Source organism: Monomorium pharaonis, chromosome 2 (assembly GCF_013373865.1).
Source record: "Monomorium pharaonis isolate MP-MQ-018 chromosome 2, ASM1337386v2, whole genome shotgun sequence".
Taxonomy (NCBI): Eukaryota; Metazoa; Arthropoda; class Insecta; order Hymenoptera; family Formicidae; genus Monomorium; species Monomorium pharaonis.
This window is the reverse complement of record NC_050468.1, coordinates 9,279,913-9,398,166: the sequence shown is the minus strand read 5'-3', so window position 1 is coordinate 9,398,166 and position 118,254 is coordinate 9,279,913. Positions and strand designations below refer to the sequence as shown.

At 35.1% G+C, this 118,254-nt stretch overlaps 11 protein-coding genes across 17 annotated transcripts; 9 read left to right on the top strand and 2 right to left on the bottom strand.

Moving 5' to 3' along the window:
- The first annotated feature begins 18,651 nt into the window (after window positions 1-18,651).
- On the top strand, window positions 18,652-22,136 carry LOC105828402 (T-complex protein 1 subunit epsilon). Its single transcript, XM_012666710.3, has 7 exons — window positions 18,652-18,913; window positions 19,487-19,911; window positions 20,007-20,199; window positions 20,286-20,555; window positions 20,910-21,095; window positions 21,334-21,652; window positions 21,729-22,136. Exons 1-7 carry the CDS (start codon window positions 18,806-18,808, stop codon window positions 21,857-21,859), a joined length of 1,632 nt encoding a protein of 543 aa, XP_012522164.1. The 5' UTR covers window positions 18,652-18,805; the 3' UTR covers window positions 21,860-22,136.
- Window positions 22,137-24,694: 2,558 nt separating this feature from the next.
- LOC105829734 (unconventional myosin-Va) lies at window positions 24,695-47,622 on the bottom strand. Of its 4 annotated transcripts, XM_012668790.3 has the most exons (15): window positions 47,045-47,622; window positions 35,164-35,588; window positions 32,277-34,644; window positions 31,237-31,794; window positions 30,412-30,711; window positions 30,082-30,187; window positions 29,281-29,467; window positions 29,158-29,181; window positions 28,610-28,808; window positions 28,353-28,446; window positions 28,205-28,240; window positions 27,649-27,810; window positions 26,767-27,439; window positions 26,224-26,506; window positions 24,695-26,081 (listed from the first exon to the last, which is right to left on the bottom strand). In XM_012668790.3, exons 1-15 carry the CDS (start codon window positions 47,069-47,071, stop codon window positions 25,962-25,964), a joined length of 5,562 nt encoding a protein of 1,853 aa, XP_012524244.1. In that variant the 5' UTR covers window positions 47,072-47,622; the 3' UTR covers window positions 24,695-25,961. The 4 variants fall into 4 exon arrangements, with proteins under 4 accessions (XP_012524244.1, XP_012524246.1, XP_012524245.1 ...); XM_012668792.3 differs by lacking the exon at window positions 28,205-28,240; XM_012668791.3 differs by lacking the exon at window positions 29,158-29,181 and having other exon boundaries at window positions 47,045-47,621.
- Window positions 47,623-50,180: 2,558 nt separating this feature from the next.
- LOC105838921 lies at window positions 50,181-59,653 on the top strand. Its single transcript, XM_036283031.1, has 15 exons — window positions 50,181-50,329; window positions 50,551-50,826; window positions 51,057-51,207; window positions 51,462-51,957; window positions 52,921-53,134; window positions 53,212-53,527; window positions 54,302-54,609; window positions 54,959-55,285; window positions 55,656-56,037; window positions 56,072-56,173; window positions 56,496-56,837; window positions 56,955-57,364; window positions 57,504-57,687; window positions 58,622-58,787; window positions 58,867-59,653. Exons 1-15 carry the CDS (start codon window positions 50,181-50,183, stop codon window positions 59,493-59,495), a joined length of 4,452 nt encoding a protein of 1,483 aa, XP_036138924.1. The 3' UTR covers window positions 59,496-59,653.
- A 295-nt stretch (window positions 59,654-59,948) lies between these two features.
- On the top strand, window positions 59,949-62,051 carry LOC114255471 (the record flags this gene model as incomplete). The annotated part of the gene is made up of 4 exons (XM_028194217.2): window positions 59,949-60,253; window positions 60,503-60,803; window positions 61,052-61,282; window positions 61,501-62,051. Coding segments are annotated over 4 exons (996 nt in total), but the record flags the coding sequence as incomplete, so codon positions are not given.
- A 977-nt stretch (window positions 62,052-63,028) lies between these two features.
- LOC118644607 lies at window positions 63,029-67,196 on the top strand. Its single transcript, XM_036283476.1, has 2 exons — window positions 63,029-64,568; window positions 64,957-67,196. Exons 1-2 carry the CDS (start codon window positions 64,278-64,280, stop codon window positions 67,162-67,164), a joined length of 2,499 nt encoding a protein of 832 aa, XP_036139369.1. The 5' UTR covers window positions 63,029-64,277; the 3' UTR covers window positions 67,165-67,196.
- A 1,219-nt stretch (window positions 67,197-68,415) lies between these two features.
- LOC105838923 lies at window positions 68,416-71,886 on the top strand. The gene is made up of 4 exons (XM_028194400.2): window positions 68,416-69,665; window positions 69,905-70,488; window positions 71,215-71,428; window positions 71,647-71,886. The coding sequence occupies exons 1-4, from the start codon at window positions 68,449-68,451 to the stop codon at window positions 71,663-71,665; spliced, it is 2,034 nt and encodes a 677-aa protein (XP_028050201.2). The 5' UTR covers window positions 68,416-68,448; the 3' UTR covers window positions 71,666-71,886.
- A 2,086-nt stretch (window positions 71,887-73,972) lies between these two features.
- LOC105838922 (cysteine dioxygenase type 1) lies at window positions 73,973-86,356 on the top strand. Its single transcript, XM_012684855.3, has 5 exons — window positions 73,973-74,619; window positions 84,596-84,737; window positions 84,843-84,948; window positions 85,142-85,311; window positions 86,043-86,356. The coding sequence occupies exons 1-5, from the start codon at window positions 74,378-74,380 to the stop codon at window positions 86,076-86,078; spliced, it is 696 nt and encodes a 231-aa protein (XP_012540309.2). The 5' UTR covers window positions 73,973-74,377; the 3' UTR covers window positions 86,079-86,356.
- Window positions 86,357-86,994: 638 nt separating this feature from the next.
- LOC105828428 (succinate dehydrogenase assembly factor 3, mitochondrial) lies at window positions 86,995-88,194 on the top strand. Its single transcript, XM_012666749.3, has 2 exons — window positions 86,995-87,590; window positions 87,692-88,194. Exons 1-2 carry the CDS (start codon window positions 87,414-87,416, stop codon window positions 87,869-87,871), a joined length of 357 nt encoding a protein of 118 aa, XP_012522203.1. The 5' UTR covers window positions 86,995-87,413; the 3' UTR covers window positions 87,872-88,194.
- A 235-nt stretch (window positions 88,195-88,429) lies between these two features.
- On the top strand, window positions 88,430-92,218 carry LOC105828427 (nucleoside diphosphate-linked moiety X motif 19-like). The gene is made up of 5 exons (XM_012666746.3): window positions 88,430-89,119; window positions 90,376-90,712; window positions 90,794-91,029; window positions 91,119-91,271; window positions 91,772-92,218. Exons 1-5 carry the CDS (start codon window positions 89,036-89,038, stop codon window positions 92,048-92,050), a joined length of 1,089 nt encoding a protein of 362 aa, XP_012522200.1. The 5' UTR covers window positions 88,430-89,035; the 3' UTR covers window positions 92,051-92,218.
- Window positions 92,219-92,814: 596 nt separating this feature from the next.
- Window positions 92,815-111,867, top strand: LOC105840659 (calsyntenin-1). Its single transcript, XM_036283475.1, has 4 exons — window positions 92,815-93,254; window positions 97,738-98,017; window positions 102,087-102,898; window positions 103,929-111,867. The coding sequence occupies exons 1-4, from the start codon at window positions 93,119-93,121 to the stop codon at window positions 105,584-105,586; spliced, it is 2,886 nt and encodes a 961-aa protein (XP_036139368.1). The 5' UTR covers window positions 92,815-93,118; the 3' UTR covers window positions 105,587-111,867.
- Window positions 111,868-112,826: 959 nt separating this feature from the next.
- Window positions 112,827-117,910, bottom strand: LOC105840657 (dymeclin). Of its 4 annotated transcripts, none has more exons than XM_012687661.3 (12): window positions 117,775-117,910; window positions 116,781-117,080; window positions 116,497-116,694; window positions 115,849-116,090; window positions 115,562-115,777; window positions 115,282-115,463; window positions 115,076-115,201; window positions 114,893-115,006; window positions 114,524-114,814; window positions 114,266-114,448; window positions 114,055-114,171; window positions 113,798-113,965 (listed from the first exon to the last, which is right to left on the bottom strand). In XM_012687661.3, the coding sequence occupies exons 2-12, from the start codon at window positions 117,065-117,067 to the stop codon at window positions 113,798-113,800; spliced, it is 2,124 nt and encodes a 707-aa protein (XP_012543115.1). In that variant the 5' UTR covers window positions 117,068-117,080; window positions 117,775-117,910. The 4 variants fall into 4 exon arrangements, with proteins under 4 accessions (XP_028044696.1, XP_012543115.1, XP_012543116.1 ...); XM_012687662.3 differs by lacking the exon at window positions 117,775-117,910 and adding an exon at window positions 117,162-117,766; XM_012687663.3 differs by lacking the exon at window positions 117,775-117,910 and adding an exon at window positions 117,390-117,766.
- Window positions 117,911-118,254: the final 344 nt, after the last annotated feature.

Below are 118,254 nucleotides of genomic sequence, written 5' to 3'. Positions count from 1 at the left end.
CTTTGCTCATCGAACCACGTTCATCTGCCTTTCCGACAATGGTTTACCTAACCGGCAATTATACTTTTCCAGCGGCGAAATTGCTTCCAAGAAGCCAGGCCGCTCTTTCCACGCGCTCGCCATCGCCTCGAGAGGAACGCACGTGCATGGAAGAACGTTTGATTTCCGAAGTCACGTCACTTCTTCGAACCATCCTCGTGGTACGCGTTACTTATCACGGTTACCAGGAATTTGACCAGTTTCTCGCCAATAGATTCCTGTAGTTTTGCGTTTGATAAAAAAAGTTAACGTATCGCACATTGTTGAGAATAGAAATGCGCGAAATCTCTCTTCCGAAATCTATTCATGCGTGCTATTTTAAAGGAAGAAAAGCAACGTTCCTTCGTGTAATTAATCCTTCATCACTTGCATGAGATGTCCAGAAGCTCCAGTTTCTAGCTTAATAAATTTGCAACATTTTCCAAAATTGTTCTCTTATTATATTTAACGCAAATTGTTCAAAAACAAATTTCAAAATTTATTTAAAGGATATAGAATATTGTCAATTATTATTTAATTGTAAATCATCCAAAAGAACAATTAAAATAAAAATATAATGTTGCGAGGTATCAGAAACATATATCACGCAAGTAACTACGTTAAAAAACCCGCGCGAGTAAAGTAAAGTTAAAGGATTCTTCGAAAATGAAGGCACAAGAATGATGGGTTTCCGTTTGAACGTTAACAGAATGAAGTTTATTCTATAAACTCGTTTCATAAAAGTCAGGAAAGAGAGGACGGTCTACAAACTAACATTCCTTTATCGGTGTACGGTTTCCCGGCAAGCCGATCTCGTGCCCTTTATTCGCCACGTCCTTTCAGGTTTTCGCGCATACGCGCGTCAACGCGATTATTTCTCTATTCACCGGCGCATTTCCCGAGCTCAGAGGGGATGCCCCGGCGGCGATGCCTTCCCAGACTGCGCCCTTTTGTATCGCGAAAGCGCGAATACGCCCAGGACGCCCGTGGTTACGCGACGGCGGTTGAGAGGGTGGGTTAAGGGCGCTTTAGGTGGGCGCGAGGCATGCGGTGTGAGGGCTATCCTAGTTTTACTGCATATTGAAGCCGTAACCCGCGCATTACCGGAGCCTTTTAGTAGAAGTTCTCCGTGCGGGAAAGCAGAGGCGGCACGAGATGTATATTTCAACGCGCGAATGTATTCTCATAGTTTCCGCAGTTTCCTCCTGCTTGTGTTTTGCTTCTTCCCTTCCTCCCTCTTCTCCTACATCATACCTCTCCGACGAGTATTTTGTTTAATTATCGCGGTAATGCCCCGCGGTGTCAAAGTTTATATTATCTGATCGTTAATGGTCGACTCGCCGATTACTCACTCGATTCTTCTCCGAAAGTCGAAAATGGTGAACACCGATTAGATATATCTGGTATAAAGAGATTGACGATTTTGAATTGAAAGTTAACTAGAGAAATTGAACGTTTTGAAACAGTTAGATTTTTAAATATTATATTCCAGAAAGGAATAAAAGAAAATTGTACGAACTAAATACAACAGCGATTTGTCTACAATGTATATGCATAGCTTGTAGCTTAAAGGGATGAGACATCTGTTTTATCGACAAAAAAACAAAAATTTTTGTACCATAAATTTTTTTTATTTCAAGCAGATCCTGAAATTGATCACCAACATTTTTTATTAGACTAGAACACAACAATGCGCGCGCTTCGCGCGCGCCACTTAGCATTTTTATATTGAACATTGCACTTTTTTTTCTTCTGTAATATTACTCTCACACACTTTATCATATTTAATGCCCTTCTCTATCTCACGCTCCTTCTCCCCCTCTCTAAATTACTAATTATATTATTAATGATATTAATTATATTATTTTCATATTGTTCAATATTACTCTTACACTTTACTTTCTTATTTAATCCTCGTCTTTATCTCTCCCGCTCTCCCACTCTCCACCCTCCGCCCCTCTCTCTCTCTAAACACAAATTAGTAATTATATTATATTTTCATGTTTCTTAATATCACTCTTACATACTTTCACTTCATACTTAATTCCCTTTAAATAAATCAAAAACTATAATATATTATATGTAATGTTACCTGTTAATTTTTAATCAATTTTCAAAACTTTCACTTTCTGGCGAACTCTTTAGAAAATTATTGTACGCGTCCGGAACTATATGAAAACTGCGTTAAAATAAATAAATCGGTCGATATTCAATAAGCACTTCACGTCCAGCTTTCAAAATTCAAGTTTTTCGGGTAAAATAATTGTTTAAAAAATGTTTTAATTAATTATATTACCGGAACTTCTTAGAAACTTATTGTACGCGTCCGAAACTATATGAGAATTACGTTAAAATAAATAGATCTGTCGATATTCGATTAGCATTTGACGTGTAGCCTTAGAAATTCAAGTTTTTCGGGAAAAATAATTGTTTAAAAAATGTTCTAATTAATTATAACACCTAAACTTTATAGAAACATATTGTACGCGTCCCGAACTATATGAGAATTACGTTAAAATACATAGATCTGTCGATATTCGATTAGCACTTGACGTGTAGCCTTAAAAATTCAAGTTTTTCGGGCAAAATAATTGTTTAAAAAATGTTTTAGTTAATTATATCACCTGAACTTTATAGAAACATATTGTACGCGTCCCGAACTATATGAGAATTACGTTAAAATAAATAGATCTGTCGATATTCGATTAGCACTTGACGTGTAGCCTTAGAAATTCAAGTTTTTCGGGCAAAATAATTGTTTAAAAAATGTTCTAATTAATTATATCACCTGAACTTTATAGAAACATATTGTACGCGTCCCGAACTATATGAGAATTATGTTAAAATAAATAGATCTGTCGATATTCGATTAGCACTTGACGTGTAGCCTTAGAAATTCAAGTTTTTCGGGCAAAATAATTGTTTAAAAAATGTTTTAGTTAATTATATCACCTGAACTTTATAGAAACATATTGTACGCGTCCCGAACTATATGAGAATTACGTTAAAATAAATAGATCTGTCGATATTCGATTAGCACTTGACGTGTAGCCTTAGAAATTCAAGTTTTTCAGGAAAAATAATTGTTTAAAAAATGTTCTAACTAATTATATCAACTGAACTTTATAGAAACATATTGTACGCGTCCCGAACTATATGAGAATTACGTTAAAATAAATAGATCTGTCGATATTCGATTAGCACTTGACGTGTAGCCTTAGAAATTCAAGTTTTTTGGGCAAAATAATTGTTTAAAAAATGTTTTAGTTAATTATATTACCTGAACTTTATAGAAACATATTGTACGCGTCCCGAACTATATGAGAATTACGTTAAAATAAATAGATCTGTCGATATTCGATTAGCACTTGACGTGTAGCCTTAGAAATTCAAGTTTTTCAGGAAAAATAATTGTTTAAAAAATGTTCTAACTAATTATATCAACTGAACTTTATAGAAACATATTGTACGCGTCCCGAACTATATGAGAATTACGTTAAAATAAATAGATCTGTCGATATTCGATTAGCACTTGACGTGTAGCCTTAGAAATTCAAGTTTTTCGGGAAAAATAATTGTTTAAAAAATGTTCTAACTAATTATATCAACTGAACTTTATAGAAACATATTGTACGCGTCCCGAACTATATGAGAATTACGTTAAAATAAATAGATCTGTCGATATTCGATTAGCACTTGACGTGTAGCCTTAGAAATTCAAGTTTTTTGGGCAAAATAATTGTTTAAAAAATGTTTTAGTTAATTATATTACCTGAACTTTATAGAAACATATTGTACGCGTCCCGAACTATATGAGAATTACGTTAAAATAAATAGATCTGTCGATATTCGATTAGCACTTGACGTGTAGCCTTAGAAATTCAAGTTTTTCAGGAAAAATAATTGTTTAAAAAATGTTCTAACTAATTATATCAACTGAACTTTATAGAAACATATTGTACGCGTCCCGAACTATATGAGAATTACGTTAAAATAAATAGATCTGTCGATATTCGATTAGCACTTGACGTGTAGCCTTAGAAATTCAAGTTTTTCAGGAAAAATAATTGTTTAAAAAATGTTCTAATTAATTATATCAACTGAACTTTATAGAAACATATTGTACGCGTCCCGAACTATATGAGAATTACATTAAAATAAATAAATCTGTCGATATTCGATTAGCACTTGACGTGCAGCCTTAGAAATTCAAGTTTTTCGGGCAAAATAATTGTTTAAAAAATGTTTTAGTTAATTATATTACCTGAACTTTATAGAAACATATTGTACGCGTCCCGAACTATATGAGAATTACGTTAAAATAAATAGATCTGTCGATATTCGATTAGCACTTGACGTGTAGCCTTAGAAATTCAAGTTTTTCAGGAAAAATAATTGTTTAAAAAATGTTCTAACTAATTATATCAACTGAACTTTATAGAAACATATTGTACGCGTCCCGAACTATATGAGAATTACGTTAAAATAAATAGATCTGTCGATATTCGATTAGCACTTGACGTGTAGCCTTAAAAATTCAAGTATTTCGGGCAAAATAATTGTTTAAAAAATGTTTTAGTTAATTATATCACCTGAACTTTATAGAAACATATTGTACGCGTCCCGAACTATATGAGAATTACGTTAAAATAAATAGATCTGTCGATATTCGATTAGCACTTGACGTGTAGCCTTAGAAATTCAAGTTTTTCAGGAAAAATAATTGTTTAAAAAATGTTCTAATTAATTATATCAACTGAACTTTATAGAAACATATTGTACGCGTCCCGAACTATATGAGAATTACATTAAAATAAATAAATCTGTCGATATTCGATTAGCACTTGACGTGCAGCCTTAGAAATTCAAGTTTTTCGGGCAAAATAATTGTTTAAAAAATGTTTTAGTTAATTATATCACCTGAACTTTATAGAAACATATTGTACGCGTCCCGAACTATATGAGAATTACGTTAAAATAAATAGATCTGTCGATATTCGATTAGCACTTGACGTGTAGCCTTAGAAATTCAAGTTTTTCAGGAAAAATAATTGTTTAAAAAATGTTCTAACTAATTATATCAACTGAACTTTATAGAAACATATTGTACGCGTCCCGAACTATATGAGAATTACGTTAAAATAAATAGATCTGTCGATATTCGATTAGCACTTGACGTGTAGCCTTAGAAATTCAAGTTTTTCAGGAAAAATAATTGTTTAAAAAATGTTCTAATTAATTATATCAACTGAACTTTATAGAAACATATTGTACGCGTCCCGAACTATATGAGAATTACATTAAAATAAATAAATCTGTCGATATTCGATTAGCACTTGACGTGCAGCCTTAGAAATTCAAGTTTTTCGGGCAAAATAATTGTTTAAAAAATGTTTTAGTTAATTATATTACCTGAACTTTATAGAAACATATTGTACGCGTCCCGAACTATATGAGAATTACGTTAAAATAAATAGATCTGTCGATATTCGATTAGCACTTGACGTGTAGCCTTAGAAATTCAAGTTTTTCAGGAAAAATAATTGTTTAAAAAATGTTCTAATTAATTATATCAACTGAACTTTATAGAAACATATTGTACGCGTCCCGAACTATATGAGAATTACATTAAAATAAATAAATCTGTCGATATTCGATTAGCACTTGACGTGCAGCCTTAGAAATTCAAGTTTTCCGGGCAAAATAATTGTTTAAAAAATGTTTTAGTTAATTATATCACCTGAACTTTATAGAAACATATTGTACGCGTCCCGAACTATATGAGAATTACGTTAAAATAAATAGATCTGTCGATATTCGATTAGCACTTGACGTGTAGCCTTAGAAATTCAAGTTTTTCAGGAAAAATAATTGTTTAAAAAATGTTCTAACTAATTATATCAACTGAACTTTATAGAAACATATTGTACGCGTCCCAAACTATATGAGAATTACGTTAAAATAAATAGATCTGTCGATATTCGATTAGCACTTGACGTGTAGCCTTAAAAATTCAAGTATTTCGGGCAAAATAATTGTTTAAAAAATGTTTTAGTTAATTATATCACCTGAACTTTATAGAAACATATTGTACGCGTCCCGAACTATATGAGAATTACGTTAAAATAAATAGATCTGTCGATATTCGATTAGCACTTGACGTGTAGCCTTAGAAATTCAAGTTTTTCAGGAAAAATAATTGTTTAAAAAATGTTCTAATTAATTATATCAACTGAACTTTATAGAAACATATTGTACGCGTCCCGAACTATATGAGAATTACATTAAAATAAATAAATCTGTCGATATTCGATTAGCACTTGACGTGCAGCCTTAGAAATTCAAGTTTTTCGGGCAAAATAATTGTTTAAAAAATGTTATAGTTAATTATATCACCTGAACTTTATAGAAACATATTGTACGCGTCCCGAACTATATGAGAATTACGTTAAAATAAATAGATCTGTCAATATTCGATTAGCACTTGACGTGTAGCCTTAGAAATTCAAGTTTTTCAGGAAAAATAATTGTTTAAAAAATGTTCTAACTAATTATATCAACTGAACTTTATAGAAACATATTGTACGCGTCCCGAACTATATGAGAATTACGTTAAAATAAATAGATCTGTCGATATTCGATTAGCACTTGACGTGTAGCCTTAGAAATTCAAGTTTTTCAGGAAAAATAATTGTTTAAAAAATGTTCTAATTAATTATATCAACTGAACTTTATAGAAACATATTGTACGCGTCCCGAACTATATGAGAATTACATTAAAATAAATAAATCTGTCGATATTCGATTAGCACTTGACGTGCAGCCTTAGAAATTCAAGTTTTTCGGGCAAAATAATTGTTTAAAAAATGTTTTAGTTAATTATATTACCTGAACTTTATAGAAACATATTGTACGCGTCCCGAACTATATGAGAATTACGTTAAAATAAATAGATCTGTCGATATTCGATTAGCACTTGACGTGTAGCCTTAGAAATTCAAGTTTTTCAGGAAAAATAATTGTTTAAAAAATGTTCTAACTAATTATATCAACTGAACTTTATAGAAACATATTGTACGCGTCCCGAACTATATGAGAATTACGTTAAAATAAATAGATCTGTCGATATTCGATTAGCACTTGACGTGTAGCCTTAGAAATTCAAGTTTTTCAGGAAAAATAATTGTTTAAAAAATGTTCTAATTAATTATATCAACTGAACTTTATAGAAACATATTGTACGCGTCCCGAACTATATGAGAATTACATTAAAATAAATAAATCTGTCGATATTCGATTAGCACTTGACGTGCAGCCTTAGAAATTCAAGTTTTTCGGGCAAAATAATTGTTTAAAAAATGTTTTAGTTAATTATATTACCTGAACTTTATAGAAACATATTGTACGCGTCCCGAACTATATGAGAATTACGTTAAAATAAATAGATCTGTCGATATTCGATTAGCACTTGACGTGTAGCCTTAGAAATTCAAGTTTTTCAGGAAAAATAATTGTTTAAAAAATGTTCTAACTAATTATATCAACTGAACTTTATAGAAACATATTGTACGCGTCCCGAACTATATGAGAATTACGTTAAAATAAATAGATCTGTCGATATTCGATTAGCACTTGACGTGTAGCCTTAGAAATTCAAGTTTTTCAGGAAAAATAATTGTTTAAAAAATGTTCTAACTAATTATATCAATTGAACTTTATAGAAACATATTGTACGCGTCCCGAACTATATGAGAATTACGTTAAAATAAATAGATCTGTCGATATTCGATTAGCACTTGACGTGTAGCCTTAGAAATTCAAGTTTTTTGGGCAAAATAATTGTTTAAAAAATGTTTTAATTAATTATATCACCTGAACTTTATAGAAACATATTGTACGTGTCCCGAACTATATGAGAATAACGTTAAAATAAATAGATCTGTCGATATTCGATTAGCACTTGACGTGTAGCCTTAAAAATTCAAGTATTTCGGGCAAAATAATTGTTTAAAAAATGTTTTAATTAATTATATCACCTGAACTTTATAGAAACATATTGTACGCGTCCCGAACTATATGAGAATTACGTTAAAATAAATAAATCTGTCGATATTCGATTAGCACTTGACGTGCAGCCTTAGAAATTCAAGTTTTTCAGGAAAAATAATTGTTTAAAAAATGTTCTAATTAATTATATCAACTGAACTTTATAGAAACATATTGTACGCGTCCCGAACTATATGAGAATTACATTAAAATAAATAAATCTGTCGATATTCGATTAGCACTTGACGTGCAGCCTTAGAAATTCAAGTTTTTCGGGCAAAATAATTGTTTAAAAAATGTTTTAGTTAATTATATCACCTGAACTTTATAGAAACATATTGTACGCGTCCCGAACTATATGAGAATTACGTTAAAATAAATAGATCTGTCGATATTCGATTAGCACTTGACGTGTAGCCTTAGAAATTCAAGTTTTTCAGGAAAAATAATTGTTTAAAAAATGTTCTAACTAATTATATCAACTGAACTTTATAGAAACATATTGTACGCGTCCCGAACTATATGAGAATTACGTTAAAATAAATAGATCTGTCGATATTCGATTAGCACTTGACGTGTAGCCTTAGAAATTCAAGTTTTTCAGGAAAAATAATTGTTTAAAAAATGTTCTAATTAATTATATCAACTGAACTTTATAGAAACATATTGTACGCGTCCCGAACTATATGAGAATTACATTAAAATAAATAAATCTGTCGATATTCGATTAGCACTTGACGTGCAGCCTTAGAAATTCAAGTTTTTCGGGCAAAATAATTGTTTAAAAAATGTTTTAGTTAATTATATTACCTGAACTTTATAGAAACATATTGTACGCGTCCCGAACTATATGAGAATTACGTTAAAATAAATAGATCTGTCGATATTCGATTAGCACTTGACGTGTAGCCTTAGAAATTCAAGTTTTTCAGGAAAAATAATTGTTTAAAAAATGTTCTAACTAATTATATCAACTGAACTTTATAGAAACATATTGTACGCGTCCCGAACTATATGAGAATTACGTTAAAATAAATAGATCTGTCGATATTCGATTAGCACTTGACGTGTAGCCTTAGAAATTCAAGTTTTTCAGGAAAAATAATTGTTTAAAAAATGTTCTAATTAATTATATCAACTGAACTTTATAGAAACATATTGTACGCGTCCCGAACTATATGAGAATTACATTAAAATAAATAAATCTGTCGATATTCGATTAGCACTTGACGTGCAGCCTTAGAAATTCAAGTTTTTCGGGCAAAATAATTGTTTAAAAAATGTTTTAGTTAATTATATTACCTGAACTTTATAGAAACATATTGTACGCGTCCCGAACTATATGAGAATTACGTTAAAATAAATAGATCTGTCGATATTCGATTAGCACTTGACGTGTAGCCTTAGAAATTCAAGTTTTTCAGGAAAAATAATTGTTTAAAAAATGTTCTAACTAATTATATCAACTGAACTTTATAGAAACATATTGTACGCGTCCCGAACTATATGAGAATTACGTTAAAATAAATAGATCTGTCGATATTCGATTAGCACTTGACGTGTAGCCTTAGAAATTCAAGTTTTTTGGGCAAAATAATTGTTTAAAAAATGTTTTAGTTAATTATATTACCTGAACTTTATAGAAACATATTGTACGCGTCCCGAACTATATGAGAATTACGTTAAAATAAATAGATCTGTCGATATTCGATTAGCACTTGACGTGTAGCCTTAGAAATTCAAGTTTTTCAGGAAAAATAATTGTTTAAAAAATGTTCTAACTAATTATATCAACTGAACTTTATAGAAACATATTGTACGCGTCCCGAACTATATGAGAATTACGTTAAAATAAATAGATCTGTCGATATTCGATTAGCACTTGACGTGTAGCCTTAGAAATTCAAGTTTTTCGGGAAAAATAATTGTTTAAAAAATGTTCTAACTAATTATATCAACTGAACTTTATAGAAACATATTGTACGCGTCCCGAACTATATGAGAATTACGTTAAAATAAATAGATCTGTCGATATTCGATTAGCACTTGACGTGTAGCCTTAGAAATTCAAGTTTTTTGGGCAAAATAATTGTTTAAAAAATGTTTTAGTTAATTATATTACCTGAACTTTATAGAAACATATTGTACGCGTCCCGAACTATATGAGAATTACGTTAAAATAAATAGATCTGTCGATATTCGATTAGCACTTGACGTGTAGCCTTAGAAATTCAAGTTTTTCAGGAAAAATAATTGTTTAAAAAATGTTCTAACTAATTATATCAACTGAACTTTATAGAAACATATTGTACGCGTCCCGAACTATATGAGAATTACGTTAAAATAAATAGATCTGTCGATATTCGATTAGCACTTGACGTGTAGCCTTAGAAATTCAAGTTTTTCAGGAAAAATAATTGTTTAAAAAATGTTCTAATTAATTATATCAACTGAACTTTATAGAAACATATTGTACGCGTCCCGAACTATATGAGAATTACATTAAAATAAATAAATCTGTCGATATTCGATTAGCACTTGACGTGCAGCCTTAGAAATTCAAGTTTTTCGGGCAAAATAATTGTTTAAAAAATGTTTTAGTTAATTATATTACCTGAACTTTATAGAAACATATTGTACGCGTCCCGAACTATATGAGAATTACGTTAAAATAAATAGATCTGTCGATATTCGATTAGCACTTGACGTGTAGCCTTAGAAATTCAAGTTTTTCAGGAAAAATAATTGTTTAAAAAATGTTCTAACTAATTATATCAACTGAACTTTATAGAAACATATTGTACGCGTCCCGAACTATATGAGAATTACGTTAAAATAAATAGATCTGTCGATATTCGATTAGCACTTGACGTGTAGCCTTAAAAATTCAAGTATTTCGGGCAAAATAATTGTTTAAAAAATGTTTTAGTTAATTATATCACCTGAACTTTATAGAAACATATTGTACGCGTCCCGAACTATATGAGAATTACGTTAAAATAAATAGATCTGTCGATATTCGATTAGCACTTGACGTGTAGCCTTAGAAATTCAAGTTTTTCAGGAAAAATAATTGTTTAAAAAATGTTCTAATTAATTATATCAACTGAACTTTATAGAAACATATTGTACGCGTCCCGAACTATATGAGAATTACATTAAAATAAATAAATCTGTCGATATTCGATTAGCACTTGACGTGCAGCCTTAGAAATTCAAGTTTTTCGGGCAAAATAATTGTTTAAAAAATGTTTTAGTTAATTATATCACCTGAACTTTATAGAAACATATTGTACGCGTCCCGAACTATATGAGAATTACGTTAAAATAAATAGATCTGTCGATATTCGATTAGCACTTGACGTGTAGCCTTAGAAATTCAAGTTTTTCAGGAAAAATAATTGTTTAAAAAATGTTCTAACTAATTATATCAACTGAACTTTATAGAAACATATTGTACGCGTCCCGAACTATATGAGAATTACGTTAAAATAAATAGATCTGTCGATATTCGATTAGCACTTGACGTGTAGCCTTAGAAATTCAAGTTTTTCAGGAAAAATAATTGTTTAAAAAATGTTCTAATTAATTATATCAACTGAACTTTATAGAAACATATTGTACGCGTCCCGAACTATATGAGAATTACATTAAAATAAATAAATCTGTCGATATTCGATTAGCACTTGACGTGCAGCCTTAGAAATTCAAGTTTTTCGGGCAAAATAATTGTTTAAAAAATGTTTTAGTTAATTATATTACCTGAACTTTATAGAAACATATTGTACGCGTCCCGAACTATATGAGAATTACGTTAAAATAAATAGATCTGTCGATATTCGATTAGCACTTGACGTGTAGCCTTAGAAATTCAAGTTTTTCAGGAAAAATAATTGTTTAAAAAATGTTCTAATTAATTATATCAACTGAACTTTATAGAAACATATTGTACGCGTCCCGAACTATATGAGAATTACATTAAAATAAATAAATCTGTCGATATTCGATTAGCACTTGACGTGCAGCCTTAGAAATTCAAGTTTTCCGGGCAAAATAATTGTTTAAAAAATGTTTTAGTTAATTATATCACCTGAACTTTATAGAAACATATTGTACGCGTCCCGAACTATATGAGAATTACGTTAAAATAAATAGATCTGTCGATATTCGATTAGCACTTGACGTGTAGCCTTAGAAATTCAAGTTTTTCAGGAAAAATAATTGTTTAAAAAATGTTCTAACTAATTATATCAACTGAACTTTATAGAAACATATTGTACGCGTCCCAAACTATATGAGAATTACGTTAAAATAAATAGATCTGTCGATATTCGATTAGCACTTGACGTGTAGCCTTAAAAATTCAAGTATTTCGGGCAAAATAATTGTTTAAAAAATGTTTTAGTTAATTATATCACCTGAACTTTATAGAAACATATTGTACGCGTCCCGAACTATATGAGAATTACGTTAAAATAAATAGATCTGTCGATATTCGATTAGCACTTGACGTGTAGCCTTAGAAATTCAAGTTTTTCAGGAAAAATAATTGTTTAAAAAATGTTCTAATTAATTATATCAACTGAACTTTATAGAAACATATTGTACGCGTCCCGAACTATATGAGAATTACATTAAAATAAATAAATCTGTCGATATTCGATTAGCACTTGACGTGCAGCCTTAGAAATTCAAGTTTTTCGGGCAAAATAATTGTTTAAAAAATGTTATAGTTAATTATATCACCTGAACTTTATAGAAACATATTGTACGCGTCCCGAACTATATGAGAATTACGTTAAAATAAATAGATCTGTCAATATTCGATTAGCACTTGACGTGTAGCCTTAGAAATTCAAGTTTTTCAGGAAAAATAATTGTTTAAAAAATGTTCTAACTAATTATATCAACTGAACTTTATAGAAACATATTGTACGCGTCCCGAACTATATGAGAATTACGTTAAAATAAATAGATCTGTCGATATTCGATTAGCACTTGACGTGTAGCCTTAGAAATTCAAGTTTTTCAGGAAAAATAATTGTTTAAAAAATGTTCTAATTAATTATATCAACTGAACTTTATAGAAACATATTGTACGCGTCCCGAACTATATGAGAATTACATTAAAATAAATAAATCTGTCGATATTCGATTAGCACTTGACGTGCAGCCTTAGAAATTCAAGTTTTTCGGGCAAAATAATTGTTTAAAAAATGTTTTAGTTAATTATATTACCTGAACTTTATAGAAACATATTGTACGCGTCCCGAACTATATGAGAATTACGTTAAAATAAATAGATCTGTCGATATTCGATTAGCACTTGACGTGTAGCCTTAGAAATTCAAGTTTTTCAGGAAAAATAATTGTTTAAAAAATGTTCTAACTAATTATATCAACTGAACTTTATAGAAACATATTGTACGCGTCCCGAACTATATGAGAATTACGTTAAAATAAATAGATCTGTCGATATTCGATTAGCACTTGACGTGTAGCCTTAGAAATTCAAGTTTTTCAGGAAAAATAATTGTTTAAAAAATGTTCTAATTAATTATATCAACTGAACTTTATAGAAACATATTGTACGCGTCCCGAACTATATGAGAATTACATTAAAATAAATAAATCTGTCGATATTCGATTAGCACTTGACGTGCAGCCTTAGAAATTCAAGTTTTTCGGGCAAAATAATTGTTTAAAAAATGTTTTAGTTAATTATATTACCTGAACTTTATAGAAACATATTGTACGCGTCCCGAACTATATGAGAATTACGTTAAAATAAATAGATCTGTCGATATTCGATTAGCACTTGACGTGTAGCCTTAGAAATTCAAGTTTTTCAGGAAAAATAATTGTTTAAAAAATGTTCTAACTAATTATATCAACTGAACTTTATAGAAACATATTGTACGCGTCCCGAACTATATGAGAATTACGTTAAAATAAATAGATCTGTCGATATTCGATTAGCACTTGACGTGTAGCCTTAGAAATTCAAGTTTTTCAGGAAAAATAATTGTTTAAAAAATGTTCTAACTAATTATATCAATTGAACTTTATAGAAACATATTGTACGCGTCCCGAACTATATGAGAATTACGTTAAAATAAATAGATCTGTCGATATTCGATTAGCACTTGACGTGTAGCCTTAGAAATTCAAGTTTTTTGGGCAAAATAATTGTTTAAAAAATGTTTTAATTAATTATATCACCTGAACTTTATAGAAACATATTGTACGTGTCCCGAACTATATGAGAATAACGTTAAAATAAATAGATCTGTCGATATTCGATTAGCACTTGACGTGTAGCCTTAAAAATTCAAGTATTTCGGGCAAAATAATTGTTTAAAAAATGTTTTAATTAATTATATCACCTGAACTTTATAGAAACATATTGTACGCGTCCCGAACTATATGAGAATTACGTTAAAATAAATAAATCTGTCGATATTCGATTAGCACTTGACGTGCAGCCTTAGAAATTCAAGTTTTTCAGGAAAAATAATTGTTTAAAAAATGTTCTAATTAATTATATCAACTGAACTTTATAGAAACATATTGTACGCGTCCCGAACTATATGAGAATTACATTAAAATAAATAAATCTGTCGATATTCGATTAGCACTTGACGTGCAGCCTTAGAAATTCAAGTTTTTCGGGCAAAATAATTGTTTAAAAAATGTTTTAGTTAATTATATCACCTGAACTTTATAGAAACATATTGTACGCGTCCCGAACTATATGAGAATTACGTTAAAATAAATAGATCTGTCGATATTCGATTAGCACTTGACGTGTAGCCTTAGAAATTCAAGTTTTTCAGGAAAAATAATTGTTTAAAAAATGTTCTAACTAATTATATCAACTGAACTTTATAGAAACATATTGTACGCGTCCCGAACTATATGAGAATTACGTTAAAATAAATAGATCTGTCGATATTCGATTAGCACTTGACGTGTAGCCTTAGAAATTCAAGTTTTTCAGGAAAAATAATTGTTTAAAAAATGTTCTAATTAATTATATCAACTGAACTTTATAGAAACATATTGTACGCGTCCCGAACTATATGAGAATTACATTAAAATAAATAAATCTGTCGATATTCGATTAGCACTTGACGTGCAGCCTTAGAAATTCAAGTTTTTCGGGCAAAATAATTGTTTAAAAAATGTTTTAGTTAATTATATTACCTGAACTTTATAGAAACATATTGTACGCGTCCCGAACTATATGAGAATTACGTTAAAATAAATAGATCTGTCGATATTCGATTAGCACTTGACGTGTAGCCTTAGAAATTCAAGTTTTTCAGGAAAAATAATTGTTTAAAAAATGTTCTAACTAATTATATCAACTGAACTTTATAGAAACATATTGTACGCGTCCCGAACTATATGAGAATTACGTTAAAATAAATAGATCTGTCGATATTCGATTAGCACTTGACGTGTAGCCTTAGAAATTCAAGTTTTTCAGGAAAAATAATTGTTTAAAAAATGTTCTAATTAATTATATCAACTGAACTTTATAGAAACATATTGTACGCGTCCCGAACTATATGAGAATTACATTAAAATAAATAAATCTGTCGATATTCGATTAGCACTTGACGTGCAGCCTTAGAAATTCAAGTTTTTCGGGCAAAATAATTGTTTAAAAAATGTTTTAGTTAATTATATTACCTGAACTTTATAGAAACATATTGTACGCGTCCCGAACTATATGAGAATTACGTTAAAATAAATAGATCTGTCGATATTCGATTAGCACTTGACGTGTAGCCTTAGAAATTCAAGTTTTTCAGGAAAAATAATTGTTTAAAAAATGTTCTAACTAATTATATCAACTGAACTTTATAGAAACATATTGTACGCGTCCCGAACTATATGAGAATTACGTTAAAATAAATAGATCTGTCGATATTCGATTAGCACTTGACGTGTAGCCTTAGAAATTCAAGTTTTTCAGGAAAAATAATTGTTTAAAAAATGTTCTAACTAATTATATCAATTGAACTTTATAGAAACATATTGTACGCGTCCCGAACTATATGAGAATTACGTTAAAATAAATAGATCTGTCGATATTCGATTAGCACTTGACGTGTAGCCTTAGAAATTCAAGTTTTTTGGGCAAAATAATTGTTTAAAAAATGTTTTAATTAATTATATCACCTGAACTTTATAGAAACATATTGTACGTGTCCCGAACTATATGAGAATAACGTTAAAATAAATAGATCTGTCGATATTCGATTAGCACTTGACGTGTAGCCTTAAAAATTCAAGTATTTCGGGCAAAATAATTGTTTAAAAAATGTTTTAATTAATTATATCACCTGAACTTTATAGAAACATATTGTACGCGTCCCGAACTATATGAGAATTACGTTAAAATAAATAAATCTGTCGATATTCGATTAGCACTTGACGTGCAGCCTTAGAAATTCAAGTTTTTCAGGAAAAATAATTGTTTAAAAAATGTTCTAATTAATTATATCAACTGAACTTTATAGAAACATATTGTACGCGTCCCGAACTATATGAGAATAACGTTAAAATAAATAGATCTGTCGATATTCGATTAGCACTTGACGTGTAGCCTTAAAAATTCAAGTTTTTCGGGCAAAATAATTGTTTAAAAAATGTTCTAATTAATTATATCACCTGAACTTTATAGAAACATATTGTACGCGTCCCGAACTATATGAGAATTACGTTAAAATAAATAGATCTGTCGATATTCGATTAGCACTTGACGTGCAGCCTTAGAAATTCAAGTTTTTCAGGAAAAATAATTGTTTAAAAAATGTTCTAATTAATTATATCAACTGAACTTTATAGAAACATATTGTACGCATCCCGAACGATATGAGAATTACGTTAAAATAAATAGATCTGTCGATATTCGATTAGCACTTGACGTGTAGCCTTAGAAATTCAAGTTTTTCGGGCAAAATAATTGTTTAAAAAATGTTCTAATTAATTATATCACCTGAACTTTATAGAAACATATTGTACGCGTCCCGAACTATATGAGAATTACGTTAAAATAAATAGATCTGTCGATATTCGATTAGCACCTTAGGTCCAGCCTTAAAAATTCATGTTTTTCGGGCAAAATAAATGTTTAAAAAATGTTTTAATTAATAATACGCCTGAACTTTATAAAAACATATTGTACGCGCTTCGAACTATATGAAAACTGCGTTATAATAAATAAATCTGTCGATATTCTATTAGCACTTCACGTGTAGCCTTCAAAATTCAAGTTTTCCGGGCAAAATAATTGTTTAAAAAATGTTTTAATAAATTATAACACCGTAACTTTTTAAAAAACTATTGTACGCGTCCGTATCTATATGGGAACTGCGTTAAAAAAAACAGAACTATCAATATTCAACCAGTATCTCATGTCTAGACCTATAAATATAAGTTTCCCATCTAGATAGTTGTTGAAAAATACTTTTAAAATTTTTAAATTAATTAATTTTGTCTATCTGCGATGCCAGTTACACCAAATCCACGTGCGCAGACGTACACGCATATATACGTATGTTTTGTAACAAAAATTATTTTTTCATTAATTTAATCATCAGAACTATTGATAGAACGTCTCTAAATGATATGACTCTATAGATTTAGTCTTCTATGTGGTCGTATATTCGAAATACGGTGAGATGCTATTATGTGATTTTGGAAGTTAGCATCTCATTTATAAAATTTTAATTAAAATGATAATTCAACGGAACTATTGTTGATACCTATCGAGAACTGTAGAACTGTAGAACTATGCTGGATGCAAGTAATTCTGCAGTATTTTTATGAGATACTAAACTTTGAGATGCTAACTTCACACACGTTTAATCGGCATCGCGGAAAAGCGACAACAATACTTCGAGAGATGCGAGTATCGATGCCATGCCCTTTTTTAAAAAGGAAAATATCTATGAATTTACAGAACTCCAAATTCTTTTACGCAGTCAAAATATTTACAAAAATGAAGACAGCAAAGGACAATTTTATGTTACTAACAAAAAAATTTAATTTTTATGTAAAGAAATTATTACACAAAACTTTATCGCGAAAGGCAACTTTGAAATTTAAAGTTTTAGATTCCCTTAGCAAATATTCATTTTTTATTGAGACTTAGTTATTTTTTATTGAGACGTAGTTATTAATTTGAAATGCTGATAGGGAAACGCAAGCAGCTCCCATAACCTTCCTCTGACTATGCCATTGATAATGTAAATTATTTATTTATAATTTATGCATAAGGCCGGCGCACACACTTTGCATGACGCATAAGAGAGAATCAATCAATCATCAGGTATTTATCTTCCCAGGATAGAAATAAAGACCTCTGATTAATTCTCTTTATGCGTTTATGCATAACGTGTTATGCAAAAGTTTGTGACCGAGCCCATAAAATAACCGTAGCATTTAGCGCAGACTCAAACCACATCTACATATTTTTCGATACGCCGATTTTATCGACACGAGAATACGAGATGACGAGCGTTAACAGCGCTCGCGCAGCGACGCATGCGCAAGATCAGCTCCTCCATTGACTCCATTCACGACGTTGTTCCGGTCGCATCGATCGTCGCGAGTGGCGGTTATCGTGGTGAGGACGATCATCGGAAGAATCATCATTGGCGTCATCAAGATTAACCGTCTCGTTTGGAAATAATCGAGCCGTTTTGAGTCTCGCCGATTCGGCAAGATGACCGCTATACCGGGAACGGTGGCGTTCGACGAGTACGGCCGGCCCTTCATCATCATCCGTGACCAGGAGAAGCAGCGACGCCTCACCGGTCACGACGCGATTAAGGTGAGATGACGACGAGTCTCGCTTTTATTCAACCCGGCTTGCTTCCGGCGCCATCCCGTAGGATCTCTTCTGCGGATGACGTGCGGGTATCGACGTCTCGTCGTCGCGCCTCCGAGAATCTTGCGATTACTCCGGACTACACTCGAAAGACCTTCGACCACGTGCGATAATGGCGGTGTGATGGCGGTATTTCAGGGCTTGGCGATGTGTCGGATAAAATATTTAGGCCAGACCGACATTCAGTATAGAGCCGACTTAACACTCTCGTTTCTCGAGATTTTGACTTGTAATTTGGGTACAGTAGTCCAGATATTAACGTATCTCAGTTAAAATGTATCTTTCTTTTCAGAGGACCTTGAATTCTTTCGTGACCATATAAGGCAATCCATAGCTTTAGCCTGTTGGATTTCATGAGATATTTGTTTTCACCATTTTAATTTTAAATTTGAAGGAAATTGCATTTTAAAATTTAAATTGTAAAATTAATTTATTAAATAACGAGGCAAAAGATATGTGCAGCAAGAATTTGGATCTTAAATATATATATATATATTTTTCTATATTTTTTTACAGTCGCATATTCTGGCAGCACGCAATGTGGCAAACATTCTAAAAACATCTTTGGGGCCTAAGGGATTGGACAAACTGATGGTGAGCTCAGATGGAGATGTCACTGTAACCAATGACGGCGCGACAATCTTAAAGAATATGGATGTAGACCACGAAATTGCCAAACTGATGGTGCAACTGTCAAATTCTCAAGACGACGAGATTGGTGATGGAACTACAGGAGTAGTCGTATTGGCTGGTGCACTTCTGGAACAAGCTGAACAGTTGTTGGACAAGGGAATTCATCCAATCAGAATTGCTGATGGTTTTGAATTGGCAGCCAAGTGTGCGACTGAGCATCTCAGAACTATAACGGAAGATTTTAAGGGAACCCCAAAAAATTTGGAGCCTTATATTGACATAGCTATGACCTCGTTAGGTTCAAAAATGTAATAAAATATTTTCATTGTTTTTAAATTTTATTTGCGATGTTTTTCTATATTTAGTTTTTCTAACATACGTTTTGTACGTTTATCTGTTATAGTGTTAATAAACATCACAGACAGATGGCGGAAATTGCTGTCCAAGCTGTATTGGCAGTTATGGATCCTGTAACTCGCGACGCTAATTTTGAACTAATCAAGATAGAAGGAAAGGTTGGTGGGAGGTTGGAAGATACTGTCTTGGTACGTGGTGTTGTTGTCGACAAGGACTTCAGTCATCCACAAATGCCGAAGGTAAGGTTTGGATAGTGTCTCACATTGGATTTTTTCTTTATGACAAACAAGTTGCATATTATTTTAACGTCCACATAATGTTACAGAGATTAGAAAACGTCAAGCTGGCCATCTTGACATGTCCGTTTGAACCACCAAAACCCAAAACAAAACACAAGTTGGACGTCACGTCGGTCGATGACTACAGAGCCTTACGCGATTACGAGCGCGAGAAGTTTACGGAAATGGTGAAGCAAGTCAAAGCTGCCGGCACGACATTGGCTATTTGTCAGTGGGGCTTTGATGATGAAGCTAATCATCTCCTGCTGCAGAATAACTTGCCTGCAGTTAGATGGGTCGGCGGTCCAGAGATTGAAGTGCGTAGTCTCTTTGTAATTGCATTTCTCTTTAATTTTTTTCATTAATTTTAATTACTTTTGTAACAATTATTAACTTGTTTTAATGATGAGAAAACGTGCCAGAGGAGAAGCGAGAGTTCAGGGAACTGGCTTATCTTAGTTTTAGAAGTATTGGTTTTCTCTCGTAAGTTGATGTTAAATTAACTTTCGAAAAGATAAAAACTTTGAAAACCAGTTAAGTCGGTGATCTGACTCTCGAGGTTGGCTCCAATGATTCAAAGATTATGAGATCTGAAATAATAGCGATATTTTTTGTTTTGTATCATGTGTTTGTGTAAAATATACATGAAGGAATCAATCCTTTTTTTTCAGCTTATTGCTATTGCGACCGGTGGACGCATTGTACCTCGCTTCGAGGAATTGACGCCAGGGAAACTTGGTCATGCTGGTGTTGTCAGGGAATTGACGTTCGGCACAACGAAGGATCGAATGCTAGTCATCGAGGAATGCCAAAACTCTCGTGCTGTGACAATCTTTATTCGCGGCGGCAACAAGATGGTACGTAACGACAGCTATGTATAAAAATAACTTCCATGCAAGGAGAATTTCAGTAGTACTCATTTAAATGTACATAACTGACCAGACACCTTGCAATAGTAGTGCATTGCAATTATACAAAATATTCAATGTTCTGTATTAATTGAACTTATTTTTTTGTGATGCAACATTCATTTGTGTTATTTAAATAATTCTCAGAATTCATAATGTAAAATACGTATTGTTTTTGTTTTTATAGATTATCGAAGAAGCGAAACGATCGTTACATGACGCATTATGCACTGTACGTAATGTAGTGAAAGACAATAGGATTCTTTATGGTGGAGGGGCGGCGGAAATTTCTTGCGCGCTGGCATGCATGGCGCAGGCTGATAAAATCAGAACTTTGGAACAGTATGCCTTCCGTGCCTTTGCTGAAGCTTTAGAGAGCGTTCCCATGGCGCTCGCGGAAAATTCAGGCCTTTCTCCGGTTGATACTATAGCGGAAATTAAAGCGCGTCAGTTAGCCGAAAAAAATCCTGCTCTTGGTATCGATTGCTTAAATCGAGGCACAGCGAGTAAGTTTCAATCGCTATACCGTATTGTATACCGTTTTATATACGTTAATCATGAAATTATCACGAATTGTTACAGATATGAAGAAACAGAATGTCATCGAGACATTGACGAGCAAGACGCAACAAATTTTATTGGCTACGCAACTTGTGAAGATGATCCTGAAAATTGATGATATACGCTCACCTCACGACCACGGCGATATTTAAAAATTTAAGTTTAATTATGTTTTATTATATTAAATGTTCCAATTGATATCTATGTGTTGCGTTTATTTTTAGATTTGTAATAATTCAGAGCTTCAATTAGTTGAATTGAAAATTGTTTCACGTCTCTTTTGCTACAATTTGTACAATATATATTGAGATACATTATCTCTTGTATATCAGTATAAAGTAATATGATCAAGTGATATCTGATTTACAGGCACGTTTGTATTTGCTATACCTCTTTCAAAAGAAAATATATTAAATTTTTTTATATAGCAGATTTAATTATTTTAATCGGAAATCAATAAAACAAGTTCTGATATGGTGCTTTTATAATGGTTTTTCGTACGAGGAAATATTAGAAAAAACTTATATTCTTGATTAAAAGCTTTCGTTCTTTTAGATTGTAATGTAATTTATATTGCTCATATGTTGCCTTCAATTTATTTAATTTTTTTTTTCCATTTCTATAACCAGAGAGGAACCTGAGAGCGGTCCTCGCGTTGTTTTAGGTGTTTTCATCCATCAGCGTCTCTATGTGCACAAAATGTGCACATTGAACTACGTAGTCAAATATCTATAAATCCCGTAGGTAATGTGCATGACTTTTTGGGTCTCTTCTATGTTATGTTCACGTTTATTTGGTTCTGTTTCATGCTGTACCCGTAAATTTTACAATTATATGCATTCATATTTTAAATCTGTTTTATGCAAATGTGCATAATCGTGTTCTATAAATGTGCAATACCACATATACATGATACAAATTCAATTAATTGATTTGATAAAAATTTACTCACCGATTGCTGTTGCTGCTCCTGCTGTTGATGCTGCTGCTGCTCCTGCTGTTGATGCTGCTGCTGCTCCTGCTGTTGATGCTGCTGCTGCTCGTGCTGTTGATGCTGCTGCTGCACCTGCTGTTGATGCTGCTGCTGCTCCTGCTGTTGATGCTGCTGCTGCTACTGCTACATTTCTTTTCCGGAATACTGAGTCGCTCCATGTCGCCGCTTTCTGCTGACATTGTCCTGCTATTCTCGAACCGCACATTAATAACGATCGCCCGATACTTTATTCGGCACTCCCGATATTACAGATAATATATCACACACGAGTAAAACGTAAACCGCGCGTGAGAATTTCACTTGGCGCGACCGTTACATTTGAAAAAATACGTGAAAAGTACGGCTCGTCTGATTTTCGCGCGAGAATTTCGTATGCTCGCACGACTAGTAGCACTTCACTTAATTGGCACTCGCGATATTCTACCGAACGTATCCCCTTCGAGCAAACACTTTGCTCGAACGCGCACGCGAACACTTCACTCGAAAACGAAGGCAAACGCACGATGCCGCACTTTACAAATGAATACTCTGCTACGTATGATCTCACATGGCTCGCGTATCGTTTGCTAGCACGACGGCACTCTCAACACAACATAGTATCTGCACAACACCGCACAATTCAATTCTGAATACGCGAGACATGCACGGAGTCGACAGAACGTCTGACCGGCGCTGAAGTGGCGTACGTGCCTAGCTACGCCGAGTGGCGCCGACTAGCGCCGAGTACCGCCGAGTCTGCCTGCCAGCGGTCACGTACGCCCCGTACGCTGCTGCCGCCATGTTGCTCCGCGCTCCAGCGCCGGTCGGGCGCATCGGACGTTCTGTCGACTCCGTGCGTGTCTCGCGTCTTCAGAATTCATTATGCGCAGGTACGGTGTTGTGTTGAAAGTGTCGTCGCGCTAACAGACAACCCGCGAGTCATGTGAGATCGTACATATCAGAAGTCGTATTCATTTGTAATGCGCGGCATCGTGCGTTTGCCTTCGGTCTCGAGTAAAGTGTTCGCGTGTGCGTTCGAGCAAAGTGTTTGCTTGAAGGGGATACGTTCGGTAGGAATATCCCGAGTGCCAATTAAGTGAAGTGCTACTAGTCGTCGTGCAAGTATACGAAATTCTCGAAACGAATTTGTCTCCGTTCGTTGTATCTCGGCGCGTAATTTTCATTCAACCGCTTTCCTCGGCCTGCGTTTCCACGAAGTTACGCGACGTCACGCCACTTTCGTGTTGATTTTCGCCGCCAATCAGACGAGCCGTCCTTTTCACGTATTTTTTCAAATGTAACGGTCGCGCCAAGTGAAATTCTCGCGCACGGTTTACGTTTTACTCGTGTGTGATATATTATCCGTAATATCGGGAGTGCCGAATAAAGTATCGGGCGATCGTTATTAATGTACGGTTCGAGAATAGCAGGATGATGTCAGCAGAAAGCGATATCCATGGAGCGACTTGGTATTCCAGAAAAGGAATGTAGCAGTAGCAGTAGCAGTAGCAGCAGCAGCATCAGCATCAGCATCAGCATCAGCATCAGCATCAGCAGCAGGAGCAGCGACAGCAATTGGTGAGTGAATTTTTATCAAATCAATTAATTGAGTTTATATCATGTATATGTGGTATTGCACATTTATAGAACACGATTATGCACATTTGCATTAAACAGATTTAAAATATGAATGCATATAATTGTAAAATTTACGGGTATAGCATGAAACAAACATAACCATTATATAAACGTGGACATAGCATAGAAGAGATCCAAAGTCATACACATTACCTACGGGATTCATAGATATTTGACTACATAGTTTAATGTGTACATTTTGTACACATAGAGGTGCTGATGGATGAAAACACCTTAAAACGATGACCGCTCTCAGGTCTCAGGTTTCTCTCTGCTATAACAATAAAATAATTTATTTTCTTATTCTACATGTGATTGTGAGATGACAGGACCAGGCTTTGAATCCAATTTTTCGGATCGAATAGATGATTGCTTTATCATTAAGCTCTTCAGCACCTCGACTTTATTTTCACTGTAGGAATAAATAAGTATGTCACATCGAGTCAAGGTGTGTAATTGTGTAAATATATTCTGTCTATAACATTTTGAGGGACAAGGGATATTTTCTCTCTTTTCAGACATCATTCTGTGAAATGTGTAATGCGTGAAACCAATGGCAGACTGAATGAAATAACAAATTAATATTATTACAATCTACTCTTAAAATGGCACAAAATATAATCGCATGTACATACAATATAAATTAGAATACAACAATAATTATATATACCCCTGTTTCTTTCAGTCGCCTTCATATTTTTTTCTCATTCATATATCGGTCCGTTATTGGACCCAATTTTATAGTAGTTTTTTCTCTCTCCTTTTCATTCGTATCACAAAATATACAATCTATTTCCAACATGACGTTATATCTTTTCTCTCGCGCGCGTTTCTTTTTTACATATTGATTAAATCTTCAACAAGATTGTTTTCAACTTGATAGTGCGTACGAAATTCTTATAAGGATCCATATGATATAAAGGAGAAAAGCACTTTTACCATATCATATGTAAACCGAATATTGTATTCACGCACACAATTATTATCATTATTGTTCCAATGTATCCATGCATTTGTTAAATAAGTTTTCCAGAATTAAGAAAATTATTATATTACATGCATAATTTAATTAACTTACGTTAGAAATTTTTAATTTTTATTTAATAACGAAATGAACACAAAATGTGTGCGAGACACAAATTTCCTTATATCACAGAAAGAACAAAAGAGTTATATTTCCGAGAATACAATTTATCTTTAATGCAAATATCAATCAATAAAAAAAATCTTAAATTAAAAAATCCTTATAGAAACTTCGTACGCATGCCTTTCTTACATTTCGACAACGCTGTACAATAACAACAATGAAAAATATCGCTCTTTCACTTATCGAGACCTGATAGTCTACCTACGGAACGGAATTGACTTTGAACGCGAATACGATTAGGAATGCGACGACATATCGTAAAATCTATAAATTACTCGAGTAAAAAAGAAACATATAAAATGTGATATATCGATGGGCCATTCTTGACACGTCTACGTCTAAACGTAGTTGGATTACCGGTATCACTAACTTTCAGTACGAACAAATGGACTAAGCAAGTTTATCGGTTATTCGCGTATAACGTTTTCAACTAAAGACACAGTATAGTACAGTACGGTAGAACAGGGATCTTGACCACGGTCGTGCTTAATTTGCATTACACCTTCTTGAGCATGGGCAAATGAAGCACCTCGGGTATCTCGATATCTTCAAGTCGAATGTCTGACGGATTGAATGAAAATCTTACGGGATAGGAATACTTTAAATCCATTAACAGCTGAAAAAAGAAAATTCACTGTCATGTATTATGAAAAAAAATGTTTTATAATAATTCAAGCTATAAACGTACGAGTGCGTTTTACACACTCATTTTATTGAAGAATTGATAACTTTCAATCGATTTGTGGAAGAAAACTTACTTGTTCGTTGTTCTCACCGCGCTCCTTCAGCTTCTCTTGTACTTTTTTGATGAATGAAACAGGAACGCGACTTTCGTAATCGTCGACAGGCGTGTATAAATTCAGAATTTTCACTATTTGGTTGGCCGTCAGTTTGTGGCACATCTCGCAGACGGAATTAACGTCCTCGTCCGTCTTGCGAGCTTGCAGAAGTTGCGACGCTTGTATGATAGGTTGTAGCGCTTCTGACGCGGCTTCTAATTGTCGGTCTCTACCCCATTGCTCCAAGTGGCTCATGTTATACCTTAAATGATAAATAGAACATGTAATTTCTACAAAGTATTCAATATTATTACGTGAATAATGGCAAGATTGAAAACGAATAATTATAAAGTTAGGCCTTGAAAGATTTGGAAGATTAGAAGTTGAAAAAGAAATTTAAGTTTTTTTTAAATATCATTTATGTATTTTCTGCAAAGCAGCGCAATTATTTTCATTGGATTTCTTGTTATATCATTATTATGTAATAACAAAATCAGGGATCAATGTTATAGTTTGTCTTACCTTATCTGCATACCCTTCGTCCATCGACAGAGCTCGCTCCTTAGGAGCAGGTTATTCAAAGCGCTGGCGCACATGAAATAAAACAGTTGTTTAAATAGCTGCACTATGACTTCAGGATCCACGCCATGATATTGTAGGGTTTTATGCACCGACGTTAGCTCGCCCAAAAGCTTTTCCAATTTCTGTTGTGTGGAATCCGGCTCGCCGCCCATGGACGACGACCTGGGCCGTCCGGTTTTGTCGGTTGGAACAGATATCGCCTCGTGCTCCAACAGGGCCGGTACCGTGAGCGCTTGAATCCTCTCCTTGAGATTCGTAATGAGATTGTTGAAAATCCAAAGTGCCACATTACTCAACACGACGCGGTACTCGCTTAAGTCGAAGTTTCTCAGGCACTGCTCATTTTGCCTGGGCGTATTTTCAATCTGGAAAGGCTTGTCGCCGGAATATTGTTTCATGTTGTGCAACAAACGCAAAGTATTGCTCAGCCAGAGCACTCTGGAGTCGAAATCGTCGCGTTTCTTCAGCACGCGTTTAACAGCATTCAGGTACTCGGTCAACAGCGCTCGCACTTTGTCGTCATCGTTGATGCAGTCGGTGTGTCTGATGCACATGAAGAGAATGTAGGCTGGTAGGCCCGGTAGCAGCGTCACTGCTATTCGGGGCCTCAACTCTGAGAAAAGCAGAATATCAAATATAAATTTGTGAATTCAAAAAGTTTGTTGAGAGTATAGAAATAGATATAAATAAAGGTTGAATTAAAAAATTATTAATTATATTTTAAGAAAGAAATGTAAAATTAAGTTATTACTATCACAGAATAAACTTTTAACTCCAAAATGTTTAAATATAACAATTTATAAACAAAACAGTAGCACTCACCAATAACCATGTGACGTATAATCAAGTTAATATCCTCCTTTCTAAATTCAAACATTCCTTCATAATCCCTCTCCTTCTTGCGAATTATAGGCATGTTAGTTTCATCTCCTGTAGTACTGGATACGGCGATACTACCATTCATGTATTCCACTGCATTGGGCACTGCAAAATTAAGAATTTTATATTCATTTCTTTCAAAGTTTTTAGAAAATTACACTTAATCCAATTTGCAAGTGATGCTGAATTATTGATTGAACTGTCCGAGCGATCTGTACATAATCCTCTAAATCCATTAATTTTTATAAAATTGAACACTTCTACCCAGACACAGCTGATCTTTATGAATTCAAAAAGATCTGAATCTGATCTTTATGAATTCATTCAGCTGTGCAATCTGGGTAATTTACATAACTATTTATTTCACGAAACAGTTTTGGATTTCTATTTCTTTCTTTGATTTGTTGTAAACCTAGTGTTTTTTACTGCACAAACTATTCGAATAATTTTTTCAATAAGATATTGATTTTAATGACGTCTGTTAAGACAACTCACTCACCGGCGCCTTTCATATAAGAACGCTCCTCTCCTTCATCTTTGATAGCATTAGAAAATAAAGTAATTTATAATACTCAAAATAATTCTAATTGCACAGCAATAGAGCCTCTAAATATTTCTCATAATAAACATCTAATTATTACACTTACAGCCAGCATCCTTGAGTCGTTTTGCTAGGATTTTGCATTGTTTCTTGAAGCGTCTGCATTCCTCCGCTACTTTATCATATTTCTCTTGAAGTTCCTTTAACATAATCAAATATAAACAGATGAATTTTCATATTTATAAACAAAAGAGAGATTAGTAGAATTTATTGTAAAAAATGTATCCAGATTTAAAAGCAACACAAATAATCGATTGAGACCAATAATGAATTTTATATCGCTGATAAATTTGTTCTACTTACCAGATTTTCAGACGTCAATCTGGCAACCTCATGTTGCATGTAAAGCTCTGCTTGAGTTTGCGGTGATTTACTTAAATTAATGGAAAGTAGTTTTTGCTGCCTCTCGATTTCTTCTTGTAGCCTGTCTATCTCGTTTCGCCATTCGTCCCTTTGCATTCGCCAATTCTTTTCCTTTGCCTGTAGCTCATCCTCCAATTGCCTTAAAAATAAAAGACCCGTAATTTTTTACTTTTTGAAAAATATTATGAAAAATCACTTGAATTGTTCAATCGCAAATTAATCATTCAATGGAATCATGCTAAACGTATGAAATCATGCCATTATCAAATTACTAAAATATAGTTTGAAAAAAAAATGACAGAGAAAACAAATTAAGAAAATTTAGCATGACTTATAAAATTATTAAATAATATTAATAATATTAATTTTGCTATAAAAACTGGTTCAAAATGTTTCAAGACATTTATAAAATTATAATTTATTTCTGATTGAACAGTTCAATAACGTTCAAATGGATGAATCTGCTCGTGAATCTGCTATCAACTCACTCTCCTCCCAGTGTCTTAAGTTTACTGAAAACCGAAGTGCATGCACAAACGACAAAAAGCTATTGTTAGACGTTTTTTTGGCACTTTGTCAATTCGGCAACTAAATACGTTGTTTTGCATTACCTGTTAATCTTCTTCTGCGCTTCAAAAGCAAGTACCAGCTCGCCATCTTCGTTTATAATGTCCACGTCGCGGCCATAATTGGCACCTAAGTTCTTCATTCTATGTGTATGATCGGCCAGCACACTGTGCAGCTGAATACACTCCTCTCTTCTTCTTTCCAATTCCTCCTGAAGCGCCTCGAATTGTACTACAATATTATTATAACTGTTATCTGATAGCTTTTACACAGTATTATTATTATTGTTTTTCAGACAAATATTCAACATTAGTAATCTTGCAATTTGATTGTGTATGTAAGAAAAAAATATCATTTGTAGTTATAAGCATACAAAAACGAATATATATGGAAAAATCATTTCAAAAAGGTCTTTCTATATAATATACATTTTCAACATATAATGTTGATTAAATTTTTACGAAATTTACTATTCGCAAATGTAGTTTGAAGCATATGAAATATTTTTAGCGTTTAAAAAAAAGGCAAGAAATTCGTGACGTGATGAAGCAACAATTTTATTGTAAGGAACATGAAAAGTGCAGAATGTAATATATAATTAAAAAAACGTTAGTTGCAGTTAAAATAAATATTTAATAAACTGAAAAAGATAAAAAAGGTAGAAATCTAGCACAAGGTAAAAGCAGAAAGCAAAAATTACAGATACATAGTGTGTTTATCTATATCATTTGATTTTTGTGTGTTTGAAGATACAAAATCAATTGATTTAATTACATATTAAAGTTCGTAAAAGTTTAGTGAAAGAGACAGAAGATGATTAATGAGTTGTAATATTAAATTATTACTCATGAGATTTTGCTGCGCGGACGATGGACTGGACGACGATACGGTCTTCCTCAGTGAGGTCAAGTCTTTTTTAAGTTGCGCGTTCTCCATTTCCAGTTCTTGAAGCTGCAAGCAAACCATATTGTGTCGGTTAATCAGTGATAATAGCGATAAGACAACGAAGCGCAATGAAGTGGATTTATATCATAATCTCTTAACACTGAGTAGTGACGTCGAGCTTGTGGCAAAAAGAAGACTGACAGGTATCAGACTAACATAACAAAAAAAACTTGTCAATAGGAAAAATTCAATATGAAAAACAATTTTTCTAGATAACTTCTTTTACTCACTCTGAACGAATCCTGCGTTCTATTAGACTCCTCATTATTGTCGCGTTCCAAATCCTCGACCATTCTAATCAGTCTGCCTTTCTCTTTCTCGACATCCTTCAGTTTTTGTTGCAGCTTCAGGACGAGACCAATGTCAACGGGCGCGTGTGCAAGCGCTGATGCCTCCGGAGGTGATTTGTTCGCTTGAGCTTCCCCATCGGGTGGACTATCCGACCGTTGTTGATTCCAATCGATTGTTTCTACTCGTGAGTAGGGGGTCGACGAGGAAGCTGTAGATCTCACAGAACCGTAACCAAAATCCTATAAAAAGAAATCAAATCACGCATATAGCTCCAATCAACTTATCTTAATATCAATGATAAGAAGTGAAAAAACATGATCTACAAAAAAAATTAAAGAGATGATTATCATACTTTACGATAAGCGTTCAAAGATGAAATAACAAAAAGTAATTAGTATAACATTTTATTATTTAGTCTGATACTTTTACTTGCATATTAAAATTTAAAAAAAATTCTTCAGTTTATCTAATATTGCTCTAAGACTTTAAGTTGAGGCGAGCGTGGTGTAACGGATAGCACATTAGTCTGTTATGCCGAAGGTCCCAGATTCGATCTCGGGCAAAATCGAATTTTGTTTATTGTTATACGCTCGTTCTCCTCTTCGATGAAATGACAGGCCATCAAGAGTATTCTATACCCATAAATCTTTCTATCTTAACCGTTCGAAACCGGCGTTAAACCGTAGGTTCCATATGTCTATGTATAATCTATATGCGCATCATAAATGCATACGTAAGAAAGAAAAAAATTAGCTTTGACTTACGGCGTTTTGATCATCTTGCGGAATTTCCGTCGCGATTTGACCACTGCCGCTAGAAGCATTGCTCAAAGAGCGCGAATGTCCGAGCACTCCTTGTACTTGTATTAGCTTCTGTTCCAACATTTCTGTGTGCTGTTCCAAATCGTGATACTCCTTGAGCAGTCTTTGATAGGCTCCGCGATCCTGGTCCTGTTCCATTCGAAGCAGATCTTTTTCCTGTTCGATTCGATACTTCAGGTTTGCCTCGGCGCCAAGCTGGTTGCTGTTCAACTTCTCGGTCGCTATCGAGAGTTCCTTCCGTAATCTTTCGTTCTCCTCTTTCAGCCTCTTGTTTTCCTCGTCCTTCTGTAGAGCAAGTCTCTCCTTATCGTGCAGTATATCCATTTTTTCATCTTTCTCCTGCTGTAGAATTTCTTCCATCCTTTTCAACTCCCTCTCTTTGTCCTGCACCACTCCGTTCAGTTTCTTATTTTCAACGTCGACGGATTTCAAACCGTCCAGCTTGCACTTCAAATCTATCATCTCGTTTTGAACGTTCTTCAAGAGTTGAGTATCTTTTGCCTAAAACAATAAGTTCGTAAATTGCTTAGATGAAATGTATGTAACATTTAAAAAATGTTAAAGAAAATAATAAATTGTATAATAAATAACAGTAAGAATTAAGAATACATGCAAATGTATACATTTAAACTTTAACAATATTAGAACATTAATTCTAACTAAGCTATATATGTTAAACATATTAATAAATTGTAAATCGCCCAATAGTGCATCAGATATTATTATTAGAGCTGAGAAATTTAATGTAATAGAAAAATTATATTCATCACTAAGATCCGATGCAGACCATTGGGCAATTTACAATTCATTGATATATTTAAACTTTAAGGGTCTTACCTATCAGATAAATATATGTTTGTCTTTATTTATTTAAGAAAAGAAATGAAGATAGACACATGCTTACTTGGTAGGTAAGTTTATCAAGAAGTTGGAACAACCTGTCCTAAGTTATGTAATATCAACATAAATAACACATCGCTTACCATCTCGTTTATCTTTTGCTGCAACGTGATAATTTTCATTTCCAACCCTTTGTTGAGCGACTTGACGTGCTCCACACTCCTGGCCTCGGCCTTCAGTTGTCTGAAGACCTTCTTTGCCTGACGCTTCCTGATGCACGACTGCACGGTTATTATGTCCCTGAGTTTCTTCTTGCATGCCATTCTTACGAGATATCCACGAGCGAATCTCTGAATCACCGTTGCTGCGGCGTGATCTTTCATCATCCTGAACCTGGCACGAGCCATATTGCCCCTGCCTCGCGTTTGTAAACCGAGAATAGTCCGTTTCACCTGCAGATACCATCGCCTTTGTAGCCAACCCTTCACCCGCGCCTGAATCCTCACTGCCGCCCTCTCCCTCCTCATAGCCTCTGCCTTTTTCCTAGCGATATAACCTCTACCGTACCTCTGAAGACCCAGGATCGATCTACGGATCTTCCTGTACCTATTACGATGAATCAGACCGCGCACGGTTTTCTGAATCATTATACAAGCGTCACGCTGCTTGTCCGCTCGTAGCTTCTCTAGATACGCCACCTGACCAGCCCTGAACAGCACTTTGGTCTTACCAAACTTGAACTTGTCCTCATCCTGGATGTACCTGGCCAGGATGCGTCGGCAGGTCTCCTTCAGATCATCCCGCCGTATCTCCTTAAACCTGCAGAGACAGCGGTACCTCTGGAAGAAGTCACCGTACGTTCGCTGGCTCGGGAAACCTGCAGCGGAGATCCTGATGGTCTCCAGAACGCCGCAAGCGCGCAGCTGCTGTACCGCCCGCACCGGACTGTACTCGAAGGCCTCCTTCTCGTCGTTCGGCTTGATGCAGCGCACGTAGTGCGGCGTCGTGGCGTTCAGCGTGGCCATTAGCATGTTAAGAGAATCACGGAATTGCGAACCGACTGTCTTCTTATTCTGCTTGTTAGCTGTGCTTATCGGCGCGCTCTTCTGGGCAGACACTTTCACTTTTGTGTGCGGCACTGCTAACTTGGGATCCTCTTCATTGAATAACTTCCTGAGCAGCTTGTTCTCGCTGTTTCTCAGCACGTCCACTTGCTCCTCAATCACGGTGTCGCGATTCTTCTCCAGGAAGCCCACGGTTTCATATTGCACGAGATCGGCGAAATGATGGATCAGAAAGGCTGAAGTCCCAAATCGCGGTTTCTCGAAGTGCTTAGACTTAATACACTTGGTGTATAACTTCTCCGCCCAGGAAGCGTCCGAACCCTTCGGCATGCGGCACTCCTCGTCGAGGAGGTCCAGAATACCGAGTTTGGTCTCGATCAGGTCGATGCACGGCTGATTGTCATAGAAATCGATGAAGGTCCATTCAATGTCTTCTTTCAGATATTCCTCCTGTTCCAGCTTGAAAACGTGCTGATTGAATTGCTGCTGAAGCTTCTCGTTCGCGTAGTTGATACAGAATTGCTCGAACGAGTTTATCTCAAACGTTTCGAAGCCGTAGATGTCTAATACCCCGATAAAACAGTGCGCCTGACTGGGTGATTGCAGCGAGCTGTTGATATTGGTCACTATCCAATTGAAGAGCTCTGCGTAGATGTGCTTGGCCAAAGCGTCGCGCGCGCCAATTGCCTGATCCACAGTCATAGGCTTCAGGAAGACCTCCCGTGTCGAAACGATCTTCCGATGGCATAACCACTTGCGCATCGCGTTCACCTCGACACCTAGCAGCTCGGAAAGAATGAGTAAGTGTCGGTCTGAAGACGAGATGTAGCAAGACTCGGTGTCCATTTCGCTGTTTTTATCCTTCGCATTTTTGACCATACTACCGCTTATGTTTACATTACCCAGGTGTAGTATGGCCGCCAGTATACGCAGCATGTCATCTTGCTGCTTGGACGTAAAGCCGAGCATCGTTAATGCACTTATCGTTTCGTCGAAATACTCGAGATCGTCCACGCCATCGATCCTGGGATTGTTACCCTGATTGAGATAATGGAACTGATTTTGGTCGCACAGGTGCAACTTGGGAAGACGTTTTGCCGCTGAGCACATCTGATAGAAGATATGATAATTTCGCTCCTCGTTCGCTTGGAATACCACCCGCGACTTCTCCAGTAGATAGGTCCTCATGCTCGCGCCGGTGATATGATAGTTTTTGTTGAACTGGATCTCAATAAACTTTCCAAATCTGGAGGAATTGTCGTTCCTGGTAGTCTTCGCATTACCGATCGCCTCCATGATAGGCGAAGAGGCGAGAACCTTCTTCTCGATCTGCGTCTCCGTCGCCGATCCGCCGACGGTCGCGAAATATCGCATGGTATACTTCGCGGAGACCGTTTTGCCGGCGCCCGATTCGCCAGAGACAATAATCGATTGATCATGGTTTTCCCTAAATGAAAGAGGTTGCATAAAATTATGGTTTTATTTAAATTAAATAAGGTTAAATTAAATTTAAAGCTAACTACACGAGACAAAATAATTGTATATAATAATATAAAATATAATCTAAAATTATAAAATAATAATGTAATATAAAAATGTAGTACTCAGTAGTATTAAATTAAGCAGTAATTGATATTTATTTTAAGTATTAAAAGCACTGTTATTAGTATTTTTAGTACTTAAAATAAATAATTATTAGCTAATTTAATACTACTCAGTATCACATTTTTATAAGAACACTATAAAATATGTTTTACATAAATACATTTAAAAAATTTTATTAAAATAAATCTTACTTAATTGAAGTATATCTTTATTTACTTGTACATACTCGTTAATTACTAGTATATATTGTAGTTTCTTATCTAACGGAAAGACCGACTTGTTTTTTTTTTTAATTAACCACTGATATATAAACGCATCGATGACACAATCTCTAGATAAATATTGATGGGTGATTACTCACCTCTCCAACTTTGTATAGGCTTCTTCGGCCACGGCGAATATGTGGGGTTCCAGGTCGCCCATCGCCTGGCCCCTGTAGGCCCATATCGTGTCATTGCCATAAATGGGTAATTCGTTGTACGGGTTGAAGGCTACCAGGACGATGCCACAGTAGGTGTAAATAGAGTGCCGTTGGAAGCGGATCTGGAGATTGTAAAGGACAGCGGGCTCGTGGAGAAACGATAGCGACGTGAGATTGTTTTCTCCTATCAGAATATCAGGATTCCGAAGTGGCGGAAGATCGTTATCCGATTTGATCTCCAATGTCCTCGTCTGTTTCGACTCCTCCGTGCGTACCTTCAACGCCGGCTGATTCTGCCTGTAGTTCTCCAAAAGCACAGCGCCCTCCCACACCTTCTCCGGATGCGGCACCCATACTCGGCTGTCCTATGATCGATTCATGCGTTGTTCTTGTATCAGTAAAGTTTTGTTAATTTTGTTATATAGTTTAATATAAAACCGGCGCTATCCTCGTTTGTTAATATGCCGAAGGTTTGTGAAACTATTAAAAAGTCGAAGCTCGAAGCTACTGAAGCTGATATATTTTTATTAAAAATACACATGGGTCATTATTTTTATTTTAGATTTTAGTAAAAATTAAGGTCAATTCTTTGCATTGCAAGTATTTATTTAAAGTGAGATCAGATGTAATTTATTGACTGCACGTGTTTATACCGTACAATCGTTACGACGTTTAATTGGTCATCAAGAGACCTTTTTAAGCATAGCAAAGACGACCCGCTTTTTCTTTTTGGAATGCCGCATAAAGAGCGCGAGGTCGCCAATAAGAATATATCGATCTGCTCGAATGCTCCAATTCGCCGTTATTTCGTGCATGCACTCAATGTTATCATATATTATTCGCGTACAATAAAAGACACTGTTCGAACAAGAGAAATTACCGTTGTATTCGATCTTAGTGTTTTAACGTAACGTCCACCATTAATCACGTGATGAATAAGAGGATATATCACGATGTGATATTGTATATAACATCAATGATTTCTTTTGTGTTTCGTGAATACGAAATTGATCTACATAACAAATTGTACAGAACATGCTATTTCTACATTGGACAGAAAGCTGAAACTTAATTTTTATTTTCATTGCTTATTTAGCAATTTACAAAATGTAATAGTAAAGAATGGAGTATATTCATTGACGGATCCTAGGTAGGAGGGATTAGAGTTAATCTCTCCCTCCTCCTTCCAAATTAAAAGAAATTATTTTTATTAAATCCGTTAATAAAATTTAAGTAATATAATGATTTAAACGTTAATACAGGCCGATCAACGCAGACATCTGTAGATTTAATTCTTGCGCGGGATTCACATTGCGTCCGACATGTGATGTAAAATGATATACGACTCCTCCCTTCCCCCATATTGTCGACATTAGAATCCGCTACCCTTGTACAAATTTAATACTAGGCAGTATTACATTGGCCAGTAATTAATATTTATTTTAAGTATTAAACTGCTGTTAGTACTTTTAATACTCAAAATAAGTAATCATGTTATTGGCCAATTTAATACTTAGTATAACATTTTTATAAGAGTAGTGAATACATTCAAGTTATTTTTGATTATATTTCCTATTTATTGATACTGTTTGATTTGTATGCAAATAAATTTTGGAAATTGTAGCTTGACGTTTGAGGCACTTATTAATTACTATAATGTTTAATCACTAATAATAAATTAATTTATTATAACAATTTTTGCAAAAAGTACTATTTTCTTTTTCGATTCTTCCTAGCTTTATGCCTGAAGCTTGTGAATCTTTATTTGATGAAAGATAAATAACGTTATTTACATAAATTAACATTTTAATCATGCATACATAAAATGATGCAAAATAATAAGATGTAAAAATTATTTTAAGTCCTTTCACGCATCCAAAAAATTAGACTATCGCAGTATCTTTGCGAGAAAAATTTAAATCGCCCGTCATCAAAGACAGTCTTACACTTTGACATTTTCTACGAATATGCGTGAGCGACTTTTATGAATGAATAACGGTATATCGACCAAACCCAACGGGCTTTCGTAAAGATCTCAACGTATTGTCGAAGCCTGGATCACCCAATTGTATTACGAATGTACTATCCAGAAGCATGTCAAGCAACGGTAAATTGGTTTTTCTGTCGATGTCGCGGCTTCCCTTTCGCCGTCCCACATTTCCGGATCATCCCATAAGTAACGTACGACGACCCGTAACCGTAATTGATAGGCTTAGAGGAAATAATTCGTCAAGTACACTAATGCAAAATAATACACCGAATATTACCGCTTTTTGTAAATATCTCGAGATAAAAATCGGCTGTCTAGGATTGTATAAGCATGCTAATAAATTTTTTTATAAAATACTGCCATTTGCAGATATCTTTGAGGATAAAAATATGCTTTACACTTACAACATATTTTAAGTCATATCAAAGGACTGCGGTCTTAATTTTACAATTTAAGAAACTTGTGAATAAATGTGAAACGCATAATCACAGTAATATCCAATTTATGCTAGAATAGCAATTACATAAACTGCCGTGTGAAATGGCAGGGAAGACTTGTGAATTCGCAACGTCACGTTTACTTTAACGATAACGAGCTTCACCTCATTAATTATTGCACGGCAATGATTCGCGGCGATCGCATCTTCACAGTGCGTGCGAAAATGTTTCGGAAGCGATAGAAAAAAAGATGCTGGGTTTTTTCCTTATTAAAGCTCATAAATGATTTTATTAACTTTGATTACACGGTCCAATTAACTGCGTTTAGAAAGATGTTAAAATACGACCCTGAACTTCGCTCCCACAGTGTGTGGGTTGTGCACATGTGTCATTAATTACGCAAGATACCGTTTCGCCGGCTGAAGAAGAAATAAAAAAGCGGACAGGTGACTTGCGATGGTCGCAAAGTCACTGACGCGGTATAATTAAACCTCTTATCTCTTCGTTTGTGCCCCTATCCTCTCCTGCTCGTGTGACTCACGAAATGCGCGGCAGTCCGCATACAGGTACTCATATTTGTGCAAAGTATGCGCAAAATTACACGGCACCATGTTGATATATCGTAATGTATTAAATGTTTACGCTACCAGAATTGGAGTATCAATAACATCCGTAACGATTAATAAATAAACTTTAGACATTCTCGAGTAAACATACGTCGTAAACTGATATGATCTGAATCGTACTCTCGTTTTAATAGATTAAGAATAAATCAGTGAGTAATTTTCAGAATTTAAAGATAACGCGATCTATATCTCTTTTAGCACAACTCAATTTCTAATAACAAATAACAAATAAATTTCTTTCAAGACGTTCTATTAAAGTAAAGAAATTTGTAGATTATATAGATTGTAAAATGTACACTGTAAAAAAGGAGTTCGGTAACTAAATGTTAAATAAAATAAGACCATCTGAATATTTAATTAATTTTTAACTAAAAATATTTTTACTTTTTTAAATATTTAGTAAATAAAACTAAATTTGTGTGGTAATATTTTCTAAATATTTAGAAAAGTAAAATTGTTTTTAGTTATAAATAAAAACTAAATATCTAATTTGCAACATTTGGTAGTTACTATTAAACTTTTTTTCGGTGTACTAATTATAAAAAATTGACAAAAAACATTTATATACACAATAATTTATATATTTTTAAAGATTGTGTCACACGAGATCAAGTTTTATGATACAAAACTTTTTGCCTGTCTAAAGGACATTATTGGCTAATTATATAAGACTTTCGCTGAGAAGTTCGTAAAGTTCATGAAGGAAAGAAACGATGAAAAGACAGACATAAATAAAGGATAAATTAAAATTCTTAAAGTATCCAATCTATAGGTTATAAGGGTTACGCACAAGTTACAATCAATGCAGCAACATTAATAACAGAAACTCTTAGAGCTGTATAATTGGTTGCATGGAAAATAGTCTTAATTTTATTCTTTTTATTTTGTCTTTATCTTTTTAATTAAGCTTTGCAACTTTATCCAAGAGGGTTTTTTTCCATGCGCATGAATTTCTCTGCCTCGTTTGAGATTTATACGAATTAATGTACACGTCTTGGCTAGTTCTCTCTGCCATAGCATACCGAAGAAATGGTTCCCATGCTTTCTATGTTATATATCCGCGACATGCAACAACACAGCAGCAACAGCAATAGCAGCAAGGCCAATTATCACCACGGGCTCACGGGAAGAGGAACAAAAAACTCGAGCTCTCTACCGGGTTCTCATATCAAGACTTTAATTGAATAGATGTCCAGAAGACAAAAGTGATCCACGAATCTGTAGAAAGTTATGGCATATTTTGCATATTTACGTAATTTCTTAATTCAATGCAAATGAGTTTCTGATTCTACCGTGTCGTATTCCATCGGATTTGTAATGGATGTCGTCATATGTTCAACACGCACATAAAGTACATGATAATACGGAAAATTAAATATGTTAAATAAAATAATAATATATTTGTCGATTTACATATAATTTTCATTTTTTAATGCTATTTTTTCTCTTTTCTTCTTTGTTTATATTTTTGTAAATTAGTTTTCTTTTTGAGAACAAAGTTTTTGCAACACATTTTGTGATCGATGTTGACCCAATTTCGCAAAAATTGTTAGTAATGTATTTTCTTTTTAAACTTATAATGAAAGTCACTATGCGGAAATGTACGAAACAACTTTGTTGCCTCTGCACGCGCGACGCAACCCTTTTGTGTTAAGTATTCGAGCTTCACCACCGACGCGACGTAAGGCTTCCGTTGCACTTCGCACGTGAAACTCTTCTTTTGCTAGTCATGTGAATATTTTTCACGTGTTTCTTTCGTGCAGATCAATATCAAGGCTCAACAAAATTAAATTAAATATTAATTAAATTTTCTAAGAATAGTACACATAAAAAAAAATTTTTTTATAAATAATCTTGACTTGCCATATTTTAGTTAACCTAAACTAAATATTTTGTTTGCATTAACTGAAAATATCATAACAAAATAAAAGATATGGGAAACATAATAAAAGAAATAAGAAAAAGATACAAGTAATCAATAAAAGCTGTTCGCACGTTATGTAATATAAAATTATTCATTGAAGCTACAGTGTACCATCAAAAGTTACAAATTAATTATACTTCCGTGAATTAATTATTAAAATAAATAATTTTTGTATATATTTTGAAAGAAACTTAATTGTATATTTCTAACATAATATACAATAATTCTAAAATATAGAATTTTGAATCATACATTTTAATTTATTATTATTGACTATGTGACAAAAATAATTGTTTTACTAGCAAATTATTCTGCTTTCAATACATTTTTATTATTGTTAACAATTACGTCAATTATGTTCGAACAAGTGATTTGATCATCAACACGTGGCAGTAACACTTCATCAATGTTCGGTCGACTCATGTCTTCACACATTTTCGCGCAATTTAAGCCTAGGTGGAAGCAAATTGGAGGGGCGTCGCAATCTTATCACTACGAGGCCATCCCGGAATGTATGATTCATGCTATGACATGGATTTCTTCAGCGACAAACTAGACGATTTTCGTTATGTATTCGGTACGTAAACATCAACACTTATAATAAAATATGAAGAATGAAACTTACATGTGTTTTTGGAACTAAGAAGCAAAACATGAAGAAAAACAGAAAATTGCAAATATAAACATACGGAAACGATTAAACATATGAAAACATATTCAACATTTATTAACGTGTTCCACTTTTTACTTTTAATAATTTATATCTCATGTGAAGAGAGAGAACAATTTTGCTGATGTACAGATCTGAAAATAATTATGCTGGATTAAAATATAATTATAATAGATGTTTAAGCCGGTTAGTGAAATGTCAAAATTACTACTTTTTGTATCAATATTAACATTTAAATGTCATGCATAATCTTTGTGATTGTTCAATGTAAAATTATTGTCAGATCTGTATCCAGTTAAATTTTTAAATGCTGTAATATAAATGTTCCTGTCCATGCATATTTGTGAAAAGCCCAAAATAAAATTACACACTTTAAAATGCATACATACATTAATAATGTTCTTTGTTTGGCGACCATGAAACGCATATGGATGATTTAAGAGCAAACTATAAAAACCTCGAGGTCTATTAACAAACGACGCAAATAACTTCATCGAATGTATTCTTCTCTGTCGTTGGTATCGATGATGCGGTAGTAAGATCGATTGCTTTTGCCTATCTAATGGGCTATAAAACGTAGAAACACGTTAATCTAATTCGCAATTACACTACAAATATAATTAAAAGCTATGACGTACGCCAAGCTACTAAAATATGTGTACGTACATACTTCTTTCTTTTCCATACACGCGAAATCATGTGATTGTTAAAATTAGTATTTTAAAAAGTATATACCGCGCGGTTTGCGTCATAAAAACAAATTGCACGCTTAATTTCACCTAATCACGGCGTCAAGCGCTGCTAAAAGAAATAGCATCATTATATTTTACTGCTTACTCGGTTCTCTATTTAACTCGAAATAATGACGATGTCCTTCACCGTGAGATAAAATGTTATGTAGCGTGTAAAAATATCTTCGTGGGTCAATGCTCCCGATTCATGCCTTAGCGAGGCGCGACTAATCGGTCCCGATAAACAAAGGCAGATTTAACCCATTGAGTTTCCGCGCGGTGGAAAGACCGCGACCGTGAGAACGCGACTTTCCTCTTCGGGCGCGGGTGTTAGTTATGCGCGCGTCCCAGCGCGTCCGTAAAAGCGGACGCGCTTTCGCGCTGGGATATCGCCGCGGGGAATTTACGTCTCGCGAATGGAGAGAAGGGAGTCGGCCTATAAAGGACCGACGTAACGCCTTATTTAACACAGGAAACATTTCTGCGCGAGAGAAAGAAGTGTTTCTCCGACGAAGCGCCGCCGCTCGGCCGCCGCTAGCGGGAATTTCTCTTATCGAAAGGACGACGCGATGAGTGAAATGCGCTAATCTCGATGATTGATGGCGGAAACGGCGCGTATGCAATAATCGATACGACAGATTAGAGAGTCCGTGCGCAGTGATCACGAAAGTCCTTTCTGTCCGCGCGGGGTGATCGAAGAGAATGGTCTCTCTTTGTTGAGAGAAGGGGTTCCCCCGGCAACGTTCGTGCAATGAGAATGTAAGACGCGTTGATCTCAAACAAGCACAATGACACAAATATTTAATAACAAGACACACGAGACTCGGTCTTAATGAGAGTTTGATGAAGCATTATATTCCGCAAATCCTAATCCTTAAACTTCAGTTTCGACTCATCCGCGCGGAGTCACAAACGCGCTTTCATGCTAAAAGGTGAGCCTAGAATCGTTGGGAACAGCCAACCGGGTGATCAATTCGAGGAACGCGATCGGCGAGCTACGCTCGCGGCCAAGCAGATCCCTTTCTCTCGCGCTGTAGAAAAACAAAACGTCTCGGCCGTGAGGCGATCTAGCTGCACTCTTTGCCCTCCATCGTCGCTAAGACTGGTGGATTCCTGAAGCAGCCGTGAAGAACATTTCATCTTCGGACAATGGCGATGGTCAGTTAAGGGGGTGTTCTAATCTACACTGTTAGAAAAAATGCTTGATTCAAATAAACAGTCATTTGAATAGTACTAATAAGATATTTTATAAAAAATCAATACCTAATATTTAATATTTCTATAATTTAGAAAATATTACTTGTTAAATATTATCGTTTTTTTAAAATATGTTATTACTAGTACTATTTATTTGAATAAAGTATTCTTTTATGTCAGTGTAAAGCGCAAACGGTTTTGTTATCTTTGAGGAGTTTAAAAAAAAAACTGCTGTACATATTCTTGCACAGTTTCACATCTAGGCTGCGTTCGGAAACGTCACCCGAGTGCTCTTGGGTATCATTCTATCCTTGTCTCACATTCAATGAACAACAATAAGATAGAATAATACCCGAGAGCACTCAGGTGATGCTTCCGAACGCAGTCCTACTTGTGTACCGCAGTATCGGCCAAAAGTATATCACCTTTAAATTTTTGAGCATAGCTTTCATTTAAATAAGTCGAATGGATTCAATGTTTTACAATAAATACCTAGTATTAGATGCATTTTGTATATGACGTGTTATATAAGGTTTAACAAAATATTTATTGTAAAATTTTGAATTTATTTTATTTACTTAAGTGGAAGTTATACTCAAAAAACCTAAAAACGATGTACTTTTGATTAGTACTGTATACGTAATAAATATTTACAATTTTTGGTTTGACTAAATTAATAATTAAACATAATTAGTTTTGAGTTAAATTTAAAGATAGATACAAATTGACTGATATTTCAAAAAAACTACTGAAGCTATCGACTTCAACTTTTGTACATATGTAAGATACATACATGTCTGTTTATTGCCCGAAGTAGCATTAATGAAAAATATTATAAATTATTCAAATATGGAAACACGATTTTAAAGAATAAGTATTACATCTTTTACAAAATTAATTGAATTTAATATGTATGAAAAAAAAGTTGATTTATTGCAATAATTTGTCATATAAAAATGTAAAAGTATATGTGCAAATAGCTGGGTAAAAGCATAGAGAAATATATGTGTAACAGTTTTCTTTAAAAAATACTCCAAAGATTATTTTACAATAATATTCGATAATAATAAAACCAAAGTGTTTAATCCATTTTTACGTTTCATTATTTTACACTGTTAAACTCATAGTGTCAAATTTTACTTAATTGAGTTATTTTTAACTTAATAAATCCATTTCATATGTCACTACTACTCCTAACCAACAGGAAGATCAAATTGCGTAAGTACTTACTCAATATTAGTTACAAATTAACTACTTGATTTTGTTAAATTAACCAAATATTAAGTAGGAACAATGACGACTCAATGAAATTAACAGTGTATGACGAAGAAATTTTAAACTCTTCTTCGTCACAAAATATACTTTTCAAATTAATAAAAATGCCCCCTTTACCTTCTTTTCTTACGATGTACATTTTCGAATATTTTTCGATTAATGAAAAAAAATGCGTTTAAGAGAAGGTGTCCAGTGTTACTTCTAAACCTTTTTTTCATCGTACCTGCAGCCGTCTAAAGAAGCGAAAACCTGTTATAACAAAAAGCATGATGCCCGACCTCAGGCAACCCTCGCCGCTCACCTGGTCACACCGATAAATCAACCACCAACGTCGGGAAGAAGCGTCATAAGCTTAAAGGGAATAGCATAAACCGAAGGCAATAGCGCTTTCTAATCTCGGTCTTCATTACTCAGCGATATTACGCTGAGCGCTAAATCTCAGGACGCATTTATTACTGTGTACTGTGTTACTTTTCGCATTTCAGTTTACAGGTGGATTACCACTTATTATAAGAATATGGCACGATTTACGTTAAACGATGTTACTTTCTTAAAATTATTTAAAATTATTTTTATTAATTAAAAATCATTACTTTATTATATTTTAGTTGCAATTAAATTTCGTCCTAGACCTGGAAAAAGTTTTTATTTTATATGCTTATACACTGACATAATGATTTCCTTCCGGACTGATTCGGATAACGACAATTAACGTTGTTTGAAAGGTACTATTACTTAACTATCACCGGTCGTGACACACATGTTAGAGACATTCCCCGATTTCAGTTTCAAATTAATTCATGACTGTAGGAAATGCAGCTATCAGCAACAGTTAATAACAATTTACTATCCAAAAATGGTACTGCAATAATTCTATCGAAAATAATGAATTGTATTGAATATTATTTTTACTTATACATAGTAATAATTTACTGTTTGCCAAACAAACAATTATGTTAATTTTATATAGCATTTTATCGAAGCCTTTTTGCATTTTATCGAATATACTACATCGAAAGTGTTTCATCGTAATCGTATTTAATGAAATATTATCGCGGTAAATCAAACACGCGCTGTTAGTTATACGATCGTGCCACCTGATTTAGATCAGAATTTAGGTCTCACGGTAATGGAGGCTCTCGCAGTGGCAGTTATTGATTTTTGTTTCGGAAAGAAATCTGGAAGGCCCGAAGAAACATTCCGTGTTTATTAAAGCACAGAGAGCAAAATATTCAACAATCTTTTGTTGTTCAAGTCATACGTTTTACAACTCGATCGATTGGTGAGTGTACGATAATGAAAATATAGCTTGTGAACAATCTAAATTGAGATTTTCCGATACTTTATTTTGAAAAAGAAGAAAATGGAAGAGTTGAGCGTTCTTGATTCGTGTTATATTTAAAAAAAATTATAATGTATTAATTATAAGGTAAATTTTTAAGGTTCAAAAATTCCAACATAAATTATTGTTTGCATCAATTTCGGGAGGAAGACATGAATCGCATGATATAAAATATGATACAACCGAACGTATAGAATTGTTAATATTAATTATTGTTAATATTAATAAAGAGAATGCTTAGATAGGATGTTAAGTTAATGTTATTGGTTCTTACACGATGCCGTACGAAGCTTGAATTTAAAGGTATGCTCAGCGAGATTTAATTCTGTTTACTCGTGTTTCACTCGAAATCCCTGACAACAAAACTAATTCATCGATACGATACGTCTTCAAATCAAATAAACATTTTTCGAAGAAAGACGAAAAGCGATTTGTGCCTTGTGTCAAGATGTTCATTGAGAATGAAAAAAAAAGTCCTTTGGAAGTGAAAATAATAGTCTGCATAATTAAACACAAAGGAAACGTCCGTTATACTCAAATGGGAGTAAAAAGAATAACAGTGAGAAATAGAATTTTCTCTTCAGCCCAAGTCTCTTGTATCTGTAGAAACTGACATGTATATTATGTAAATGGATGACCTATATCCGTGATATACGTGCGCATTTACGAGTATGTAGCAACATGGGTACAATAATAATTATACAATGTGCCGCTTGTGATCTCGTCGTTGCGTAACAAAGAACGCGCGTCTCGAAAGGCTGAGACTTAGTCTGGGGATTTTCCGGATAGTTATTTAAAAAAAAATAATAATAATAATGAAATTGGAACTGGTTGAAAGCTTTCCTGGATCGCGAGTTGCATTCGGTGACACCGCGAGAAAGGTAACCGTTCGCTCCAAATATCAAAGGTTTACGCGCTTAATGTTCAAACGATGTAAAAAGATCAACGGAGTTGGATCAGAGTTTCGCACGTGCAACCATAAACTCGCAATGGCCGACGTCGTTCCCGCAATTTCCTCTGATTGTGTAACAGAGAAACATTTCCATGAGCTTCCTGGTTGATATATAAGCTAAATCACGGAGCAAACGAGACTTGGAGATATTGTACACGACCGGAATAATCCAGACAGTTTTACGTAGGTAAATTACGATGACGTGTGCGGTAATTTGCAATCTTAAACTACGTGGTTGAATATTTTAACAGATTTATGATACAAAGGATTCACAAATCAGAATTACAAGTATTGTTTATTGAATTTCAGCTCTTTTGTTTCTCTGCACTCGAAGGCACAGACACGGCTCACATTTTTACCTTCGGCAAATGTTTCGCGACTTTTAGGCTCGAAAAAAATGGAGCAGCATCCCTAATCCTCAATTACGGGGCCGTCATTTGAATGAGGGAATCCGGAGACTTCGCGATTCGAGGCGAAATTTCCGATCGCGCGTCGTGCATCGGACTGAACCATCCCCTTGAAGCGCAGCGTCAAATCCCCTCCCCGAAACAGCGGGTGGCGCGCGCGAGAATCCTCGGCGCGCAATTTTATTTACGTCAGAGGATCTGCCTGCCATCTTCTACAAAGGGGGATGCGCGCCTGACATCTAATATTGCCCGAACTAGCGTCCGCGGTACCTTAACGTAAAGCTCCCTCGTAGTCATCGTGGTGGATTGGTCCAGATGTCGGAGCGCCTGAATCAGGTCGTAGCTGGGTCAGGAGGTATACCACGGGTCAGGTAACAACACGATCGCACCGCGCGTGTACCACTACGCACCACTACACATGTACATGCGCGGCAACGACGAGGATGACGACGACGACGACGGACTGTCTACACGACGTTGGTCGCGTGCGATTGAAAGCCGCACGCGCTATGAGCACCGTCGACTTCGTCGGGTCGTACGCATTGTCACCTGGCGAGGTTCACGGCATGTTTGTTTTCTTTCCTTCCCCTCCTCGCCGCCCTCCTCGTCTCCCTCGTTTTCCCACGTTTCGCTTCTCCTCGGCGTGTTTTCCTCGTGGTGTCCGGGTGGTGTACCTCCTCGTTCCCCGCGCCGCGGGTACGATTCGCGCCGCGCGGTTTGTTCCCCAGGGCAGGACTGCGACCTTCCAGGAGCGATCCGGCACACGGGCCCCACCAGCGAGAGCGGACTCTCGCGAAGGTCGTACCTCCACGTAAACGACGGCACTGCCGCCGCCAGCTGGCTCGTTATCGGGTTTAGATTGCGCGCCCCTCTCCAGCGACCTCGACGCCCACCTTCGTCGCGGGTGACAGCGCGCGGCGTCTCGCTCTGACGCCCGGTCGGCGGTATCGCGCGCTCCCACTTGAAGAATCGAAGACCAACGCTGGCGACGTTCGGACGTAGAGCGGGCTCTGGGAGAACGTTCGAGGCGGGCAAGGTGAACGCGACTCGACGGATGGTCGAGTCTTGCTCCGCGTCAGGATGTTTAAAATATAATGCAAAAATATAGAACTTTTGTTACAAATACATTGCAAAAATAGCAGGAAAGTTGTTGGATTCTTTCGACTGTATTATCTAATATTTTCGATACGACTTTAAAAAGCAGCGGACCCCGCGGTAAGCGAGACAAGACATTTAAATTTACTTCAATTTCAATTCTACAATTGCGATTCACATAATCTGAACTTGAATAAGAATATGTAGTTCTCATATACGAAATTTTTGCAGTGCGCGTCGGTTTTCGCTGCTTACACGCACATGTATCGTAATGCAAAATAAAAATATTTATTATCCAATGGGGAGACTGCTTTGCTCGTATTCAAATTCCTGATAAACTAGAACTGGTAATACGTGACTTTTATCATTGCTCGTTCATCTGCCGACGCCTGCCTCTATGATCATTTGCTGGTAACAGAACTTGAAGCTCCAATATATCAGACTCCAATGTTACAGAATGTTTACACTCTCTTTCTGAAAGAAGTCTCTCCTGCAAGTAAAATATCTGTTCCCTTGCGAAATTGAAAAATTGAGAGAGTTGATTAGATTTTTCATTTTGAAACAAAACAACAAAGTAATAAGAAATTATCTATGTAGTTATATATATTGTAAAATGGAAGTTAATGAAGAAATGCTAAATCATAGACGAGGTAGTTAATTAATTAATTAATTTTTTAATATAAAAAAACTTTAAAAATTTTCTAAATAAATAAATAAATATATATATATATATACGCATATATATGTAATTTTATGCACTAGACATTACAGGCGCGCGCTGTGCGCGCGCTATTTGACTTTTCACTTTAAAAATATTAATAATTGTAATTTGATTTTCTCTATCCTTCGTTTACATTAATCAAACGTCTTCGGCAATTTTGAATAAAAAATGTAAAGTTTAATTATACATACATACATACATACCTACATACCTACCTACATACATACATACCAACATACATGATTACTTGCATACTTACTGCTATCTAGCTACCTAGCTACCTAGCTACATATTTATCTAGTTACGCTCGTTTGCTCCCTCCCTCCTTTCCTTCTTTACTCACTCACTCACTCACTCACTCACTCACTCACTCATTCATTCACTCTCACTCACTTCTTACTCGCTCCTCACTCGCTCCTCACTCGCTCCTTACTCGCTTCTCACTCGCTCCTCACTTGCTCCTCACTCGCTCCTCACTCGCTCCTCACTCATTCTCACTGACTCTTACTCACTCTCACTCACTCCTCACTCACTCACTCACTCACTCACTCACTCACTTACTCACTCACTCACTCTTACTCGCTCCTTACTCGCTCCTCACTCGCTCCTCACTCGCTCTTCGCTCGCTCCTCACTCGCTCCTCACTCGTTCCTCACTCGCTCCTCACTCGCTCCTCACTTATTCTCACTGCCTCTTACTCTCACTCACTCCTCACTCACTCACTCACTCACTCACTCACTCACTCTTACTCGCTCCTCACTCGCTCCTCACTCGCTCCTCACTCGCTCCTCACTCGCTCCTCACTCATTCTCACTAACTCTTACTCACTCTCACTCACTCACTCACGCACGCACCCCATCCAAGTCGCTAACTCATGTGCACATTGCAAACAAAGTAAAGTTCACATGTGTTTGCAGGTTTCCAATACAATGTTTGGTAATGGTATTAACACTTACTCATTTTACAAGTACACCCATAAAAAATGTAAACAAAGACATTGCTTCGCTGTGGTCACACACAAACACACACACACACACACACATTTAAATTTTTGTCTACAAATTATGGATTTCCTACTTACCGACATTTAAAAAAATTTTTTCGAATCGCCAAAAATCCTTTTTGCATGTTTTTTTTCACTAAAAGAAATTTCCAAAATTTGAACTAAATTGGAGATTGGTTGTTTTCGGAAGCCAAATATTTTGTACATATTTTTATGTCCGAGTTTGTCAGGTACAAAAAAAATTATGATAAACATTTATGAAAATATTTAAAATATTTATACCATTATTATCAAAGAATATAAAAAATATTTCAAGTTTATATACCATTAGACACCACAGACTAGTTTTTTTTCTACAGTTCATTTATAGATACATAAACAACGAAGAAAATATAAACAAGCGTAAGTTGCTTCAGTTTAAACTTCAATTCAAACTACATTCATGACGTTTAGTGACATTTTTACTGTATAATTGATTATTTAGCTTATTAACTTATTAAGCTAGAATAGTTAATATAATTTAGGGACACATAAACATTTTGAAATAAAATAGAATAAAAGATTAGATAAAGTAGATAAATAAGATTATGGCATTTTTTCAATTAGTTTTGAAAGCTAGAAAACTTGAAAAAGCTCGGTTGAGGTACGAAGATGAGAAATTGAGATCGATTGAGATCTCCGAGGGTGTCAAGCCACGTCTGACTCTGAAGCAGCGTCTCCGACGAAAAAGATTAAAGTGAGCCTGCCATTAATTTTTTTTAACTCTTCAACCATCAATATTTTACGCTTTTACTTTTCAGCATTTATTATATAGTACATACATTTTTATTCTGAAAATCTCTCTCTTTCTCTCTTTCTTCTTCATTTCTTTTTAAATACCTTTAATTATGTTTTACGAATCTTTCCATATAATTTCTTTTTATGATTAATCTATTACACATAATTATATTTCAATAGATGCAGAAAAAGATTTAAGCATTTTTGGAATCGTATAATTTCCCCCATAAAGCGTACGTGGTTTTACAAAAAACTGAGACTTCTTCGCATGGATGGTTCACTTGAGAATTACATTCTGAAAAGCATGTTCGGCTTCGTCGGTGGCATATTTCTCACATACATATTCTTTGCGTTCTTCGTGATTCAATTGAGTTTTACCCTCCCTTCGGCTACAATCCTATGTTCGGTCCTTGGAATAATTCTCACGCTCGGTTTGGCGTTTTCTTATCGTATAAGGTAATTTTATATGAAATGTATAAATATGAGTATAATATGAATTTTAATATTTTAAATGTGCAATGGTATATTTAAAGAGAATTTTAATTAATCCGAAAAACATCAAAGTTATATATTAATATTTATATTAATATATTAATATATTAATAGATATTAATATTTTTACTTCTATTCTGTTCCATACGTTTTTCATGACGTTCTTCTACAAGTTTATATAAACATTTACACAGGTGTGTTATATTTCTATTGTTGCCGCAGTTCTTTTCTAAACGTGGCAGACAGGCCTTGATGGCGTATGCCTTTATTCTAACACTTACCGGACCGGCAAAAAATGTCTTGCACAATATCAGTGTCCTTTCGGAGTCCTTAGCCTGCGGACAGGTAAGCTTTTGCAGGTGAGTTTCCTTGCGTGTTCCACTTATGTCTATCAAATGTCATCCTTGAATCCATATGTTCTTGGTTCTATCATTAGATCTTTTGTTTGGCTTACTGACATGATCATTTATATCATTTATTCAGCAATCTTTCCGTTGCACTTTTCGAATTCATAAGATTGATTACGTCTTTCGATTTGTCATCATTGTTTGAAATTATCATCACTAATATAAATCACAAGAATACACGTCCACATACAGGAGCAATTAAAGCAAGCTGTGAAAACCGTAGTTGACTTAATAAAAGAACCCTTTTACGCTCTGAGAGACGCGATATCGAAAGTAATAAAGGAGGTGAAGGTGGTCGTGAAGAAGATTAAGCGTACTCTCTTGGCTATCAAGCGACTCGTGCTTAGTATCCGTGAGTCAACGTTCTTCCCTTGGGTTTCTCTCGCATCATCTATCTTCGTAACTTCAAAAACGTATCTTTCAGTGAGAGTGATCACGTCGGTTTTTCAATGGCTCGGCAGCATCGTGAATATCTGCAATAAGAAGCTGGGCACGCCGTTCGACAGGTGTCAGAGTGTCTTCGATGGAGCGGTAGCTGACTGCAAGGCAAAACTTGGACCTCTTTTCGATGGGATTTGCAATCTGACGTATATCGTGGGAGCCTTGTGTTATGTAGTAAAACCCCTAGATTTCATCTGTATGCTCGTATCTTATGTCGCCGACACTATAGTTAACGCCGTACGGAAGAGTATGTTGAAATTGTAGATGTATATAAGTTTTTTGAGAGACAGTTTATGCTACAATTAATTTTAAGAAATTCCCGGATTTCTGTAAATGTACAGAATTTAGAAATTTACTGAAAATACAATTTATTTTAAATATTTAACAGGATATTCGCGCTTTCAGTTTTTCTGTTCTTTTTTCAGGAATCTTTTTCTGTAAAAAGTATAAAAACTATAAACTTTTTATATTTATAATATATTTTTCATATTTAAATGATTTTCATATTATATTTAGAACATTAAAAAATTTTTAGTAATTATTTATAAATCTGTATAGATATGTCAAAGAAATGTTGGCATTATTAATTTTTTCCCTTTCTTTTTATTTTAGGCCTTCTTTCTTTAATTTTTTCCTAAAATTTCAACTCAATGCTTGGTTAAAATTAATTTATAAATTATCTGAAATAAATATCTGAAATAAAAAAATTAAAGAACGAAGAAATTAAAGAAATTGTTAATCTATATAAATATCGTGTGCAACTTACAAATTAAAAAATTTATTACTGTACTTCTACGCTTTCGATACTTTTTTTTTATAAAAAAATCGAAATGTTGGAAGTTTTAATTAATTGTAGGTCGAACAAAAAAGAAAAGAAATGCGTCGTAAATATTTCCTAAAATGCTTATTAGATAAACTAAATGCGTGAGTCATCATGACAACAGTTTTAAAACATATTATTTTTTAAAAATTATTAAAAATTTTGTGCACAGCTTATACGTTAATAAAAATTTTTGCAAATCTCTTACCTTTAATCTCTCTCTGTTAAAGTTTAAATTATTAAAAAATGTCAAAAAAGTAATAATCACAATTTTTGAAACCCAAAAGCGAGAATACTTCCTCAACTATTTCATATTTGTAGATTGTTTATTAACATAATATTGTGAAACTTTTTTATTTTTTTCTGATTAAATATCTTTTGCTTTCATAGAAATAAAAAAATTCACTCGTCACGTAAAAGCGATGTTCTACGTTAAAGTGAAATTTTCGCATTCATTCCATTTTGAAACGAACCAAAGTAAAACCGTCGAAGACGTATCGAAAAATATAATTACTGAAGTACAGTCGAGGACTGATAAATTTCTAGCCGTTTTCGATTGGATGAGCTTTATGACTGCTTTCTTCATTTTCTTCATGCTTTTAAGGTAAAATTTAAGGTGTTATTTTAATAAATTTCAATCTAAAGTATTTGTGATTATAACTAAGTTAAAACATTTTCCAGGATCTTGCATTATCGACACAAATGGCTGACGAGTGAACGCTTTGATAATCAATATTTGACTGATGATCTGCGCACTATTGATCTGATAAGAACACGTCAGGATAAGGAAACTGTTCTGCCGTTGAACCGTCGCGAAAGAAATCAATACATCCCACTGACGTCCGTCACGTTGATTAAGGTAGAAAAAGTAAAGCTCGCGAAATCCATCGTTTTTCTGAGCTTAACAACATTCAAAATTTGTATCCATATGATGGCGGACTACAGCCTTTATTGGATGCTTAGCACTATTAGATACCACGGACGGATTGAAACAAAGGTATCTTGATCAATATTAATTAGAGAATAACATATTCTTTGAAGATTGGTAAATTTTTTTATGAAATTTCAATAATATTTTGTTAAATTTTATTTATTTTTGAATATTATGATTGATAATTTTATCAAAAGTTTGTTAGTTTTAATAAAATGTCATTACATAATAAAATATTTATAATTTATCGTTGCAATTTTATAAATATTTATTATAATGTCAACGAAATTTCCTTACTTTTTTATTAACCAGCATTAATAATTTTTCATTGTAATTTCATGACATTTTCATTAAATTCTTATTAAAATGTCATCTATTGTACATTAAATAGACAGTATTTTAAAAATTAAAATTAAAATTTTAGTGCACATTAAAAATGCCATTTAATTTATTAAATGCCAAGTTTATTAACGTTTTATTAACATTTTATTAAAATTCGTTTACCGTCGAGTCGACATTTTATTTTTGACAATTCAAGTATTTTTCAATCCTCAATATTGCAATTATTAATTATTCTTTGTGATAAACACAATAAGAAAAGCTGTTTTAAATAACTGATTAAGAACAGGAAGGTATTCTTGAAGAATTAAATACCATTTGACGTATATTTCGCGGACTGAGTTGATTGAATATTCTGTTAGCTTAGAACCGCAATTTTGTTATCGAGATTTGCGTGGAGTGCGGGAATATCGACAATCAGCGGTTGGATATATAACCGCGGCGTAGAATAATCACGATGGAAGGTAATATAATGGCGGAACGTTATATATCGATCTCTAGGTCCAACGACCCAATTTCGTGAGCGTCTATGTGTCTGGTAACGGCTATCTCGCCGACCTTTATCGAAGCATCGTGAAAGCCTTCACGCCGCATGCGAAGGATGCGGAGATCGATCTGACGCCCTGCCTCCCGGATCCCATCCCGCCGGATCTAGATCGGTACACGCAGATTGCGACGTTGATCGCCTTCTGCTGGATCATGGCGATATTCGAGCCGTACGGCTTGCGACTGCGGCATATCGTCATGTGCAAGTATCACCCGGAAAGAGCCAAGCAAAGAGCCGCTTGGTTGTACAATCATATAATTAGGTAATGCACTCAATTAGCTAATGAAGTAGCCGAGTGTCATACAGATATCAGATTAGGTTACTTTCAACAAAGTTTTATGCTGGCCGTTGCGTAAAGTATTATTAAAGATTGATGTCGACCGATTACATCAAAAGCTTCGTCACTTTTAACTAAATATTAAAAATCTAACAAGATTTCTTAGTGAAATCTTGACTTTTAGAAAAGCCCTCTTAAATATTAAATTGCATTAAAGCAAGGCTTGCTCGTTCGTGCAATTTCTCGTCCACTTTTCTTTCGTTTACTTTATAAGCTCGATATAAATTACGCATACATACAAATCGCGTTCAGTTAATGGATCCAATTCGTGCAGATCGAGAGGAAGTTTTCTGAAATTCGCACGGCGCCAGTTGCGCCGCAAGTTCGGCATGACCGAGGGCGAGAGAATCGAGAGAGTCACGTTCGTAGAGCGATGCCTGGCGATCTGCCCTTTCCTGAACAAATTGTTCCCCCGAAAGCGGAACGTGTGTCTCCTGTGCGGCGCCGTGGAACGTTCCGATCAGGAACCGCACATTAAATGCACCACGCCAGGCTGCGTCGGTTTATTCTGCATCCGATGCTTCGCGGACTTGCAGAATCTCTGCACGATCTGCCGATCGCCGATCGAGTACGGCGATTTGTCGGATATTAGCGAGGAGAAGTGAGTTTCAGCGACAAATCATGTCGCGGTACAGGTTACAGAACGCGAGACTGAAAGTAGAAATATTATACGTTATTATCCATTACGAGTAATGTATTATGTATGTATGTATTAATATGTATGTTATTTTAATATATAACATATACGTATTAATACATTGCGTTTCTGAAGAGCTATATTTGTTCCTGTTTGTATATATACAGATATTAAAGAGTAATTTATTGCTTTTCCCTTCCAAATAAATTATTCATGAAAAGAATTATGTTATTGTTTGATGACAATTTAAATAAACATTTATATATTAAAAATGTATTATATTGAAATTATGCAGTACTGATTTATTCACCCTTTTTATTTCTGATTGAATTAGAGATTCATCGGATGATCAATTGATCGCAATAAAAGAACCTGTACCAATAAGTACCTACATTGATAAAAAAGAAGAATTAATTGTGGAAGAAAAACCAAAAGAAGAAGTGGAGATAAGAGAAGAAATAGACGAAAAAGAAATATTCGAAAAAATTATGCCGGAAGAAGAAATACTAGAAGAAAAAGTATTAGAAAGAAGATTATCCGAAGAAAGAGAAGAGGAACGATTTGAGAGAATAATTGTAGAAAAAAAGGATAAAGCAATTCAAACGGATGATGATATCGGTGAAAGTAGTTCAGACTCGATTTGTACGTGCATCAATTGTCTGCGTTATGCATTATATTTCTACTATCAATGTACGCTTTTAAAAGTGCGCAATTTATTCACAAATCAGTAAAAGTAATTATTGATATTTACTAGCTTATCACGAAGGGTCACGAGAGATTGAGATCAACCATCGAAGAGTGCCGTTTAAAGACATCGAAGCGCAGAAAATAAGAGAAGACGTTACGATTCAAGTGAGCGATCGCGTGATTCTTGATGAAAAAAAATCTTGATTTATTCTAAAGAATCTGATAAAAGAAACCTTGATTTATTTTAAAGACCCTGATAAAAGAAATCTCGATTTATTTTAAAGAACTTACATAAAAAATCGTTTTACAAAGTAAATGTTAAATGCAATACTTTTCATATTCATTTTGATATTGCGATTATTAGATAAGGTAAAAATAAATTATTGGCTTTTTGAGATGCTCAAATTTTAATTATCCTAATAAAAAAAAAAGCAAATTGACTTCAATAATTGCCAACGACGGACTGAGCAGTAAATGTCCGATTCAGATTTTTAACGAGCCATTGGCGAAGGATATTACTTCGAGCAGCGAAGATCCGGCGTCCTGTTTCGTGATGAGAGCTCGTAGAAGGCTTCGTACCAGGTTGAAAAGGAAATCCTGCTCTTTCCCGCGCAAGGACGATTCCAGCTCGTCGACGTCGATAGCGGACACCGAGTCCTGCCCTACGGAGGAACTAGATGAGGAGGAGGTAATTCACATTGAAATGGACGACGGTTCAAAGGAATTACTCTTAAAGGACGGCGGTACTGCCAAAGCAAGGAAACGAGGTAGTCGCGTAGGAAGAATTCTCGCTGCACTCACGAAAATTTCTTGGCTCGGCAAGAAAACGGTACGTCGATAAAATAACTACCTCACTATTTCGCGCTGGCGTATTCCTTCCATTTTACTTTTAATCAGTAATTTCTGCGCCGATATCGTTTACGGTGAATTTTTGTTTCCTTTTTAGACGACCGCCAGCGACGGCGAACGGCGAACGAGGAAACCTACTCTGTTGGATAGAATAGCACGGATGCTTCCCGGAAATCAATCTACCTCGCCCGTACGGATGTATCGACGAATTCGCACTACGAAAAAAGACGTGGAGCGCAAAGACTCTTCTTCCTCCGCTTTTTCGTCTTCCACCGACGAAGTGAACGAACAATGCGCGCTTTTAAAGGCGCACGATCGGCAAGTAGATTATTTACAAATTACTTCAGATCATGGCGATTCCGGGGATAATATTTACAGCAGAAATTATGATTCGCATCGTGCACGACGCGGGACAGTCTGTCGCCAACCAGATTTTCACGTGAGAGCTGATGGTGCAAGATTGAAATATCCTCACGAGAAGAAATTCACAATGAGAGAACTGCCAAGGTAAAACAAAACTGTAACGGTCTAAAATAAATATCATTATACAATAAATAGGAAATATCACTACAATAAAATCCTCAATACGTAAAAAGTATATTTCTCACTGTGACGTACGTCGTACGCAATATAACTTGTGTTGTAGATATCTTCAACCGATTTCGAAGGATACGGCGTACTTCGAAATGGACGAGATTAAATATTCGCAATCCAAGCGGAAATGTGTTCGTCCGACAGACCGCGTTAATATTTTATCAGATACTAGAACATCCGACGTCGACAATCAGAAGACAGACAAGTGGAACATTACTAGTGATGATTACATTCAAGTACATTTGTCGTTTTTTATTTATTTCTGTGGTTTCATTAATTCACTGGCTGAGCGTCGCGATTGTTAAAAAATATTATAAAAAAATTTTAATTAAACAACTTTTTTTACTTTCTAACAGCTTTTAAAGAGAAAACAAATGTTTAAAGTTCTATTTATAACTATGAAAATTTTTAGTGGATCGATATAAGCTTGAAAAAAATATTTTAATACATTTTTTAAAATTAATATTAAAAGTATGCTGTTTAATTATATTTACAACAATGTAAAATTAAATGACTATAATATCAAACAAGTTGTTCAATACATTAATAAATGCAAAATGCCATCAAGAAAATAATTTTATAGTATTTTTGTTTATTTATAAAATATTTATAGATTTGTTTTTTTAATTTAATCATATTAGTTAATAGACTCAAATCTTTACATCAAGATTGTAATTATTAAAGATTCTTTTTTTCTCTTCTTAGTATTTTCAAATATTTGTTTATTATTTTATTATATTTTTTTATGTTTTATTTTTTGTTTTTTGTGTTTTTGTTAATTTTTAAAGCAATTAAAACTATCAAAGTTTCTATCGTAAAATAATAAAAAACAGTTTCATAAAAATTTGAAATATGTATTATATTTTTGTTTACTCTACACGCACACACACACACACAAACACACACACACACACACACACACACACACACACACACACACATTAGAAAGTAAAAGAAAATTATTTAATAAAAATTGAGAGAAAGCCAAAAAATACCTTATTGATTCTTTTTCTTTTAATAAAATTAACATTATTTGCTGAAATTTAATAAAAACGAACATGAATATAAATTTGCTTTATAAGTTATTTATACGCTATTTAATACTTCTTCTATATTTGCACATTCTCAATTTTACATCTATTTTTATTAATAGAAAATGGATTTATTTAGATTCCTTACTCGTGCACATCGCAAATATCCTGCAATGTTAAAGATAGCAGATGTCAGTCGGACGTGAGTACTATTACAGAACGAAATAATAAAGTATATAAAACGAATAGAATGTCAGAAACAGATAAGGAATTGCTGACTACTGATTGGGAAGGATCAGATCAAAGTAATACTTTGTGCTTTAGAATTTTATACGAAGAAAGGAACAAAATATTCAATCAAATAACACACTTGTCTGATTTCAGCAGAAACAAAGGTAAAAGAAATTGTTACTACTGAAGAAACGTCAACAGTCAGTGGAACAGACCAACAAAGTGCACCGGAAAATGTTCTAATCGAAGATGATCGAATGAGATCATTATCGAAAAACAACAGAGTAATTGCAGAGACAAATATCGCAGGAGAAAAAGATGTAAGAAAATACTTTGCCAAAAAGAAGCAAGTTAAAGAATTAACAAGAGAAAAAGAAACTGGGGAAAAAGTGAGAGCGTCAACTTCGATAGCCAATGATAAAGCTCGAAACGATTCGCTAGCTAGTTTGGAGTTGCACAGCGTCACGTGCCAAGTAAAAAGACGTGAAAAACCTACCGTGGAAAAATTAACGTGGCAATTGGGAACGGCGGAAACACGTATTGGCGATAAAAAATCAGCAGAATTTGAAGGAAATATTGAAATGAAACAAAAAAGTGCACAGGTGTCAGCGCATGAAATTAAAGAATTTGCAACAGCAAAGAGTATTCAAACAAATTTGCGTAAATCTGAAAAATGCAAAAAGTATGATAAGATTTTACATATTGACACAAAGATACATAAAACAATTGATTTTAAAAAAGAAGAAAGAAGACAGAAAAAAAGGATCGATAAACAAAGGTAAAAAGATCAAATATTTATACAAAATTCAACTATAATCAGTAACTTTTCAGATAAAATTTTGACATTGTTATATCATTTTTAATGCTAAGTCAATTGACAATTGAATAACGTAAAAATAAACTCCAAAAAATGGAATGCCTTTTCTTAAAAAATTAATTTTTATACTTGCTTAATTATTAAATCACTTAATCACAAGAATTGTATAATTTTATAATGTATATAAAGAATCTAATGGTAGTTTGTCACAAATAAAACAAAAATTTTGCCAGAAGGCGACATTGGTTAAAGAAAAACTTTATAATAAAAAGAAACTGGAAAAGATTTACAGCTGTGGTGTACAAACTCATAATTCATAAACATCCCAGGTAACACATATGTTACACACATGCACACACACAAACACACACACACACACACATACACACACATTTTATAAGTTCCAATATAATGATGATTTGATAGTACACGGCGCGTAGAAGACTTTTTCTCTACAAGTCGCGCAGAAAGACGTCCTGACGACGTTCAAAGACAGACAAGAGCCGCATCTGCATTAAGGTCAATAGCTGAATTACGAGAAAATCGTCAAACTCAGTACAAGCTTCGCAAAGATGCTCAAAGCAGGGAAGACGATGCCTGCGATCTGAAGTCTACAAACAAGCCAGAAGTCTGGTCCTGTCAGTCTCAATTTAAGACACCTGAACAAATAGTTTACTGTCAAGATTATGTGGATCAACGGAAACTTTTAAGTCCATTTAACGAGTAAGTTTATGCACAAATTTTATACATGTTTTGAAAAAATAGAAATATTTGCACGACTAAACTTTATTATTTATTACATCCCATTTATTCACTTATACAAGGAATTACAAAGAGATTTTAAAAATAAAACTCAATGTATTAAAAGTTGGATAGATATTGCATGGAATATTACACAAGAATAGTACAGATTTAAAATAAAAAGAAAGTGTTTCTTTACAACACTCATCAGCTTCTTTACAATAATTACAGCTTAGAAAAGAAACCGCAGCAAATAAAAAAGAGATATGACGTTAATGTACGCGAAACCAGAATCAAAGTACCTATGTTGAAAAAATATCTACCCGTATACCAAGCGCCAGGTTTAATAGAAGAGCTAAAGGAACACGATAGAATAAAATTAATTCAGGAACGCGAAGCTAAAAGATGGACGGCTTTGAGCGTTCTTCGAAGTACGGGGGATTCTCCCTTGAGCACCAGATCGAGAGATCGAGAAGCATGCGGTAGTTCTGTAATATGCGATGCTTATGAAACCGTCAGCGGAGCAACTTCAGTGAGAAAATTTATTTTGACTCTTATATTAAAAATTGCAAAAATTCTTGAGCTGTTTTTTACATGGTAACTAAGATAGTTTCAACAGTTAATCAGCAGTTTTTCTTCTAATTAGATTTCAATATATTTGTTGCTATGTGATCGTTGGAAAGTATTCTCAATGTAATTACGTAGCGGTGCGGTCGTTGTAAGAATGAAAGGTTAAAGATATAGAATATCTCTCACAGTTTTGATATGATATATTCCAAGGTCTCTACGAGATTGACTGAGGGGAATACCCTTCCGTATCAAGAAACGCAAATCTTCAAAGACATGGTGAGTGAGTTTCGGAAGAAGATAGAGGCCGAGAGGCCTCTAATATCTTTATCTCAGCGGGCAGACAAATGTAAAGATCTGCAACAATTGTTTCCTCTCAAAAGTGAAGCCGGCGGAGGATTTACGACGGAGCCGAAGTTTGAGAAAGTCGCTAACAGGTTTAAGGTAAATGAAACTTTATTCGCGAGAAATTCAGCCGGGATCACAGCGGTTAAAGTGGATTTGTGCGCGCGAATTGCATTTAGCTGTGGAATATTTAGTTGTATGTCGGCTTTTATTAGTAGCCAAAACAATTTGAAATTAATTTACGCTTTACATTTAGTGCATGAAAGCGCTTTATATTGCAGTAAGATATAATTAATATTTTAATTGTTTGCATGCAGTCGTTATGCGATAAACATGAAAAAGACGAAGAGTGCACTACAATATACGAAGGAAAACAAAGATTTCAAAGCGAATCGTTTAGCGAAATATCATCGATTTGCAGTTACCGCGGACATCGTCGATTTGATGTTTCGACTTCGGCCGACGAAACCACATAGATAACAACGTTGATATCTCATTAATGCGTTATAACATGTAATAAAGAAATTTTGCAATCGAATGATGATATTATCTAAATGTTAACACTATACGAAAAAACAGTATGGTTGTCGATACATAAATCTGATTGTACCAACCATATTTAGAACAACTACATTGATATAATTGACATACTGCAGTCAATAAGTCATGTGAATTATATGCATGATCATCGTCTAAAGATATCTAAATGATGCAATCATATTCTTATATAAACTACATCTTTTCTTGTGATTTTTGCTGGTTATGTAAACTACATCTTTTTTTCCGTGTAAAAGTAACGTTTCTTATTTATTAAAAAACCAAGCAAAAAAATTACTATAAAAAATATGTAAGTGATTAAAAACAAATGTTTTATTGGAATAAACCAAATTATTGATAAAAAGTAAAAAAATTTAGAATTCTTTTTTTTTATACAAGAACCTACAATATAAGATATTAATTTAATTGTTAAAGTCTGTAAAATTATCTAATTAAAATTTTTTAATTTGCAACTCAAATATAGGTAAATTTTAAAATTTACATTTAAAAAATAAATCTGATAACAAATTTAAAATGTTGTCATATAACAAATAAAATTAACAAATAATAAATAATGTTGTTTAGAAATAATTTATGACTGTCGGCATTGTCGTCAAAATGTATGTCGTAAGTTGCATTAAGGAGTAGCAACGTGTCAATATTTTCAGTCATCAATATTATCAGAGTTGATATAATATTTAAAAAACCACGTTATTCACGTTCACGTATTACGTACGTATGCGTATGCGCACAATAATTTATGTACATAACCGAATACCACGCAGCTGAACTAAAATATACGACTGAAAACAACTGCAACGATTACCAGAATCAAAAGCAAACAACAGATTTCTTATCAATATTGAATACCACTACAGCTAAACGATTAATTAATACGCTAATAGGCACGAGTCAAAGTTACTGTATGAGAATTTATCTACTAACGCGGAACTCTTAAAGACGACCATATATTTTTCACAGGCAAATTGAGAACGCTCGTAAATCACGAGGGATTCCGAAAGTCGTGAAATGCGAGCAACAAGCTACGTGAATAATGTATCGGTCGATTTTCTGTGAGTATGTACGTACATACCGTCGAAACAAAAAAAAATGACAAGATAGAAATCGAAATCCTTAAAATTTTTAAGTTAGAAATGAGTTCAATATATCCTTCTCTTTTCTTTTAAAAAACAAGTTGTTGCATTGTTTTTCTATATAACTAGCGCTAAATTAAAAAATGTTTTTAATAATTAAAAATATATTTTATTTGCAAAAGTTTTATAAACATTTTTCAACTATTAATTTCTCAATTATATAGAATATTATTTTTATATAGAGCAATCCAATTATAAGATTTTGAGGCACAGTAAAAGATTCAATGTCGAAACTCGAATAACTTGATGATATTTACTTAAAAAAAGTCAAAATTGAAGGCACAATAACTCATTTTGACATTTGACATTTTGGCTGCGTTTTGTTTCAATCATAGTGCATCGTTGTTATTTGTTCTAATGTTAAAACGAAAATGAATGATGCATTATGCGCATCATGCGTGAAATGGAACGCAGCCTGCGACTCTTTTGTCATTCAATGTCGTTCAGTGTCAGTATGAACGTGACATTGAATCAAGTGGCTCAAATTTTTAGGTATTAACGATTGTAGCCTTGTGACAAAGAGCAAAGTCTGAAAGTCAAAGAAATAAAAGGAATAGTACATTATATTAGTAACGGCAACAAAGCTAAAGGAAACATGCGTCATGAGAAACTATAATGGGGCTAAGAAGCTTATACGGGCGAAAACGATTAGGGTTAAAAATCGAAGCGAACGGAAAAGCAGTAGATTCTCAGCCGACAGGGGATTTAAAGACTCGTGAGATAGAGTACGGCATTTCCCGCACAAAAGATACTTTTGCACAGTGCAAATGTAGCTTACCCCTTTTCGTAACGTAGACCATCGGTTTTTCACGTCGAGGATCGATCGGTCTTCACCGATCTGCCGAAAGCAGAAACGAAAGGAGCTCTGAGAGCTTTCGCGTGGCCGAAGAGAAGCGAGAAGATATCATGAGAGAACAGGAGCCGGAAAATAAGGCGGAAAATGATAAGAGGATGCCGGAGGCGAATTGCGCGTGCACTTTGAAAACGTGTGGAGAAGAGAGGATCAAGCGAGAGACTTATGTGGATGTATCAGCGAAGAAGAAGCTGTTCGCACGCGACGAAGGTATCAGTCCAACAAGACCGAGCGAGATGATCAACAAAAAAATAAATAATTTTATTAAACGGAACAACCATTGTATTAAAGAGCCTGCGCAAATTCTCGTAAAGTGTTCAATGGTATTTAAGATGCAAGTATCCACAGCATACCTTTAGAAAATTTTGAAATATTTTATATGTATGTTTCATAAAAATCGAAGTAAATGACAACAGATTAAATAGCAATGTTAAATAATAAAACAAGATTTTTTTTAACTAAATAAGCTTCTTTGAAACAGGAAGAGAGAAAGTCAATTTTCCCATGTTCAAAAGAATTCAAAGAAATATCTAATGTGTGTCGATTCCACATGATAGAAGGATATTGTAAGAAATTGCCCAATGTTTGTAACAATCGACAAACTACACGCTACGCTTCGCGGCAGCGTAATAATTTATTCGCGTATGACTCGTATCTGTACACAAAAATACGCGAGACCGCGATCCCGTTACCTATACCTATACCTATACAAAATGAAGCTAACGGTGAACCAAAGAGCAAAAAGCATTCGAAATCAGGGAATAGTATGGACGCCGATAATCGCGGAATGACTGGAAATGTCAATATTTATATTTGTTCGGAGACTAATGGCAATAACCAGGTAAGTTTGTCAAATAAACTTTTCCATCGAATATGATGCGTAAAAGCAAAATATATACATATATTCAGATTATGAAATACTTTAATAAGTTGGTTTTATCTAAAAGTACATTTATGTTATATTTTATTACTGCATATTGGGATTTCTCATATTAATATATGCAATTAAAAAGAATGAAAAAATGTTTATTGTTAAATCAATACAATGGTTTCTAATGGATTCATAAAATAGTAAAAGCTAAAAAATATTAGTATTGAAATCAATTATTTTGCAATTATGCTTATACAATTGTCATATTACGGACATTTTACTGGCATATATATTACAAATTGTTAAAAAATTATTAATTTATGTAGTAAAATACTCGTAATTATATTTGATCGCGTAGGAGAAGAAAAAGAAAAAATTACAATCTCAATTCTACATGGATGCAAACGCCAATATAATTACCGAACAATCCAATTCGGAAAGCGTTACCAATGAATCGTGCAAGCTGATAAACAGCATAAGAGAGGAACAGGAGAAATTGCTAACTCAGCCGTCGCCTAATTTTATTCGTGAGAAAAGCAGCGACGATAATGCCGTCTGTAATAACGAAACGTTACGATACAAAATTAGCAGGAAGGAGTTGAACGAAGCGGACAACAAGAAAGAAGCAGATATCAAAATTAATGACGAGAAAGTCATATGCAGGGACACGATTTCATCGACCAAAGATGATTGCTATTCCACAGATACAGACAGCTTAGATGTTCAACAGGACTCGTCTACAGTTCCAGGTTCAAGTTTCGACGCGTGCTACAATACCAGACTCCCACTGTCTCAGATCATCATATATCCTTCGGAAGCCAGAGCCAGATTGAATGGCAAGGACGTCTGCCTGTCGAGAGCGATTTGCACCGACGTGGAACAAAGGGACTATCGCAAAAATAACGATCGCGATGAACTTCGCCGAGATAGCGAATACACCATGTGCCATGCGGTTGATGGCAGCAGGTGGTTACCGAAAGCGAAAAGTGCCGTGTACGACCGGGATCTTAAAGAATGTTTCGCAGACGGTTGTAAATCTCGAAATAAAATACTTCCAGATTCAGTAAGAAATCGCAACGATATCCGGAAGAGACAGATGGGATATAAACTTTTGCATCAACCTCTCGGAAGTTGCCAAAGGGAGCAAGTGGCTCGACAGTGGTTCACAGAGTGTAGTTGTATCACAGAGGAGGAAGAAGATTACTGCAAGGGCATTGACAGGGACAGGAAGAAGCTTTCGGAAAATATATGCAATGTCGCAGAGTGCCCGGAAAAAGTATCTGTTTGCCGAGCACATTTTAAAAAATTAACTGAAGGTGCATCTGTGTGCGAGACATTGTTTGACGCTTCTGGAAAATATTTGGAGAAAACGTGCAAGGATCCGACGGAACGTTGGAAAAGCACTAGTATGTTCCGAACAAGGTTGGGAAATTCGGAAGAACCTTCGGAAGTAACGAGAGTTTGTAAGGAATCCGTTACTGAGGAGCCTGCAGAAGATATCACAGTTTGCAAGACGGTGTTTGGCGAACCGAACGGACTTCCGGAAGAAGTAATAGTTTACAAGACAGCGCTTTCTGACTTCAAAGACACCCCAAAGGAAACAATTTGTAAGAAGATTCCCGACTCAAACTTTACCGATCAAGATGATGTTAACGGAGTATCCTTAAACAATGCAAAGGATAAACTTGTGGAAGAAAGTATAAACAGCTCGAACTTAAATGATCCGAAAGATAATGTTGGGAATAAAAGAATAATAAAACTAAATAATATGCACAACAACATTGTTCTTAATAATTTTGCAAGACAACAGCCTGCTAATGCAGAACAAAATAAACAGATAGAAAAGACTTTGAATGATCAATTGACAAATTTACATCAAATTCCCATTGAATCAATTAAAGATTCTAAGCCATTATCAAAAAATACATACTCTGTAACACTACCGCGTACGCAGTTTTATAGTCGCTCAAATCTTATATCAAACGCTAATGTAAAAAAAACATCAAAGACTCTTGTTAATCAACGAAGAATACAACCGTTTAATCAATCAACGAGAAATTATTTTCAACCATTGAATCATTTTACGCAAAATTTAGCGCTAAATAAAAATTATCAACAGCAAGGAAAAATGCAAGGAAGCCCGAAAGAAGAAGAGAAGAAGCAAGATGTTTTCAAAGAAATAAATATGACAGGGCATAAACGAAAAGAATCACTTTTTCATCGATCGTTTAAAAAATTAATTGATACAATTAAACATCGAAGGACGCTCGTTACAGACAAAATAGAAAGAGAAAAAACCGAACTAAAGAAAACAATCGATAATGACAAAGAAAATATGGAAAAATTGAAAATTATTTCCAAAGTAATTGAAAAAGATGAAACCGATAACATAAAAGATCAGCAAGAGATTACTGACAATAAGGTGATCACTGTACCAACAAGGCCACTACAAACAGAGATTGCAAATGAAGGTGAATTAATTGAACTTACACTTAATTATTTCTTAATTACAAAACTTTCAGAATTTTTTAATAAATCTCTTGCATTATATGTTTTACATCATTAATCAACATTACTTAATTACTCATTAAGTCACAAACGCTTTTTAAATGCTTATAACTCGGCTACAGTTTTAAATTTTAGCTGATATTGTATTGCCAAAATATTTTTTAAATGTAGGTCTCGTATATCTGTAAATTGTAAAAAGCGTGCAGTAAAACACACTGAAGGGTCACTACGCTTCTGATAAAAAATTAAAGACGAAAAAGGATTTGATATAATCTAAAAATCACTGAAATAAAAGTTATTTTAATTATTCTATAAAAATAAATTATTTTATTAAAAAAATAAGTGAAATTGTTTGTAGAATATATATTTATCAGTAAAGGTACATGAGTTTTTACTTTTTTAATCTTTATTTTTTCCCAAATATTCTTACCCCATTATCAAACTAAATTTTTATAAAAAATAACTCTTTTTTAGTTTTAAATATCAATTACAATATAAATATTTTCATTGGGGCCTGAAAGAATTACGAGGATTTAAAACAGGAAAGTGCGTAAAGACTTAATGTACATAATTATAAAAATAATAAAGTCCATATTAGCATAGACCTTCTAAAGTGACACCTTATTTCTTGGAAACTAAATATTGCACTTTATTAATACTGAGAAAAACATGATCTGTTTAAATAATTAAAAAAATAAAAATCCGTAGTTTACAAAAATCTGTAGTTTATTGTTTTTTCTATATAAAATATATCTGCTAAAAATAATTTCTTTATAACCGAATAAAATTTGCAAAAAATTTAAAGCTTCGAACCTTCGAAGTTAATTTTGAACTTCGAAGGAATTAATTCAAAGTTCGAAGATAATTTCGAAATTATCAAAAATAACAGCCTTAGTACAAACCGATAAAAAGTAATATTAATCTTTTGACTGTATATGTAGATTAGTAGTAACACTTGCTTGTATAATAATTATAAAAACTATTATAAAGCCGTGTTTAAATTTACAGGATATCTTTCATTACCTTCGATTATATCCATTTTGAAGCTTAATTTCTTAGACATTCTTTTTAAATTATATTGCAAAAATTAATTACGGCAAAATACAAAACAGAATTATAAAAAAATATTATATCATCTGATGAAAGACACTTTCTAGTTCGTATTTACGTTTTTAAAGTTTTATTTGTAGCTTTTGTTTAGAAAATATAATCCAAAAACAAAGTAATATATCATAATAGTGGTGGTTTTTTTTTTGCACAATAATATAATGTAGCATTTTAATACACGACGTAGATAAAAATTGTCATTACTAATTTGATAAGATATTGTGTTATTTTATCTATGAAAATAATTAAAAAGACTTTTGCGAAACCAAAACCGATTATGCCAGTAATTGATTTTACAATTTTAGAGAAAGGGAAGAAGATGGATATTCAAAGAACGGATCAAACAATGCCTAAATTACTGCGTATTATCGCGGCGAAAAAATCGCATGTTCCATCAACTGTTTTGACAAATAATTTTAAATCTCAAGAGTCTGAAGTAGTATCTGTACCAGCTAAAATAATCGCCACTGCTCATATCAAGGAAACCCCAAAAGAAGAAATCTTAAAGGAAACCGTAATTTTACAAAAACAAACAATGCCTAAATTACTGCATATTATCACGGCGAAAAGATCGCATGTTCCGTTAACTGTATTGACAAATTCTGAACCTCAAGAGCCTGAAGTAGCATCTATTTCTACTAAAATAATCGCCACTGCTCATCATGTCGACGAAATCCCAGCAGATAAAATTCTAGAAAAGAAAATTGTAGAGGAAGAAACGGTAATTTTGCAGGATCATAGTCATACTGAAGAAGTCACGAAAGAAGTAAAACAGGATGACACAATTACGTGTGAAACGAGTGTTGCCGCAATTGAAACGAATCTCGAAGACGTTCCGAAAGGTGTTGTTGATGAAAATAAAGTTCCCAAAGATATTCTAGACGAAATAACAGAGACTCGCGTCGCTTGTCCACAGAAGAGACCAGAAGAAATGTCACAAAGGTCTATTCTTTGTAAATGCGGTCCATCTTTCGGTCTGAATGGCTGTTCGTGCTCGATTGCCAAGTGCGTGAAAGACCGTGTGCCCTGTCCGCAAGAGAAATTGGAAGAGGAACCACAAAAATCCACCCTTTGCAAACATGAATTACCTTCCAATTCAAATAATTATTCATGTTCCATTGTCAAATGCACAAAGTGCAATAACATTATCGAAGATTGCTCTTGCGAAGAGAACAGATTTGAATGGAATGAAATTTACTGCGCGCATTGCCGTTTGTCGACAATGCAATGCGTCCACACACCACATTTGAAGAGTTGCTTGAAGACCGATAAACCGAAATTTTGCGGTATATCACCTTTAAAGATCAGTTCGCATATCTGCACGAGTTACTGCAGAATGAAGGAAGAACGCAAGAGCAGAAAAATGACAATGTGTTGCCGTTCTCGCGAAGAATGCAGATGTAGGTGGTACGTAACGCGCGACGATTGTTTAAGAGTTGTTAATAAACGCACGTAAGATACAATAGAATTTCCTACGATATTATATACTGCTGTATTTTAGATAAATATATTTATTAAATTAGTAAATATTTATCAATACATACATAAATTAATAAATATTTATTAATAATATTAAGTATTATGATATTTTTTTTAAATTGCAGTTTCGAGATAAAAATACTCATCTAATGTATGTATAATATTATATTCTTGTAAATCTCTAGTCACAGTGTTTTCGAAACATTCGATAGGTGTGAATTACAAGGGAATCGCATCAACTGCGACAGGTCGGAAAATCAGTGTTGCTGTGCCAAATTCACTTTGGTAAAGTGCCACAAGATTAAAGCAAGTTGCAGTCGCAAGAGAGCAATGATATGCCTGTACTGCGATAATTCTCAAGACAAATGTACATGCAGAACAATTGAAAAGTGCTCGTATTGTGGGTGGCCGTCAGATGTTGGCAACTGTCAAGACAACAAGGGTCACGCTCGTGATTGTGAACAGATTGCCAGAAGACCGAATGAGTATCGGACGATTCATATCAGCAGCTGGAAGCCGAAGGAGGAAATCAGGCGATATTCCGCCAGAAACTTTGATGATTTCCGGTCGTACTCTCCCGAAGAATATCACTGTAACGAAAAGCCGAAGCGGCAACGACCTGAGAAGTTACCTCATCAACAGCCAAATATTTTCTCGGAAATGATGAATGAACTACAGCAAAAGATAAGTGAGTCCGTATGCTGCTCACGATGCTGGAGGAATCCTTGTTGTTGTGGATCGCCGGTCGATCAAGATAAGAGAAAGGAAGGAAAGAAAGCCGAGAATCGTGTCAAGTATATAAAAGAATCGTTTACCTGAAGATTTCTGTTTTATTTATTTGGATAAGGGTGATCAAAGAAAAGAGAAGCTTTTTGTTAATTTAAAAAAATTAGGATCTTGACGCGAAATTAGTCAATCTTATTTAATCTTAGAACGTTATTCAACGATACTTATAACTTAGTAATATTTATAAAATATTTAATTTTAGATCTTATAAATATGAATAATTTGAAAGGAATTATTAATTTAAAAGGATAGAATAAAAAAACTATTAAAATTAATTTTCAGGGTGTTAAATTTATATACGATAACGTCGTTCTACTCTGGCGAAAATTTTTCTTTAAATTTTTTAGAAAATTAATGTAAATTTTAGAATTTTTTAAAATTCTTATATTATTTTACTTTTCTTCTAGAGAAAATTGTCGGAGTTGTTATTATAAATTTAAATACTTTTCAAAATTAAAAGAGTTCACACTCTTTTTTAGAATTCTACATATATAAATGTAAAATCAAAATATATTATTTTATCATATTTTTTCCTATAATTTCCAATAAAATCTTATGCAATCTGAAATGCGTTTTAAACATTTTTTTAGAACTTGTAGAATAAGAAATCTTAGAAATCTTAAATTATTTTATTATTCGTAGAAAAATTCTAAGAAAAATTTTCATCAGGATAAAATTACAGATTTTTATAATTAATTTATTATTAACTTTTGCATTGAATTTTATTTACTTAGACGTACCGAAATAGAAAGGTCACCCAGAAAATCCCCGAATAATTGCCGGTGTAGTCCAAGTCCTAGGACCGAGTGTAAAAGCACTGTTCAAAACTCGATGCCAAACCAACATACTGGCTACGTTTGTAAATTAACGCCGTGCAGATGCAGAAAAGATAGATCCAACTGCAAAAGACCATTGGCAAAGTGTTATTACTGTAAGAGTCTGCCATGCACGTGAGTAAAATAAATTACATATTGGCGTGGATTTTAATTATAGATATTTCTTTTCACGTAACGTCATTAGTATCTAATTTATATTGGTATCATTTGATGGAAATTTTTTTAAATAACCAAATAACATGACTGTTAACGAACACTTTGTCTCATCAAGCCCAATGAGTCCCGTACATGTACTTCCTGTTGCTGTTTCTTTATTGCATTCTTTGCTGCAGCTGTACCACAGTGAAATAATCGAAGTCGTGCAGGTGCGATGATTCACCAAATAAAATTAAGACAAAAAGAATTTTACCAATCCGAGGAACAGATACGAGAAATGATGTTTAATTGGCAATATTTGCTGTCAATGGTAAAACGAATGGCAAGTAAATACAGTGCGATACATTGTTTGTATAAAATTCCAAGACAATATTTAAAACACACAGGGATTATAAAACTATTTTAGTATTATTTTTGCGCCATTAGTATTATTAATAATTATTTTAAATATTCTTTATTTATATCTTTATTAAATATCTTTATTCATTTTTAACCTGAGTTTTTATGTTTTTTCAAATGAATAACATGTTGTTAAAAAAAATAATTTACACACTTACTCGATTTCGTAACTAATAAACAATCAAGTGTTGTGCGACTTTCCTTAAAGATATCTTTCTTAACAGTTTCATAATTACCAAATTTGATTAGTCGTAAATAATTTCTCACTTATGTAACAAATATTATTTAAATACTATATAGTATTTAATCATTTATAGTATTTAATCATTTATAGTATTTAATCATTTACGTTTTATATTAGTGTCACTAAAATAATTGAAATGTTATAATCTAAATTTCGTAATATTCTTGCTGGTAATAATAGGTGCTAAGATTAGTAACATTTCTTTGGGTCATAAAATAAGAACTCAGCTCTTTATATTTCATATACTTGTATGTTAAAAAACACGTATATAATTCCAAAATTCAAGAAGAAAATAAATTAGTGCTATCTTAATAATTGCCACACGATACGATAACAATTGATAAATATTTAATTTTAATTAACATAGTGACATACATATTAAGTACGTTTATCTGATATTTAATAACCTGACCAATCTGAAATATTCAATAAATAAATAAAAAAAAAATATATATATATATATTTATTTATTTATTATGTTTCTCTTTATGTGTCTCTCAAGATATATACACATACCTATTAAAACTAAATTATAACTTTAAAATTATTAATTAAATTATAAGTTAAAATTAAATTATAATTTTGTTATTAATGCTAAGAAATAACAATAATATTAATGTTGTCATAATTTTTATGTAAACAAGAAAGTTTACGTAAATAAAGCTATCACTGTTTTACATGAAAAATGTTAAAAAGTATACATAATAGTTATATAGTGGCATTAATATACCAATACACAACTAGTGACATCTATTATAACACATTTTTACTTTTGAGCATTTTAATATTTTTTCAAGGTATATTTTAGCGTTAAATTTTATTTTATTTTTTCTAAACTTAAAAATATATTATACAAATATATATATATATATATTTATATTTATTTATTTATATACTTAAATGTATTTTTGTTATTTAACATTCTATTTATGTATTTCGAGTTATAAAAAGTTAAACCATAGCATGGAATTTTTAATGTAATAGTAGTGCTGACGTCTCAACAGGACTAACACTTTTTTTTTAATTTCTATATTAAAATAATTATTCAATAATTTGATTATAGTTCTGCGTACGTTGTGCAATATTTTTTGTTTATTTTAATTAAATATATCTGATTATATAATTAGATATTTTTGTGTCTACAATTTCAAGTCAATTTTAAGAAACTTTATCATGAGATATTCATAGAATATTTGCAGTACGTCATTACTTAATATCGTTTTAAAAGGATATGCAATGTTTGCATATTACATGGCCGGTATTGATAGTCAAACTTTTTATTATATTTATTTTTTTACCAATAATATAAATGATATAACATAAATTTTAAGATAAACTTTAGATTAACTTGATAAATAAGAATTAAATATAAGATTAAACATAAAAATTAGATATCATATCTAAGATAAAATTATCTTTAATTTTTTAATATCTCAGATATATTCTTAAGATAGCAATGCTATGCAATAGATATTCTGATAACATTTACATGTTTTCAAAATATCTCTACGTATATTTTGTTATGTAGATATTGGCAATGTTTGCATTAATTAAGCTTTCAATTTAAAATACTGAGTATTAACAAAGTTACTGCACAAAATACAAATAAGGGATCATAATATTATCTTTAAAAAATAAAATCGTATTAAGAATACAAAAATATTCTTTATATACGTATGCATCCTGCATTACTCGTAAGCTAAAGGTTACGACAGGACAGCAATGGACCAAACGATAAATCTTTTACCTTACCTTTTCTTCCCTTTCCCAAGAATGGAACCATAATAAATTCGGTTCTCTGAATCTTTTCATTGACGAAGGCTAAAAAGTACCCTACAGAGTGAGAAGTTCACAAAATGTTGGTGCCGCTCGGACGATTGGTTGGAGTAGGGGGCACCTTACACTGCATATAAGATGCTGTGTCCGCGTTGTACTAGACCGGTACCAGCTGTAGGCGAGCAAAGACAGCGAGGTAGTACGGATTAGTACGCTCGCGCAGTTAGTGCTCGGCGTATAGAGGCTAAACAACTATCGGTATAAATTTCTTGTTTTCCCTTCGTTTCCGAAGCCGCGTCGCATTCTACGAGTCCCAAGCAGGACAAGTGTACGAGGCTCCCGTTTCGACGTTCACGACTTTCCGGTGCTTAAGTATCATCTCCCCGCGGTGCAACGTCCCTCACCGTCCGCATTTGCGGAAAAGCAAAGAGAAACTTTTGTCGATTGAATAGAGTCGCCAAAGTGTCGAGATACCACGTCGACTGAAAATGGAGATTTGCAATCGGGAGAATCGACTGTACGATGTGCCGCGCGGAAAAGCGTCGTGCCTAGTTGAGAACGGGGAGAAACTCCGGCGGGAGAAAGTTTCCACCCTGCGGGAACTTATAGATGCGCTGCACGAGGCCTTCAAGACGGATCATGTGAATATCGATCACGTTCAGGACCTGATGATGAGTTACAAGAGCAATCCTGCGGAATGGAAGAAATTTGCCAAGTTCGATAGATACAGGTAATTTCCATTGTAGATGTTTAACTTAAAATATATGCATAATTATGTTCTAAAATGCATGTACGTGTCTGAAAATACTTAATTTACAAAAAAAATTATTTTTTTTTAAAGTCATACTTACGCAATCCCTCCCAATGAGTCGACAATGTCCTATTTGAATTTTATCTGACTGGCGTTTGGAGTGGAACAAACGAACCGGGCTGACTTTTTTCACTGAAGACCCTTCCCCTCCAAAGTTTTTTTTAGTATAACTTTGATGGCGCTAGCATCGCGGTTGTACGAGAAATTAACAATAGTAGTTTTAAGCAGGACGAAAACGACCCGTAGGGAGAGATTGAGAGTTAATATGTGTATTTTAATTCTGGAAAAAAATCTTTAAATCTATACAAGAAATACATATAAAATCTCATGATGTGCATGAATGACTCTACATCTACATTATCGACCTTGATCAAATTTCGAAGGCACTCCAGTATCCCCTTAAGTATTTCAAGTATTAAAAGTACTCAAAATTTTAGTACTCAAAATAAGTAATAATTATTGGCTAATTTAATATTGTCCAGTATTACATTTTTATCAGAGTGTAAAAAGAATTATTTTTAGAACTGATCCTGATAAAAGAAATTTTTTTTGCATCTCAAAGAGAACTCATAATTTGCGACATACACCTGAATTCTTTTTGAACTCTATGTTGTTTGGGTATTTTCTTTATCTTTTCTGTCAAGAAAAAATTGGATTTAGACCTGTTTTCATCAAACTTTATTTTTGCTCCTTTTCTTTTCCCGTTGGATAGAAAAACAGATTTACCTTATTTCTTAACCATGTCCATTCTACCTCAAACTTGATGATATATAATCAATATCTGTCATGATCTTATTTCCATACAATCTTTCCTTATTTTATTATCTTACATAATTTTGTACGATTGTTTCAAATATATGCAAGTTATTAATAAACATGAAAAAGTAAATAATTAAAAACTTTTATAATAGTAACAGTGACATGTCGTCTATAATTAAGTCAAACCCAAGAAAATTTTTTGCTGATATAAACAGGTTTCTTGATATCACAACCAAAATGTATCGCTAATTTTTGTATTTGCTAGAATTTTGGCTGTCACGTATAGAATTCAAAAATTTTGCTTCTATCAGCTAGATTGATTAGGTGCAATACATGTACATATCACAGTTCTTGCTAATTATTTATCAATCTCCGCTGGATTTTACACACATATAATTTTCGTTGAAGTTGCAAGATTATTTTTTTGACTGGCATAAAGAATATTCTCCATTAATTGAGAATATTCAAAAACCTTGACGATTAATCATGGAGAGAGAAATAAAAAATTCTTCGATAATTTCAAATAATAACGCTACAATATGTATTCACGCGTATTCAAGAATAAAAAATTCTAATATATGATTTCCAAGATTTCCGCAATTGGTTGGATTTACACGCCTGATCCGCGATTCTGCAGAATATATCTGATGTAACTACACAACTAACGCGATGAGAATTGCGGCGTGCATATGGAAATGTTTTCATTAGCTGTCAGCTAATTACACGCCAATAATTATAGTACTATGACAAACATAATCAGCGCATAACGGTCAATTAGGGACATTTCGGAGAAATGCGTTAGCAGAGATGCATGATGTACGCGGTTGATAACTAAATAATAAAGAACAAATATTTTCGCCGATCAACATTTGGCATGTAAATAGAACGCATGTATACAACGCAATGCGGAATTGTAAAATGAAATTAACATGACGGAGTTCAGAATGGGTTATCAGCCGCCTATTCTCCGCTGGCTGTTCCGTCTCTTTCTGTCTCTCTTTAATGCTCTCGCGTAAGAACGAGTAAAAAGAAAAAAATTTAATAACCTTGTTCTGAAGTGACTTTCCAGTAAACATCAATATCTTGTAGAAATCGAAAAGACATCTTATTCAAGATGTCTTCAAGACATTTCTAAAAGATATCTAAAAGATATCTAAGAAGATTTTGTTGAAGATATCTTCATAGAATTTCTAAAAGATATCTAAAAGACATCTAAAAGATATCTTAAAAGATGTCTTAAAAATTTTCGAATTAAACATGTCAAAGATATCTAAATGAAAGATCTCTACAAGATATCTTCCCAGACAACAAGGAGACATCTTATAGTAGTTCTTTATGAATTATATAAATTTTTATGAGTTCCTGAATTTTCCAAAAGAGATTTTAAGGTGCTTGTATTGTGATCTTATGCGCCACCTAAATAAGCATTTTGTGAGCTGGTCATAATGAGTTCTTTAAGAATATAATGTATTTGTTTTTTTATTTTTGTAGATAACACTTTTAACTTTTTTAATTTTAAATTTTAAATTTTAATTTTACCTTATTTAAAAATAATTATTTTTTATTTTTTAATTTAAATAAGGTAAAATTAAAATTTAAAATTAAAAAAGTTAAAAGTGTCATTTATAAAAATTAAGATATTCGTTTCTTTATTTTTTAAAATTTCAATTCTACCTTATTTAAAAAATAATTATTTTTTAAACAAGGTAAAATTATAAATTTAAATTAAGAAATAATTATCCTACCTTAAAAAGGAAATGTTAAATCGATACTTGAAAGTCTCGAAATGTATTATTGCCTCTATTCCGCGATGCTGATTGGTTCTCTCACCGCGCTTATTTCGTGTTGCGAGAGTAGTCATTGCGATTGAATTTTGACAGCTGTCAAATTTGTATAAATGGTTATCTATACAATTATTATTGTAATTTCTTTTTGAAAAATAAAAAGTAGCGCGCGCGAAGCGTGCGTCTGCGGTGTCTAGTTTTTTCAATAAGGCAATGTACTTGTTTCTTTATTTTTGTAGATAACACTTTTAGGTTTTTTAATTTTAAATTTTAAGAATTAAAATTTAAAATTTAAAAAACTAAAAATGTATTATCTACAAAAATAAAGAAACAAGTACGTAGCTTTATTTAAAAAATAATTATTTCTTAATTTAAAATTTTAATTTTACCTTGTTCAAAAAATAATTATTTTTTAAATAAGGTATAAACTATAAACTTATATATGTTGATTCAGATATTAAAACACAATATTAAAACGAGCAACAATCACACAGAGTATTCGACAAAGCGTTAAAGACAAGTGTAACGTTCAGCAGTCAGAGGCAGAATGAGCGAAACTTATTTTTCGTTAGTCATTTTCGACAAAATGTCAAATAAACAATAATAAGAATCGTCAAGACACTCCGTGTCCTTCTGTAAATTGATGTCATTAACTTGCTCCTTAATATGGATCATTTCTGAAATTAACTTTTTTTGGTATCTTGATTCAGAATCTAATATCTTGACGTTATCCCAATCAAACACGTGGTTATTTTTTAGCATGTGTTCCGTTACCACGGAGTGTCTCGACGATTCCAATTTAAAATTATTCGCATATTCTTTAATTTTAGTATTTAACAGCTGGTTTTTTGTATTGTATTAGAAAGATTTGTCTTGGCCCGATATATTAACTTGTTATCGTATTATTTTTGCTTAGCATTAATGAGCTCTTTATATTTATTTGGTTTGTTAAATAAAAAAAGCTACAAATGTTATCTACAAAAATAAAGAAACAAATACGTTGCCTTATTTAAAAAATAATTATTTTTTAAACAAGCTAAAATTATAATTTAAAATTAAGGAATAATTATTTTTTAAATAAGGCAATGTATTTGTTTCTTTATTTTTGTAGATAACATTTTTAACTTTTTTAATTTTAAATTTTAATTTTTAACTTTAACTAGATATTTTTGAAATACATAAACTTTAACTTGTTAATTCTTTTCCAAAGTTTTAACAATTTATTTGTGTAAAAGAAAAAATTATAAAAGAAACAATTATTAAAAAAGACACGTTTCCACATAAACGACAATATTTCTTTATTATTCCATGTAAATTTAATTTACAAATAAAATGTTGAATATATTTTATGGTTAATTAAATAAATTATTTAATTAAGTAATGCACGTTTTGCTGTTATATGACTTATTATTCATTTTCAGAAAATTTGAAGATTTATAAAATTTTTGTTTCTTCGATAATTTTACAAACTTCAATAATTTCACAAAATTAATGTTGAGAAGTTAATATATTTTTTTAACAAAATCAAGTTAAAGTTAATAGCTTATAAAATTAATTTTCTCAAGTTAAAAATTGCATAAACGAAAAACTGATTTGGTTGAAAGGTAGGTTAAACTAATTCCAGTTAAGGATGTATTGGACTAAAGTTTAAAATGGTACAAAGTTGCTAAAAATTTGTGAAATTGTTCTTTTAGTTTCCCTAATGTACTGCAAAAAATTGAAAACGCATCCACTAAACGGTTGCTGAGTTATAACTATTTTAATTTTCACTGATTTTACATGGTATTCTTTTCTATCTTAACGAAAAAGACGATCTTAACGGATGAAACAGCTAAAAAAATATAGAAGAAATAGTATCAGTGTTTTTAATTTTTTTGTACATCTAGTATATGAATAGATGAAAATATCTGCCAAGTTTCAATTGTCTTTACTACACCGTTTTAAAGAAATAAAATATAACTCAAGATAATTGCATTTTCACTGTCAAAAGTTTAAACTCATAAGTGAAAAAAATCGCAAATACGTGAAAAATACTTTTGTAAAAGTAAAAATAAGACTCCAATTATCGTTCAAGTTTCTTACATCTAGATTTATTATGCGTTAAGCGTAGATATTTAAGTATTTCAAATTTCATGCACTTTTGTCTAATTGTAAGATTGTATGTCCAATACATCTTTAAATTTAAAGTTAATTTTGGAAAAACGTTATTTATATTTATATTAAATTAGAAAGTCATAATTCGTTTAAACTATATTATCAAAACAATTATAATTAGATTAGATCATAAAATAAATGTAACATTTTATTTGTAAATTAAGTTTATATAGAATAACAAAGAAATATTGTCAATTATTTGGAAATATTTTTTCTTTCACAATTTTATTTTACACAGATAAATTTTCAAAACTTTGGAAAAAAATTAACGAGTTAAAGTTTATGTGTTTCAAAAATATTTAGTTAAAGTTAAAAATTAAAATTTAAAATTAATAAAGTTAAAAATCATTAGCTTTTTAACCTTATTATTAACTTTTAACATTTTATAAAATATTCATAAAATGTAACTAAATAATCACTCTTTTTTTCGAAACTGAAGACCTAATAATATTAGGCGCTAGAGTGATGTCACTTTCTTCGTAGTTCATCTCACTGACAAGGACAAAAATGTTTTAGTATTAAAATTAAAAAAGTCGGCCAAAAAAGGGTTGATCCTCTAGAGATCTTAAAAATGTATTTTATACATATACCTTGAAGACCAAGTCTAGAATTGCTTTAAGATATCTATAAACGTCTTTATATATTTATTACTCAACATTTAAAAAAAGACATTTTAAATCATAATTTAGTACTTTTACATGTAACGGTAATTATAAATGTCTAAAAGGAATTCTAGAAAGGGTCTTCAAGACATATAAAACACATCTTTAAGATGTCTCGATAGATTTTTTGAATTTCTAAAAGACATTTTTTAGATTTCTTGAAGATATCTTTTAAATTTCTTCAAGATGTCTTTTAGACATTGCGGCACTGATCATATTCTACACAAAATAATTGCACACGATCAGAATATTCTACACAAATATATTGTACACAAAAAATTGTATGTAGAAAAACTGTGCACAAGAATTATCCTTGAATTAAAAATTGCACATATATATATTGTGCGTAGAAAAACTGTCCACTACACAGTTTTTCTACGCACAATATATCCATATGGAATTTTTAATTCAAGGATAATTCTTGTGCACAGTTTTTCTACATACAATTTTTTGTGTACAATATATTTGTGTAGAATATTCTGATCGTGTACAATTATTTTTGTGTAGAATATAACCAGTGCCGACATTGCCAGATATGTAAAAGATATCTCAAACTGTCGCATAAGACATCTTTTAGATCGCGAAAAGATATCTTTTCGTAAAAAATGCGAGATATCGCAAGAAATCGCAAGATGTCGTTTAGAAATCTAAAAGACATCTTTTCGTCTATATGGGTTGTAACTCTACTTGCACTCGTGATATGAGTAGATGATCGCCACTTAATAATCATTAGAAGGAGAAAATACGACAACGAGATATGTATTGGCGAAAAATGATGTCATTGCTCCAATTTTTTCCTGATCTCCATCGGTTCATGACTGCCGTAAATAAAAGATAGCTTTGTACGCAGTATACCGGATATACGTAATCTTATATAAGAAAAAAGAAACGTCCTGTTTACAAAGAATCGCTGAATGCGATGTCTGATGACTGATGTCACATTCAATCACAGATGTCAAGAATTATCTGAGAAAACGGAAAGTTCCCAAGGCAAATGAGACTTTAGGGATACTAAAAATTATTTGCAATTATTAGCTAAACAGTCTAACAATCTCGTTAGCTATCTCATAAAATAAAAGTTAAGGGTACGCGGAATATAAATTTCGGATTGGAGAGGGAAAATTCCCTCGTGCCACATAACTTTATTTACCAGAATGTGTATCACACATACGTAATTGTGATAACTAGATTAGCTTATTTATTACGTGCGATCTGGACGTATCTCCATATTGTTCGATAAGAGGGACAGAAAGAGAGAGAATGTTCTAGAATTATTAGGCACCACCGACAATGTTATCTTCGTGAATATGTTGCAACGAACTGGGCGATGCAACTCGTATTTTGCATTCAGAGCACAGATAAGCATTTTACTTGCACTTGTTAGCACAAAGTTCGCTACTGCGTGCAATTTTCAAACGTTTTAGAGAAACATCTTTCGAGAAACCGTCTCCGTAACAATAAAACTTAAGAATTTTTATGTTTTTCCTCAAAAATATCTTAGTTCTACCTCTTTCTCTTTTGTCATTTAGTTTATTCGTATCGTGTATTATCGGAAATGCGATAGGTAGTTTAGCGCGTTGCTAATTGTCAATGATATACCTTAGCAACTCTTGATTAGGTGAACGATCGTAAATAGGAAGGAAAATGGGTTTGCGAGTTCGCGAGATAACAAGCGCCTTGGACGCAGGTGGAATTACTGTGTAGCAGGGATCCACGTGACTCGGGAAAGTACGGAAACTATGGTGCACGTTTACCGGTTTTGCTGTCAACACAAAGTAGAACGTAATGCCACGCGGCAGGCAAATATTCCTTCCACTGAGATCGTTCTTACGAAAGCCCGCTAGAAAGATAAACACTTTCGGCGTCACACACTTCAACGGGTTATCATATTATTTAACGTTAAGCGAAGATTTAATGCGTAAGCGGAATGTACAAATTCTATATGACGAAAATTATTGACGACACAGTGAACCGCATATCAGCAAAATAAATTTAACAATATACTGCTGTTCAAAAATACTTGGTAACTTTGTCTTTCTTAATTAAATAATATTAGGATTTTCAAGAAATATTTTTAAATTTTTCTTCTTAATCTTCTAGATAATGTTTCATAACGATCTTGACTTAAAATTTCATAATAATTAGTTGGACATTAGATCGTGCAAATAACATAAAAAAATAAGAAAGAAATGTCATTTCTCAATTGAAGTAAACCTTGGTGTATAATATTTTTTTATTAAAATTATTGAATATATTTTTTAGTTCTCTATAAACTGCATGCTGACTTAAATGCAGAACTTAAAGCGAAATTATAAACTGAAATTAAAAATAACCTCTAATTAATTTGATTGTTAAATTTAATAACAATACTAAAAAATTTTCTATATGTATATAATTCATTTTACATACACTGAGAAAAAATGTTGTTAATTTGACTAAATTTTTTAACTTGATTAAATTTCTTCAGTATTTATGTATTTATGCATTTAACTTAAATACATAAAATACTTGAACTTCAATTTAACTATTTATATATTTGACTGAAATATATAAATAGTTTAATTGAAGAAATTTAATCAAGTTGAAAAATTTAGTAAAAAATTAACAACTTTTTTTTCTTAGTGTATGTAAAGAGAATATAATAGAATTTAAATGTTAAGCATACAGAAAAATACAAAAATTGTGTGGATAAATATTTTTGAGTGGTAATGTGCACTCAAAAAGAAACGTGTTTCTTTACACGGAGAGAATTTTCTCTTAAAAATTACCCTGAAAATCGTGGTAATTATGAGACAACGTAAATCTTGAAAAATTTTACTATACTTTTAGCGAAATTTACTAAAATTTTAATAACATTTAACAAAATTTTGTAAATTTTACTATACTTCTAACAAAATTTACTAAAACTTTGCCAAATTTTAAAATTTTAGTACATTTTAGTAAATTTTAGTAAATTTTGTTAAAGGTATACTAAAATTCTTCAAGGTTTACGTTGTCTTACATTTACCACGATTTTCAGGATAATTTTTAAGAGGAAATTCTCTCCGTGTAAAGATGAGATACGATACGATTTTTTCACAATCTAGAATTTGTTTATTTTCAGAGCAAATATAGAGCGTAACAAAATTGTTTCAGTGCGCTTTGAATTTGTTTTACATGCTTTTATTTATACACGATGAAGAACACTTGTACTGGCAACTTGGAACAAGTTAAATATTCGTTTTTTGTTACATATGTATTACTGTTTCAAATCAATACTCTAATCCGCTACGTATAAGTTGAATAATTTGGAGATATTTTGATACTTCGCGTGAGATGTTTCTTTAAAGAGATTAAAACATTGAGAGAAATAAATAAATATTAATATTAAATAAACTAAAAATAATTCTACTTCTCTTGATTATTTTTTAAATTCTACTTTCTTTAAACCGATATTAAATTTTGTTACTTAAAAATAACATTTAGCATCTGAAATTATACAGCTGGGACACATAAACACCCAGAGGCGATCGACCGGTGAATAGTCAGTTGGTTATGTGTACTTTCCATGCATATATTCCCCTTCTTCGTGTTTGCGTTCTGCGCAATCTAGAGAACATTGGTATCTATACATCGTTGCATCGCATGACTCTCGTGAAAAAAAAAAATGCGAACGAAACGTATGCGAAACATCGAAACTTTCAAATTATATTCGCTCTGCTACGCTCACGTTCGTTGCAGAAATCCCAGATCACTGATTCGTAAATCGCACACTCTATGTATTTATACTAATGCCTCTTGCAAATAACGTTTTTCCTGTAACAATAAATTCTAAAATATGTGTTACGAAAGTTGATAATTATTTATTAACACTGTGTGTCGTTAATACGGAGCAATCTAAATTTAAATAGTTGCTCTTTTAAAGAAGAAAAATGTCTGTATTTTCTCCAATTAGATTTCAATCGTATTCTAAATACTCTCAATCTAAGTACGATTTACAAAATGTAATAAACAGAACATTGAGCATAATTAATTCGAGTTTTAGTAGCACTTGACTGTAGTATTTCTCGAAAGTTTAAATTAGTATGAAACGACTTTTCTGTTTTACGTTTATTACTAAATCAATCGATTGCGAGCGATTTTGTTGAAATTTATCGTGACCGGTTAGCAAAACTAGTTTTCGATTTCAAGCTGCAATTAATACGTCATGGTTTGTAAAAGCCGATTTCGTATAAGACTTTCGCATGCTAAATCCATCAGATTGAGATTCAAATTAACAACGTTTAAACCGGTAAATATTAATTATTGTTAATTAAGACAAATTAAGAGAATAGCTATAAGACTCGGTCGCTATTGCTACTAGATTTGTATATATCTGATAAAATCTGCATGCGTAATGACCGTTTAACATGTGTATGCATTTCAATGTGCATCAAGGTACTGAAATTTTCGAAAGGTCAGTAAATAGCAACGGTATAAAAAAAAAATTCTGATCGGTTGAGCAGTATTTTCAAAGGAGAAACATTAAGCTTGTAATACACGATGCTTTGTGCACAGATATACGAGGAACCTGGTTGATGAAGGAAACGGGAGGTTCAACCTCATGGTGTTGTGCTGGGGGGAAGGTCACGGGTCAGCCATACACGATCATGCCAACGCGCACTGCGTGATGAAAATTCTGCAGGGGAAACTGTGCGAGGTAATTACCGCTTACGATAATTATTGGAACTATTTTAGACCGCATGTGTCGCATGTATCACGTCATGATATAAAATCGAGATATCAAAACAAGTTGTTTCTTCAGACGCGGTACGCGTGGCCTGCGGAATCCGAGACGGAAGAGAACGTGGAGGAGCTCAAGGAACTCGAGAGGAACACGCTTGATATGAATGAGATTTGTTATATCAATGGTATAATTCTTTTTTTTTTATCAAGTCAAATAAGAGGTGCAATAAGCAGCAATTACGGTTACGAATATAAAATTATCTAGATAATTATACGTATATATAATAGTAAGAAATTAAAATAAATTATTTGCATGGATAATATAACTCTATTTGTATAAATATATATTAAATATAATCTCCGATATTTTTGTTCAAGATTCGCTGGGTTTGCACCGCGTTGAAAATCCAAGCGCGATGAATCCCGCGATCTCCCTGCATCTGTACTCGCCGCCGTTCTCGTCGTGCTCGGTCTTCAACAAGCAGACTGGACAGAAGTCTACGTGTAAGGTCACATTTTGGTCCAAGTACGGGGAAAGAAGGAATCGGGTGAGAAACTATTTGCATATCTCAAAAGTTTCACCTTACCGCATGATTCCTGATCTACCTCTTCGAAAGATCGTATCGAAGACTCTTGCTGCGTCTCAAAGTTGCATTTACGAACGCTGGAAGTCATTACCAAGATTTAAATAAAGTTTATTAAAGTCGCGCGTAATGGAGCTTTCGTCCCTTTTTATGGAAAAATTTCAGATGTTAGTTTAATGCCAAACTGACCGAACGTCTCTATTTTCATCTCAATTCCGTTTTTATACAAATTTCATAAATTATCTCTATTTTGTGCCTAATATAAAAAGCTTATAAGCACGTGGAAAGAACGATTGTGCTATAGTATTAAAAAATTTAATTAAATAAAGACTTAAAAATAATTTTTTGTTGAAACATTAAAATAATTAAATAGTTTAAAGTAATTGCTAGAATGTCGAAACTTTTTACGTTTCACCTCATGCTAGAACGTCCTACATAATTATTTTAATGTTCTAATAAAAAATTTTTTATTTTCACATCTTTTTATCCAGCTAAATTTTTAAATTCTTCTGCAAAAGTTCTTTCTTTCTAGCGAAAATTTAATTACTCCATAAACACCAACAGCGATGTTATAATAATATTGTAATTTCCCAACAATACAAGTGTAATAATGTACATCAATTGTTGTACAAAACAATTACATTATTGAATAGGATATTAATATAATTTTATTAATATAAATTTATAATTTATAGGAAATTCAAGATACCAGATCTCCCGAGGATAACTAATCTGAGGAAGAAATACCATCAGCAATTTAGAATCGACAATATTCTAATCGAGTGCGGAAAGCAATTTGCATCGTCTCAGATTGGACCTGGTTGCTCAATTCGCATAAATTAATTAAGATAGATAGTCTTTAACAATTGTACTATTACTATTGTCCAATTTGCCGTGTGTAATCGTTTTTTAAGTACTTAAATCTACTTGTAAGGATTTGTAGATATTCTCAAGTAAAAATAACTGTACATGTATATTTCTTTTTTAAAAATAAGTTAACTTACACTGAGAAAAAATGTTAACGTGACAAAATTTTTTCAACTAAATTAAATTTCTTTAGTTCAACTATTTATGTATTTAACTGAAATACTTAAACTTCAAGTATTTATATTTGATTAAAATATATATATATATATATATATATATATATATATTTGAATTTAATTCAGTTGAAAGATTCAGTCAAATTAACAATTCTGTTTCACTGTACTAATCACGTATAAAAAATATAAAAAGGGAAGAATTTATTTATATGTATACACCAGTCTCTAGTTTGTCATTAAAATATCATTTAAATTTCTTCTCTTAATAATGAGTTTATTCATAAATTAACGCGACTTACGTTATTACAAAGAATACGTAAGATTTACCTTGGTGAACATTTTTCTCAGATTTTTTTTCAGAATTTTCCAGAGCTTCTGTATAATTTTATAACTTTTTAGAAAACTCCTCGGATTTTTTATACGAATAAAAACTTTTCAAAAATATTGAAAGTTAATATTTTTTAAAGAATTTGTCATATATATGAATTCTGTGTAAAATATCCTCAAATGTCTCATTTTATAATTCCTGATGAGGTCTCATAAGATCTGAACAAATTTAAAGTATTTTTTAAAAATCATAAGATATAAAAAATCTTAAAAATCTTAGAATAATTCAGGACTCACATGCATGAAAAATTCTAAGATGCAGACTTTCTCAGTATTTCTAAGAAAACTGTTCCAATTCGTATGAAAATGCTGAGAAAAATTTTCACCATGGCAAGGACTAATTTATTGAAATATCACATCGTGCGGACAGTTCCTGTCAAAATTGACTTGGCCAACAATCGAAGTCGACATTCAACGAGAAATTTCCTTGTTCCATATTCCTTGGAAAATCGAGCGCAAGTTATCGGAGATTAATATCCCTTACGGCCCTACGCTATCGGGGCGAAACGACGACAAACAATAGACACAGCAAATTAAGCCAAACGATTAACAATAGAGTAAACAGCGAGGGGGGGAATCGATGAAAATTGACGAATATAGCCGCGCCGCGTCCGCAAGCGCGTGCGGCACACGGTCATGGCCTCCCGGACGCACGTGCAGCGCGTCAGATTACTGTACAAGACGATTTTGAGGTTACATCGCGGCCTGCCGGCCGAAGTGCGGCCTCTAGGCGACGGTTACGTCCGCGACGAGTTCCGACGGCACAAGGAATGCGTGGAGAGCGAGGCGATTGTCTTCCTCCACGAATGGACCGTGAGTAGAGTCGCGCCAGCCGCGCCGTGCGGCCGCGCGATTTGAGGTTATGTGCGCGCCAGAGTTGACTGACGTATAGTCGCGATTTCTCTTCTCCGCAGAAGTACGCGGTGTCCCTCGCCGAGCAGCTCGGGTTGAAGGGCCCTCACACGGGACAGCCGCTCGGGCGACCTTTGCCAGAGGAGGATCTGGAGAAGCTTCGGGACGAGCAAGTGTGTCAGTTGTACGAGCTGATGATCGCGGCGACGGGGAAGCAGGACGGCGCGAAGGAGAAGACGTAGCTGTTTGCCACGTATCCGATCTCGGAAACTTCTAGTGCACTCGGATCTATGCCGCTGTGAAATAGAAATAAATAATTTCCTGTATGATCAGGTCGATTATGACCGAGTTGATCGACGGTGTCGTTTTGTCTGACGTCTGACGGTCGTGTTATGTAATAATAACAAAAACTTTGAGTGCAAGAGACAATCAGAAGTGTATAGTGCATGTATGATAATAAATAAATAAATAATAAATTAGGAAATGCGAATGGAAAGTGAAGCTGCCGTCAATGTATTAGTTTCATCAAATCTTGTAAATATAAGAATAACAGTGGTTAATACAATTTTGTAAGAATACTGTTTGCTTAAAACAATACATCTAAAAAAAAAATTCTAGTTTAAATGTTTTAAAATTAAAATCATTCAACATTAATCTAAATGTGCTCTTCGCTTTTTGTTTTCTTTACTACTTATAACTCACTTGCACCTTGGAACTTATTGTTCTTTTATATTTTCGTTTATCATTATTTTATCAACAATGATCGTGTTTCAAGAGTTTAATTTTCATCTCGTCAGTTTCAATAAAACAATAAAACGCGAAGAGTCTAAAAAATTTTGTAATATCACTTTTAAATACGATTTTAATGTAATTTGGTTTACAATATTCGAAGATGAATAAAAAAATTAATTCATTCTTCACTCGGTGTATTAATTTCTCTTTTTTGCAGAATTTTAAATTATGTCGTTGCAGCCAATGAGCAATAAATTGCCTATATTACAAATATAATGTAATATGATGAAAATATCGTTTCGGAATAAACGACAAACGACGCAATAAACGTCCCAAACGTTTTCAACGTTTTACGACAGTATTATCATTACGTACATTATCGTTGTATATAATTAAAATAAAGGAGCTGCGCGTGACAATAAAACGCAACGCGTCGTCAAAGAGTTGCAGAAGAGACCTACAGGCTTTTTTTTGGTTTGTTTTCAGCGTGTGAAGCGCGATCGAAGTGAATCTCATTATCGCGGAGTGATAATCTAGGTGACGTACGATCGAACGCAGACAATCCGATTACGATATCGGCAACGGTGAATTCGGTTTCGTCAGACGTAGGCGATTGCCGCGATTTCCCGTCCGCAGTGATTTCCATCTCGCGTGTAGGAGAAAGCGAAGGGAAGATGAAGGCCTGGCAGGAAGCGTCGAGTTTGATATTAGCAGCACGGCACGGGCAAACGTACGGTCGTGTGGCGTCGCCTGCAGTTGTAAGTGCATGTAACGACGAATGCACGTGCATACATGCATTCTGGCATTCGCGTGACGAGGGATCGGAACGGCAACTTTCTCGCTCTACCTTGCGACGGTCGTGGAACGGGAAAGATTCCCGACGGGGATGACATAGCATTAAATGACACTCGCAATTTTCGTCATTATGAGATCTACTAGTCTCGACAGCTCCGATTAATTTGAAAAGAATTAGCCGATTAAATGTATGAATTATCATTTGCAAAACATAAAATTTGTCATTCCTAACCTCATTTTTTAATTACTGTTTTTAATTAAACAGTACTTTTATTAGGATTTAGTAAGTTAATTCTTTTTAAACTAAATTAAATATTTATTTTAATGTCTATGAAATTAATTACTCTAAAAGTTAAGATTTTTAGAAACGTTATTTTTATTAAAATAAAAACGTAATTTTTTTAAAATGAAATTTTTCAAAATAGTTACAACATGGAATAAATTCAATTGAATAAATGTAATATTTTTTATTTGTAAATTAAGTTTATATGAAATAATGAAAAAGTATTGTTTTTTATGTGAAAATGTATTTTTCTTTTATTTTTTTCTTTTATAAATTTTCAACATAGAAAATAAAATTTATGTTTAAAAAATGTGTCTTAAAAATAACTAGTTGAAGTTAAAGAATAAATTATTTAAAAATTAACTAGGTTCATTTAAAAGTTATTAGCTTTTTAATTTTATTGTATGTAACTTAATTTTTTATAACTAGTTATTACAACTATGTTTAATGCTTATGTATTATTAATTTAAAAGTGTTATGTTTTACACAAGTCACTTGCAGAAAATTGATAAGGAAAATGAAGTAAGACAATTTAGGTTTTAAGTTTTGTTCATAATTTATAGGTTTAATTGGTTATCTTAAATTTATCTTGAATTTATTTATATTAATAAAAATTTTATATAACTTTGTAATATATATAAATTTATTTAAAAATTTGTTATGTTATATAGAGAGTATGAAATAACATTTTGTTCTCTCTATTTTTGTATTTTAATTGTATATAAAAAAATTGAAACTCTGTGAAATCAACTGAAAGATGTCTCCTAATTAAAAGAAATTTGGGTAATTTGATTTACCTAGAATTTGCTTAAATTTTTATTCATTGATAGATTAATCAATTTGTAAAGCGCGACGTGGCTCGTTTCGCATCGATCGATGTCTGCCGAAAGGCGTTTTTTCTCGAGGGGATTTAAACGAGGCAATTCGTGATTTCAGCACAATTACAAGCTGCTATGCCTCAAGCGTCATCAAAAGTCGAGTTTCATGCCCGGGCTCTACGTATTCCCGGGCGGCGCGGTGGATCCAGCCGATGCCAATTTGAAATGGCGCAAGCACTTCACCGCCTTCGGCCTGGGGGACGACAAGCTCGCGTCTCTGGTGCCAAGGACCGTGTCGCGGCCGCAGATCTTTCGTTCGAGGGAGAACGAGCTACTTAGAGAGATCTCGCTACGCATCACGGCGATTCGCGAGACCTTCGAGGAATGCGGGATACTGATATGCCGGCGTGACAGAGACGGCGGAGCTCATTCCGGCTGGGCCGAGCACGTGGCAGGTGAGAGATCACGTCAAATCACTTTGCGAAATTACGGCCATCAATTTGCGGCGAGTGTAACGTCGGCCGGACAATTTTCAGTTCCCCAGGGCGAGTTGCAAACGTGGCAGAGCAAAGTCCACGAGGATGCAACGGAATTTTTCAATCTCTGTCAGAGGTACGAGTGCTATCCGGATCTGTGGGCACTGCACGAATGGAGGAATTGGCTGACGCCTACGGCCGTGTACGAGAAGCGCTTCGACACCGCCTTCTACCTGGCCTGCCTGCCGGACGTACCTCACGCCGAATACGAGGCTAAGGAAATGGAGGATCTGAAAGTGAGATGATTCGAACAATAGAGCGGTATTTCCCCCCGAACTAATCCCCAGAACTAAGAACTAATCGTTAGAAAATGAAAAATATTTAGTGGGACACTCCGGAGAAGCTTTCTACGATGGGTATCACGTTCCCGCCACCGCAACAGTACGAGATCGCCAGAATGACTAAAGTGAAAAGCATAGACGAGCTTCTGGACATCGCCGTGGAACGTAATAAAGAAGGCTCGCAGTTGTATTTGCCGGTATGCAAGCTAAACTATTCTATTGATATGCAGTAAATGCAAAGAGGTATTTGTATAGAGGAGACACCTTATTAAAACGTTATTTTTAAAAAGTGAACATTTATTAGAAATTTATTAACAATGAACATAAATAGATTGTGTCGTTTTACATTGCGCGTTAGCTTTTAATTTCTTCTACTTGCGATGTGTTTGCTTTAGATTCGGGTTTCCAAACAGCATTGTTGCTTGGCCTCACCTTATAATCAAGTTACAAATTTTGAGTTTTGTAACTTTGCTATAATTTTTCTCTTGTTACTGCACATTAATAAAGTTATTATTATTGTTGTGTATTATATTTACTGTTAAATTGTTTATTAATGTTTACTTTTTAAAAATAAGATTTAAAAGTTTTTCTTTCCTTTACAAATACAAATATAAATATTTTGCACTCACTGATTGAACCACGAATAATTGCAGGAACGCGCAATGCCATTTTATAATCATAATAAATATGCTTGTAGATAAGTGTGTATCTAAAGGATGGCGTCATGCACGTCTTACCTAGTGACACGATGTACCCGAAAAAAGTTGAATTGTTTGAAAAACAAACGATCGACAAGTCGGATATTACCACAGAGGAATTTCAAAAAATAAGTCCGTTCAAGAATAGAACTGAATTTCTTGATACGCAGATAAATGTAATTTTTACTGATAACGGCGAGGATAATCGTGTGTCATTCCCATTACCTGGATACTCGAAGATAGCGTACGGAAAAGAAGAACCTAAAAATAAGCTTTAACTAAAGGAATGTTCGATTTTTGTTTGAGATAAGTCGCCAATGAGACATGTTAAATAAGGTTTCAAGAAAGAAGTTGTTGAGGTTTTTCTTAAAAGACTTGCATTAGCTCTGTTATATTTTTATATGATACGCTTTGTATCTTTTTAATAAATTGTTAACCAAAACGTTTACCATCCAAACTTTATTAAACACACATTTACCTTATAATATTTTAACTTTTTTTACACAGAAGAGTTGAACTCTATGAAAAATAATTTTTACAGAAGAGTATTGTATATTAATAACAAAATTAGTGTAACAAATATTTTAAATAAAATATTAAATAACCAAATAAAGTGCGTTTTGGGTCGTGTAGATCTAAACGGCCGGAATGACTGAATTAAACCACGTAATGCAAGAAATGTAACGCACTTAAAAAATGACGGCCGAAAATTAGTAAATAGTACACAAAAATTTTTTTAAGCTCGATTTTTAAACAATATTTTATTATGGATGATATCGGCCGATTAATTCGGGAGATTGGATGGACCGCAAGATGGGTCTCTGAACTTGCGCAGAACACAAAGAAAAACGTGTAAACGGGGCTTAAGGTGTCGCGCGCGCCGGCAGCGACGACAGCGCCGCTCCAGGGCAGCGCGGCGAGAATCGGCATTCCTCTCTCTCTTTCTCTCTTCCGACTCCAGCGAATCGATATTCCGCTCAAATATTGACTCCGCGATTGTGTGTGCGGTGGTGTGCCGTCGCGAGTGCGAGTGAGCGAGCGAGCGAGCGCGCGCGCGTGCAAGCGACACAAGTCCGTCCCGTGCAGCAGTCAGAGTCAGTCGACGATGCTCCTTTAAAAAGCGAAGTGTTACTCCGGAGTGCGCGCGCGAGTGAGAAACATTACACCGTCAAGATAAAGAGAGAGAGATAGAAAGTGCGGGAGGCGCGTTCTAAGGACGCGCAGTAAGGTAGTAAGGTGCCTCCACGCCGCGCGCGGCCAGGCAGCGCGATCCCGTGACGACGACGACGACGACGACAACAACAACGACGAGAACGAGAACGAGAACGAGGAGGAGCGGAGGAAACATGCTGCCGCAGGCGACGACGACGACGACGACGGGCGCGCTGCTGCTGCTGCTGGCTCTCTGCTGCGTCGGGCTCACCCACGCGAGCATCGCCGCGGCCTTCGAGTCGACACCTTCCAGCTCCTTCGATCATGGAGGTGAATTCTCTCTCGGTGTTTCTTTCTTTCTCTTCCCTCCGTCCGCCACCGCCGTGCCCTACATTCGCCCTACCGTCTACCTGGCCCGCCGATCGCGTATACGCGCGACGGACTCGCGCTCTCTCTCTCTCTCTCTCTCTCTCTTTTTCTCTCTCTCTCTCTCTCTCTCTCTCTCTCTCTCCTCGCCGCTGCCGTCGAGGATGACGTCGCGACGCGGCACGGCGCGGCGATCCGCAGGTGCGACGGGCGGGCGATAACGCGACACCTGCGGCCCTCGGCTGTTAAACGGCATCTCCCGTGTTCGCCGTGTGTGTCTCCTTCTCGTTGTATCATGTAATATACGGACGACGGAGTCGAACTCGTTATTGCACTGCGCCCACCCGGTCGATATGCCGCTGCCGCCGCCGCCGCCGACGCCGCCTTCGCCACCGACGCCGACGCCGTCACCACCGTCGCGCGAAAACGGGCGAGGAGAAAAAGAAAGGCGGCTGTTAACCCTCGTCCGTCGTCCAGGCGATCTCTCCCGCGGGAACGTCGAGAAAACGGACCGTCGCACGTAACGCGACGGGGGGGACTCCCCCGTTTGTCAAAAGACAAACTTCCCCCCTGCCTCCGCCCCTCTCCTCACCGCTGCCCCTCGACCGCGCTCGATTGTTGTTGATGTCCCTCGGACCTCGCTCGGGGGGCCCGCTCGCGTGACGTAACGGAAAGGTGTCCGGGGAAAGTTCGGAGTAAAATCCTCCCCGGTTTCCCCGAGATCTCTGCCGCGAGACTCTCTGCCCGCGCCGAGGATCGATTCCCCGCCGCGACGACGTACGTGCAACGGCGATTTGATTCCTCGCGCGATTTCATATTCCCTATGACGATCGACGATCGGCGTTCGCACCGGCGAGCGAGATTTCCTCAGCCGCGCGCCCGAATTCGCGGAATCGTCCGGGGAATAACCGTGTTACGCCGCCGACGGAAATTCACTCCGCTTAAAATCGTCGAGGTTTTTCTTTTTTTTTTTTCCGGAACAGAGCGACGCTCTTTCACTCTCCCTTTTTTTCCTCTCCTCTCGCGTCGCACGTCCGATACGGCGACGACGATCGCGACGATGCGGAGCAGTCTGTGCAGCCTCCTTTTTTCGCACGGCCTCGCGCACCTGAACTTGATGTAAACAAAAATATGAATGGCGATAAGAGACGCGACGAATCGATAGCTCGCCTAGACGAGGAGCGACGATCGATCCGCCTTTTTACGTATTTTCAAACTGTGCGCGATACACAGCACGCGCGCTTTTGTACTTCACCATACGGCGTTCCGTCGGCAATAATTTACGGGTTTTTTCTTTCTTTTTTATACATTTACGTCGCCGACGATGTTTTATTCAGCGGCATCGTCCTTGTTGCTCGTCGATACTCGGCGCGTTAAATATCGTGCCGCCGTCGCCGCCGCCGCCGCCGCTTGTATTTCGGAAACCTTAGGCAACCTCGTTCGCTTAATTAAATGCACTTTTCGCGCGAATGGGGCTCGGCACCCCTCCGGCGATTCGATTACTCCACTCTCGTTCACCGGGTGACGGTGCCCATTAGTCATGCTCGTCGGAATAACAAACTAAGTGTGAATCACATTCTCACTCGAGATTGAGAGAGAAAGAGAGGAGCTTGCGGTAAAATTAGACTGATTTCGAGCAAAGGCTTGACGAGAGAGGCGCGCACACATACGCACATGTACACAGCGATGGGAATTTAATATTCTCGTCGCGCGTCTCTCCGCCCGAGATAGGGAAAAGAGAGAGAGAGAGAGGGAGAGAAAAAAGGAAGGGAGGGATCGTGTTACGGGCGTTAAAAATATTTGGGTGCATCCCGCGTGGCGGCGGATCATTAATTATCCCCTAATCACGCCCGCCAAGATTAGAAGGGTGGACGACGGACGGACGGATGTCGTTGCGCGATGTTCGCGATATTTGAAGAGCCCTCCCCACCGTGATATCGGTGGCCCACATTCCTGCGGGGGTTTGCATGTCGCGATAATTGAATGCGTTCTAGCGTCTCGCCGTATCCGAGCCCCAGTGCTCCCGATGACGCGATAATACGCCGCCGTATACATCAAAGTATACATTTCGCGTATACGAATAGTTAATTAACGATTGCGAGCCGGTAATTATCGGCCGTCGAAATTAGATGTCCCGTCGAATGTTGCGCCGAATATTTTAACGTGTCGGTAGGTGATCGAGCTTTTTAGGGCGCGGAGAGGCACGGTATTAATTAAAGCGATATCATCTGCGAGTCCCTCTTCCCGCTCGGCTTGCATTCGTCACGACAATCTCTGCTCGTATATTATCATCCAATGAACCCGGCAGTTTAAACGGGCAATCACGTCTTGCAGGTTCTCGTTAATAGTTTTTCGAACAATTTTTGTATCCCTTCGCGGCGCGGAGTACAATAGAATTTCAGCGATCCATAATGCAGAAAAGTTGTTTTCTCCGCGCCATGCGTATTTTCCTGCTTATCCGTATAACAGCCGATCTCCAGGAAACCGCGTGTAGATGCTTTACGTCATCTCCTCGACACACAAAGTTCTTGTATGCAAGATATTACAAACTCCTGACACACGTATCGTCAGCAAAGTATAAAATATAATAGTACGATCCCGCGCGATATATACGTAATTTTATTTCATAGGTGTGTTTTTATGTAAAGGAAAATGTCAGCTCTGACATTTTCCTTTATAAAAACATTTACGCGGCCAACGTCGCTTAATGATAATTACTAGATAATCGAAAAGCACGTTATATGCATACGTTTCATAATTGACTTTCATTTCACGAGCGAAGGATACTGCTTATAAATAATTATTTCGGCTTAAAATATATACGTAAAATTACAATCTCGTCGAAAATATGTAAATCCGTGATGTTAAATGAATTGCCAGTTTAACATAGTGAATTTCATTAAATTAAATTTTCACACTGAAATTTTTGGTACAATTATCGTAATATAGTGTTTTTGAAAATATTTCGGGATATTTTAACGAGGCGCGTATATCTCGTATCTCATGCGTGCACTGTTTTGTAAATAAACTCCTTGATATATCTATAATTAACTTTGTGCTCAAGAATTAAAAAATTTAATAAAGTAGTTTCGCTTTAACGTTAAAACTCAATTATTCTTATCAATAATTTAATTCAGATATAAGTTTTGTCTTTAAACTTCTTCGTTGATAACAACTTTGGATGAAATAAAATAAGAGAGGGAATTTTTAGAGATGGAATATTATTGATCCCTTTTCAAATTTTTGCCTGCATTTTAATTCCCCTGAACTCGAAAATAAAAACGTCGGCCGTTTCAAACCTCCGTCAAGGAAAAATCCACTCCAAACTGCTCGCGGAATCTGTCAGTCAAAATGTAATCTGATGTTATTCTGGGTCACATCGGTGTCGAGGAGCTTACATGAGGGTATTAGCTGTTGACTACCGGCTCAAAATGCCGGTGTGTTAGCAATTAAGAGCATAATTATGAGCCACCGGCTGCGGACATAAACGGGCACGTAGCACTCGTCTTCTACGTGCGCCGCAGTTGTTTAACGTTTTTCCCATTACCACCATGTGTATGTTGAAGAAGTTGACAATGGGTTTAAAGAGCTGCTGCCTCTTTTGTTTCAACTTAATTCATTTCTACCAAAATTTCGAGTTCTTCCCTTTCTCGCTGTCTCCACTCGCTACACCCACCCGATAAAACTCGTAACCCACGCCCGAATATATTCCAGTGCTTAATTAAAAAGTTCGCTTGTTATACGCGACGGCAGGCGAGGAGGGAGGCGGCGGAGAAGGCGGAGGAGAACGGGGGGAGGAGGTGGATTTTTTTTTGCCTTTCTCAAACACGCGTTCAACAGAATTTTCCCAACTGACGCCGATCGAATTCGTTCATTAATTTTTAACGCTTCGTTAAAAGTGGCAGTGAATTTAGAATTCGCATCGCTAACACGAATTTGCATAACGGAGTAAACACAGCACGAGATGCGTGTGCGTCTATCAATAAAACGCAACGGGCAGAGGAGGATCATCGTGAAACAATATAGCCGGTGCGTTATACGTGTGCCGAGCGTTTTACCAGCGATACGTTCACAGGCCATTATGTAAATTCATGCGCCGACTGACCTTAATGCCGATTTCTCGAATCTCCTCGTTTAAACGAGGAATTGTAGATTCACTCCGGACCCGACGTCCATCTCGAGAGATAAAGTCGACGAAATCGGGCTATCCGTCTTCTCTCGGGAAAGAAAGAAAGAAAGAAAGAAAGAAAAAAAAAAGAAACGGTTTGAAAAACGAGCCGAAAGAACTCCCGGGCGAGCAACGCGAGTAGTTTCGGTTACTCCGGCGCGACGCCGTTGGAAATAGCGAAACCGGAAACTGAGGAGGCGGTCCTCTTTCTCGCGTCCTCCGCGTTGCGAACGAGGGTGACGTCGTTGGCTGATGAATCGCATACACGTGTTTTTGCAGCTCCACGACTGGACCTGGAGAGCTTCGAGAGCGGATATCACGGCCTGGTCAAGGAGAACGAAACTCTGGTCGAGGTCACGCCGCAAATCCGCGCCCTGGGAACGAAAGTTTGCTCCTTCCGCATCGCGAACAAGCACCACGGCGAGGCGCCGTTCGAGATCATCCTGAAGGAGAAGGGGATGGCCGAGCTGCGGGCGTTCCGGGTCCTGAATTGCGAGAAGCGCCGTAATTACAAGTTCGACATCGCCGCGGTCGGCTGCAACGGAGCGCAATCGGAAAAGTACGTTTTCTATGTCGCTGCGCACCTTCACACGTCGGAGGGGAACAGTGCGGGAACAATTCTCGTGCTTTCTTTTTCCCCCTCCCTCTTTGCTCGAGCAGTCGCGTGAATTTTCACCCCTTTGTAGTACGAGCGCGCGGCGCGAGTTACCTACGTAACGCGCGTTCCCACTCGCGGAAACTCCCCCGCAAGATAAAATAAACTTGACGAAAGTGGAGCGGAATGGACGATACGGAAAGAACTATACCTAAGTTTATAATTGCGATAGTCGGCCCGCTTCTCAACGCGCGACTGCTTTAGCACCGGAAAAAAAAAAGTTTCCTATCGTATGATGCTCTCGGCGCTCAGATAACAGCTAAGTTAGAAGTGTATCTTTCCACCTCGTCGGACTTTTCTTCATACATCGTAGTTATCTTTTTCTGCATACTTAAATAACTGGGGATACACTTTGTTTTAAAAAAAAAAGGAAAACATTTAGATAACGAAGACTGCGAGGTAATACAACATCTCATATAAAGTTATTAAAATACAGCTCCATTTTTTACTTTCCAGAAATGTGTCGTACTAAATTTTGGGTTAGTACTTAGTATTTAATAAAGGGTTAATATTTAATAAAGATGGTCGAATGTTTTATCAGTAAAATTAACGGATATGTTGCATTAGATAATATATTTGTGTGAAATTTGTTGCATTTATCACGCGTAGCGAAGAAAACATAATATAAAATATAACACGTTTGTTACAGTGAAAAAATTTAATATTCTATTTTATTATGTTTACGTTTGTAATTTAAACTTTATGTACGATCAATAACGTATAAGCATAAAATTATACATATATATTTTTATAAATTTTATATATATATATATATATATACATACATATGCGTATCCTTTCACGTTATCGTTGCGGATTATATTACGTGCTTCGGTGTTCGTAAAGATAGAAATGTGCTTATCGGAAACGTGTCGTTTTACCCCCCTATTTATTTGCAGTTAAATTTATAGTTATCCATGATAAGTCATCTCGCGAATATGGGTCATCGAATCGCGCCAGCATAATACGTCAGTTTTTTTGGCTCGCATTTGCGCGACGTCATAGTTAGCTAAATGAGGAAATAACTCCCCATTTAAGTGCACAAATTTTCTCATTACTAGGTTGTGCGATTTCACGCTCGTCTGAAACGGTAACTGCTGACTATTCCCTCGCGTCCGTTCACGTTCGCTCCCGATCTTTCGCCTCGATAAATGTTACACGTCCCTCGGAGTGAAACTTTTACGCTCGCGACAGCTAATAAAATGTATTGTAGACTCGAGGGGGAAAGGTAGGAGTTATGACAGTTCCTTCAGTAGTAATACGAGACATCGAAATAGGCAATTTTGACTTTTGTCAGAAGTACGCAGAAACTCATATCTATAATTGTAATTATATAAAACTTATATTTATAATTGTATATATAGGGTGCTTCACGACATATAGGCGTAACTTCAAAAGTGAATTTACAACACAAAAATAACACAAAAAGTTCGCATATTCAATTTGTTATTCAATTCGGTTCAGTTACCGCGATATAGATAATTTTATTAACCTTCTGCAGATAAAACCTTTTTCACTGGATAGTCAAATTAACTGCATCAATAGTTGTATTTTTCAAAGAATTTTGCATTCCAAAAAGTTTAAAAAAATTCTGGTATATTCCTTTAACGTTTAGGAATACGATTGTACAATATAATTATATAATTCGACGTTTTTACTTTTTTTTATTATTTTTTTGAGTATGTCTGAATTTAAGGCACAAATTGAAAAATTGTCTGGGAGGCAAATGACCTCAGTTGGTCAGAAGATTATTTATATTATTTTAATATTTTATAATTCTTTTATTTGTTTAAAATGTATGGTTATTTTATACTCGTAAACAATTCTACTGCTTTTTGTGTCATAAAACGCCGCTAATTAATTTATCTAAATTCAATGAAGCTTTGAATAAGTAATATAATTAGGAGAATAATAGACATTTAATAAAATTACAAAATAATAAAATAAATTAACAAAAGTTATAAATGTATGATATTTTTGCACAATAATAATTAAATTATCTATATGGTGATAATTGATCCAAATTGACCTTTTATATTAACTTTTTGTGTTATTTCTTGTGTGAATTTATGTCTAAAGTTATACATGTATATTGTAAGCGACATTCGGTATAAAATACAATTTACATTTTTATCACGCAAATACACGGCAAGAACGATTTCGCTAAAACATCTATAAGTGTAACGATTTAAATTTCATATACGAAACAGATTATATTGTTGGAGTATCTAAAATTTTAGCTAGATATAGATCTGAAAATAATTTTATTTTGGACTATCAATTATGTAGAATGCCTAAACTGATTGTCAGAATGTCAAAACCTTTTGCAGCATTATTTATTATGTTTAAAATGTCATGATTATAATTCAGCATAATTATTTTGATACTCCAAAGTTATTTTTAGGTCCGTATCTAAGTTAAATTTTTAAACACTTCACCGTTTTTTCCGTATAAAATTTAAAGTGAGCAAAGTAAATTTATAAAATATTTAATTTTGCCTACCAAGAATAAAATACAATGCTGGTAAAATTTAGAAGAATGTAATTAGAAGAATGTAATACATTTTTGAGTATTTAGATAAGAGTTAGGGTAATCAGAAAAGCAATTGTAAGGGTAATGTGCTGTGATAAAAGCTGTGCGCGACGCTCGTTCCGTTTCCAACTATTTCGGAATCTGTCTCACCTCGCCGAATCGCCGCCAACGAATGACAGATCAATAGTGAAACATCTGGTATATACATGCACACCACATACAACGCTTTTATATATAAAAGATTTCGTGGTGAATTTTTCATACAAAACGGACGAACGATGTTACAACGAAATTTCACTTCGGCAACAGCCGAACGAATTACACGATATCGATCGATTTATATCGCGTGTCTCAACCACGGGGATAGTACACGTCGTAATTTCTAATTAGGATATCGACATACACGTATCCGACACGTTATTATGACATTAATATGGGAGAATCGAGCCAGGCCGGTGTCATGGGCGCGAGCGGGGGTTTTGCCCCGATTATTTATTATTATTGCACGACGTGTTTGGCGGATTTTCGACGCATTGATTTTGCCGTGTCTAAAATTTCAAACGTAAATAGATTCCGAGTGCGTAACTCGAACTGGTCGCTGTTTGAATCCGTGTTTTCAGTAACGAAACAATTCCGAGTCGAAATTCAATCCTTTTCTCTCGCACGTACGGTCTCTGCGGTACAGCATTATTGACTTTTCCGTACGCGTATTAAATTTCCGATATTGCTTCGAGCGGATACTGTCACATAAATGTTTTACATTAAGTATATCGACAGTATTTGCTTGGCTGTAATTCTTTTAAATCCCTTCCTAATGCATATAGGTACGGGGATAAAATACATTCCTCCGTTATAACAACACGGAGATATTAAAATAGATATAGTTTCCTACATTTGCGCCGTGCCACTTTGCGGTGTATAAATTATCATTTATACGAAAAACCAATTAAATCCATTACGAGAGTGAGCGTATCTATGCCAGCGTGAAATAGCTAATTATCTCGATGCGAAAGTTATTAAAGTAACCTTTATGACTAGGGAAATAAACTGTTTTAAATTCACCGTGGAGATTATAATGGAAATTCACGGAAATTGTAATCTGTCCTGGAAAACCTGGGAACGGTCGAAATAATTTTTCAGCCAGTTGAAAGTAAAACATTTTTACACATTCGTGACGCTTTCACGTACAGATTCTCTTAAATATTCCATCTCGTCGAAAAATTGCAGAGATTCTGAGAGATATTATTGAAAATATATTAATATAATATTGCGGTGTACAAGCCTCCGAGAGGAATTCGAAGGATCTAAGCATTCTAAGCTTTTCATTCGTGCAACGCGATGCGCATATTCGCACGTTCTTCTTGCGACACGTCGTTATCCCCGCTGCATGAGAGTAGGGAGACCTTGAGATGCACACGTGCACACTTCCATTTTATTTCAGTGCGACGGTTCACATTACTGTGGTTGACGTCAACGAGTACGCGCCGCAGTTCCTCCAGCCGGCCTATGTCAGCACCGTGGACGAGGGTCGTCTCTACGAGGAGGTGGTCCGCGTGGAGGCGTCCGACCGTGACTGCACGCCGAAATTCGGTGATGTTTGCAAGTACGAGATTCTCACCGCCGATCAGCCGTTTATCATCGACAACGAGGGTGCCATCCGCAACACCGAGCCCCTGGACTACGAGCGCTCCCACAACTACATCCTCAGCGTGGTCGCCTACGACTGCGGCATGAAACAGTCGGCGCCGGCGATGGTGACGGTCAAGGTGAACCGCGTGTGCGCTCCCGGATGGCGAGGTATCCCCGAGAGGGTGGATTACGCCGCCGGAGTTGGCTCGCAGCCTCTGCTGCCCTCGGCGCGACTTGACCTTTGCGACGCGCCCTGCATCCTGCGCAACGTACGCGCCACTCTGAGTCTGGCCACCGATCACATCGGCAAGGGTTGCGATCGCGATACATACGGGGTTCGCAGCCAGCGAAAACTGTGCGGTGCCTCGCGCGACAGCGTGGACCTGCTGCCCACACCTGGACCCACGACCTCCTGGACCGCCACTCTTTCCAGAGACGAGGGTAGAGAGGCCGACGAGATCTTCGAGTTCGACGGCGTGGACTCGGCCGCGATTGTGCCGAACGACGTGTTGGAGCACAGCCTAGCGCAGAAATTCACCATCGGCGTCTGGGTCAAGCACCGACCACGCCCGCGACAGGATCCGCATGTTAAGGAGCACATTTTATGTGCCGCTGATGACCACAGTAAGTTTTTACGTAATTAAAACTGAAACTCATTAGCTTGGCGGCATCGGGACTTTATCGATCTTTAATATTAGAGATTTATTATATCCTTGAGTTACAATTATATTATCTATCAATTGTTTTACCTTTCAATTTTATCAGACAGTTTTGTATTCATTTAATTTTCTTTTTTGTTGTTTTTATCGAGATAAGCATCTTTTGCTTCTAAAGCAGAAGATGCCCATCAACAAGAACAACAGGAACTTGTTGATGACAAAAATAATTGTGCGGAATTTCCTTGATATTGAATTTTTACCAACGCCTCTGAAAATCACAAAGATTAACTTGATAGCGTCATATTTTACGTTTATCACATTCACGATTATCCTGATTGGCTTTGTAGCGGGAAAACAAGGAAATGGGCTGTAAACTTTGTAATTTTCATTTGCCTTTACACCTGGAAGAGACAATAATCATTTTAGGCTGATAAGTTCACCGGTCGTCCCGATGTCGAGCGATGCTCGTTGATATAACCGCTGTTAGCAGAATACATTACGCCTCCATGCCGGCAATACGCGCGCTCAAGCGTTAAAATATACACGTTCACTCCGTGGAAACGCCGGGGTATTATCGTGAAGTTTCGAACAAAGCAGCTTAATCCTTGCGCGGAATGAATTTTGGCAAGAAATCAGGTCGAGCGTGCTTATATAGGTCGTTGTTCGCTCGCCCGCTCGCTCGCTTGCCCTCGCGCGAAGAGTTCTCTTTTAACTCAAATATCCTACCTATCTACCCGGTCTGAAATACAAATCTTTCTAAATACCGACCGGTCTCCATAGGCGACGTGTAATCCTCGGTTATAAACGTTCTCTCTCTCTCTCTCTCTCTCTCTCATCCGTCTTCTCCGGTTCTATCCTTTCGTGTTAAATCTCTCCTCCCTCCCCCCTTTCTCTCTCTCTCCCTCTCTCCTTAATGCCGTCGCGCGTCTCTACACTTTATTACGCGCGGCGGCGTTACGAAAGGTGCAACTAACGCTTCGCCGTTTCAATTACAGAGATGAATAGGCACCATTACGCCCTGTTCATAAGGAACTGCAGATTGATTTTGCTGTTGCGACGCGACTTCTCCGAGGGCGATCCCAACATCTTCCGTGCCGCCGAATGGCGTTGGAAGCTGAGCCAGGTATGCGACGATAAGTGGCATCATTACGCGATCCAGGTAGACTTCCCGCGCGTCAACCTTTACGTGGATGGCGAGGAGTGGCACGCTGATGAGAAGAATCCCGAGGTCATCGACGACTGGCCCTTGCACCCAGCTAAAGGTGTCAATACCACTCTCGTGGTCGGAGCGTGCTGGCAGGGCTCCGAGAATAAGACCAAACATCATTTCCGCGGTTACCTCGCCGGTCTGTCCGTCCTAGTCGGCCGAAACGAGAAGCCAGAAGTACTATCGTGCCTGCGGCGTTGCCAGGAGGGCATTCACGTGCCACCGATGGACTTGTTGCAACCGGGCACTCAGCTGTTGACCAATTCCGATATGACCGAGGTACGCATCGACGGCGACAACCGCACGAACGTGGAGACCCTGTTGCGTCGTATCGGTTACTCCAACACTCGACGTTTCCCGACACCCGGCCGTCGTAACTTCCGTCTCGACACTACGATCGTCTGTGAGGGTAGCGAGAACACGCCTCTACCGGTGCCGACCGTACAGTCCTACGTCACCGTGCTGCCGCCTCCTCGACCGGGCATCACCGTCAACGGTACCGGTTACGTAGCCCGAGAATACGCTGATTTCCGGCTAGGTGTACGTGTGTTCCCCGACGCGCGCGTCACCGCCGGATCGGCCGCCCGATTAGACGCATGCGCCGTCAGTGTTTATCCAAGTCTCAATCCCGATCACGAGAGCCTAGGATTACCCAGTGACGCCCTGCTTGCATTCCACGACATCTCCGCTCGTCTCGACCGAGATGGCGTCGTTCTCTCCGGCGCGGACTCGCCCTACAACTATCAGCAACTCATCCGTCTTATCATGTACACGAATCACAAACCAGCTTATTACCTGGACCGCGTCTTCAAACTCACCTGTTCCGAGCTGAGCGGTCGCTTCGCCAGCAACGAATACGTGCAAACGCTGGCCGTGATCCACCCTAAAGAGAAAACGACCGTTCCGCCGCACACGACGCCCGGAGAACCGCCCATTGCCAGAATCGTTGAAGCGGTACCGGGTCACGCACAGCTTTCGCCGCATCATGCCGATCTAACGGAAGAATACGCTACGGCCGCACTTCGTGAAGGCAGCAGAACCATCAGCGGCACTGGTGGTAGCCATGCCGTGACCATCGTCGCTGCCGCTTGCATCGGCTTTCTGCTGCTGATGGCAGTGGTGGGCGCTTCGCGGGTCCGCGGGGCAGCTAAACGACGACGATCCGCCGGTGATGAGCTCGCCGCCGAGACGGAGATGGCTTGGGACGACTCGGCCCTCGCCATCACTGTGAACCCGATGGACAGGTTGACGGAACACGACCAGCATCACCAAAATCAGCGAGACGAGGACGTGGACGACTCCGGCAGTTCCGATTCTGAGGACGGCTCGTTCCGGGACGATGACCTCGACAGCTCCGACTGCGAGAACGACTGCGATCTTAGCAACGGCCGACACCGCCGTCATAATTCGCCGCATGATCTGGAGTGGGATCATCGTGATGTTTAAATCACCCTTACTATCTTTACACTGAGCATTCACACAACCCCCTTTCTTCGCGTGACATTGAGAGGAGTACTGGCAGCGTGCCACCTTCCGCAAAATTTCTCCATCATATATCGTTTCCTCTCGTCGCGCGCACTCGTGTGACACTTGTCGAGACACGTCTCGGAAGTATCTCGCGACGAAGATCTCTGGCGCAGCTCTGTCGACGGCTACGCGAATTTAATCCGCGGGAGTAAAGAAGTTCGGGTTATCGTGTATTGGACGTCTCTCGTTGAACGCGACTCGCATCCGAAAGATCGATTTCTCGAAGTTCTCTCCTTGCGCATCAGATATCACGGACGCGTCGTTAAGGGATTAAAAATATTTATTACGCTTTCGAATATCCAGAATGTAGGATAATAAGATTTAAGATGTTCTAAACCGCTCCATACACCGCTCGATCGATTCTCCAAACGATTATTATCCCTCTTTACTGCGCGAAAGCGTTATCGTATTATCCGTCCCCTCTCATCCTCTCGTAGATGACGTCGGTGTAATCGATGAGGTAACGATATAAAACGGCATTCAGTTAGTACTCGTCTTAAGCGTCAGGGAAAATCTGTAAGAGTGTGGGACGCTTTATCGAATATAGTTAAAACTTTCTACCTATGAACACACACGTCGCTGATGTATGGTAGAATCGGAGATACACGCAAGAGATACTTAAAGTCCCGCCAGAAAAATATTTTCGACGGGAATATTTACGGCAGTTATTAATTTATATTCTTGACTCAATCATTGGTAGTAGTAGGACAAGGGAACTCTTTCTTTTTATACTCCTAACTCTAGCTTTCCTTCTTTTTACTCTATATACGGTTATCGCTATTTTATTATTACTAATTGCTGCGACTGTACCCAGTCACTTTATCGAAAGTTGTTATTATTATTATATTATTATTATTATTATTTCTATTATTACTATAGGCAGGATGGCCCGGTAGCGTAGCGTTTTAAATGCGAAACAGTGCTGAGCCGACTTTATATTCTTCCTCGTCTTCTCGACTAAACTTTCTTATCTAAGGTCCATTTGATCTCATGAATGTAATTCTCTCGCAATAATCGTGTCTTTCGTATTTTTGATCAAAAGCGCTCGCGGTACGCGACGTAAACTAATAAACCAGCGGCGAAACGCGCGTGGTAGATATGAAGATAAGCTGAAAGCTATTCGCTTCGGTGTAGCACGTGATTCTCATCGGGCCGAGCCTGGGCCATACGATGCTTGCCCAATTTTACACTTTTATTTTTAAGTCGTTACGCCTTCGATTGTTTCCTTTGTTTTTGCACGATGTTCCTTCCTGATCGATCTGCAAAAGATGAGTAAGGACATTACCACGCATTTTATGCTAGTGCTTCAACATTTAAGATAATCGGTATAGGCATCATATTCGTATATGATGCGTAAGCGTCACATACCGCCGAAGCTGCGCGTTTAAAAAGAGCGGTTTCGCCGGCCGTTAGTCTGAACGCTTGCAGAAACGTGAAATATTCGGCAAGAGGAATCCATCTGCACACGAGCAGATGCTTCATGCGTCACGTAATTTCCTCTGGTATAAATATTCATTTCTAATTAATTAAAATTACGTGACACGTGAAAGATCAGCTTAGAGGCGGATTATTCGATCCTCGTCCGAGGTTGTCTTAGTTTTCCTATAAGCGTTTGATGAATTAATGGCAGTTAACCATACACGGTTTATGTGCGCGCGACACGCACGTGCTCTACATATACATACATCAGCGTCCATTCATTATTCCGTGGCGAGAGTCTCGTCTCGAGTAGCAGACGATTATTCTAAAGTTAATGCGCAGCGCGGCTGGAGAAGCCATCGGGCGTACTTCTCCCGTTAATTTCCCTGACCCAAGACGTGTCGTATCGTGCAATCGCTCTTTTCACCGAGAGAAAACCGATGCTTTTACGTGCCTTTTAAGCAAGTAGTACGTTGAATTCGTATTATATACTTTGTACACGGAAAAATTGTATTCTTGAAATAAGAGGACTGTATGCTTCGCAAGCCCTCTTAACACACATTCTTAGGGGATGAGATATGATATTCTTCTTTTCTCTCGAATATCCCTTAAAACTAAGAATATATTCTTCCTAACGAACTTCGGGATAAATGATGTTCTATCAGATCGGGATTTTATTAGCAATTTGCAATTATGTAGTTATAATTTAACAATGCCAGTGCGGTGTAATATGATATTTAATAATCGAATAAAACGGTAATAAAAAAGTGGCTTAAGGAGCTAACGTGTCTTAGACAACATGCATATTTTAAAGATTAGTATTTATAATTTGCATTGGATTTTTTCCTATTTTATTTTCATAAACGGCGAAAAACAATGCGTGTTTTTTTTTTTATTTATAATATATGGAAATAAACGTAATTTTAAAATATATTTTTTAAAGCTTATTCTACATATTTGTGGAAATATGTTCTAAAGTAAATCCTATATAATCTTATCTTAATTATATATCCTTATAAAAATTAAGAATATCTACTAAATATCTATCCTTTAAAAGAATTCCCTGAAATCAAGAAAATTCTTTTAAGATGTCTATTTTAGAAGAGATTACTATAAAAATAAAAGGAAACTTCTTAAGCTAAGAATACAATTTGTTCGGTGTAACGGTGAATCTCAGGCTGCATTTTCTTGTTTTTTTTTTTCTATTCCCTTTTCGTCGCAGCATTCCGTCGCCGTCGACGGATCCGCCCTGTGTATTGCTATTAAGAACTTCTCGCGGTATCGTGAATCTCTCGAGTACAGCTCGCGATTCGCAACCGCGATTCGTGCTGATGCGGTTTTAGCTCTTTTATCGATGCCTAAAACCGCGTTATATAGCAAAAACTTCCGGTTGTATTTTAGACGTTTATGGCTGTTAATTAAGGATCGGAAGCGCTTTCGCGTCGGGCTTTGCCGCTTCTAGACGACGCGCCGTCGCGTCGTCTGGTGAGCTGTCATAAGCTTCGACGCACAATACCTGTCGATAGTGCCGTGTCGGAAAACGCGTCACACACGTGCAATGATCCCGTAGGGTATTAAACTTTCTCTCTCTCTCTCTCTTTCATCGAAATGGTGACACGACGGCTGCGCATCCGTTATCGCCGCGAAATAATGAACAGATCCTCGTGTATGTGTATGTGCGTGTGTGTGTGTATGTGTGTCTCTGTGTTAGCGTAAATCTAGAATTATACCGAATTGTTCGAATGCGGAGGCATACCACCAGTACCGAAGAACTCGCGTACGGATATATCTATATTCATATAGGGAACTATAATGAACAATTTATTTTTCCAACGAGCATATCATATCATTTTTATAAGGATTCGTCGGAAACGTTCTTTGGGAAGCTTCTCGCTTCGTCAAACGAGCGGTCCGCGATCGCGAAAAACGTCGCGACTTCGTAAGGGTTTCTTTCTCGTTCTCGGGGGATAGGTTTCCTTTTTTTTTTCCATCTCTCCGTTCCCGAGAAGGGTTACCAATACACGCACCCTCTCTTACGCATCTCTCCGACTCGCGCGAAAGCAGATACTTCGATCGAGAAATTCGGATTGCTCTAAACAAGAAAGCGAACAACTACCGGCAACAAAAAATAATAATAATAATAAAAGACACACGTGCATAATCGTTTATCTGTTCCTGATAACACCAGAGATTGCATATATACACTTATATACGTAAAATACCGGTGTGTACGCTTGCTTTTGTACTGTCTTTCCTTTCCTAGTGTTTCCTCCTAACGCGATTTTATTACATTGCAATGCAAATCTTATTGTAACGTAATCTCGTATTTTATAAAGATCGTATAGCAGCACGATGAGAGAAGGTAATCAACAAAATCAGCCGAGAGCTCGCGACCGACCTCCACGTGGAGGTCCTCGCAAGATCAAAGTCGAGAAAGGATCTGGCCTTCATGAGTGTGTCTAAATTAGCTTACGTAAATGTGTACACACGCGTTTATATGCTTAATCCTCGAGCATAAGTGCACGGTGAATTATACAGTTCGGGATATACAGTTTGGGATTCCTATTTCGTTTGCTCGTAACACGCAATATCGTATATAAACGATAAACTTTGCGCTCTGCCATCGAGTACGTCACACGCAATGTTGGCGTAACGAAGTCAGAAGAGCGCGTGAAAATCAGGTGGAAAAAGGATATCTCGCAGAAAGTAATTTTGCCCGACGACGGCCGTACACGAATAGAGCGTCCCCTTATTTATGCGAAGCAGTTCCTTGTTGATCTCGACATTGCCTCTTTCTGTATTTTTATCGCTTGGAAGATTCACCACTTGAAAAGCTTTTCCAAATAGCATAGAAAATCTAAAAAGAATCCTTTTTAAATTCTCCAATTATCCAGTGAATTCTTGTTCTCTCATTTGCTGGCCTTATTGTTTTAAAAATACTTAAAAGTTCGAAAACAATTCTAACCCAGATAGAAAACGTTTGCGATAAATGAACAAGTGTTATTACTTCTTTCTATTTACAACATTTTCGCAATAATTGTTATAAGGTGAGTCTGCATGCTACTTCAAATTTCTTTGTAAAATTTTTATTTAAGAATGCTTGATTAATAATTTTACAATTTGATGTTGACATGGTTTTTACAAAATCACAAAATTAATTTTTGGAATGTTTCATTATTGTGCATTATAAAAGAAATTCTTAGGTTTATTTCGTAAATATATAACACTGATTTAAAGATTTTAAAATAAACTAATAACTACAAAATCCTTTTTGTGTTTATAATAATCATCTGTGCTATTTGTATCGCTTTTTTTTTGAAAAAAGAAAATATCTGCTTTTAGTACGTAAAAAATATCTTTAATCTTGGTACGTAAATGGTTCGAAATCAACACGTGGCTTAAGTTACATAAAAGCTCGAGCTGCCTTTCGTGTACGTGATCTAATATTATGCAAAAAAAAAAATATGTAGTGATAAGAAGTAATCTATAATCCGAACGCGGTGAAATAAGGGACGGCTATGCGCTTGCGAACAACTTTTTCGTTATTCTGGAGCGAGATATCGGGAGGTCTCTTTCAATCGAGAAATCAAGAAATCAATGAGAAGCGATTTGCAACATACGTGAACCTAATCGGGTGCGCGCATCCGCTCTAAAGATGTACTTAATCATTTAAACGAGAAATAAAGAAACTGCGCAGAGAACAAAACCAACTAGATGATACTATTATATAATATATACATAAAAAATATATTTAAGCTGTTTGCAAATGATGAAGATGATGTAAAGAGGATAAAGAGGGAAGAGTAAAGGAAAAAAAGGGGGAAAAATGAATTTGTAATGTACTATTGTATTTTGTAGCCAGCTAGAGCGTGTGTACGTATACATATGCACAGATACCCTCGTGTATGTATGTATGTATGTTTACGTATATAAATATACATACTCCGCCCCCCATCTTCGTCTCACCTATATACACATACACGCATACACACATATGTGCCGTTCGTCCGTAACGGCCAGAGGAAATATTTTGGATCTTTAAGGGAAGAACGAGAGAGCTCGGAAAAGTCGGAGGCTGTAACACATCAAATCTTATCTTCCGAATTTCCGAGGGGAGGACTTCCTCTCGTCTATCACGACGAGGCGAGGGGCATTCTCTTCAGCGCATATTACACGCCCGCCGCCACCGACGCGTATCGACTTTTACACACACATATCTACACATACACACACACACACACGCATCATACGCACACGTATTCCGACGTGACGACAGTGAAAAACGTGCATGTATAAACGCGCGATCACGCGCGCGTGTAAATCGAGAAATTATAACGCTTCGCGGAGCGAACGCTCGTGTAGTCATTCGTCCGTTTTCAGCTTGCGATCTCCTTTCGAAGCGTCGAGTGAGAAATATAAAAGAGTCACAGGCGTCTTGCGGCAATTCACCGCCGCAAGATTCGGCAATGCGGCAAAATTTTTTCCCACGCAAACGTACGTAATTTGATCGAGTTCTCTTTCGCTAGTGTACTTTCGGATGATTACGAGAGTGCTCTGATTATAATTGCATTGATAATTTTCAGTAGAACAAAGCCAAATTGAAAGAAAATTCATTAATAAGATTATATAAGTGTATATTTTGAGTAATTCGTTTTTTTCCTATTCCGCCCGGTAATATTGGAATCGAATAAGCTGAAAAGTGCATCCATGCTATAAAAAACATACAGAGCGTATTTAATGCTATACATATTTTCCAAAATGCCGAACGATCGCTCCAGTTCCTCGTTGTTATTTCTTGTTATATGCGACTCTCTTAAAAAAAAAAAAAAAAAACGTGACGAGAGAAAAGATAGCGCATAATAATGATACAGCTCGGATGTTAACAATAAAAAGTAAATTGCGCGATGATGACGGTGTAATGAGTGAAATAATCAACTATACTGATTAGCTAGGCCGTAACGCGGAATATCGTTACGTGCCGACTAAATTCCCTCCCATCGCAGATTGATTGTGTGTTAACTAATAAGATTAAGTAATGGTATAGTATATTACAGTTAAGGAATTTAATTATTATGAATAAATAATTAAAAGAAAAAAAATACTATCTGTACGCTAAGCACACACGTTTCGAGCCGTAACGTGACGTATGGCTAAGGCAATGTTTATGACTTTAAACGAGTCTTTAATTTTAACGTGACACACTGAATTACTCGGCGCGTCTGCACCGCGACGCACAGAAACGTCAAATTATCTTGTTAACTCTGCAAACGGAAAGATCGTTCAAGACAAAAAAATGAGAAGTATATTAGCAATAGTATATTAATTATACAAACACAGGTACACGACACAAGATCACGCGCGGCCGCATATACACGCTGCACAGGCTAGGAAAAATAAAATACTATCTATAACGATATTATAAATAACATTAAGACGTCAACTGTATTTGTTTAATAAAGATGTACATTCGATGCAATTGACCATTGCATAGTCGGCAGATCACCGTAATCGATAAATTATGTAGCCTATGGTACGAACTTCAGAGGAAAATCAACATATACTTTCAAATATTTTTAAAGAGATTATTCTCGCATGCGAAAGATATGCAATTTTTAGTGGTCTGCTGGTTAAAAATGGACATTGGATTATTTCCATTTTTTTTTCCATCGCCATTTCATACTTCCTAAAATCCCATTTCGTAAGTCTTACACTAAACAGTTTGAAGAAGTAAAACAAAATATTTATAAATATCAAAGTTTTTATTGATGTATACATTAAATAAAAATTGCACATATACAGCATGAATAACAGAACTATACAAATATATGTCGCAACGTTTTAAATTAAACAAATAGGCACTCAATTTTTTCGATAATTATTTACAAATATATCGCAGAGATACAACGATTGAAATAAAAATTACTATTTTGATTAGACTACTAGATATAATTCACTAAAGCTTCAATGACTTCGTTTTTGCATTAAAAAATACTTTGAAACGGTATGCGGTTTTAATTATGAAAGTACAAAGAAAATTTAATTTCGAAGTTATACAGACATTTGTAAATTATATTATTCGTGGAGATTGTAAATTCTCATGCATATATTATATTAGTAAATATTATTAATAACGTAAAATTACATTATTCCGTGTACTAGCGTTCGCAATGCAAAATATTGCGATAACTTTAACCAGTCCCAGTCAAGATGCAGTAATTGTATTCTTTTTTTGGCGCGATATATTATTATTTATATATAATCATAACAAAATTGCAGAAGTTACAAAATCTAATTTTCAAGAATATAAAATATTTGTTGAGTCTCTTACGCTACATTACCTGGTGAAATGTAACATAAAATTGAAAAAATATTTAAGTTAAATTTTTACTTATTTTTGTTTTCATAATATTAAAGTTTAGACTCGTTTTAAGAAATACTAAGAAGAAATAATAAGAGAAGAAGTTTCGTTTCAGATGATGTACCCTCATTATAAATACTTCATCATGCAATAATTATATGCCATACGTTATACTGTCTTTTGTATACATTTTTGTTTTTTTTTTCTTAGTTCTCAAAGTTTGCATCTTCATTCATTCCAAAGAAAAAATATGTTTTTAGTTTAATAAATTTCTATTGTAAATTATAGTTTTATATATTAACCTGTTGTGTCGCTTTGAATATTTATAACAGAATGCACTCATCATCTCAATATCAGCAAACAATGATGGTCGGCTCGCCGTTATTAGGTGAAAACAATTTTATGTTCTCTGCATTCCAATGTAATAACGCTCCTTGACAAACCACACTCCATACATAAGGAATGAAGAACTCTTCTGGTTGTTCTTCTTCTACATACTTAAATTTTAATTCTGGGAATTTCTACAAATAAATGCATAATAAAAATTCTTATATATAATAAGTATATAGATCATAATAATCTATATCAAGTAGTATCAATTTTTACATACTCTTAAACGATCTCTTGGCCACTCTAAAGTTCCTTGCCGTATAGTGGCTAATACTTGACTAACACCTATTTGTGATTGATCCTTCTGTTCCAATTTATAAGAGAAAAAATTAATTACCTACAAATTAAATTAAAAAATGATTATTACATATCGATTTAAAGTATAATAGATTGAGGTATGAAAATATTATAAATATCACGTTAAAACTTACAGAATCAATATTTTGTACAATATCTTGGAAAGCAGAATGTGTCCTAAATGATTGAAAGACATCCTTTTTATACAGAAGAGTGTAAATTAAATTTGGATTGTGTGCGAGTCTATGAGTTAAACAACTATTTATAATTTCTAGCACCATCCTTAAGACTTCCTCAAGTATAGTCAAATCTTGAATCTGAAAAAAATAATATACTTTTAATTTTAACAAATATTAGACCCAGAATAATTTCATATATATTATATATCTTACCAAATCTTCGTTTGTAACAGTAGAAACGGTGGAAGCATTAGAAATTTTTGCAGTATTATTAATTGTTACATTAATAATCGCATCGTTAGCCGTATTAAGAACGATAGTATCTTTGGAAGGAACAGTGGTCGCCTGTGTTTGCTCTAAAATTCTCGCTTCTAAGCGCGCATGCTTTTTTGCAAGTGTTTCAAATAAACTTAACAATCTCTGACTAACATAAGGATGTAAGGATGTGAACTGGGCAGACATATTTGCTAGAGCTGCTAAACAGTTTGTATGAAGATATTTGTCCTAATAATAATAATAATAAATGTTATCATGATTTATAAATGTAGATTTATATCCATATATAAAAGATACCATACTTACTCTCATTTTAAACATATTATATTGTATCGTACGAATTACTACCAGGATTAAAAGACCACCTAATGATATTTCGCTTATAGATCTTTCAGTATACCATGTTATACCTTTAAGCATCTTGAAAAAAAGAACAATTATTACAATCGTTATTTTGATCATAATGAAATATAAAATATTGATACTTACAATTTCGTGTATTCGCTTGTTAAACGTTTCATCTTCACTCAAAATTAGCAAAATAATAAGGGACATATAAATATGATGGGATGTGTTGTTTGGTGCATGATATAATATTTGTAATATCGGAGTTACCTGTAAGCAAACGCGTTTCAATGTAAGATTATTGGGTATAACTAAAGTCAAAGAAAAATATGAAATTTGACAACACTTGCCAATAATTGTATATCAGGTCTTCTCATTATGTCATGTTTTACACTCGAATTTCTATGCAATAGCATGTAGAGTAAAAGCGTAACTTCGTCTGTATTTGGTATCTTACAAATGGTATTGTATAATTTATTTAAATTAAATTTGAAGGTATCAGTTGTTTTCTCTTGTGATATAGTATGATCTTCTGTAACAACAAATATATTTTTATTTGATATATACAATATTAATATTCATATATCTTGGGATAATCGTAATTAAATGTTAGAGTAATTCAATGTTTACCTTGCATATCTATGAAAGAGAAAAGCGCGTTCCTATATGGATTCTGCGTAGCAGTACAATGATTCGTCAAAACTAATAGAAGTAATAGAGATTGACTGGCAAGTGGAGTTTCTGTATCGCGTTTCTTCTCCTCTTCCTCAGCTATGCCGTTATGTGCAACCTGTATATTCTTCGAACCACTGCCTATACCCATTCTTATCACATTCCACAACCCGGCTAAAATGATGCTTTATATTAACGCTTCGTAAAATAGATTAGTAGGGGTTTTGTGATATTTTCATATTTACCTGCAATACTGAATACAATACTACCTCCGGACTGCTGCGTCAGTAACCCTGGAGGAGCGTGTTCCTGTTGAACAAAATTGTGCAACAGTGTACACACCATAGTAGGTGCATGTTGGTTCAGCGCATGCATTGCTATCCTGTACACTGTACTGTACTCAGCTGCAGTTTGAGAAAATAATTGCACCGAGAGTAGCACGAGTAAACAATTAATCGCCTCCAAGTGAACAACATATGTAAATTCACTGTAAAAAAAATACATTAACATTTATAACATATACATTTTTAGAAATATCTATTGTGTCCCCACAAGAAAAGCAACACAAAGTAAAAATTTAAAATTGTCGGGGAGAAAAATTTTTTTTTTAATAAATTATTTTCAGCAACATTAAATATAAGTTAATATGAGTTAATTTGGAGCTAATCATTGTTTGTTTGAAGTTCGCTGAAGATAATGTAGATATTAATTTTGTAATTTCGTTATGTTAGAGTTAAGAATATTCTATTTAAATTTGTAAATTCTTTTTTTAATTTAACTTTTTCTGATAGAAAGTGGATTTTGGATACAGTCCACAGATAAATTCGAAAAATATTGATACATGTCACTTTTTTAGCAGGAGTGTAAGTATATTGCTGTAAGTATATTATTACCACAGAGGTACATCTGTAATAAGTTCTATCAGTGCTTCAATAAAATATGCCAATCTATAAGAAGGGAGTGCTTCATTTGTCGTTTGTGGTGCTTCAATGTGATTCAGCATCTCTTCCTCACCAACAGTCTCAATGAGATACTTTAAAACACATCTCACAGCAAACAATCCATTGTATGTTTGCCATGCTGATATTATACTATAAATAAATGTCAAGTATTGTTTTTAGAAGCAAAGAACAAGAGCGTTAAATTTATTCAGTATCACAAGGCAATGCATGCTTACTTTTGATTTTGTACAGGTGCTAGCAGCTCGTTGATGCGTATCAGTGTTATTTGTATCAAAGTACCAAAGTTGCCAGTGACCAAATTATTGACAAGCAACTGTTGACATGACGAGTCTAATCTAGAATCCAGTTCTATCTGATCATTCCTTGTAATAGGCGGTCGTATGTTATAAGACAGGAATGTACTCCAAAATGGATCGTTCGAAGATATACTCTGTTTCCCGCAAAACCTTGCCAGGTGCACATTCTTGGAGAGATCTTCATAACGACTTGGCGTTGCACCCATTGCCTCTATTAAACTAAAAATAAAAGAAACATAACATTAAGCCTGCCTCAAAATACAGAGCCCAAAGATTGCAAATTAAAGTTTAAAATTTTACCAATAAAATAATTTTAATTTTAATCAGTTTTGTTCCAATCTCTAATTTACAATCCTCAAATCGCAATATGTAGTCTGATATTTAAGAAAATTTGTCCCTCATTATGCATATAAAGTTTATTTATTTATATGCATATACAATAAAATTAATAATGTTACGTTAAACATTATTAAACGACTGGTTTCTCGCAGAGATGATACAGAGAGAATACTTAAAAATACTCTTTACATCGTCAGGGCGGCGACATAAACACGAATATCATTCCTTTCGTGAAAATAGCACAATCGGTACGTTGACAGGTCAGCTCGACGGCAACTTAACGCGAGCGAATGGATACGTACAATCGATCGTAAATATTCTAATATTTCTTTAGCGTGCGTACGAAGCGTCGTATGCCAATGTTAGTTTTTTATTACGAGCTTTTATCGCGACGGAAGTTATCTCGAGATCGTCGTAACCGATTGGAGTTTTTAACCTCCGAGGATCGCTCGACATGAGGAACGGTTCGGTCACTTCAATGATTATAATCTGTTACAGAAGGCAGCGATTCGTAATCGCGGCATTCTGCCACGTCGGACGACACGTCCCACGCAGCGAGACAAAACGCACTTACAAAATTTACTGATCGGTTGACTCATACATAACGCATGGATACAGAAAAATTTCAATAACTTGGAATCAAAAGAGAGAAGCGGCCACAGCCACAGCAGCAATCTAGCTTTATCAGAGAGGGACCTGGAGGAACCTGAGAGCGATCATCGCGTTGTTTAGATGTTTCATCCATCAGCGCCTCTACGTGCACAAAATGTGCACATTGAACCATGTAGTCAAATATCTATGAATCTCGTAGGTAATGTGTATGACTTTTTGGATCTCTTTTGTGCTATGTCCACGTTTATTTGGTTTTGTTTCATGCTATACCCGTAAAATTTACAATTATAAGCATTCATATTTTAAATCTGTTTTATGCAAATGTGCAATACTGACACTGTACAGATATAGCAAGGAACAGAACCAATATTTTATCTCGCATCACGTTTATCACATATCATTTTATTTCACATATGCATGATAAAAATTCACTCACCGATTG

Coding starts and splice junctions, on each gene's coding strand:
- LOC105828402 (XM_012666710.3), top strand. CDS start 18,806: ATGACCGCTATACCGGGAACGGTGGCGTTCGACGAGTACGGCCGGCCC. Junction 19,912..20,006: donor ACCTCGTTAGGTTCAAAAAT/GTAATAAAATAT, acceptor TATCTGTTATAG/TGTTAATAAACATCACAGAC. Junction 21,096..21,333: donor TTCGCGGCGGCAACAAGATG/GTACGTAACGAC, acceptor TTGTTTTTATAG/ATTATCGAAGAAGCGAAACG.
- LOC105829734 (XM_012668790.3), bottom strand. CDS start 47,071: ATGACTACGAGGGAGCTTTACGTTAAG. Junction 26,507..26,766: donor ACGAAGGGTATGCAGATAAG/GTAAGACAAACT, acceptor TTATCATTTAAG/GTATAACATGAGCCACTTGG. Junction 26,082..26,223: donor GCGGTGAGAACAACGAACAA/GTAAGTTTTCTT, acceptor TTCTTTTTTCAG/CTGTTAATGGATTTAAAGTA.
- LOC105838921 (XM_036283031.1), top strand. CDS start 50,181: ATGGCATTTTTTCAATTAGTTTTGAAAGCTAGAAAACTTGAAAAAGCT. Junction 53,528..54,301: donor ACGGACGGATTGAAACAAAG/GTATCTTGATCA, acceptor ATCGATCTCTAG/GTCCAACGACCCAATTTCGT. Junction 57,688..58,621: donor CTAGTGATGATTACATTCAA/GTACATTTGTCG, acceptor GGATTTATTTAG/ATTCCTTACTCGTGCACATC.
- LOC118644607 (XM_036283476.1), top strand. CDS start 64,278: ATGATAGAAGGATATTGTAAGAAATTGCCCAATGTTTGTAACAATCGA. Junction 64,569..64,956: donor AGACTAATGGCAATAACCAG/GTAAGTTTGTCA, acceptor TTGATCGCGTAG/GAGAAGAAAAAGAAAAAATT.
- LOC105838923 (XM_028194400.2), top strand. CDS start 68,449: ATGAAAATAATTAAAAAGACTTTTGCGAAACCAAAACCGATTATGCCA. Junction 69,666..69,904: donor AGAGTTGTTAATAAACGCAC/GTAAGATACAAT, acceptor AACATTCGATAG/GTGTGAATTACAAGGGAATC. Junction 70,489..71,214: donor AGCCGAGAATCGTGTCAAGT/ATATAAAAGAAT, acceptor ATTTACTTAGAC/GTACCGAAATAGAAAGGTCA.
- LOC105838922 (XM_012684855.3), top strand. CDS start 74,378: ATGGAGATTTGCAATCGGGAGAATCGACTGTACGATGTGCCGCGCGGA. Junction 74,620..84,595: donor GCCAAGTTCGATAGATACAG/GTAATTTCCATT, acceptor CTTTGTGCACAG/ATATACGAGGAACCTGGTTG. Junction 85,312..86,042: donor ACGGGGAAAGAAGGAATCGG/GTGAGAAACTAT, acceptor TATAATTTATAG/GAAATTCAAGATACCAGATC.
- LOC105828428 (XM_012666749.3), top strand. CDS start 87,414: ATGGCCTCCCGGACGCACGTGCAGCGCGTCAGATTACTGTACAAGACG. Junction 87,591..87,691: donor TCTTCCTCCACGAATGGACC/GTGAGTAGAGTC, acceptor TCTTCTCCGCAG/AAGTACGCGGTGTCCCTCGC.
- LOC105828427 (XM_012666746.3), top strand. CDS start 89,036: ATGAAGGCCTGGCAGGAAGCGTCGAGTTTGATATTAGCAGCACGGCAC. Junction 91,030..91,118: donor AGGAAATGGAGGATCTGAAA/GTGAGATGATTC, acceptor AAAAATATTTAG/TGGGACACTCCGGAGAAGCT. Junction 91,272..91,771: donor GCTCGCAGTTGTATTTGCCG/GTATGCAAGCTA, acceptor ATATGCTTGTAG/ATAAGTGTGTATCTAAAGGA.
- LOC105840659 (XM_036283475.1), top strand. CDS start 93,119: ATGCTGCCGCAGGCGACGACGACGACGACGACGGGCGCGCTGCTGCTG. Junction 93,255..97,737: donor CAGCTCCTTCGATCATGGAG/GTGAATTCTCTC, acceptor GTGTTTTTGCAG/CTCCACGACTGGACCTGGAG. Junction 98,018..102,086: donor AACGGAGCGCAATCGGAAAA/GTACGTTTTCTA, acceptor ATTTTATTTCAG/TGCGACGGTTCACATTACTG.
- LOC105840657 (XM_012687661.3), bottom strand. CDS start 117,067: ATGGGTGCAACGCCAAGTCGTTATGAAGATCTCTCCAAGAATGTGCAC. Junction 115,464..115,561: donor CTCTTTCATAGATATGCAAG/GTAAACATTGAA, acceptor TTGTTGTTACAG/AAGATCATACTATATCACAA. Junction 115,202..115,281: donor GACCTGATATACAATTATTG/GCAAGTGTTGTC, acceptor GTTTGCTTACAG/GTAACTCCGATATTACAAAT.